General features: G+C 52.4%; 2 protein-coding genes across 2 annotated transcripts; both read right to left on the minus strand.

The window, feature by feature from the left end:
- Window positions 1–965: 965 nt before the first annotated feature.
- LOC144257486 (unconventional myosin-Vb-like) lies at window positions 966–67,538 on the minus strand. The gene is given in 39 exon segments (XM_077805459.1): window positions 966–1,124; window positions 1,487–1,567; window positions 2,148–2,319; window positions 3,440–3,710; window positions 4,444–4,594; window positions 6,132–6,221; window positions 8,566–8,717; window positions 12,795–12,940; window positions 14,077–14,174; window positions 14,568–14,739; window positions 15,216–15,349; window positions 15,434–15,685; window positions 16,555–16,671; window positions 17,360–17,508; window positions 18,854–18,947; window positions 19,796–20,011; window positions 22,910–23,149; window positions 24,761–24,917; window positions 27,496–27,707; window positions 29,516–29,627; window positions 29,737–29,823; window positions 30,216–30,313; window positions 31,106–31,258; window positions 31,839–31,841; window positions 32,857–32,940; window positions 34,472–34,597; window positions 35,346–35,486; window positions 37,310–37,391; window positions 38,184–38,449; window positions 38,736–38,848; window positions 39,874–39,981; window positions 41,112–41,193; window positions 43,192–43,335; window positions 46,023–46,179; window positions 50,503–50,647; window positions 51,172–51,343; window positions 53,556–53,712; window positions 58,257–58,396; window positions 67,512–67,538. Coding segments are annotated over 39 exon segments (5,460 nt in total).
- A 12,176-nt stretch (window positions 67,539–79,714) lies between these two features.
- On the minus strand, window positions 79,715–100,716 carry MEX3D (mex-3 RNA binding family member D). Its single transcript, XM_077805375.1, has 2 exons — window positions 99,950–100,716; window positions 79,715–81,049 (listed from the first exon to the last, which is right to left on the minus strand). Exons 1-2 carry the CDS (start codon window positions 100,539–100,541, stop codon window positions 79,779–79,781), a joined length of 1,863 nt encoding a protein of 620 aa, XP_077661501.1. The 5' UTR covers window positions 100,542–100,716; the 3' UTR covers window positions 79,715–79,778.
- Window positions 100,717–127,240: the final 26,524 nt, after the last annotated feature.

Raw genomic sequence — 127,240 nt, forward strand, 5'->3', positions numbered from 1 at the left:
AGGAAGCTGCCCAGCCTCACCCCTAACACCGGCCCCTCTCCCAACACCCTGGCATGGAGATCGGCGACTTGGGAGGGGCCAGGGGGAAGCAGAGGGAGACCAGCCTCCAGCTTATTATTAAAGAGATTTTTATTCACTTCACACAATTTTTTAAAAAGCATTTCACTGAACACCGGTTGTATGAAGAAAGCTCACCTACCACCCCCAGCTGCTGGGCAGGCAGCCCCCAGGCCTGGCTTCTCTCCCCCATGCCCTAGCAGCTGAGGGGGAAGGAAGAGCATTCCCCAGAGACACCCATGGATGCCTGGTGGGTATTGGGCCAAGAGCAGCCCCCTTCAGCAAGGCAGGGGACAAGCCCCCTAACCTGGCTGTTGCTTCCCCACTCAGCAGCAATGGGGATTCCCTGCCCAGCCAGCCCCACTCAAGACATGCTTTTAAACTTGCTCCCAAATGCTCAGATGCTGCCCGAAGTGCTGTAAACCATCCGCCCCCCCGTCTCACCCCCCAATCCCGACCTGGGAGAACTGCAGTTCCAGGGGAGTTGGGTCCAAGTCAGTGATCGCGCAGCCCACAGCACGGGCGCCCGCGTTGCCCCGCTCGGCTCTGGTGTGCAGACCTTGGCGTGTGAGGGAGGCCCCTTTAGGCCCTCGGGAAATGCTGTGCACGAGGGTGTTGCTAGAAGCCCTCTGGCTCGGAGGGGGGAGGGATGCGCCGGGCATGCCGACGTTTCAGAGGAAATTCCTGCAGGAGTTTTGAATTTTAAAAGGGGCTGTTTCTGGAGCCCTTTGGAGCAGCAGCAGCCTCATGCCCGCACCCCAAGATTTCAGCCTGAGCCGCTGGCTCCAGTCCAAGGAAAAGGGCATTTCTACCACCCTAGGACACGGCAGCCAGTACCCCACAGCCCGGGCTGCTGCATGCACGGTGGTGTGACCGCGTCTGCCCCAGGAGCATCGCCGTGGCATCACTCAGACCCGGGTCAGGAACGTCAGGTTAATGCTGTCAGGGATGCGGATCTCATCCAGCTGCACGGGAGAGTAGGAGAAGGGCAGGTGCACGGGGAATAGGTGAGCTGTGTCTACCAGCAGCTGGCAGGGGCCGGCTGGAGTTCGGTCCGCCAGTCGGCTCTGTGCAGGGAGACAATCAATCCAGTCTCCAGCAAGTCTTGCGCGTGTGTGTGCACACCCCCCCCACCTCAGTCCAGCCCCCCACCCCTCCTGACAGCCAGGGCTGGCTCAAGCACCCAGCCATGGTCCTGCTTGGAGCAGGGGGCTGGACTAGGTGACCTCCTAAGGTCCCTTCCAACCCTGCTATCCTCTGTTCTCAGCCCCAGGCTAAAGCAGCTCCGCCCGGCTGTCTGCCAGCAGCTTGGGGATGCCACAAAGGATAAAGCCTCCCCTGCCCTGCAGCCGAAAGGAGGACAGAGGCCCACCCAGGCAACCGAGTCGGAGGCGGGCGGGGGGGGGGGGGAGGAGAAGGGCTCACTCACCTCTACGCTGCTTAGGAAGCTGGGGCGGACACGCTCCTCGAGCCCAGCTGCGGGGGTGTAGGCCCGCAGGATCCTCATGATCTGCAAGGAGGGAGCGCAGAGGTGACAGGACTGGACGCTGCGCCTTGTGTGGAGCAAGAACTAGAGCCAGGCTGGGAATTCAGTCTGCCCAGGGGCCCTTCCAGCCATGCCCAGGGGCCTCAAGCCAACCCAGCTGGGACTGGGGCCCTTTGCTCTCTGCTCCAGGCCCCTTCCAAGCCCACCAAGGTAGCAAGTCCCAAGCAAAGACCACAGGGCCCATCTGGTCCCCATGCCAGGGCCTGCAGGACGCAGAGTCCTAGGGGAGCAGAGAAGGGACCCCCAAGCATGGTCCTGGCTGGCAGAACTCGGGGCAGTTACAGAGCGAGGGGCCCTAGGCGGGAGCCCTCAGGGCTGAATCAGGGGCCACATCCTGGTGCCAGCTCCCAGAGTCAGTTGCTTTGCAGCCCGAGCGCTTTGCCTTCGTGGAATGGGGGATCCCCTCAAGCCTGAGTTACCCAAATGCCCCCCCCCGATCACCACTCCCTCCTTTAGGGAGCTTTGATCCCTTCCAGGGTGGCAGAGCCCAGGCCCGTGTCCTATTAGCCCTCCCCTCCACCCAGCTCCTGGAGCAGCCGGTTACCTGTGGAGTGGACAGCGCCGTGCACAGGTCGCAGATGGCATCGGCATCTTCCTCTGTCTTCTTCACCTGCAGCAGCTGGGCGGCCTGGATGAGGGGCTGCAGGACCTCCACGGCGCCGCTCTGCTGGAGGCCCTTGGCCCGCAGCCACTCCTCCAGCTGGCTCACGTTGTACCTGGAACAGAGCCACACCGAGCTCCAGCCCCTTAGGAGCAGCTGCCTGGGGGAGGCCTCCCCAGCTGCAGAGAGGCTGGCATGGGGAAGCCTGGGCGTCAGTCCACGCATAGCGGGGTGGCTCTTTGCGGCCACAGAGCTCAGGAGCACTACGAATACAAACGTAGCCCACGCATCCAGAACAGCTCAGTCCCGCCTCTAGGGCCGGGACCAGGGGATCGACGCTGCGACAGCTCGTGTCTTCCTTCGCTCAGCCCAGGGGCTGATGCTTTCAGAGTCACATGTCCAAGGTTCAAGCCCCATCCTGCCCAGGACAAGGCTCCCTGTTACCCATGCAGCGGAGCGGGTGGCCCCAGTTTAAGCATGGTCTTCCCTTCCACTCGGCTGGTCAGCCGGGACGCAGCCCCCCCGACGCTCATGGGCCCACGGCCAGCCGGGATGCTCCTACGCCAGGCACAGCTTGGCTCGACCCAGCAGAACTGCCAATAGCAGCGTAGGGCCACGAAGAGCTGAGCAGCCCCACTCCCAGCCAGCTAGGCGGGAGGAAAGATGGCCCAGTAGGTAGGACACTAGCCAGGGACTCTGGTGACCTGGGTTCAAGTCCTGCCTGAGGTCTCTAGCAGAGCAAGCCTCCCTGGGACTCAATTCCCCTGCGGGTGGGAGGGGGGGGGATTACTGCTGCTGCTGTGGTGTCAGGAGGGTACATGCAGTCAGACGGAGGTGCCCCGCCAGCCATGGGGGCAGAGCTGGACGGTAGCTGGGCCTGATGGCACCATACGAGCCTAGCAAGTCTAGTTTTTCCTCCCCCTCTATAGACGCTACCTGGCTAAACCAACACCCTGGCCGGGTGGGATTAGCCCTATGCCCGTGAGGAACCCAGCCAGAGCTCGGGAGGGTCCGGCTCCCAGTCCCATGCTCTGGAGGACGTGCCAGGGCCGCGCCTGCCGAGCCCAGGTTAGGAGGCACGAAGCCCCCAACAGCGGCTGTAGCCCGGGTGGAGAGAGTCCAGGAGGCGGCAGGTGGGGTTCTTGGCCCAGCCTGGGGTCTCCCTTCCCCAGGCTAAGGCCGGCCGGGCTGGGGAGCATCCGAGCCCTGTTGGAGGTGGGAGGGGACGGACTGACCTGAGCTGGACGCCTTGACTCCAGGAACAGGCATCCCTCCGCAGGAGCAGGTAGTTGAGGGCCACGCCACTGACCATGAAGAAGAGCTGCCGGAAGGCCTGGCCCACGACCACGGGCTCCAGCTGGTGCCTCCCCAGTGCCTCGTGGAAGGAGCTGAGCTGCTGGAGGAGCGAGTCCAGCGTGTAGGCGGGAGCCGCCGGCTGCTTGCGGTAACCGGGGGGCCTGGCCGACGACAAGCCCTGGATGGTCTCGCTCTCCAGCATGGCGGCGACTAGCGGGATGGAGGGGAGAGAGGCTGAGCTCAGCCTGGCCAGCGGGGGCTGAAATCCCAGTCCCCTTCCCACAGGGAGCAAAGGGCCCTGTCCTGCTGCGGCTGGCTCGGCTCTCAGTGCCCCCCGGGGCTAGGTACGTCCTGGGCATCTCTGGGCAGCACCCTGCACATGCCCTGTGACCCACCCCACAGCCACCACTCAGAGACCACTGCTCACCCGCTGCTGCGGGCAGGCACTGTGCTTATGGGGCTGCACCTCCAGGCAGGCTCCTGCCACCTGGTGAGTCACCTGCTCCTCCTGCCAGGGCAGCCTGCTCCCTCCCTCGCTGCCATTCGGCACGGACCCAGACTAGCCCTGCGTGCCACACTCCCAGGCTGCAGTCGCTCGGCCAGGCAGCTCACGGGGGTGGCAGAACAGGGACCCCCCCCCGCCCTGTCCAGCCCATGCCATGGATCCCCCCCGCAGGGAGCTAAGTGGCCAGTCACTTCCCCAGCCACCCTCAATACCCAGAGGGTCACTTGGCAGGTAATGAGGTCCCTGTATTGAGGGGGACAGGGGCCACTTGCTCTCAAGACTCCAGGTCTTCCCAGGCCTAGCCATGGCATCCCTGCCTCAAGCGCCGAGCCAGGAGCCAGCTCTCCACTGCCCTCACCCCTCGAGTGCAGCTCACGCCCATCCCTAAAGCGCTCCCGGGAGGCCCAGCCACGCAGCATGGCCCCAGCCGGTACCTACCGATCATGGGCTTCAGTTTTTTCTGTGCCACGCGGATCAGCTGCTGGTGGAGCTGGATGGCCAGGTCACCCAGGCTCTGGCAGTGGCTGGCAAGGTCCAAATTCCTCAGGCAGTGCTGGTTCTGCTTGGGGGTGTTGCCCAGCCGGTAGCTCTGCAGAGAGCAAATGGCCAGGCTCTAGGACCGAGAGGTGCTGGAGCATGGCAGAGCCCCTCCCTGGGTTCGAGAGAGCTGTGGGATAGCCATGCCTAGGGACCCACCCCAGAATCCACAGTACCCTGACGAGCGATAACTGTTCGCGTCTCCCCTCCAGAGTCCTTCTCACCCACAGATCTTGGAGCGCCTGACAGGTCAGTGACTAAAGATCAACTCCGTCCCCACCGCCATGAGCTCCCCTGCCCCCCTCCCCGAGGCAGGCGGAGTAAAGAACCCAGCAGTACCTGGTATCCCCATGGTACAGGTGGGACTGGCCCCAAGGCTGCCCACGCATCCTATTCAGTCTAGTGCTCAGAGCATCCCCGGAGGATGCTGGGCTCAGGGGCTTCCATGGAAGGGATCTGGCTGGGTTCTCCTCAGCCTTCTGGGGCAAGATTTGCTGGTAAGAAGAGACACCCCTGACACACCATCAGCCGCTGCCCAGTTTGAGGCCAGAGGGTCTGGGTTGCGGTTCATCATATAATCGTAGGCATGTCAGGCTGGAGGGGACCTCGAGAGGTCAGACTCCAGCCCCCTGTGCTGAGGCAGGACCAAGCAAACCCAGGCCATTGCTGACAGGCGTTTGTCCAGCCTGTTAAAAACCTCCAGTGACAGGGATCCCACACCCGCCCTGGGGAGCCCGTTCCAGAGCGTCGCTACCCTGAGAGTTAGAAAGATTTTCCTAGTATCTAACCTAGATCTCCCTTGCTGCAAATTGAGCCCATTACTCCTTGTCCACTGAAGGGAGGACAGAGAATTGATCACTGTCCTCTTTGTAACAGCCCTTAACATATTTGAAGGCTAATCATCAGGTTCCCATCCCCCAAATCCTTCAAGACTAAATATGCCCAGTTTTTGGCTCTTTTCTCATACTTGTTGCTCTCCTCTGGACACTCTCTCTCTCATTTAGCCACATCTTCCCTGAAGCGTGGCACCCAGAACTAGACCCAGGTACCTCTGCCTCACCGGTTGTTCCCCTGTTTGACTTTTCCTGCCTACAGGCAGCTCTGTGGAGAGCTGGTGTGAAATCAGCAAGATGAAATTCAATAAGTACAAGTGCAATTTGCCACACAGCATGGCAGGCAAAGAGACAGTACACGCAGGATGGTGTAAGTCAGAGGCATCCCATCAGAACAGCAAGACCATGGCCCAGCCAGATCCGGTCTGAGGCAGCCAGAGGCTGAGGGCTGGAGCGACTGACCCCAAGGGAGAGAAACTGAAGCAAACAACCACTGAGCAAACAGTGGGCCAAGACAGGCCTTTTGGCCCAGGCCAGCGCCAAGGACTGACTCAGCACCACCTTGGTCTCCGAATAAGCTGGGGGGAGCCTACTAAAGGCAAACCGCCCTCCCCATGGGGTGCCATCCCTGTGCCCGCTGCTTCCCGGCCACGATCTGTTCTGCAGCCCCCCCCAGCCGGGGGTTCAGGGCCACTGGGGTTGCCGAGGCGAGCCCGGGCCAGAGATGCAGTGCTGGGGCAGGCCCTGTGCCCTCACCTGGTCCCTGCCGTACTGTCTCAGGCAGCTGACGAGGCAGCAGGTATTGGCGAGCCAGAGTGCCACCATGTCGAAGTCCTCGCTGTGCTTCTGCGAGCGGGAGACAAAGCGACGCATCAGGCCAGGGTGAACGGCCCAGGAGCTTGTGGAGACTCTGCAAACTCCAGGGAGCACGAGGAGACTTTGTGCCGGGCACGCCAGCAAAGCCAGCCGCTGGTTGGGGGTCTGCTCCCCACCCCCAGTCAGTGCTAGGGCCGGAGGCTACTCAGCAGATGCAAATGGCTGTGTTCAGCCCAGCCGAGCCCCTCCTTTTGTGCCCCTGGCTGCCGCGGGAGGCCTGGATTGACACTTGCTCCCAGACAGCCCAACCAGCATCTGGGCTCCTCCCAGTCACCACTGGGCCTGCTCCAGAGACACCCCGATTCGTTGTTCGCAGCCGGTGGCTACGGTCCCACGCCCAGAGCACACGGCTGGAGGCCTCCAGCAGCGCTGGTTCAGCTGTGCAGGGCTCTGGTAGTGCCAGGCCTACACCCGGGTATCTGAGCCCCACGAGCCCCCAAGCGCGTGCTCAGTGCGGCCACAAGAGGCAGGGGGAGCAGATGCCTTGATCCCTTCTAGCCAGACCACAGCAATGGAGCCAAGGGGCAGCTGAGCAGAGGGAGCCCACAGCCATTCTTGGGTCTGTACTTAATGGCTCCTCTGCTGTACAAGCAAAGGGTCCCTTCAACTCAGCCAGGCCCCGGCCTCTCCTCCTTGCTGGCCCCCAGCAGCCTGCTCAGCTGGGACCGAGGCAGAGCCCCCGGTCAGAGACCCCGCTCCCTCCTGGAAAGGGAGAGCAAGGGTGGGGCCTCCTTAACCCAGCACAGACAGAGATGCTGCGGAGAGAGGCAGCCGGGCCAAGCACTCTTGGGATTCACGCTCACGAGCTCAGAGAAACTGCATTGGTGCTGGAAAGCACTTCCTGACTCAGGCCATTTTACAGATGGGGAAACTAAGGCCCAGAGGGGCAGTGACCTGCCCGAGGTCACCAGGCGGCTTTTGCACAGCGGAGATAGAACCCAGGTGTCCTGGCCCAGTGCCCGGCTTTTGCTTCTCTGTTCTGCTCAGAGCTCAAGTTGATCAGGCTGCATGGTGCTACGCAGGGACTGCGGTGCGTGACTGAACACGGCGATGGGCAAACAGGAGAAGAGAAGATACAGGAGTCCAGACAGGCTAGGACAAACCGGAGATCTGGCACCGCTGGGCCTGGGCAGCGGCTGGGAAGTAGCTTCCCGAGTGACAGGAAGCTCTGACGAAGTCACGATTCTAGCCAGGCTCCAGCTGGGCTGAACCGGTTGGTTCAGCTTCGATTCAGAGCCCTCGCTGCTCAGTCAGGCACGAGGGAAGGCTCGGACTCCTGGGTTCCATTCACAGCGGTCACTGGCTCCTCTGGGCCCATTCTTCTCCCACCAAACCTGTGGCCTGTGGGTAGTTCTCCTGCCCCCAACTGAGTTAGCACAGCAGCCTGGGGCTTTGGGGCTAGAGCTGGGCCAGCAGCAGCGACCTCCATCTCACGGTGCTGTGGGGCCCCAGGGTAGCTGCCGACCAGGGAAGCAGACTGAGGAGGGGCAGGGGAGAGGAGAAGAGAGCAGTGTCTGCTGAGAGGCAGTAAGAGCCCTGTTGCAGCCAGTGCTGGGGAGGAGCAGTCACTGCCCCAGACCAGCTCTAAAGTTACTGCTGGAGACAAATACAGTCACAGGTGGAGGGGCGAGGCAGCAGGATGCATGGCCTGGCCAGCGAGAGCCTGTGCTTTCTGCAGGGCCCAGCGCTCCCGGCTGGGGGGCTGTCAGCCTGCAGATGAGCCCCCGAGAGACAGGGATTAATATCACGGCAGCATTAGTGTTTGCTCCCTTCTCCTTTCAGGCCCAGGCCCAGAGCCAGGCCGGCTCACAGGGGACCGACACTGCAGCGAGAGCCGGCTTCCGCTCTTCCCTCCCAGCCATCGGGGCCGGACCCTCCAACAGGGCTCTCACTGGGAGCTAGGGGTCTCTTCCCACCTCCTCATGCCCCGCTGGGGCAGCGAGACCTCCCTCCCTGCATCTCCTCCAACCCCTGCCCCCCAGAGACCTCCTGGCCTCTCCCTCCACATGGGGGCCAGAGGGGGAGCAGGCAGCAGCCCAGCCCTCCCTGCTGGCAGCCCCACACCCAGGGAGTGGAGTGGAGCAGCAGGGCACCCTCAGTGACTGAGGCCTCCTCTGGCCAGATGCAGAAAGCCAGCAGCCTCCGGCTCCCGCTGGCTGACCCCAGGGAGCCGACCTGCTCCTCCCCATCTCCACCGCCCAAACAACGCTCTCCCCAAGTCCACCCCATGCGCTTAAGTAGGTGCAGGACGAGGCTCCCTGCCCCTCAGAGCCAGGCAGTGGCCCAGAGCAGCCATGCTGACCCGCTGCCGTACCTTCACCACCCGCTTGATGCCGCTGACGGCGGCAGTGAAGAGCGAGCGGACCCTGTGCTCGTCGGGGATGGAGTCCGCGTGCCGGAAGCACATCAACAGGACGTAGGCCGGCAGCCCGGGGAGGGCGCCGGGGCTGTGCTGCGGCTTGAAATCTGCAGGGCGAGAAGGGGACGGGGGAGTCCGTACAGTTCTCTCGGCAGCCAGGAGACTGAGGTCCGAGCCACAAGCCACAGGCTGGGTCCTGCCCCACCAGAGCTGCTGTCCTCACCACCGGAGGCAACGCCTACAGGGAGAGGGGTCATAGCATGCTACTACGTGCCCAGTCCTGCTTGGAGCAGGGGACTGGACGAGATACCTCCTGAGGGCCCTCCAACCCTGACAGTCTAGGATTCTAAGAACAGGTGGGACAAGGCAGGCCCTGCATTCAGTGCCCCAATTTCAAGCCCCCTCCCCTCCCCCGAGGGAGCAACGCTCCTACTAACTTCAGCAATACGTCCTCTGACCCCAAACTGGGCCCATCACCTTCCGGACAGAGCCCGGACCCCAAGCCTCAATCACCCTTTTCATTACAGCCAAGCAGCTTGAGCTCGGGCCATGCTCCTCGGGGGGCTGGCCCAAGCTGCAGCAGGACCATCACCCCACCCTGTCGCTAGCACCTCTCCAGGCACAGCCTCCTCTGCTCTTCCTCAAGGAATCAATTCTGGAGCACTTAGAGGAAAGTGATCAGGAACAGTCAGCATGGATTCACCAAGGGAAAGTCATGCCTGACTAATCTAATTGCCTTCTATGACAAGATAACTGGCTCTGTGGATGAGGGAAAAAAGTGGTGGACATGTTGTTCCTTAACTTTAGCAAAGCTTTTGACACCGTCTCCCACAGTATTCTTGCCAGCAAGTTAAAGAAGTATGGGCTGGATGAATGGACGATAGAAAGCTGGCTAGATTGTTGGGCTCAATGGGTAGTGATCAATGGCTCCATGTCTAATTGGCAGCTGGTATCAAGTGGAGTGCCCCAGGAGTCGGTCCTGGGGCCGGTTTTGTTCAATATCTTCATAAATGATCTGGAGGATGGTATGGATTGCACCCTCAGCAAGTTTGCAGATGACACTAAACTGGGAGGAGTGGTAGATACGCTGGAGGGTAGGGACAGGATACAGAGGGACCTAGACAAATTGGAGGATTGGGCCAAAAGAAATCTGATGAGGTTCAACAAGGACAAGTGCAGAGTCCTGCACTTAGGATGGAAGAACCCCGTGCACTGCTACAGACTAGGGACCGAATGGCTGGGCAGCAGTTCTGCAGAAAAGGACCTAGGGGTTACAGTGGATGAGAAGCTGGATATGAGTCAACAGTGTGCCCTTGTTGCCAAGAAGGCCAATGGCATCTTGGGATGTATATGTAGGGGCATTGCCAGCAGATCGAGGGACGTGATCGTTCCCCTCTATTCGACATTGGTGAGGCCTCATCTGGAGTACTGTGTCCAGTTTTGGGCCCCACGCTACAAGAAGGATGTGGAAAAATTGGAAAGAGTCCAGCAGAGGGCAACAAAAATGATTAGGGGTCTGGAACACATGACTTATGAGGAGAGGCTGAGGGAACTGGGGATGTTTAGTCTTCAGAAGAGAAGAATGAGGGGGGGATTTGATAGCTGCTTTCAACTATCAGTTTCAGTGGTAGCAGATGACAGAACAAGGAGTAATGGTCTCAAGTTGCAGTGTGGGAGATTTAGGTTGGATATTAGGAAAAACGTTTTCACTAGGAGGGCGGTGAAACACTGGAATGCGTTACCTAGGGAGGTGGTGGAATCTCCTTCCCTAGAAGTTTTTAAGGTCAGGCTTGACAAAGCCCTGGCTGGGATGATTTAGTCAGGGATTGGTCCTGCTTTGAGCAGGGGGTTGAACTAGATGACCTCCTGAGGTCCCTTCCAACCCTGATATTCTATGATTCTATGATCACAGGCCATTGGGCATATCTACCACTAATAGTCAAAGATCAATTAATTACCAAAATTAGGTTATCCCATAATACCATCCCCTCCATAAATTTATCAAGCTTAGTCTTGAAGCCAGATAGTCTTTTGCCTCCACTGTGCCCCTTGGAAGGCTGTTCCAGGACTTCACTCCTCTGATGGTTAGAAACCTTTGTCTAATTTCAAGTCTAAACTTCCTGATGGCCAGGTTATATCCATTTGTTCTTGTGTCCACATTGGTACTGAGAATAAAGAATTCCTCTCCCTCCTGGTATTTATACCTCTAATATATTTAGAGAGCAATTGTCTCTCCCCTCAGCCTTCTTTTGGTTAGGCTAAACAAGCCAAGCTCTGAGTCTTTCATAAGACAGGTTTTCCATTCCTTGGATCATCCTAGTAGCCCTTCTCTGTACCTGTTCCGGTTTGGAATCATCCTTCTCAAATATGGGAGACCAGCACTGCACACAGTATTCCAGGTGAGGTCTCACCAGTGCCTTGTATAACGGTACTAAAACCTCCTTATCTCTACTGGAAATACCTCGCCTGATGCAGCCCAAGACCGCATTAGCTTTTTTCACGGCCATATCACATTGGTGGCTCATAGTCCTCCTGTGCCCTTGCACTATTAAATTTCATCCTATTACTATTAGTCCAGTTTACAAGGTCATCCAGATCTTCCTGTAGGATATCCCGGTCCCTCTCTGTATGGCAATACCTTCCAGCTGTGTCATCCGCAAACTTTATTAGCACATTCCCACTTTTTGTGCCAAGGTCAGTAATAAAAAGATTAAATAAGATTGGTCCCAAAACTGATCCCTGAGGAACTCCACTGGTAACCTCCCTCCAGCCTGACAGTTCACCTTTCAGCATGACCCGTTGTAGTCTCCCCTTTAACCAGTTCCTTATCCACCTTTCAATGTTCATATTGATCCCCATCTTTTCCAATTTAGCTAATTCCCCATGTGGCTCCATATCAAAAGCCTTACTGAAATCTAGGTAAATTAGATCCACTGCGTTTCCTTTCTCTAAAAAAAAAGAAAAAAAACAAACCTGTTACCTTCTCATAAGAGCTCAGTCATTGCTCATAAGCACAGAGCCACCCCTGGCCTGGCCCAGCACTAACCGGGGCAGGGCTGGAGACTTCCCCATCCACCCCAAATAAACTGAACCCAATTAGCAGGCAGAAAACCCCCATCCCTTTTCAAAGTCAGAGCTGTCCATTCGACTCAGTCACCCCTTCTCTGCCTGCTCCCATGTAGGGTCCCTGTCCTCATTAAAGGGGGAAACTCAGCCTCATCTGCCTTCCCGACAGGACAGCAAGCCAAGCGCTGCTCACACACTGCCATTCTACAGCCCACGGCTTGATCTGAACCGGCACATTCGCCCCCGCGGTCCCAGCCGGACCCCCCGGTGTTCTGCCAGTGTAACTGCGTTACCCTGCAGGTTTCAAAGGGATACCGTGTTCTTCACTCCCTGTGGAGCACTGATGTGCTCTGCCCCAGAACTGGCTGCTTTTCCGGGGGCAACAAGCATCCCGAGAGGCCGGGGCGAACAGGTAAAGGAGCGTTTGGTTGGAAAGGGGAGCTGCCATGGAGGGCGCAGTAGCAGAGAAACTTAGTGAAGTTTCTGGCCATCGGGAACATCCCATTCCCAGCTGCTCCTCGTGAGATGTCTGTGGTTAGACAGCCACGCGCAATGTGGAAGCTCAGGAGCAGCCTGGGAAGCCCAATGCCCTAAAGCACCTGCCCAGGGATCCTTCCCCCGGAGGGGCTCAGAAAGGGGACGTTTGCCCCCCATTTTGCACCTCACCGTTTTCCCAGCTCCAGAGCCATTTTCTAGCTCTCCTAGTGAGGATTCTCTTCGGGCACCTCCCTCCCCGGTTGTCATCCCCCCAAGCAATCCACACTTCCTCTTTCCTCACATCAGTCCCAGCCTGCTGCTCCGTGAGCGCCTTCCCATGAGCCATTCTGCACGCCGTGTTCCAGGGGAGAGACTGGCACCACACGGCTGCGTGTGACGTGATTGATGTCTCGGCATATGCTGCTCAGCATCCGACAGGCCCCGAGGGAGTGAGTCTGTTACAGGCAAGTCACTAGGGATAGGAGAATCCTGACCCCTCCAGATCTGCAGGGTCCTGGGCCCTGAGCTTCGAGCCCATGGTGAACCTAATCTGTGCGGACACAAGGGGGTTTGGCTTGAGCCAGGACTTGCACTGCTGTGTAGACAGACCCTTAGCCCAACCCATGGGGCTTGTCCCCCACCTGTGATGATGGTCCTGATGAGGCGCCCTTCATCCTCTGCTTTGCACCCCAGCATGCCCTCGAATGCCCCAGCTGGACGCGGGGCATCAAGGGGCCTGTCCATCTCTTCCACCTTCACCTTCTGCTCCAGCCACTTGGTCTCTCCGCTTGCTGCGCAGGGAAAGGAGCAAGAACATTAGAGTCAGAGCATCTGCTTGGATCTGGGGCCATGTAACCTGACTCCCAAGGGGGGCAGGGACTGGGGGTCCCACCTCTGCCTGTACCCTGCTTGGGGAACTCCTGCCAGGAAAGCTGGGCCCCAGGCAGAGGGATATTCAGAACTAGAGGTTGCTTGGGCCAGCCGGAGGGACGGAAATGGTCCCACTGGGTTGAGAGCAAACCAGATGGATGCTGCCAGGCAGCCCTGGACAGCTGCTGTTGGTGAATTAAGAGGTGAGCAAGTGAAGGGTTAATCTGCGAATGTCCAGTATCCCATGGCACCCACCAGCTTTAATCAGCTGCCAACAAACCCAGCTGGCACCTCCCTTCCCCTGCTCCCTCTCCATCAAACTGCTCCCTGCTCTGGGGGTAGACCTAAGAGGGGGTGCTTGCTGCTCTGAACCCCCCCAATAGCAAAGGGAACACTGCATCACAGCAGTCGGACTCTGCAATTCACTAGGTGTTGCTAGCCCTGCTCTCGGGTTGGCAGCTATGCTGGGGGTCTGCTGTGCTCAGCGGGGGGCTTTTGGGGAGCACAGCCCTTCCTAAAGCATGGAGATTTACAGAAGGGCCGTGTGGGAGCTTTACCATTAGGAGACAACACGAGACACAAGGCGAGCCCAGAACAGCGGCTAAGAAAAGCCACTTTGGTAGGTCATCTGTTAGCGAGAGGCTCATTTCCGCTTCCTGGCTGCGAAGCGGCTCTCATGCAGACAGGTAGTGACGCCCCCTTACCTGCCCTGGGGCGTCGAAGGAAAAGCAGAAACGCTGGCATGGGCGGAGCTCATGGTGTGCAGATAGTCACATCTGCTCTGCTGCCTTCGCTGGCAGAGTGGGCCTCATTGAGGCAGGTTAATTGAGAAGGGACTGGGGGACCAGGGCCCCAGGGCTTGGCAGGGCCATTACCAGGCCTGGGGCAGAGCTCAGGCCCATCCCACCAGCCCTCCCTGCTCCTGCGGTGCTGAAGCGTTTCTGCTTGAAGCTGCTGCATCCAGGCTGGGGGAGGCCGTCGGGACCAGAACCCCCCTTGTAGGCCGGCCACAGAGGACATTCACCCCCCAGCTGGTCCAGTCACAGGGGGCACCTGCCTGTGAGATCCTGGATTTGCTTCATGGAGATTTTCAGCTGCTTTCGAAGCTTGAGCATGCTCTTCTCTTGCCTCTCCAGCTGCCCAGCCAGATCCTGGAGGGCACAAGGGGAAAGGATAGACTGCACCGCCGGTATCACTGGGTGCTCGGGGTGGGGTGGCCTCACTTTCCAATACACCCTCCCAGCCAGCAGCAAGACCTCTTCGGGCAGGCCTTGCAGCAGATGGAAAGCAGCCGGCCAGAATGCTGCCCCAGCTACCGCCATCTAATGGGCTCCTCCCTCCATGGAGCCCGAGTCCGAGCATGCAATGTGCCCTCGAAGAGCCAGCATGGGGAGGCAGGGGGTGTGCTCCACCAGGGCGTTTACCCAGCACGCTGAGCAGCAATCAGCCTTCTCTGGCAGCACAAGCCCCAGCCTGGCCGCTCAGCGAGCATTTAAGTGCATGCTCAGCCATGCAATGCTCCCCCCAACCCCCTCCCCCTTTACCAGGTTCTCTCTCTTCAGCTGGACTATCTGGTGCTGGAGCCCATCTTCCTCCTGATGCAGGTGCAGGTCCTGGATCAGGCTCTGCTGCTTCAGGGAGCAGATGTCCAGGCGGAGACCTTCCAGCTCCTGCTCATGCTGCAGCTGCTGCTCCTGCAGCTGGCCCTCGAGTAGCCTGCAAGGAAGGGCAATAACTCGGAGGTGCCAGCGACTGGCTCACCAGGCAGGAGGTTGGTGAGGCCTCACAAATCTCTATGCCCCTCTGTGGGTGAGACAGGCAAGTTTTCCCCCATTTTACAGCTAGGGAAACCGAGGCGGGGTTGACGCGGCTTCCTCAAGTCAAGGGCAGAGATTGGAATAGAACCCAGAAGACTTGACTCTGGAATTTCTTGATGTCTCCACAGAGTGATCTGAATCTTGCACCTCCACCATCTGCGCTCTGACCTGGTTCTGGCCACCCAAACCCATCTCGTCTCTCCACCACAAGGGTTTCCCTGCAACCTCAGACAGCCTGCTGCTCCCCAAGGGCCATCCGCCACTGGAGGGCATGCCCCCAGGGTTGGTTTTTAAGCCTTCCACTGCAGTGTTATGGAAAACCCAGACGTGGCCAAGACCACTGAGTAGGGGAAGCAGGTCTGTAAACAGACTCACTTATTGGAAACCCGGACGGCATCATATGCATATTTCAAGTCTTCCTCAATCATTGAGTCTTCCTTGGACATCTTCTCCGGGCTCTTGCTCAACCCCAGGATCTCTGCAATGTTCTGCTGGGGAGAAGGAGGAGACTGAACCTGGCCATTCAGGCAGCAGACCCCACCCCCCACCCCCAAAATTGCTGCAGCAAGGGACATCATGGGTGGGAGTCTCACCTGGCGCTTGAAGATCTCAAATGGCTTCCTCTCATGAGCCAGCTGAGCCTTGACCCTGCGCAGCTCCTCACGGGTCCTGGCCAGGTCCTCGGTGACCACGTTGAGCTGACCCAGGAGGAGGAGATAAGCCTTCTCGTAGGGGTCCTGGCCATCGTCGTCGTTCAGCGAGGAGGGAGGGCTATCAGATCTGGTCCTCCTCCTCTCGTCTCTCTGCCTCCAGCGGCCCCTCTCCTGGTCCGGGGACTGCGGGGAAAGAAGGAGGTGAGGAGATGCGTTCAGTGTGCGACACGCCAGGGACTGTACGCAGACACCAAACCCCACTCAGACTGGGCCATCTGGCTGCACCTGATCCCAAGCTCTGCACTAACTCACCACGAATGCCCCAACCCACAGCCCATCTGGCACCCTCCAGGAGTGAGCGGAAAGGGCAAGCCTGGCATCTGACCACCCGGTGGCAACCGTGGGATGGCAGGACAGGTCAGCCTGGTTAGCCCAGTTGCACACAGAAATGCTGGTCACATCTACTGGGAGGCAGCACAAGGGGAGTGGATGCCAGGGTTTATTCCTGGCTCTGCCACCAAGCTATGAGCTCAGGCACCTTCCCCAGCTGACGAGATCTCACACAAGAGGGGAGTTTCCGACACAGGAAGCGCACAGAGCCCTGTGTGACAGGTGCCAGTCAACAGCCATGTCTTTGCACGCACTTACTGGGCTGAACCAACGAGATCACCAGCGCAGCCCACCCAGGTCAGTCAGAAGGGCCTTGCTACTATTCCCAGCTGCAGTTTGATGCCAACGGGACTGGCAGCTGGGTGCTGCCAGCGCCAAGGGGCAAAGGGCTGGAGGGCATGCTCGGGGACGCTCTTCTTACTGAAGGGCAAGTGAGGCACCGGTCTCTCGGGCTGCCCAGTTTGCAGCCAAGCTGGGCTGATCCAGAGCAGGGATTAGACAGGATGCAAGGGGGCAAGGACTAGAGAGGGAACATCTGGTCCCCAGCAGCTGGCCAGTTCTGAAGGAAGGACTTCCAGGGCACAGCACGGCTCGTTCCAGAGCCCAGACGCTGAGCTTCCCACCAGAGTCAGGGCAGGAGCAAAGCCAGTTTGTTGATGTGAAAGCGTCACCTCGCTCTGTGGGTCAGCATCGTCCCGGGACGGCGCAGTTGACAGAGACGATGGGTAGCTGCATTCAGAGTCCAGGATGCTGTCAGATGAAGGGGACCTTCGGAGGCTGGGGGTTCGCTGGAGCAGGAAGGTGATATAAGGGTGCATTAGACAGCGGCTCAAGCTCCAGTCCGTGTTACATGCGGCAGCAGGGTCAGCATGGGGAGACAGCTCAGACCACACATCAATAGCTTTGAGTGGGCACATGCTACCGCGCCCTAGCCCAGCGATGACGGATACGGGGTGGGTGCCTCTGTCCTCCACTGGGAGTCCCGCCATGGGACCTGGAGAGATGTCCCCCCCGATCTCCAGTGGAGCGGGGCAGAAGTGGTGCAGCTGTAACATTAGCTTAGGGCTGGGACTTCCCCAGAGAGCAGAAGGAGTCTGGCACCCAGACACCATGTGGAGTCACTGGGATTTGGGCTCCTCGCTGTTTCGAAAGCCCCAGCCAGCTTCGCGCAGAGGGTGGGGATCTGTTCTCAGCGGCAGGGCAAGGCTCTGAACCCAGAGTGACCCTGGGGCCACCACCAGGGTGCCTTGCGGAGCTGTGCCCCAGCCCTGGGACTGAGAAAGGACACAGCACTTAGACCAGCAAGGCACCCGCTGCCAGGCTCCTTGCCCACCTACACCCAGCGCTGCCCATCTGGCCTCAGTGCGAGAATCCTTCAGCAAGCGCTTTCCTCCATTTAGCTGCAGCCTGTGACCCCTCGCCTGGCTCCCTGGGGCGCCCTGGGGCCAGGGTATCAGCCCCACCCACGCTGCTCACCTTGTGGAAGGCCACCTCGTCCTGCAGGTTCTCGCAGCACTGCTCCAGGCGGGCACACTCTTTCACCAGGGTCTGGTAGCGAGCCCTCTCCCCCTCCAGCTGGCCCAACAGCTCCTGGCTCTCTGCCGCCACACGCCGGCGCAGCTGGTCTGCAGGGGGCGGGGAGGAGAGCAGAGACGGTAATGTTTGCCTGCAGGCCTGGACCTGGGCCAGGGAGCGTGACAGGCTCTGTTCCCTGCCCAGCGACCACCCCGGGTAGGAGCCTGGGGAGGAACGTCGACAGGGGCTGGTTCCCCTTCAGGCTTAGGCAGCCAAGCGCCAATGCTGCGCTGCCTCTGGAAAAAGGGCTTGCAGTCCTGGCAGGAGAGAGCCGTGCACTTAGCAGCATGGCCAGCGACCCCATGGATGCAGCCTCCAGGGCAGGCTCAGGCCACGCTACGGACCTCTCCGCTGGCTGGGCGCCAGGGCAGTATTTGATCCCCCGGGATAAGGCTGGGCACAGAGCTGGGGCAGTGACTGGCAGGAGCCGTTTCAATAACCAGCCCACCTTGTTTTGGGCGCCAGGCTCATCTTGGCCAGGAGCTGCCTTTGCAGCCCAGTTCATTGGTATTCGGAAAGCACCAACAAGGTGCTCCGCTTTGTACAGAACAGAGGCTGGGGCTTGGACCAGGAGGGAGGCTGTCCTGGCCATGGCACCCACTGGAGCACAGAAGAGCTCTGTGGGACATGCAGCAGCCTGTGATATACAGGAATCAGACCACAGGGTCTCACGGCCCCACACTATGAAACGGACACCTCCCACAATGGGTTTACGTGAACACAAGAGCTGATGGCGCAGGGAGGGACTAGCCGACGCAGGGTCTGGCCTCCGAGCTGCGCATTCCATAAAGCGGGGAAGTTTGGATTCACAGATTGGCGAGTTAAAGCCAGAAGGGACCATTCGATCTGCCGGTCTGACCTCCCGCACAGCCCAGGCTGGTACATTTCCGATTCCACTCAGCTACCTCTGCGCTGAGCCCAATAACCGAAAGAGGCTTCTGCCCCACCCCAGGGAGGTGGCGGATCTTGGGTCTGAAGGTATCAAGTGAAGGAGACTCCCCCACTTCTCTTGGTAGATTGTTCCAGGGGCTCGTCACCCTCCCGGCGAGACACTCGTGCCTAGCTGTGGGGCTCCACCTTCCTCAGGGGATTGGAGCAATGCGGCAGCTAGTGACTTGCAGGCACATGCTCCAGGCTGGGGAGCTCAGACCAGGAGCAGCAGGGCCCCCCCAACCCCAACATTTGAGGCGGTACAGATACAGAGCAGTCTGACCTGCTTGCCGGCACCCAGCTAGCAGTCACAAGTTGCCAGCATCACCCTGCCGACAGAGCAGGGCTGCCCGGGTGAGCACAGCTGAGTCACTCACTGGGCTTCCACAGAATTCAGCCCCCAGCTGATTGCACCCAGCACAGCAGGAAAGGGGCTGGGGACTGGAGGGGCAGTGCAGGGTTTACCTTCCAGCTCCTGCGACTGCTCCATGATCCGCTGGTTTAGAGCATCCTTCTCTTCCTTCAGATTGGATTTCATGGCTTCGAGCTCAGTCAGGCGCTGGCGGGTGAGAGAGAGAGAGATGAGCGGTGGGGGCAGACCTTGACAGCGGTCCAGAGCTATGGGGCGAGAGGACCTGCTCTGGGAGTCAGAGGCCAGGCAGGCTCTTTCACACGGGGCCATCACAGACTGCAGGGCTCATCCTTCCTCTACCCCGCCAGCCAGCCAGGGGGCCTGGAGAGTAGTCAGGCCCCTGCATGGGAGATTTATTGCCAGTTTTACTTTTGGTAGGCAGCATCAAGGATTTAAGTGTTTGCTTAAATTTTTTATTCAAATTTTCAGTTGTAGGAATTTAGGTGGCAGGGAGGGGATCAGACAAGGTGGAGACACCAAGAGTTAAAGCTTTACAACTTAAACCTGATAGTCAACTTCTTATGTCAAATATACAAAATAATCCAGGTTTGCTTTCAGACAATTAATGTCAAGCAGCATTTCTGTCTAAGTTTCCAATATCGATGGACGTATTTGACGGTTTGTGCGTACAGAGATTTATGGTGGTCGACATTTACCGATAAAAATCGACTCCTGCCAAGTCTATGTACAGACAAGCTCATTTAGTCACCAGATCATTTGCAACACACTACCAAGGAGCATGCTTGCATCACCTCCCCCTCTCATGGCTGATCCAGAGAGGCGAACCAGCCTACTACTGCTGCCAGCGATTGGAACTGCCCCATACGCTCAGTGCTGCATTTGAGTCACACCCATTAACCACTGGGGTGGGGATTGTTGCTCTTTGGCACCAGGTCTAAGGAAGGGATGTTTAACCCTCCCCTCCCGCCCCGGCCCCAGTGTTACTGCTGGCTGCCAGCTAGCCAGCAAGTCAAGGGTCCCCCGCCGCCCCACACCTGTTTCAGCTCCTCCATCTCCTGGCCCAGCCTGCCTTCCGAGTTGCTCTTCTCCGACGCCATGCGCTGCAGCTGCTCCTGCAGCTCCCGGATACGCGTCTCCTGTGCCTTGTCCTCCCGCAGCCCCCGCAGCTCGCTGTGCAGCCGCTCCACCTGCTCGCTGTGGGAGGCTCTCAGTGCCGACAGCTGCTCCGAGAGGCTCCGGTTCTCCCTGGCCTGTGGGGGGCGGCAGTGGAGAGCCGTTTCACGCCTGTGGGGTCCCAGGGGAGGAACTGGGTGATTCCTATCTGAGCATTAAACAGCAGGGAACTGGGAGGGGGAAATCCAGAGAAGCTGCCTCAGCCTCATCCCACCAGACTGCCTCATCATCCCCGGCAAAGCCGAACAGCTCCCTGGAAGTGAGGTGCTATCCACAGTGCCTCCCCCAAGCCCAGCAGGGTCAGCCCCAGGACACTGCTGTGGAAACTGAGGCACGGGAGGAGGAATGACTTTCCCAAGGCCCACCACTTCAGGGCTGAGAACAGAACCCAGGAGTCCAGACTCCCAGTTTCCTGCTTTACAGGAAAGCCTGGCCTATATGCCAGGGCTGGTACTTGGGCCTCCCCTTGCCTTGGGCCTGGCCTGCCTGCTCCTTGGCATTGGGCCACCAGGCTCTGCACAGATTGACAGCGGTCTGCTCCCTGTACCACTCCCTGCCTGCCCAGCTGACTCCCTGTACATGGTGTGACATAAGCTGGGACTGTCTAGATCATTGTTGCAACCAAAGTCCTGTAGTGGCACCAAATCTTGTATAAAGGGGGTCAAATAAGGTGTCTAAGACAAGGTGATAGTTTGCTGCTTATGATTATGCTGCCTATGTGTGTGTATCATTTTTATAGTTAAAGTTATGAATATTGGCTCTGTACTGTCTGTATTTCAAACGCTGCTTCTGGGGAACACTCCAGACACGTTGGTGTCAGCTCTGCCTAGCCTGCTAGATGGCCCACTAAGGACCATCAGCTGTACAATGACCCATTGAGAGAAGGCAGACACGCCTGGGGACTCAGCCAGGTGTGCAGGGACCTGCCCATGGACAGAACTCTGAGGTGTTTCCAGGCTAGGTGCTGGACAGCTTGTCTTTGGGGCAAAGAAAGAGACCACATGGCAAGAGACTGTAAAGAGCTGCTGAAGCTCCGCCATAGGTATGAAGCAGGATTGAACTTTGCTACACTGAAGCTTTGCCCCTTCCCAGCGGGGGATGTTCTCCAGAGACTGGATTTGAACCTGCCGTTTATTCCGTCACTGCTGCAAGCCTGAACCAAGAACTTTGCCATTCCTGTGTGTCATTGATTCCATTGAACCAATTCTAGCTCTCATGTCTATTTCTTTCCTTTTATGAATAAATATTTAGATTCTAAAGGATTGGCAATAGCGCAATTTGTGGGTAAGATCTGATTTGTCTATTGACCTGGGTCTGGGGCTTGATCCTTTGGGATCGAGAGAACCTTTTCATAACCATTCGTCCCCATAAGGGATAGCACTGGTGAAGATATTGGGAAACTGGAGTGTCTAAGAGAATTGCTTGTGTGACTTGTGGTCAGCCAGTGGGGTGAGACCAAAGTCTGCTTTGTCTGGCTGGTTTGGTTTGCCTTAGAGGTGGAAAAACCCCAGCCTTGGGCTGTAACTGCCCTGCTTTAAGCAATTTGCCCTGAATTGGCGCACTCAGTTGGGTCCTGCCAGAACCAGCCTCGTTACACATGGGCTGGGCACTGGCTCTGTCCCTGGAGAGGCCACTGCGTGTCAGAGTCCCCATCTGGCAGAGTCTTCGGGATGGTCGTGCAGTCGAGGTGCCGAGCCCCAAAGCTGGCTAAGCTACCCTGGATCAGCCAGTGCCATTAGGAGTAGCCGCCCTCCTGCACCTCCTCCTTCCCCGGGGGGCAAAATCCCATTCTAGGATGCACCACATCTCAGCAGAACTGTGAACTCCCCCGGGGCCAGCCTTCATCCGAGCTCCCAGGCCACTGCCCTGCCCCGGTCCGGATGTATTTGGCCCAAGAGCACGCTGGCTTTTCCTAAGTCCCCTTTGCCCCAACACCAGCTTTCCAGGCTGCCCCACCCACTCCAGGCCAGCGAGATGGGGTTTACCCGCGTAGGCCAGAGACCGTCAGGGACGCAGGCTCGCTTTAAAGAGAAGCTTTCACTGAAGCCCTCCCCAGCAGAGAGCAAATAGCAAGATGAGAGGCAGACAGATGGCAGCGCCAACTGCGCCCGCTGGTAAATATCCAGCGACAGAACACGGTGTGCCGGGCACGATCTGGCACCCTGCTGGGTGGGGGCAGACAATAGGCACTGCGAGGAAGTTACACAAGCGGCATCTGCTGGGTTGCATGGGAGAGGGGTTTGAAGACTGCCTCCCAATTCCACACAGGGGCTTGAGCACGTGGTGCCCCCTAAAGCCACTCAGTCTCTGAGGCACCCCATGAAATACCCAAGAGGAGACCAGAGCAGGGAAAGCTGCTGCCACTCGCAGCCTTCCTCCAGCCCCAGAAAGCCAGCTACTCCATCTGAACAGCCTCGCTCCCCACGCCTTCGCTTTGCATTCGCTGCCCGATGGCTGAGCCATAGGAAGTTCAGTGGGTTCAGAACTAGAAATCTGTCCTGAGCCAAGAGGTCCAGGATCCTGCTCTGCCAAGAGAGCCCAATGCAAGTCTCTGGGGGCGAGCCGGAAGGCAGATGCAGCCAGAATTTGCTTCTCGCGGTACTAATGGACCGTGCTTCTCAGGAGAAGGGTAGCGTGGCTTTTCCCTCCAAGCACCTTTTCCCGGCACAGAGGGCGTGCTCCAGCAACATTCAGAGATGGATCTGAGATTTTACAGTATCATTAAGGGAGTGAAATGCTGCCACCTCTGGAGTGGAGCATTGCTACTGCTTAACAACTCACAGGAACATTGAGTAGGACAAGACTATCCAATGTAGACTGCTTGGGGAACTTCGCAAGGCAGAACGCAGTTCTCCAGGACTCTCACAGACATGCCCGTGAGCAGTCAGCACCTTGGCTTCAAGGCTCATCCCAATAGTCGAGGCCCAGGAATCCCCCTGTAGCTCTGGGGCAGCAGGAGGAGCCGATCCACCCACCTGCTCATCCACTTTGCACTGCAGCTGCATCACTTTGATCTCCATGCCTTTGTTGAGCTGTTTGTAGTGCTCCACCGACCTGGCCTCGAGCCGGAGCCGTCTCAGCTCCCTGCGAGCCCGCATGCGTCGGAAGCAGCACTGCAGATACACCACAGTACCACGCACCCGAACGTACTTGGTGCGAGCCAGCCAGCCCCTCACCACGCTCTGGATCACAACAGCTTTCTGGCTTGCCACCATCTGGGGAGAGAGCAGACACGCGCAGCCAAGCTTTAGGGCAACACCCATTGCTTTAGGGCGGTAACTCGGCCAGAGCACCAGGCGCCAGCAGCTACGGCCTCGCACAAACTGCGGCCAACGTTTCACAAGGGATCCAAGAACACGCTAGTTAGGGACAACGCTGCACCCCCTCCCTTGGGCGCCAAGGATGCCTGTGAGAATAGGAGCCCTGCTTAGCGACCACAGGGTTTATGCACATGACACACGGTGGCCCCTGAAGGGGCTTCGGAGCAGACGAGAGGACATTGTTGCAACTATTCTAACCTGCACCTGAGCCTGGGGCAGACGGGTTGCTAGAGACTGGCTGTTTTGATCACCTTGGAGCATCGGAGTGAGACTCCGAGAAAGTTCACACCCTGCTGCCCTCTCCCCTCTGGGTGCTGGAATAATTTTTATAGTGGGGGTGCTCATGATGGAAACCAGATATTTGGTATTACTACTCCAAGGCAGTCCCAGAACCATGCCCCCCCCGACCCCACCCCACGGAGTGGCCCTGGGAGCAGTTGGCTGGGAGCAGATCCAAACCTGGACTCCAGGACAAGAACTGAGCCAGGCATCAAAATCCCGCCCATTTGCCCCCCAGCTCTAATTTGGTTCTGTGGGGTTTCTGCCCTTCACTTCACAGCCTAGATTGGCCTCCGAGGATGCTCAGGAGATAGTCAGTGCCTATGCCTGGCCTAACTGTGGGAGCTCTGGAGCTGGAGCACCCACCAATCAGCTGTTTGGCAGGGGGCACTTGCAGGGGTGGGAAGAAGCAGAGTGTTGGTGGGGCACACGGAGGGGGAGGAGGGTGGGACCTTGGAGAAGGGGGTGGGATGGGGGCAGGGCCACTGGGTGGAGCACCCAGCCGGAAGAGTGAAGGTCGGCACCTGTGAGGGCCTACACCAGGGACTGCTCCCCACAGAGAGGCTTTGGGCAGGTGGGGGGCGTGGGCTGCTCCAGTGCGAGCTGCACCGGGCACTGGACCCGTGAGCCAGCGCAGCGACACGGTGAAGATCCCTCTTGCCTAGGCGTGCCCACCACCTTCGAGATCTCCTAGGAACCTGGTCACTCCTGAGGGTAGGGATGGGGTGGCTCCCAACAGGCGAGCTGACCCCCGCGCACCCTGAATGGGCCACCAGGCGCCCCAAGCGGCCCCATTCCCCAGGCAGGAGAGTGATACACCTGCCTGGGGAATCACAGCACTACCCGCTCACACTGCCTGCGGTTGGGGGTGGGGGGGAAGCTGCCCATGGGTACCCCCTCCCCATGCTAGGCCCCACACTCCCTGCACATGCCGGACAAGGAGCTGAGCCAAACAGGTAACTGCTCTACCTTGTGGCAAGAGCCTGCAGCGAGAGAGGGATGAGTCTCTGCTCTATGGGGGTACTAAGCAAGGGGGCTCCCTCCAGATCCCAGGATGTACCTGCCAGCCCCCACCCCTACGTTACATGGGGCTCCTGTAACCCCTCAGGACCCCCTTCCCCAAGGGCTGCACCCCCCCTCAGCGCTGGGAGCACACCCAGGACGTCACCCTCTGAAGCCACGCCACGAGTGGACCCCCAACCCCACAGCTGCGGGCAGGGCTGGTACCTGGCGGTGCAGGCGCCTGGCGAACATGCCGCGGGCGAAGGCCTGGATGGTGACGGCTGCTGCCTGGCTGCGGAGGTACGAGCGCCTGGCCAGAGCCATCTTGAAGTTCTTCTGCAGGATGAGCACGGCACTGGTCCTCCTCAGGCCCCTGACGAGCCTGCACAAGGGCAACAGTCACTGGGCATGGGGAGCCAGAGCCCACTGGGGCAGGGCAGCAGAAGTTACACTCCCCCACCCCCCCAAGAAGGACAGAGCGACCCCCCCCACAGCACAGTCCCAGGGTCTACCCTAGCCCCTTACAGGCCCCCGCAGCAGAGACCCACCACCAGGTCCTGAGGCCAACCCCCCCTGCCTCCCTTGGCTCAGAGCTAGGGCACTGCTCCATTCACCCCCACCCCCAAATGAGACCCAATTGCAGCTGCTGGCCTGGCACCAGCTTCTCCTGGCTCTCGTGTCTCTACTCTCGGATTTTTACAGTCGCTTTTGAAATGCGGCCACCTCTAGGGTGGAGAGTGGCTAGCGCCAGGTCCCTGCCTAGCCCTACACCTGATGTAGCTTTGGAATGCTGTTTGCCAGCCAGACACTCTGCATCAGCACTCTTAGCTGCTCCGTTCCAGTGGCTGGGTACAGCAACAGGCGAGGGTGTGATGGTGCCCCCCATAAGTCTTTATGGAAACATGCTTATGAATGTATATGACATAACTGGAATATGTTCTATGCTACATATGCAATGTAACATATCTATGTAAAGGTTATGATCTACTGAATCTATTAATCCTATTTGTATGCAGGGATCATTTTTGTATTTGAAGTTATGAATATTGGCCGTGTACTGCCTTGATTTCTAAATAACCTTAGTAGAGCATTTGGTCAGTTCCTGGAGAAAGGAATTCGCAAAGTTAAGTGCCCAATCAAGAAGCACTTAAGGAACAATGCATTTGGAAGGCTCCAATCCACATAAGAAGTCTTCCTGGAGACAGTCAAGATGCCATGTGGGCAATGGCTTCTGTCTGTAAAAAAAGAAAAGGAGTACTTGTGGCACCTTAGAGACTAACCAATTTATTTGAGCATGAGCTTTCGTGAGCTACAGCTCACTTCATCGGATGCATACCATGGAAACTGCAGCAGACTTTATATATACACAGAGAATATGAAACAATACCTCCTCCCACCCCACTGTCCTGCTGGTAATAGCTTATCTAAAGTGATCATCAAGTTGGGCCATTTCCAGCACAAATCCAGGTTCTCACCCTCCACCCCCACACACAAATTCACTCTCCTGCTGGTGATAGCCCATCCAAAGTGATAACTCTCTACACAATGTGCATGATAATCAAGTTGGGCCACTTCCTGCACAAATCCAGGTTCTCTCACCCCCTTCCCAAAAACCACACACACAAACTCACTATCCTGCTGGCAATAGCTCATCCAAAGTGACCACTCTCCCTACAATGTGCATGATAAGATTATCATGCACATTGTAGGGAGAGTGGTCACTTTGGATGAGCTATTACCAGCAGGATAGTGAGTTTGTGTGTCATGCACATTGTAGGGAGAGTGGTCACTTTGGATGAGCTATTACCAGCAGGATAGTGAGTTTGTGTGTCATGCACATTGTAGGGAGAGTGGTCACTTTGGATGAGCTATTACCAGCAGGATAGTGAGTTTGTGTGTCATGCACATTGTAGGGAGAGTGGTCACTTTGGATGAGCTATTACCAGCAGGATAGTGAGTTTGTGTGTGTGGTTTTTGGGAGGGGGGGTGAGGGGGTGAGAGAACCTGGATTTGTGCAGGAAATGGCCCAACTTGATGATCACTTTAGATAAGCTATTACCAGCAGGACAGTGGGGTGGGAGGAGGTATTGTTTCATATTCTCTGTGTGTATATAAAGTCTGCTGCAGTTTCCACGGTATGCATCCGATGAAGTGAGCTCTAGCTCACGAAAGCTCATGCTCAAATAAATTGGTTAGTCTCTAAGGTGCCACAAGTACTCCTTTTCTTTTTGCGAATACAGACTAACACGGCTGTTACTCTGAAACCAGACTAGGAGACTAGTCTGTAAAAGAGCTTTCTGGAACTGGTGAGGTTTTTATCTGTATTCAGTTTGATTAGACATAAAAAACTTGCATGTTTTATTTTATTTTGCTTGGTAATTCACTGTGTTCTGTCAGTTACCACTTGGAACCCCTTAAATCCTACTTTCTGTATTTAATAAAATCACTTTTTATTTATTAATTAACCCAGAGTATGTATTAATACTTGGGGGGAGGGGCAAAACAGCTGTGCATCTCTTTCTATTGGTGTTAGAGAGTGAACAATTTAGGAGTTTACCCTGTATAAGCTTTATACAGGGTAAAACTGATTTATTTGGGGTTTGGGCCCCATTGGGAGTGGGGCATCTGAGTGTTGAAGACAGGCACACTTCTGTAAGCTGCTTTCAGTTAAGCCTACAGCTGTTAGTGGATGTGGTTCAGGCCTGGGTCTGGGTTTGCAGCAGGCTCCTGGGTCTGGCTCAAGCCAGGCAGGGCACTGAAGTCCTAAGCTGACCAGGCAAGAAAGCAGGAACAGAAGCAGTCTTGGCACACCAGGGGGCAGCTCCAAGGGGGTTTCTGTGATCCAACCCATCACAGAGAGTGCCCAGAAATGGGTCTCCAGTGATGCCAAGGCAGAGCCACATGGATGCCTGGCTCAACCTGCCAGATGTGGGCAGCATTTGCAGGGCATCACCTCTCACCTCCGGGCCAAGAAGCCCCGGGAAAAGCGCTGGAGGCAGATGGCTGCAGCTCGCATACGCAAGAAGTGTCTCCTCCCCAGCCAGCAACGAAAGCTCTTCTGAATGAAGACACAGGCTGCTCTCAGCCTCCTGCCACGCAGCTCCTCCAGGAAGGCCACCTGGCCAGCACGGAAGAAGATCTTGCCCTTCCCGCACTGGTATTTGCTGGGGTCCTGTAGGAAGAGAACAGCGAGATCCATGACCAGGCAAGTACAACTGGGCGGAGCGAACTCAGACATGGGTGCTCCATGCTGCAGGCTTGGATAGCAGCAGTGCTGTGCGGGCCCTTCTGGGCACCAGGGCCTGGCTGGACAGACCCTCCTCCCACAGCTGACGGTGGGGCAGGGGAGGGGCTGCAGCATCCAGATCATCCCAGGGAGAGGGAGTATTAACTCTTTAGACACCTAACGCTCCCTCCAACTGGAGCGCTCCCAGCACTGAGCTGCACAGCCAGGAGGTATCACTGGGACATGGGTCCCCAGAGGGTAAGCCGCCTGTCCCCAGGTCAGATGGGCAGAGCTAGGGACTGAATCCTAGTGCTCCCCAGATGGTCTCCGGCCTGGGCGGAAAGGAAGCTGCAGCAAGCAGAGACCGACACAGGCCTCTGCCTGCCCAGAGAACAGGGACCCTCAACTTGGCCATGGACCAGCCTAACGCCGGCTTAGCACAGTCCAGTCAGCACCAGCTGGCAGCAGCTCACCTGGCTTACATGGCCCACCCATTGACTCAGATGCCCAGGACTGTTTGGGAAAAAAACCCAGGAGGATTTCAGCCAAAATCCTCAATATTCCAGTTTGGAAAGGCTGCTGCAATGCCTCCTGGGAGTTTAGTTCAGGGGCTTCTCGTGCCCCTTCTCTATAGCAGAGGCTCCCAAATGTTGCTCACTGTGGACCCCATTTCCCGATCTGCCAGCTGCCCATGTCCCCACACACTTCTCACCACAAATACTGTGTGCTCTTCACACTTCCTGGCTTTGGCCATCGGCCCAGGTTTCATGGTTATGTACAGATCTAGTTACAGGCATAATGTGTACGACCAAAAAACCCAACTAAGTTTGAGCTCAGTTAGACTGGACAGTTGCTGGGCAACTGAACCCGCATTGTACAGTGATTGGAGGCGAGGGATCTGTACGTCAGCATCACCCTGTATCTGTTCTCATTGGTACATCTTGTGTAAAATACGGTAGCTAATTTAAGTCAAGAAAGTCCCAGTTTTAAAGCTTCGTCTGAGTAGCCTATTAGGAAAATGCAATGAATCAATAAATAAAATCCACTGTTATGCAATTACTCCCACGTGCCCCACAGAGAGGCCTCGTGTACCCCCAGGGGCGCATGTCCCACAGTTATAGAGCAGGGGTTCCCAGCGGCAGGCTCCATGGCCAGAGACTCCTAGGACGAGCTGCTCGCCAGGAAGGCAGACTGGTGCATGGAGGAAAGGCAGCCCTCCCGGGGAGCCAGGCACACGAGAGATCCGGACCACCCCTCCCACCGGGCGATGCAGCGCCGTCTCCACAGGGAAGTTGGTGGCTTTCAGCAGAGTCGACGTTTCCCACAGGAGCGAGTTGCATTTGGCAGAGGGCTCTGGGCCAGGTGCCCTTCTGCCAGTCTCTAGGATGCCGTGGTAGCAGAGGGACACTGGGCAGGCTAGTCCCGTTATTGAGAGGAGACAGATACTGCAGCACCTGCAGGCAGTGATGCCTGGCCCCAGACACCTATTGCCGGAGGCTATGGCACAATCCAGATGGACTTGGCCCACGTGTTTCCTGCAATAGTGACCTCATTGCTAGGAGGGAAGGAAGGGCCCATCAAGCCCACACGGCCGGGTGCACCAGCAGGCAGCTCCCCTCAGGGCACGGAGGAGCGGGTGGGGCGGCACAAAAGGCTGGGTGCAGTAGCAGCGAGGGCCTTGGAGCCTAGAATTTAATCCCCTGCTGCCCCATTCAGGGTCCTCTCCCCCGGACAGCAACCCACAGGGCTCTTACCTTGAGCAGCCTCTTGAGGACAAGCTGGCAGGTCTGCCGCTCATCACCGCCCATCAGCTCCTCCGGGCGCATCAGAGCCCGGTACCTGCTGGAGAACTCCACGTACGTCCACCTGCGGAGGGGACAGAGGCCAGAGCCAACGGGGAGAGTTGGAGCACGCCAGGGACTCCAATGCCCCAGCAGAGAGGAGGGCAGGCAGGAAACTCCTGGCTTGGCCGTACCTGGATGGATAGCCAGAGGCGCTGATCTGAATGGTTTCCAGGACCCCGCAGGCTCTTAGCTGCTCGACTGCTCGCTTGGCATCAAACCTAGAGCAGAGAGAGAGTCAGCGCCCTCCGAGCGAGGGTTCCCTAGGGCACGTGGCAGGTTTGGATCTGCCATTCCGCCCTCAGCCCAGGCCTGGGCCGGCCACCTCCTTGCTGACTGTTCATGGTGCAGCCACCTGCAGAGGCGCCAAGGGGAACGAGGCAGCTGGGTTGCAGCTCCCAATCCGGCTGCACAGCTGCTTGGGACAACAAGGGAAGTCGCCCGGCTCTGCACTGGACCAAGGAGGCAGCCAAGTTTGCTACTGCAGAGCCGGAACAGACTGCTGCTAGTCTCACAAGAGCTCCTTGGTGATGCGGGTTCCCCAGACAGCAGCTCTGGCTGGAGTCTCCCCCGCTCCAGCCCCGGCCCCATCGCAAAGCTGCCAGGCACTCACTCGAAGGGCCGCTTGCGGTCGTTGGGTGTGATGCAGCGTACGTAGTGGGGCACGGTGCTGCTCAGGGTCTCCATGAGCTTGTGCAGCGATGCTTTGAACTGCAGGGGACAGAGCGAGGTGGCTTAGGTCTGGGTGTGGATGCAGTGCCCCAGAGGGGAGCCAGGGCTCCCGAGCAGGCTCGGATCTTGTCCTCAGCAGAGCGAAGAGGCTTCTGGATTCCCTGGGGAGGGTTGGGGGCCCACCAGAGCTGCATTTCCCACTGCCCTTCATGGGCACAGGCAAGGGGCCTGGCAGTGGGTGGGCAGCAGAGAGCACCAGGACCCATTGTCCTAAGCTGAAGGCTGGTCCAAGGGAGGAGTGGAACCCCTGCATGCAGCCCCTGGATACCCAGCTGCCCCTTTCCAGGCCACCTTCTCACCTGGCAGCACTATTTGGGGCTTTGGGTGCTGATAAGCCCCTGAGCAGCCTGGAACCAGAGTCCCCAGCCCACCAAGCCTGTGGGTCTGCAGCTAAACTTGGCAGCTCAGACCAGCCCTAGCACGCGGCAGAGTCTGAGAACGTCCGAGTGCTTGGGCCCATCTCTCCCCACCACCCAGCAAGAGCGTTTGGAGCATCTCACTGCTGGGTCACAGATCCCTCCCCTGGGAGGGAAAGGCCCCAACTACCAACTGTGCTGAGCACCTGCTGGCCTCTAGGGACAGCAGGATTTGTAGGGACTCAGCACCTCTCAGGCAGAGCCAGCCCAGGAACATTTCCTGGCAGTGGAGGAGGAATCTGTTCAGCATGTTGAGAAGCCGGGAAGGGTTTGCACAGGGGTGGATGCTCGATGCTGCGTTAAAAGGGGGTAGTGACATGGGGAGGGCATAGGGCACGCCAGCCCCGCTGTGTACCTGGGTGGAGATGGGTTTCCTGTGCTCCTTGTCAGTAGCTGGCAGAGACCTCCTGCCAGGGCGGACAGTCACCCTGGACCCGTGCGACCTGCGGGAGGGTAGGGCGATGCTGCTGTCCCCCTCCTCCGGGAAGAGCTCGGCCAGCAGCGCAGACTGGGTGGGGAGACATCAGAAGGATCAGAGCCAGCCGCAGACCATGAGTGACACCTACTGGCCAGCAGGAACAGGCAGCCAGCAACCCCGAGCCCTATTGCAAGGGCCAGCCCCATGGCTCCCAGAGCTACTGTGGGGAGCCACCGAGCCAGCTGCACGAGAACTGCAGGCCCTGCAGCAGGACGCAGCCCTCCCCACAGCTGCCCCAGTGCCACTCATGAGCCAGCTGGGGCATCAGGCAAAGAGTCCGACCCGCATAGGGCCCCGCGGAGCCACGGGCAGCATGGATCCGAGCCTGGGGTCAGTATAGAGCACGACAGGCACCAGCCCAGCCTCTGTGTGTCCCCGGGTTAGGAGCAGCTCATCCCTGCTCCCAGTCAGGATAAGTAGCAGCCACAGCCCAGAGTCCCCCGCCCATTGCAACGCACCCTAGGGCTGCGGCCCCTCCATGTCGTGTGATGAAACCTGCAGGAAAATGTCCAGCCAGAACTGGCAACCTGCAGGCTCAGCCACCAGTCCCTGTGAGCACCCGCAGCAGACAGAGAGTGGCCTGTGACTCCTACCCTGTGGGACCACTTACCTTCTGCAGATCCACGGGATGGCAACGAGGGGGTGGTGGAGGAGAGAAATGACAAACCAATTAGTTTAACAGCAGCGTCACCGTTGCTTTGTCTGCCGGCCTTCCCCCCCTCCCCAGCCCAGGTTAACAGCTCCCAGAGTCTAGCATCCCAATTTGCAACAGTGGCCTGGAGCCCCAGCACAGCAGTGAGTGAGTCTCCCCGCCCCCCGCCGAACTTCTCATTCCCAGCCACCAGCTCTGCTGGTGAGGCCTGGCCTGTTGGGCTTGCACAGGCCATTCCCATCCCAGGGGGGGTCTAGCCAGGCAGCTGCTTTACAGGTCAGTTTACAAAAGCATGGGTTTATTTTTGGGAGCCCCCCCACACCGAGAAATAGAGGTCTGGCGCCCCCTGGTGGAGGTGAGTCTTCATTTTCTGACCCACCCACAGTTGAGTCTGCACCAAGCCTTTGCAGCAGCAGCTCACGGCAGCAGAGAAGGGGGCCTGACAACTCAGGGCACCATGGACGGGACACGACCGGACCCCAGTTAGTCGTTTCCTACATTGCTCCCCTGGCATCTGGTCTCTGCACCACAGCTCTCATCACCCCCCCCCCCCCGACACACACACACACCCCCCCACCCACCCCATGGAGTGAGGGCTCAGGGTGGGTGCAGCTTTTGTCCTTATGGCAGGACACGTGGGTCCCCACCTTGGCACCCAGTGAGGACACTGTGCCCCCCCCTTCCCCCCCAGGTCAATTGTGTTGACAAGATCTTTTTGTTTGCAAATTTGAATACTAGGGCTCCCCTGCCACTCCAGGTTTGCTTGTGTGTTGGGGGGGGGGTGCGCACGCAGGTTTGCCAGGGCACTTCTCCCCAAGATGCCAGCACTGCTCCTTCTGACCCACGTGACGATCCCCATCCCGGCACAGGATGGGGATGAACTTCAGATGACACCCGTCTACCACCTTCCTCTGTGCAGTCTGCTGCCAAGCGCCCCACCCCCACCCTCACCCCACTGGGAGGTCCATGGGCTCACCTTGCTGGCTCGGAGGAGCCCGATCAGCTCTGCATGGACAGTGTCTTGGTTCTTCTCCAGGAACCCACTGCACTGGTACTCCACCTGTGGGTGAACACGGCATGCAGGAGGCCTTATCAGCTCCAGGCTAGGACAGCCTCATGGTCTCCTGGGACAATTCAGAGCCCAGAGGTCTCCAGAGCAGAGGTACAGGGGGTGGGGGAAATCAAAGCCAAGGGGAGCTAGGTGCCTAAAGCCCTTGGGCCTTTGAGAAGCCCCAGCCCGTTTGTACCAGGTGGATGGGAGTTCAATGCTTGTTGCACAGGAGGGGTGGTGAAGAATTTCGCCTAAATAGGTATTTTTAAAAAAAATCAGACCGCCCTCACAGACCAGGTCCCGCCCTCAGCAAGGTGAGCCCTGGTGTCATTCCCAAATGCTGGCTGCAGCTGGAATTCTCTGTTTAACCCATGCAGACAAAACACCCCCACCCCACCCCTGCCCAGGCCAGACAGAAGTGTCAGGCTGGAAGGGGCCTCAGGAGTGGTCTAGTCCTGCCCACAGCACCCCCTCCAAAGGGACTAGAGCCCCATGCCCCAGCACAGACTGCTCAGGGTCCCAGTGGCCTCTGGGAGTCGGAGGCTCAAAGCTCACCAGCCTGCCTGGGATGCTCTAACTAACAAACCCAGAGGGGCTGGAAGCTCTCTCAGAGTGGCAGCTGGTGCCGTGGATGCTCCCAGTGGGTGCCAGCTGGGGGAGGGGAGTCTCATGGTATTCAGGCAGTGCCACTTGCAGCCACACCCCAACATCAGTGGGGAGACCGTCTCTAGACCTCTGGAGAATCCAGCGTCTAGTTTGATCTGCACCAGCTGGTCCAGGCCAGGCCAGTCATTCACCAGCAGTTCCCCTCTCTGCAGAAATGCTGTGCCTTTTATCTCGCTTCTCCCAGCAGGCCTTGCACCGAGCCTACAAGTCACCTGATCTCTAGGAACTACGAGTCCCAGGATCCCTTGCACTGTGCAGTGCAGAACAGTGAGCTTGTTTCACAGTGCTACAGATGTGTATTTAGGCACATGACCCCTCCAGCATATCCCAGCCAGAGCTCAGACTCCAGCCACTGGCTGCCTTCTAACTGAGCCTGCTTTGTTTTCAGTCCCATCACCATTCCAGGAGCCCACTCAGCCCTGGAGCGAGGGGCAGGAGGGGGCCAGCTGCAGACCCACTGGGCCCTGGTGCACAGGGAGGTGGCTTTCGCCTGCAGCCAGCCTCCTGGGCACCCAGCCCCAGTGGAGCGCGGACAGGAGCAGGCGGGCACCGCAGTGACATTGCGGAAGCATGAGCTTTACAGCTGAAGTCCTGGGCCAGCTGGGTTCCCACCTGCTTTGGGAGAGCCCCACTTCTCCCAACGGGCGCCACAAGGAGTCTGGTGGGGTTATATGACAGCATTCGTTTGGGAGAGAAAACTTCAGTGTTCAGAGTGTCTGGATTTCTCCAAGACAGACTTCCCAGCCAGCTCCATTCTCACCCCAGCTCAGACAGACCCTAACTTGGGCAAGTCTCATAGCCTCCCCTATAGGCCAGTGGCCCCCCCACCCACCTGTGCCCTGGGGACCTTGCCCCCACCCCTGGGCCCTCCTACCTTGCCTGCGAAGTGGTGGACAATGAAGGCATCTGTGGACATCTTGGGCTTCTGGAAGTGGGGGCTGTGGTGAAGGTGCCTGTCATAGAGCTTCTGAGCCCAGCTCACGTCGCTGCCGTTGGGCATCTGGAAGGCAGAGAAGACGAGTCAGACAGCAGGAGGCCTGAGGAACAGGACGCACTCTGTTGCCCCTAGGTAGGGCAGCCACCTGCAGCTAGGGATTTAGGCTACTTGATTCCAAGGCCAGATGGGACCATTGCAATCCGGGGTGACCTCCTGTACGAGACAGGCCAGAAAGCTATCCCCAAAATCATTCCTAGAGCCCATCTCAGAAACACCATCCCATCTTCATTTAATCAATCAGCAGCAGCGATGGAGAATCCACCACTAGCCTTGGTAAATTGTTCCAACCGCTACTCTGGCTGTCAAAAATGTATGCCCTTCCTCCACTGAAAGGGCACTTTGTCTAGCTTCAATTTCCAGCCATTGGATTATGTAAGACCTTTCCCTGCTAGAGTGCAGAGCCCATTATTAAATACTTGTTCCCCACACAGCTTCAGATAGTCAAGTCACCCCTTAACTTTCTCTTTGTTAAGGTAACTAGATTGAGCTCCTCGTGGCTCTCACCATCGGCCAGATTTTCCTTTGATCAGTTTCCTGGCTTTTCTCCGAAACCCCTCCAATTTAGAAGCTGTAAGCTATTCCCCCCCGCAGGGAATTTGTTTGAGAACAGGTTGTCTCAGGCCTAGGACAAGAGACTGTCCCATTACACAGGCTGGAAGGAGAGCGCTGGACCCTCATGCCCCCCTCCCCCAAGCTGGCATTGCCCACAGATGCGCTGCTGGCCTCCCGGTAAAGCAGGAAGGACGCTCACCTTGCACTCCTCATTCAGCAGGTCCAGAATGCCCAGCTTGGCCTCGATGAGGTCGATGCAAGGCTGGTTGTCGTAGAAGTCGATGAAGGTCCAGGGGATCTCCTCCTTCATGTATTCCTCCTGCTCCAGCTTAAAGACATGCTACGGGGGAGGGATGGGAACGGGATCAGAGCTCTTCATAGAATATCAGGGACCTCAGGAGGTCATCTAGTCCAACCCCCTGCTCAAAGCAGGGCCAATCCCCAATTTTTGCCCCAGATCCCTAAATGGCCCCCTCAAGGATTGAACTCACAACCCTGGGTTTAGCAGGCCAATGGTCAAACCACTGAGCTATCCGCACAGGGTTGGGAGAGCAGTAGCCAGAGTTTGGTCTAGGTTTCAGTGGACCCTGCACTGTTGCCCGACTGCCAAGCCAGTGGGCCAGCCCTTCTGCCTGGGAAGCTGCTTGGAGATGCAAACCACAAGGGCCCTTCTGGCCATGCCACACAGACTTTAAGTGACCACAAGCTGCAGGGAGGGGAGAATCGGGCCCTAGGCTGCCTGCTATGGTAGTTTGCCTCCAGCAGCTTTGCACAACCCTGCCAGGACAGGACTGGGATTCAGGGAACCGTTGTAAGGACCACTCAGGTGTTGAGTCACCAGAACAGCATTCTGCATGGGGGCGGGTCCCTACCTTCCCAGCAGGACCCTGCTCCATTTTCTCTGGTCATAGCCCTTACTCTGCATGGGGAGCACTCCGAGCTGAGAGCCCCCTGCAGGGGCCGTTCAGAGGCTTCCGTTCCACAATGGAATCAGGTGCCCAATTCCCCTGGGCTCTTTTGACATTTCCAGCCCTCCAGGCTAACCAGCACCCAACACGCTAGACAAGCACAGTGCCCAGAGACTGACCTCCAATGGAGACCAGACTAGCAAATACCCCAGCTGCCCAAGAGCCATTATAGCGACATCAGCTGAACCCCCAGCCCTTGGGCAAATGTGGCATTCACTCTCCAAACAAGCAGAAGCCTCGTGAGCCAAGGGAACGTCAGACGGGGACAAGATCAGTTTACACTTTTTTGCAGCACACTATTTAGTGGCTTCGTGTCTCTTCGCAGCTCCGTATCATTAGCAGAGTCAGCAGGGGACAGATACCATTTGGCAGGAAGTTCCCCTGATTTTCAAACTCTGTTCAAACGTGGAATGAAGATTTTAAAAAGTTTTCAACAAAATGAAACTTTAAGAAAGTTGTTTTGATTTGATCAATTTGTTCAAATTTTGATTGTTAGCTTTTTTATTATGATTAAAGTCTTTGTATAAACGGAGTTGTGTTTCAAGAAAAAACGAGCCTGTTCCTAAAATGTTCAATTGGGACACTGACCGAAATGGTGTCAAAACTGACCCTTTGGAAAAACAAAAACACAAAACATTTTTATTGGAAAATTGAAACCAAAAAAGTTCCCAGCCAGCTCCAGACATTAGGGGTTTGTGGGGAACACGGAGCTCCAGCCCTACCGGTGGCCGGTTCTCTGGTGAACGCTCCTACAGCTGCCCAGGGACTTCCGAGCACGGTTACAGGCGCAGCCTAACTGGTCTCCGCACTAAGGCGCCAGGCCCGGAATTCAATATGCAGGTGTCAAACTCAGTTGAACTAGCAGAAACTATCTGTTCTTAAGAGCCATCTCGGGCAGTCTTTCAAGGCTCCCCTAGGGCACGGAGGGGGAGGCAATTGTTACCACACCCACAGCATGCTGCCTGCTGCTCTTTGAGAGCGGCCGGAGGACACCAGGCTTGGGACAGAGCAGCGAGGGGAGAACAGACTTCAGGTACCCAGTGACCTTCCCCAGCTAATTCAGTTGTTAGTTTGTTTTACCGTAGCACCCAGGAGCCCCAGTCATGGACCCGGGGCCCACTGCGCTAGGCGCTGTACAGACGCCAGACCCCCTGCAAGGGTTCCGGAGCCTGGCAGGAGCGGGGGCAGCACTGACCAGGTTGAAGTGCTGCTGCAGCTTCTCATTGGCATAGTTGATGCAGAACTGCTCGAAGCTGTTTTCTGGGAACGTCTCAAACCTGGGGGAGAGATGGGGTGGGGGTGAGGACGACAACAGGGGAGCTGACAGGGTCTCTCCAAGGGTTTGTGCTTTTAAACAAGGAGAATTAGTGGGGGAAATAAATCCAGCTGAGTTTAGTGCTGGAGCAAAGAGGATCCCTGGGCCTTACACACTCCTCTCCATCCCATTAGCTTCTGCAATGCCCCCAGTTGCCCTGAACCCTCGTACCTTCCAGAGGGGGTGGCGTACGATAGCCTCTAGGCAGGAGCCCAGCAGGGATGGCCAGGGAGCACTCACCAGCGAGAGCAGAAGATGGGGATGGGAAAAGGGACACTGCTATGGTCCACAGCTGGCCAAGCCCAGTGAGTGCAGACAACCAGAGCCGCTCTCTAGCTTGGCCCAGCCATATACCCTTGTCTTGGCCACACGGGGCTGGAGTTGGATTTCCCAGACTGCCAGGTAGGCACCCGCTCCCCACCAGGGGGGAAAAAAAGGAAGAGAGGGGACCAGGAGAACTAGGACCTGCCAGCTCAGAAGACCCCGGAGGAGACTGTCCAGGGAACTGGCCAGGTGTGTGGAGAAAGGATCACCCAGGCAGTCCATGCTCTGAGGCCGTATCACCTGGTTAGTGTAGGGCACCTACCAGCTCACTGGTACGGAGAGGTTTTGCCAGGAAGGAGCCCATGCAGGTTGGCTCCCCTCTGAGCAGGCACAGACCCCTCCCTCACATGGGGGTGCGCAGAGGCTGGTCCAGCCTCCGTGCGGGGCCTGAAGCGAGGAAGGCTGGACTCAACGCAGGCCTGGTCCTTACCCGTAGATGTCCAGGATGCCGATGGAGGCGTGCTGCCTGCAGGATGCCCGCAGGGCTTTGTTGATCCTGCTCACAATCCACTTGAAGAGCTGCCCGTAGATGTGCTTGGCCAGGGCATCGCGGGAGTTCAGGGCCTGCCGCCTGGACATGGGCTTCACGTAGGTCTCGCCGGCTGTGACCAGCTTGCGGTTGCAGAGCCAGCGTGACACCTGGGACTTCTCCACACCCAGCAGAGAGCAGAAGAGGCCCAGGGCTTCGCCGTCTGGCTGCATAGAGACAGAACCCTCTGGTCGCTGTGGGGCAGGGAGCGACCCCATGACACCCAGCTAGTACTGGGATAGCCTCCGGGGGGCTCGGCAGAGCACCCCACTCCGAGCCAACAGCCCAAGGCCCATCCAGCCGCCCCTCACCAGCCTGGCCCCCTCACCTCTAGCTTGGCTGAGGCAAGGGCCACCCTCGTCAGCCGGGCCCCCCGCTACGCCCAGGGCTGCGGGCTACTGGAGAGGGGACACCCACCGAGCGCTGCAGGGTGGAGGCAGCTTACCAGCTTACCTCAGTGAAGCAGCTCTCCCCGTGCCGGTCCTTCGCGCGGAGCCGGATGTTGCCCAGATGCAGGATAGAGGCCAGGATGCTGAACAGTTCCAGCTGGTTTGACTCATGGACCCCTGCAGAGCACACAGCACATTGTGCCCCACCAGGCCAGGAGCCGGGCATTCCCATGGAGAGGGCCACTAGCCGCTCTTCCTCTCGCGTTGCCCCAGGACAGCTTCAGCTCAGACAAGGAGCAAGTTCCAGCCACGCCCCCTCAGCTGTGACGTGGGGGCAGGTTGGGTGGAAGGAGCACAGAGCTCCGCGCACCCCTGTGACCTCTAACTCTGGGCAGCTGCCCACGCCCGGCAGTTCCTATTGCCCAGTGGGACACGTGCCCTCCCATGCCATGGTCACACCCTGTCCTGGTGGCCGTGGTAAGAGGGCAGCGTCCCGCAGCCTGCGATCACTGCGGCTTGCCCATAGCATGCTCTGCGGCATGCTATAGGGGCTAGGAAATGGGGGTGGAGTTCGGAGGAAGACTAGGGACTGGACTACACTTCACAGTTAGGTGGTCATAAGGTCGAAATAAGCTACCTAATTAGGTCAGCGTCTACAACCTTCCTCCTGCAGAGGTAAGTGCCCTACTACCCCGACAGAGTAACTCTGCCTCCAGGCACGAGGCTTATGTCGGTGTAGTAAGGGTGATGCGGCGTGTGTAGACACCGTGTCCCTTACATCGACTTCTGATGGTCTTGTCAATTTCATGGCCCCCGCCCAGCTGTCCCCCTTCCCTGGAGGGCTGGGTAAGGAGCCCCAGCAGCCCTCACCCCTGCCGGGAGCCAGTTTTACAGTGACGTTGACAAGGCTCCCCCCGGCCCAGAGAAGCCCCAGGCAGCTTGCCCTCTGGGTCCCAGCGGGGAACTGGTGGGGGCAGCCTGCCAGGGCTCAGAACCATGGATGAGTCATTCCTTAACCACCCACTAGGGGGTTCCTCGTGCCTTCCTCAAACATCAGCCCGACTGAGCCTGGTCTGGCGTGGTCTGGAGACCCCCATGCTCTTAGCAGTGACCATACAAAGCCGGTGGGGACCGCAGCATTGCATTCAAGCCAGCTGCAACCCCCAGCCGGAGGTGGTACCAGGACAGGCAGGGACAGCTACCCAATAGCGAGAAGGCATTTCGCGTGCTCTCCAGGTCAGCAGCATCATCCGTCACCTCGAGGTGCGAGCACTGCCCCTGGTTGGTGTAACGGAAGGATTCAGCCCCACCTGCAAGGTTAGAGATGGATCAGCTCCCAGTTAGTTCCCTTCCGCTGTGACGGAGCAAGATCAGCAGAACAGCCGCACGCGAGCCCCACTACCTCTGTCTCTCCTCCCACAGCTTCCCTCAGCTACTGGGGTAGCTATGGCCCTGCTCCCAATCCAGACACGCATCCCCATCCCTTCCCTGGCGGGGCATGGCCAGACACCAACGCGGAGAGCAGCCACATCCTTGGTGCCAGGCAAGAGCCGAGAGCCCCTTGAAAACAGCTTCTTCAAGATGGCCAGAAGCTGAGCCCCACTGCCGGTCCGGGGAGGGTTTTAGGAATTAGAGATGTGGATCACACACACAAGTTCAAACTTCTTTGTGAGAAGATAAAAAAATGTGTCATCCCCCCTCCCGCAAAATAACCCACCACACTGACGATTTCCAGATAAAATCGTCTGGTGGGCTGAAGGGGAGCCAGGCTCCAGGGGTTCCCACAGCTCCAGAGCCAGCTACCCATGAGTCCCCAGACCTGTGGCAGTCTGTTTAATGGGCTGTCCCAGAACTGGAGACCCTGGAAATCCTGGGGCCCCCAGTCGCCTACCAGGCAGCCTGCCAAGGAGCCAAGCAGACGAGTTGTCAGGAAGCCAGACTGGAAACTAGGCAGCATTGAAACCTGAGGAGCTTTGTCCCAGTTGAACCCCCTCCGCAGAAAGATTTTGATTTAGAACAGGCACATTCCCCCATGGAATAATTGTTTGAGGAGCTTTGCTTATCCCTGTGAACCCAAGCCATGTGCTGTGTTTCTCCTCTATACACTGCCAAAAGCATTTACCTTTTCAGTTTGCCTGCCATGAATATTGTCCAACCAGCCCCTGGTTCTCATGCTGCGGAACAGGTCAACAATAAGGGGAAAGGTCCCTTTAGCCCCAGAGCCACCCTGGTATCCTCACCTACCCTCTAGGTTCTCCGATCCATCTCCACAGCCCTCGTTTGAGGGGTCCTGTATAGACCCCACCCCAGCCTTGCTGCTTCCCAACTCGGGATCACCCGGAGAGCTGCTGCAGGGACAGTGCATGGGGACAGCTGACTGGGCTCTTGCCCGCACGCTGGCTGCCCAGGGAGGCACTGGTTCTCTGCCTGGGGCACTTACCGAGGCCCAAGCCTTGGAACTCCGGCAGCGCGGCCGACGCACACAGCTGATAGAAGATATGGTAGTTCCTCTCAGCTTTTGCCTGCACAGAGACAAGCAGAACAGCTGGTTTGGGCCAGATTTTCCTGGATCCCTCCCCCTGCTGCTACCTCATCCCTCTGGCTAAAGGAATGCCCAGGCCATGTCAGATACCGCTATCCCCCTCCTCCACAGTAACAAACCCATGCTAGAATGGGTACCTGGCTACCCCATGCTTAGCTGCTGGTTCACATAAGAGAATAAGGGCCTACTATAGCTACCAGCTAAGAGTCTCGCCCTGAACTCAAGAAGAGCCTCCTGCTTTTGGAATTGAAGAGTCTGAGTTCAGACTCCCTCCCACTCAAGCAAGAGCTTGTGGAGGAGTACTGCAGCCTGGCTACAGATCCACATCTTTCAGGTCTGCCTGGATCTCAGGGCATCTCAGCCATCTGCCCGCAGCTCCAGCCAGGAGGGGGGAGATGTAGAAGGCAACAGGGAAGCATTTCTCCAGCTTCCCATTGGAATTTCTGGTCACTGTTTCTGGAACAGACATTTTAAATTAGTTTATTAGCAATATGGTGGATTTTCCCTTTAAAAAATGGAAAGCACATTTTAAAGAGGCTCATTTCCAAAAGTGAAAAGTTAAGTAGAAAAAGGGCGCTTCCCCCCCCCCAGACAAAAATGTTTCCTCCTTGAAAAAGTCAGCCAGCCCTCCTGATAAGAGGCAACTAGGTCTTGTTCTTACAGATTTGCTCCCTGGAAGGAGGGTTAAGGTAGCAATTTTGACCCAAAATGGGAGCCTCCTAGCTTAGACACCTGCCTCGGTCGGCCAACAGAGCTCCTCAGCGTAAGCAAAGGGTCTGTGGAACCTCCTTCCCCATGATTGTCTGACGGAGCCTGGATTTGAACTTTCAGTAAGCCAGCAAGGCTCAGCCACTTCCTCCAGCTTTGCCACCGGTGGGAAGTTTGCGGAGGAGGGCATTCATTGGTGTGTTTAACTCACTCACACAAGCTCTGGACGAATCGGTGGTGAAAACCACACACATCCAGGTCCTTTCGGTTGGCACGCTTTGGATGATGGGGTCTTAAATTTCAGTAAATTCTCATGGAAAAGTTATTTCAGGCCTTCCCTTTTTCCAGCTTTACCACAGAAAACAATCAATGATCCTGGGGGCCGTTTAGTTCTCCCCACCCCCATTTTCTTTTCACAAGCATTAAAGTGAAACAATTAAAAATTAAAAGACTCTCCATGTCCTTTGTTGTGCTGCGTGCAGGGGCAAGAGAGAGGGAGGAAATCGCAAGGTCTTCTGTTTCCTGTTGTCAAAAAGGCCCTTTTAACTCTCACGTTTTGGTTCAGGAAGTTTCCTGAAGCTCTAGTCAAGCTGTGGCTGCACAGATCGGGCACGTCGGGGGGCGGGAGGGTATGGAGACGACAGATTAAGACTCCCATGGAGCCTTGCATCTCAGTCAGCAACAGTGGTCCCTGCTCAACCTTATATGAGCAAGCAAGGGCCCTGGGGCCAGGGGAGAGAGTGTCCAATAGTCAGAACATGGCATGCGGCTTTACCACCACCTGCCATCCATGCACCCCCCCACCCCTGGGCAGGTCATTGTACCCCCAACCTCATGCCGAGCTCCGTTGCACTGTAGGAGCTCTGCCCCCGCCCCCCCCCCCCCCCGCACACAGAGCCTAAGGACTTCGGGTAGTATTTGGAGCTGGCATTGAAGTCCAAAGCAGTAGGCAGTGATCAGGAGCGCAGGGATAAGGGGGAAAATGTTGAGGTATATACACCCCCCCCACACTCTGCTGCCTCTCAGGCCCTTCCCAGAGTCCAGTTCCTCAGCATGCTCAGAGCCAGAGCCTGGCCAAGGCTGCAGTCCCAGCTCAGACAACAGGAGAATCCAGCGAGCAAGGGAAAGCACCAGCCACCTTTACGTGGGTCTATAAAGGGGCGTTGCTTACCCTGCTTCAAGAGCTGGACCGTCACCTGGCCAGTGATACCCTGGGCTGCAGTGCCCTAGCCAGCTGGTGTGTATACCCCCTCCCCTGCATGGTGCCCACCTGGAAGGTGAGGCGGGATTTCTCCAGCAGGTAGGTTTTCATGGCGGCCCCGACAATGCGATACTCATGGCTGAAGCAGATTTCCACATATTTCCCAAAGCGGCTGCTGTTGTCGTTCCTGGTGGTCTTGGCATTTCCAAAAGCCTGATTGGGAAGGGAAATGGTGCTTAGCCTTAGATCTCCGAGTGCCTAGCCAAGGAGCCGCCTTACTCCCATTTTACAGGTGAGGAAACTAAGGCAGGCTGGTATGGGACTTTCCCGGGGTTACCCAGCAGGTCAGTGGCAGAACTGGAAACACAGCCTAAGTCTCCTGAGTTTTAGTCCAGTGCCCTGCCCACTAGGCCACAGTGTAGAGTGGGTCTATGCACACACCCCTGCCTCCACCCATGCTGAGGGAACTGGAATTGTTTAGTCTGCAGAAGAGAAGAAAGAGGGGGGATTTGATAGCTGCTTTCAACTACCTGAAAGGGGGTTCCAAAGAGGATGGATCCAGACTGTTCTCAGTGGTAGCGGATGACAGCACAAGGAGTAATGGTTTCAAGTTGCAGTGGGGGAGGTTTAGGATTGGATATTAGGAAAAAAATTCACTAGGAGGGTGGTGAAGCACTGGAATGAGTTACCTAGGGAGGTGGAGGAGTCTCCTTCCTTAGAGGTTTTTAAGGTCAGGCTTGACAAAGCCCTGGCTGGGTTGATTTAGTTGGGGATCGGTCCTGCTTTGAGCAGGGGGTTGGACTAGATGACCTCCTGAGGTCCTTTCCAACCCTGATATTCTATGATCATACCTGGGACCACACATAGGTGGCAGGTACAGGGCTGATCAGCCTGCAAGCCCTGAGCTCTCTCCCTTCCTAGCTGTGTTTGCAGTGAGAAGGCTGGCATGGGGCATGCCTTAGGGAGTGTTCCCCAAACAGTGGGTCCTGACCCTCCAGTGGTCATGGGAAGGTTCTAGATGGGTCACAAACCTGGTGCAAAGGGGAGGGGGTAGGTCACAGTGGCAGCTCCTGTCCCACTGATCTGGGCCCAGCTCCCTGCTCCTGGCAGACTGGGTCACAGCATCACTCTTATGGCCCGGCCACCCAAGCCGTTAGGACAAGGGGCAGCTGGGCCAAACCCGCCGCGATACTGCAGCCCATATTGAGCCGGGCCCAGATCTGCAGGACAGACTTGCTCTCCAACGCGTGCAATTGCAAAGAGAAAACGCAGCTGGTGGGTCGCCTTCGTAACACGTTCGGGAACCGCGGCTCTAGGGCCTGGTGCCCTCGGGAGACCTCACTGCAGCAGCCTGGAGCCCAGGCAGCAAGGAATCCTGCCGAGAGGCGTGTAGAAATGGGGCATCAGTGCAAGACAGGCTGCGCACTGAATGAGGCCGGGGCTACCTGCTCCCTAAGATCCAGACAGAGACAGCCTCCCTTGGAGGAGAGGGGCTGGGAGCACAGAGGTGAACTGTGCCCCGATCAAGGTGTGCGCAGAGAGATGGGTCTGGTGGGATCAGAAGAGTCTTTGGGATGCCGAGTGGTGCCCAGAAACCCTCGCCCAGCCCCACGAAGCATTGTCAAGACACTGGATGCAGCCAGCAGGGCCCGTGGGGAAGAGCCCAACTGCCATCGAAGCAGCCGACAGAAACAGGGGAACAGGCACTTCCAGCTGCCTCCCTGGCAAGTGCCAACCTCATTCGGCCTTTGGGTGGGTCAGGGCAACTGGCAGGGCTCCCATCCTGTGGCTCAGCGGGCTTCCAGGCAGAGACCCCCCTGCCCTGCAGACTTCCTCTTGCTCTTACGCCACCCATTGCTGGGGGGCCTCATTCCCACCCCCGTTCAGCCTGCAGGGGAAGCCCCTCCATGCTGACGGACCTTGGGACGGAGAGGCCTCCTGAGGTCCCATGCGCAGCCAGCCACACCACAGCTCTGTGCTCTGCCTTCCCGACACAGGCGCACCCACGGCCCTGCCCGCTAGCTGCAGTGGGGGAGCCGAGGGGATAGACGTGGGGAGATTTGCTTCACCCTGCCCTCTCCCCCACCCTCAGAGGGCCTCAGGGTGGGGAGGTCTCCAAACCTTTCTATCCCCCCGGCTGTGGGAGCTGTCCACTTCCCTCACTTTGGGACCCAGAGCCCCAGCCCTACAGCTGCAGTCACTTCCCAAGGCAGGGGGTGGGGTTCCCCATCTCCCACGCAGAGCAGAGAGGGGAGGGGAAGAACCCAGGCAGGCTGGGAACTGCAGCTCCAGACACGGTGCACCATAGGAGGGGAGCAGAGAGCTGCCTCCTCAGAGCAGGATTTCCTCCCTCCCCGCCAGCCAGCCGACAGGCCCAAGTTCAGCAGCGCGGAGCACAGTGAGGGAAAAGGAAGCAGGAAAACGAGGAATGCCAGGCCCCCCGCCAGGCTGCTCTGCAGAGATCCCCTCCCTCAGCCCCTTGAGGGGCAATACTGTGCCAAGGACAGCTGCACAGCGGCCTGCTCAGCGGGGGCAGGAGGCGAATCTCGCTCCAGGTCAAGCCTGGATCTATGGGGCACCTCTGCCCACGAGGAGCCTCTGCGGCAGGGGAGCAGCCAGCCTTCCAGCTGGATCCACCTCCGCTGCCTCCCGAGGGCATTCCTGCAGCCCCAAGGGACCTGTGCAGCCAAGGAAGCCCATGAGCAGGAGAGGGAGCCCTCGATATCCTAGTCTCAACTAGGAACGGGAGTCCCCACACCCACCCTGGCAGCCCTCTAGGAAGCTCTCAGCCATTTGGAGAGCAGACAGATTCCTCCCCCTGTCAGACAGCGGATCTGGAGCGACCATCCCTGCTTCTTCCCTCCCCTCTGGCATGCCCAGGAGAGGCTAGCAGCACCTACCTCCATGATGGGGCTCGAGGCCAGCACCTTCTCCTCCATGCTGGAGTCACCCAGGGATCCCCCGACCATGGCAAAGTACCGCATGGCATATTTGGCCGATGCAGTCTTGCCAGCACCCGACTCGCCGCTGATGATCAGCGACTGGTTTTTGTTGTTCCTGTGGGAGGCAACGGGAGCCCATCATGATGGGAGCTCAGCAAGGGCAGAGACTCAGCAGGAAGTTGCCCTTTTTAGTGATGGCTGAACCGCCAGACAATAAGGGGCACAGCTGGGAAAGTCACCCACAAACATGGAGGTTTCTCCCAGCCCTGAGTTGGCTCTGGATGTCCCATCGGATCTCCCAGGTGTGGCTGGGCCAGGAGTGCCCTGAGGGCCCCATCTGGCCTTTCACAGTGAGTTAGGACAGGCAGCAAAGTAGAGTCAGGGTGGAGCAGGGGATGAAGGCTGACATGGGCTGTTTAAGTGCAGGCTCAGGCTGAGTCTGAACCGGCCTTAGCACTCTGGGGCCACGGAGGAGCCTGGTGCACCAGGGAAATTCAGCCAGTTTGACTCACCCATCTAATGGGGAGGGAGAGATGGATTCTGGTTCCCCTGCTGGGGAGGCTCAGCACCGCAATCCCATATGGGGGTTGAGAAGGGGCCAACCCCCAGCATTTCCCTACTCCCCTCTAAGGAGAAGCATTGAGCGGCTTTTCTTGGACAGGGGAGTTTTCAGACAGACCCTTCCATGCGGGGTTGGGTTTTAAGTGACGCTCAGCAGCGCTCCAGCAAACCAGCCCCACACATGGCAGGAGCCAGCCCCACACATCCTGCCACCACTCTTCTGCTTAGCAGAGACAAATGCAGATTCACCAGGGAGCTCATCCTCCCCACCTGTTTCCACCGCCCTGGCTGGGAGCCAGCCCCAGGGAGCACTGGGTTTTATTTTAAAAGACAGCTGCTCCTGGCTCAAGCAGCCCCTTCCTTCCCCCACCACGATGCCTCAAGAGGGGCTTTGTTCCCATCCCTCTCCCCAGTAGCTGGAGGAGAGCAGGCATCTGCCTCGCATACAGCCATTAGCAAGTGCCAGCCTCACCTGGCCATTCCCCACAGCCATGCCGAGCATGGAACTTGGCACAGTCTGGGGGAAGCAAGCAGCGGGGCATGCATGGAGAGCATTGCTTACACATGGACACTCCTCCAGGAGCTGCCGAGGAGCCAGGGGTCCTTCTGAGGCAGTTAAGAGGCTGGGCTGGCAGGGGCGGTTCTAGGGAGTTTATTCTGTCTCACCTCAACATGGTTAGCCAGCTGCTTGGTTGATTCACCCCCAGTTCTCTGGGGCCCCATGCAGAGGTGACCCCATGTGGGCCTGGGCATCAGGACGGTGGTGTGTACTGAACCAACACTGAGGTTGTGCCCTGGGCTTTCCCACATCAGGCCACCAGCTCCACTGATCAGAGATGAAACACTCTGGAGAGTCTGCAGCCGCAGATGCTTGTCTTAGGCGGTGTCTACACAGGAGCAGGAGGCGAGGTTCCCAGCTCAGGCAGACATCCCCACGCTAGCTCAGATTGACTTGGGCGCTAAGGATAACAATGCAATGGCACAAGTGGTGGGATGGGTTAGCCACCCCCTCCCCACAAACACAATCTCAGCTGAAGCCCTAGGTGTTGTGACAGAGTTCCTCCTCTGCCCTGGTGGGTCCTGCGCTTATTGGCGGATTTGCTCGCCTCAGAGGTTCACAGCAGCCCTCAGTTTGGCCACTTTCATGGCTCAAATCTACCGTTCACTCAGTTACCCTCATCGCTGGCCAGCATGGGGAAAGGAAGAACAATCCCCGCAATCTCTGCTGATCCACCTAGTGGATCGGGGAACAGGCCAGAGATCTTCCCCTCTGGTGGAACCCACAGTCCAGGTCAACTCCTCCGGTATCAAGTAGGGAGTTGGGGGATGGAGGGAACCTGGGCCCGCCCTTACTCCAGGTTCCAGCCCAGGGCCCTGTGGGTTGCAGCTGTCTACAGTGGCTCACGTGACAGCTGCAACTCCCTGGGCTACTTCCCCATGGCCTCCTCCTAACCTTCTTTATTCTCACCACAGGACCTTCCTTCCTCCTGATGTCCGATAATGCTTGTACTCCTCAGTCCTCCAGCAGTACGCCTTCTCGCTCCCAGCTCCTCGCGCACACACCACAAACTGAAGTGAACTCCATTTTAAACCCAGGTGCCCTGATTAGCCTGCCTTAATTGATTCTGGCAGCTTCTTTATTGGCTGCAGGTGTTCTAATCAGCCTGTCTGCCTTAATTGTTTCCAGAAAGTTCCTGATTGTTCTGGAACCTTCCCTGTTACCTTACCCAGGGGAAAGGGATCTACTTAACCTGGGGCTAATATATCTGCCTTCTAGCACCTTCCTGTAGCCATCTGGCCCAACCCCGTCACATAACATACATGGGGCAGCCACCCCAGCCATGGCTACCCACTATATTTAGTAGGCTGGCTTGGTCAGAGTTAGCATGGGTACATCTCCCCCACAGGAAGTGACACCTACACTGGAGATGTACCTTGAAAGCAGACACTCCTGCGCCTCCCTCTAGAACAGGGTAGCATGAACTAGCTTCAACCCCCCCCACAGCCTGAGCTTCACGTACATCAGCACACATGGAAGCCATCAGAGCTGAGTCATTTAAGGGTCCTCAAACCATGTGTCTTGTGCCCATCCCCAGACTGATCAGCTCCATATGCTTCAAGGGAAGAGACAGAAGGCCAAGGAACCAGTTTGTTTTGCAGCAATTTCTTTAGACTTTCGCATCCACACATATGATCCATTCTAGAGGACTTTAACAGAGCCACAGCCCCTGCTACAGACTGGCCCAAACAGAATGGGTCTCCCACTATTAAATTCTGGAGAGAGAAATTTTTAGGGATCCCCCACTGGTTCCATTCTAGTCAGGTCTATGGGATTTCTCCAGGGGGAATTGCTCTGCTGCTCATCAGTCTTACCCCAGCTGAGCCATGCGCTGGACCTTTTCAGAGGCATTAGGCTGGGATTTTCAGAAAGGCAGATGCTCGGCTTCAACTGCCCTTCAGCCTCTGAGAGCCCGGCCAGATCTCTTCACCATGCTTCCATGCTCTGTGCTGCTCAAACGGGCCACCACAAGCTCCTCCCATTGGCCAGGGTTGGGCAATGCCCCCACAGGATCGTTCTGGGGTGCCATCCTGCCACGTTCCAGGCCCTTGGACTCAGTTTTGCCTCCTCCCTGCCATCTTTCCAGCATCTCAACACTCCTCCCCAAGCCCAGTTTCACATCATATTCTGAGCTGCTCAGAGCAATTGAACAAGGAGACAGACAGTTCCTGGCACCCCCCGCGCCTCCGGCCAGGATTTCTGACCTTTGTTACTTGAGATCTGTAATGGGGTGGCACCCACCTCTCGCAAGTGCCCCCTGGTGGGGCATGTGTGCACCTGCAGTTTTTATCCACTCACCGTGCCCCCTGTTGGCCGCTGCATTTGTCAGGAGGGTCTTTGGCAACTCAGCCCTCTGGCCAAGCCAAACTCTGTCCATGGATTAAACAAACCCCTTCTGGGGTACACAGTCCCAAGCATCCCCAATGTCCTGCAGCCCTCCCTGGGCTCAGTCTTCAACTAGTCCAGCAGGGCCCACCACAGTACTGCTTGGTCCAGCTAGGTTGCAAGGCTCCTACTCTGGAACTGAGCAGCACCCCAAGGGCTTCTTCCCTGAGGACTCCTTGTCCCTACTCGAGTCCTCAGTGACTCCAGTCTTCCTGCTGAGTCACCCCTCTTGGGCTCAGTTCACCGACCACAGCTCCCCACTGAGTCAGCCCCACCCCTTCCCTGGGGTGCCGCAGTTCTAATTCCCTTCCTTGGGGCATAGCCACTTCCCCTGGTCCCACCCACTGCTCTGGGCCCCAAATCAGGGACCCTTTAAGCCCTGTGCTGCGTCCTTCACTAATCGCTGCTCAACATTTCACTTGGCCACTTCCCCGCAGCCCCTCTTAGCTGAGTCCCATCAGCCAGCCAGGAGCCACTCTCAGGCTCCCCTTGTCCCTGTCTAGCAGACTCATGTGCCCAGCCCCTGCAGCCAGCCAGGAGCACCTCAGCCTCCCCCAGTCCCTGCCAGCAGACAACTCACACTGGCCTGCAGCTCCTTTTATATGAGCCTACTGGGCCTGGATTGGCTACATCCCACATGGCCTCTCTAGGCAGCTTGGAGGACCCTCTCCACTGCCCTTTTCTGGGGCAGGGCATGGCAGGAACTTGAAGCCTACTGCACCCCATCACAAGATCCCAACACCCAACATAACTTAAGTCCCCTTTGTAGCTAATCAGCAACAATAGCCCATCCCTGGGGCGATACAGCTCGGAAGGACCCGGGGTCCAGAGAATCAGGGGGTTCTTCTGCACCAATCACTCCAGCAGGACAAGGAGCCAGTGCGGGATGCGTACGTCAGCATCCCGGGCGCAGCCTGCCGCAGCTCTGCTCACCTGGACATCTGCTTGTACGCGTCCTCGGCCACGGCGAAGATGTGGGGGTCCATGTCACCCATGTTCTGGCCGCTGTAGGCATAGATAACTGGCTCCTCGTAGATGGGCAGCTGCTTGTAAGGGTTGATGGCAACGAGGATGATACCTGGGGGCAGGAGGGAGGACATTCAAACCCAGCCAGGAGCGGAGGGGTGGGGCAGGAGACGCTGTGAGGGGGATCGCCCACCCCAGCACCTCAGATGAAGCTCGGCGGGGGGAGGGCGCACTGGGGAAGGGGCATTTGAGCTAGCACTGAAGTGAGCCATGGCAGTTATTTGATGTGCATGGCCATCTCGCTAACATGGCCATCACTGGGGTATTGGTATGAGCCTCAATACCATCCCCCTCCAGCTGCCATTTTACAGCAGGCAGGGCTAGGAGACAGAGGAGACCGCTCATCCCAGGAAGAGGGGGAGGCTCATTTGTAGAGGGCCAGAAAGCAGTGACCATGTCTGGTCTCAGGTCAGCTGGAAAGCCAGGCAGGGAACCCAGGTGTCCGACTCCCGTCTCCCCTCCTCCAGCCACTGGACCCTGCCCCCTAGGGAGCGCGGCGGGTTACCGAGCTCAAGGACTCCCCGGCACAGAAGAGTCCCGGGAGAACCTGCTCTAGCCCAGTGACCAGGCACTCACCGCAGTAGGTGTAGATGGTGTTGGTCTCCAGGAAGCGAGCCCTGAGCGTGTGCAGCACAGCCGGCTCGTGGAGGTAGCTCAGGGCCACCAGGTCGTTCTCTCCCGACAAGTAGTCGGGGTTGCGCAGGAAGGGCAGCTGGGGGCACTGGGGGTCGAGGGGGTAGGTAGATTCCTGTTGTGGGGAAGGAGGCCAAGGGAGAACAGCTGAGCTTGCTGGAGCCAGCGCCCTCAGCCTCGGAACAGGGTTAGTCACCGTTCTAGCGGCCCAGCCCGGAAGGCACTTGGAGGCTTCCTACGGAGCCAGGCTGGGTCACCCCCATGCAGCAGCAGCTGCTCTCCCCAGCCCAGACCGGCAGTGCCCCCCAATCCCCTGCCACGTGTCCTCTAAGCCACGGCCACCACACCAGGCAGCACTGCGCAGGGCGGGTGGGAAGCCAACCCTTCGTCCTGCAGAAGGGGCTGAGGCTCCTCATGATGGAGAGGAGCCAGCTCACCCTGCTGGAAGAACTTCTCCCTCCAGTGCACCAGGTGAGGGGTTAGTTCAGCAAAGCGGGTATTTGCCTGTTCCCAAGGCTGTCTGCTAGGACAGTCGGGGAGGCTGGACGGATGAGCAGGCTGGGCTGCTGCCCTGCATACCAGTGTGCGAGGAACAGGTGCGAGGAAGCCCAAGTTAGTCATGACTAGGGCCCTACCAAATTTACAGCCATGAAAAAAAATGCACAACTGACCATGAAATCTGGTCTTTTGTGTGCTTTTACCCAATACTATACATGTTGGGTAACGGAGAAGACCAGTGTTTCTCAGATTGGGGGTCCTGACCCAACAGGGAGTTGCAGGGGGATCGCAAGGTTATTTTGGGGGAGGTCACGGTATTGCCACCCTTACTTCTGTGCTGATTTCAGAGCTGGGTGGCTGGAGAGCAGCAGCTGCTTGCTGGGTGCCCAGCCCAGCGCCTGGCCAGCAGCCGCGCAGAAAGGTGGCGATATTGTACCAGGCCACCCTTGCATCTGCAGGGCTGCTGGCGGGGGCTCTGCCTTCAGAGCTGGGTGGCTGGAGAGCCGCGGCTGCTGGCCAGGTGCCCAGCTCTGAAGGCAGAGCCCCCGCCAGCAGCCCTGCAGATGCAAGGGTGGCAGGGGGCTGCAGTATTGCTAAAAAACCCTCCTTTTCGGGTCAGGACCCCGACAATTACAACATCCTGAAATTTCAGACTTAATTTGCTGCAATCATGAAATTTACTATTTTTAAAATCCTAGGACCCCGTGAAATTGACCATGAATTTGGTAGGGACCCAGCCACCAGTCATCAGCATCTGCTTCATCCAAGTTATGCTTTGAGGCACTTGCTACAGCTCAGATGCCAGAAGCCTCTGAGCAGCCTCCAAGCCATTGGCGGTGACCCTGTGGCGGTGAAGCCAGGCAGAGTCATGGCTTGTCCTGGGCACGGCCAGGCCGCCCGGCCAGGCTTACGATTCTGCCACGGAAGTGGTGACTTTGAATCAAGTCGGTGACAGCTTGGAAACGGCGGCAAACATGTTTGAGGCGGCCCCGCAAGCAGAGGGGGCTTTGCAACCTGGCGCACAGGGTCCCAATGCCACAGACATTTGGCCGGGCCACCCCTCCGCAGTTGGAGACGGACGGGCGGACAGGCCAAATCTGAGCGGCACCGTAGTGCGAGCCCGGGTGCTAGGTGCAATGCCCAGAGCCAGGCCCAGCCCCACAGGACAGGAGCTGCGGCAGTGGGGTGAACTCGCTCTCCAAACCCACCCTCATCGCCCGCTCTACACTCGTGTAACACTGATGTAGTGAGAACAACGCCAGGCGGGGACCTTCCTGCGACCGCCTGAAGTACACGGGCACGTTAGGCATCGCCAGCAAGGGGCGGGGGGCCAGAGCAGCGCCCGCGCTTGGCAGAGGGGAACGTGCTCGCTGGGGGTGGGTTGGAGGACAGACGCCGGTTCCGTGAGGAGACCAGGAGAAGCTGCCCGAGCACCAGCCCCCCAGTCGCAGCAGGACATGGAGCTCCAGGCAGCCCTAGGAGAGCCGGCTGCTGCCAAGCTCTGCAGAAGCCGTTCCCAACCCAAGGAAAGGGCCTTTGCCAGCCAGTGCCCAGACCAACTGGGCAGGCAACTGACCCTCCGTAGGACAGAGCTCCACCCCTGACCACAGCAGCCCCGATTGTTTCTATTTACCCAAACTAAGACCTGGTCAGTGCCCACTCATCTGCATTGCACTGGCCAACGGTATGGATCTTGGACTGCTCCCACCCCAGGGAGCTACAGTAACTTAGAACACAGTCTTCCCCCCCTGCCCCATGCACTGGAGTTAGGGGAAGGCTGGGGGTGCCACCTACTCGGCCCTGCAAGGCCAGAAGGCTCCCTGCCTTACCGAGCCATCTTCCAGTCGGAGATGGAGGAAGCCATCTCCTTCCTCGTAGCCCCTGGTCAGTTCTGCAGATTTCCAGACTTCTAGGCAGTCAGGGATCCACACCCGGGTGCCCTACAGGAAAAGCAGGGGGGCAGAAGCACAGAAACGAGACAAGCAGCTGCCATCAGACACAAGGGAAAAACAGGGCTTCTTCCGCTGAGCCCCTCCCCTGGCAGCTGTGCCAGGTGCAGACCTCCCTCACCCTTCCAGGCTGAATGAGGTGGCGTGGGAGAATGAGTGGAGGGGTGCCAAGGTATGGAGAGGCGACCTCTTCACCCAGCTACAAGTCACTTGGGATCCCAGCTGTGCTCTCCGCTGGCCATTTCTGGGGTTGGAAGGTGGCACAGGGAGACTTGGCAGGGCAGGGGATGGGATGGTAGCAGTCACCTGAGTTTCTGCAGCGGAGAGGGGACGAGAACTGGCCAGTGGGAGAAGCGCTCACCTGGCAGGCTTAGGCTAGGACATTCAGCCTCTTCCATTGGCTTTGTCCTTAGGGCTCTGGCAGCTGAAACTTTGGTGGTTCACAGCTTCGTTCCATGCTGTTAATGCCCCCTCAGAGCTCAGTTCAGCTACCAATGACGCACGGATAAGAGCCCAGCTTTGCACCCTTCCCACGCCCTGGCTGGCCAAGGCTGCAGGAGGGTCGGCCCTGCCGGCTGTGACCAGATGATCCATCTGGCATGAGCCAAGGGGCTGCACTTTCTGCATCCACTCAGGTGGGGGAAGCCACCTGCTCCATGACCGGCTCTCGGGGCAAATCTCTTACAACACTGGGGAACAGCAAGGACCAGCTCTCAGGCTGCAACCCATGAAGAAACCCTCTCCCCAGCTGCCAGTTTGCATACAAAAGCCCTTCCCAGCACCTGCAGGGAACCAAGCCAGTCACTGCAGACAGACCTCTCCCCCACACCCAGCCCTATTCGAAGGGGGGGGGTGGGCAATTGGCTGCACCAGGGCATGTCCAGACAGATGGAGGGGCCTAGCAAAGCACTCTGTTACTCCACATCTGCAGGGAGTCACTGGGACTAAGTCTGTGCAGGCAGGGGGCCTGCTGACCCCAGACCAACCCACAGAGCAGGAACACAAAATGCCTTTGAGACCCAGAAGAGGCAAAGCCATTTTGGAGCAGAGCACAAAGGAGGAACGGCCAAGCAGCCTGGGCCAACTGCAGCGGTGTCCCATGGTTCAGAGGCCTGAGCACATGCAATGGCCAATGTACAACTGCAATGCAGGCTCCTGGATTCTGTTCTGCCAAGGGGAGTCACCTGGGGAGATGGACATGTGGGACTGAAGGGCCATGGGAAGTGCTGTGGAGTGGCTAAAGTCAGAGATTGTGCCAAGAGCACAGAACAGACAGGCCTCTGGGTTCTCTTAAAATCAGAGCTCAGATCTGGGGCCTGACTTGGCGCATGAGAATTTCAGGGCCAACATCTGAGCAGCCGCCTTCCCAGCAGAGGGTCTGCCAAGGCAGCTGCGACTTCGCCTCTCCCCGCTAGACTGCAGCACCCCGCTGTCAAATGCTGCCTTGGACTGGTGCGCACCCAACTGGGTGGTTTGAGAGGAGAAAAGTTCTAGTGTGTTTGTTTTGCAGTTTCACTGACCTCCACTGTCCCAGCCCCAAAGAGTTCGGTGTATGCTCACAAGCTTGTTTCTCACACCAACAGAAGTGGGTCCAATAAAAGATATTCCCTCCCCCACCTTGTCTCTCGAATACCTGGGACCAACACGGCTACAACACTGCATTCAGAGGCATGCGTCAGGCCCCCCAGATTGTGAGTTCTTAAATAGATATGGGCTTTTTATTTGCCTTTTGGTCACATTTTCAATCTTCTCTGCAACCATAAGGGCTAGAAACTCACTTTGAAAAGAAAGGCGGAGATTCTCCTCTGTTCCCAGGATTCCAGGAACTGGGGCTTTAAGGAGGTCAAATATTGCAAGGCTTGCAATAAAGCAACAAGAACCAGCCACACTTGTTTCTGGGTTAGGCAGCTTAGTTCCCCTGCGTGGCAAGGGTCACCCCTGCATTTGCCTCCTTGGTTTCTGCAGCTTTTCTAGTTTTATTGGATTGCCTGCCAAGAAGACTTCTTTACAGCACACTCGCCTGATTCTCTTCCCCCAGGTTTCAGGCAAACCTCACTCGATATCTAGACAGCGTTCACTAAGGCGCGTTAAACGGCAACAATGCAAGTCCTAGATTTGGCAACAGGCTCTTTGTCAGAGCAACGCTCCAGGTTCAGTTAGCAAGAGATGCTAGGGTTGGAGGACCACAAGGAAAGGAGACACCTGCTAGAATACCAGCCCTGCCTTAGGTCCTGAGCACACTTGTGCCAGCATTTGCTGGGGGGGGGGGGGTCCCCTCAAACTTGGGTGACATGTTCTAAACAAAAATTCCCATCTGAACCTCAGAAAAGCACTGTTAAAATAGCCCATAAGTTTCGTTTCAGCTAGTATTGCCCCAGGGGAGCCCCTGATACATAGAAGAGACCAATTAGTATCAAGCAGGTCATTATAAGAGATTCATCTATATGTTATCAATTTATTACTCTAATTTCTCATAGCATCATCTTTCATTCACCTTTCAGCCATAAGCTCTTACTCCTTGTAAGGGAATTGCATGCAGGCTTTCAGTGAGGCCCAGGAAAGACTGTTTAGTTCTTGCCATTTTCTAATACAGAAAGATCAGCAGGTTGGATGGGGGACGGGGGGTTACCCAGGGTTGTTTCAACCCAAAGCTCTTTGTAACCTTTACTCTGCGTGAGGTAGTGTCAGGAAATAAGTCAGGGGCTGTCCGACCGACCGACGGCTGGCACAAACAGGACAACACGAGTGCTTTCACTTAAAGCTAAAACCTTACTTAGTCTCAAACACTTACACACGTCTGCAGCAGGTTAGTAAAACACCCCCAACCCTCGATAATTCCTGAAGCGGAGTGTGGCTCTCGAGTGGCACAGCGGCAGCCCATCTGCCAGTGGGGAACACAAGATGCATCCAGAGGGAGAGTCCAGTCCCCAAGCGTCCCACTACCTCAAACTTTCCCCCTTATTTATACATTAGTAATAGAATGACATGCCCCTTAAAGAAAAAACTTGTCAAGCGACCAGTGAAACTGCTTAAGCAAGAGGTTCCTAATTATTGATTAACCAGGTGTGGGTTTTTCCCCCCAGAGTCTGCAGCCTTGAGACCCCAATAGACATTCCTGGGGCACATCCTGCTCTTCTAAAATGCATGTATCAGCAACCTCAACACAATTCTTATCAGGAAGGACACGGGGTCAAGCTGCCCTTTCTGTGGCACTCAAAACCCCCTCCCCTCCTGCCTTGGTCAAGCTGAGTTTGCTACATGGCCACTTTATGGCCTGCTGACTTGGCTGCTTTTAGCAATAAGCCATAGCGGTTTCAGGCACTTTACTGGTTTGCTGACTTCTCCCCGTACAGGGGTGGTGGCGGGAAGATTCCTTCTGGAAAAGGATGGCATGATTCATAGAATATCAGGGTTGGAAGGGACCTCAGGAGGTCATCTAGTCCAACCCCCTGCTCAAAAGCAGGATCAATCCCCAATTAAATCATCCCAGCCAGGGCTTTCTCAAGCCCTGGGATCCCTGCAGTCAAGGGATTCCTGCAGTATGAAGCCCACAAGCTCAAAGAAAGCAGTTAGAAGTTTCCATGAAAGAAGAATCTGTCATGGACTTTTTTAGGCTAGAAACCTGGGAACAGTCAGACTGGACCAGATCATTTGTCTAGTATCCAGTCTCGGATTGTGGCCAGCACCAGAAGTTGCACCTTCCTCTGGAATAAGCCCCAGCGCTAAACAGGTGAGAGTCTGCACCCTCCACATGAGATCTCCTAATCCCTTCTATTTAGGGATTCTCTTAAAATCCTTTCCAAGAGTTGTTGGCACCAACTGTGGCCGTTTTCGAAAGCCACCTCACGTCCAGTCCTGCCAGGGCAGGTCAGCTGCTGAACACCAGGTCCCAGTGCAATACTGTGGCCAAAAGGGCCAGCAGGATCCTTGGATGCATAAACAGGGGAATCTCAAGTGGAGGGGTATTTGGCTCTGGTGCGACAGCTGCTAGAGTCCTGTGTCCAGTCCTGGTACCAAAATTCAAGAAGGATGTTGATAATTTGGAGAGGGTTCATGAGAATGATTAAAGGGTTAGAAAACCTGCCTTGGAGTGAGAGTGCCTTGAGTCTATCTACTTAGCTTAACAAAGAGAAGGTTCAGGGGTGACTCGATCAGTCTGCAAGTACCCACGTGGAGAGACTGGAGAGTGGGCTCTTCCATCTTGCAGAGAAACGACCACCACTATCCAGCAGCTGGATGCTGAAGCTGGACAGACGGGAAATAAGGCACAAGTTTTGAACAGTGAGAATAACTAACCCTTGAATCATTTATCAAGGGTTGGGAGGGTTCCCCCATCACTGGGGGTTCCAAAAATCCTGACTGCTCTCAAGAGATCTGCTTGTGCTTCAGAGAAATTAGCCCAGGAAGTTCTATGGCTTGTGTTATGCAGGAGGTCAGACAAGGGTGCCTCCTGGCTCCTCCCTACAGCAGCTACTTCACAGACACAAGGCAGGGCATGAAGCCCCACGCTGCCAGGGAAAATGGGCTCAGAGGCAGTCCCAGCACATCAGGTGGCAGTCCCCAGGGGTCTCTGTGACCCACCCCGTCACACCAAGACCTGATGCAGTGCCCCCTTTGAAGAGCGAATACATCTGCGTTTCTATAGCAGAGAGCTTTCCATGGAAGGCGTCCCAGCACGCCATTTTACAGAAGGGGAACTGCAGGCTGAGGGCCTGACGTATCTGGGCATACGGAGTACAGGGCAGTGATGAACGGGATACACAGAGTGCAGGCTAATGGCAAATCAGGGCCAGAGAAGTCAGCGGCAGAGCAGAAATTCCAATCATCCCCTCCTCTAGTCACCAGAGCCCACTTTATTCTGAACAAAAATTCCTACTAAGTAAGTTTCTCCTTGGATATTAGAAATGAGTGTGGCTATGTTACTTGTCACCCAGAAATTCTACAAAACTAACATCTACCCGCACAGATTAACACCTCATAAGAGAAGCCAGAGGACTTTTGCAGCCTAAGGAAAGCTTCTTTTCCAATACCTATGGCCCAGCTTTCAGGGACAGGCTCTGGGAGGAGTTTTAGCCCCATGCAGAAGCCCCACAATTCCGTAAGTTACATGGTCTATTTTAGATTTGCAAGGCCAGTAATATATCATGCTCCCAGCTGGCTCCTGCCTGCCTGTTGCTAGAAATAGGGGCTGCAAGTTTCACAGATTTGCAAAATCAGCAAAATATATAACTTGGCTCAGAGCAAGTGTTTCTGCAGCGTGTAAGACACCTGTGTTAACAAAATGTTAACAAAACAAGCAGTGAATAGTTAAATCAAGACGACTTTAAAAAAAAAACAGCTGTTCTAACCACACAGAAGTGTATGGCATTAGATCCAAAACCCCTATGCTGAAAATACTTAGGTTGCAAAGGTAACCGTTTCAAAATTGGGAAGTGCCAGAGTTTTGGCTACCTATGCAACCTAACTCAGCCCCAACTAGAGCTAATGGAGATCTCCTATATGGACCAGCCACTAGCTGGAGATGGCAACAGTTTACCACTGGCTTTCACAGCTGTTTGAAAAAGCTTCTGGATTAATTCCTGGTCATATTGGAGGGGAATGTGCTCTGGCAGTTCAACCCCTGCTACCCCTGCCCTCAGCTTGTCCCATGCCTGGCTCCTGTTCCCAACCCCACCCTGCCCTTCTGACCCCCTGCCACTGGGTCCTGCAGCCCACTTCCCTGCTCTGCATTTCAACCAGGCTGTTTGCAGGGGGCACGGCGCACAGAAGAGATTTTCCCCAGCTCTTGGTTCTAGTGACTGGAGCTCCAGGGTTTGTCTACACTGCAGTTAAAAACATCAGCTGGCCCATGCCAGCTGACTCAGGCTTGCAGGCCTTGGGCTGCGGGGCTGTTTCATGCCGTGTAGACTTCTGAGCGTGGGCTACAGCCAAAGCTCTGGGACCCTCCCACTGCACAGGGTCCGAGCTCAGGCACCAGCCTAGCCTGGAGGTCCAGGTGAGCTGGCACAGGGCAGCCGTGGGTTCAAGTGCAGTGTAGGTGTACCTCCAGTGCCAGGAGGAGCAACTGCAGGGAGAGTCCTGCTCGGCCCCAAACTGTGATCAGGGCAGACAATCGGAGCTGCCAATCTCGAACAAGAGCGAGCACGAACAGACTAAGTTCTCAGAGGTTTATGGTTCTGCCCATTTGAGCACTTCATGGAGGCAGCAAAAGGTCCCTCTGACACCATGGTGCCCCCCCCCAACTCACGCCAAATTTCAAGCCCATGCTGCAAAGCAGCCGGACCAGAACTTCGCGATGAGACTGTCAGTATATAAATAAATCGAAAAACAAAAACAGACAGGGGCAAGGAGCAGTTTTCCCTCAGCTTGTTCCTGGAAACAGCCGAACCATTTTGGCCGAAGCCTTTTAATCCCATTTCAAACAAGAGCAGGTCAAAGTGCACTAGGGGATTTTTAGCACACAGCAGCAAGGTCCATGGGGCCATTTAGTGCACAGCCCACTGGAGAGCTGTGGCTTCACACCCCAGCTTGCAGTCTAGATAAGCCCATAAGCGTTGGGGTCCTGGGGCAGCTCTGAGATGAGGAGCACCCACTGCTCCTCTAGCCTTCAAGTGGAGTTGCGCGTGCGTAACCCATGCCTGCTCGGTGTGGTACTCTGTCCCCCTCTCACGGCACCTCGATCTAGAGATAGAGTCCGCTACAGCCTTAGCCAAGAGCCTGCGGTTTTCAGCTCATGCAGTACAGGCTCCCACACGAAGCTTCAAGGTTCAATCCCGCCCCCTGACAACTGGGGTCTGGCAGAGTTATGCACGTTCAACAAAACTGAACATCACAAGAAGTCCCTTGATCTAACGTGCAGCATTTCCCTACTTCGGCTCAGCACTGCACCACCGATCCCCCTGCCCCAATACAGCAGAGAGCAGTTGGGGGGGTAGGGGGGGACTGTGCTTTAGACAGTGCTAAGATGAGGACATGCTCTGAGATGCAGGAGTGAATATGCCAATTTTAAACCATCATTGCTCAAGAGACTGACTCGTTGTAGATTATAGCAGCTCAAGCTGGGTACAATTGCTATACAAAGTCAGAGTTCCAGGTTTTGCTCGTTTCATGTAGCAGTTACCTGCCCTAGTCCAAACTTAAGAAACCCCATGATTATTTTTAAAAATCAAAACCTATTTAAAATTAAATGTGAAGTTATGACAACCTACGCTAAGGTCTAAGCTAACTATAATCAATTACAAAGGGAGTTATTTAAACAGTACATGTCAGCTGCCAAGTTGTCAAAGTGAACTTATGGAAGTCATTCGCTAAGCACCTGGTACCAGAGTTAGCTGAACCAGCTTTTGACAGCAATAGTCTCTTCTGCAGGTGCAGAGAAAGGGTTTTCTTCACTTCAGTTCGTTCAGTTAGTTCAGTTCAATGACTAGTTCACACCAAGGTAAGAAAGCAACTGGGAGTTGGGAGGGGGGAGAAAGAACAGGAATGCTTGTCTTCCACTCTAAGAGTAAAAACTAGATGAGAGGATGAAATCTATGACTTCTAAATCCTTGAAGGACAATGGTGACCAGAAATCAGTTCAATTCAGTAACTGAGGAATTAAATCAAAATAAAATTTTAAAATGCAAACTATATACTTTGATAAACTTTCCCCCTTTACGTATCCAGCCCTATTTTTATTTCACCAACAAAATTTGAAAATGCAGTGTGTGCATTTAATTAAATTTCCATCCAAATACAACTGGACACAAATCACAAGCAACAAACTAACAGTCCTCCAGTAAATAAGAAATGCATCATTCACCATTTTCTAACAAAAATATAAGTGTGAAGAATCTGAATAAATGTGTATAGTGATAGCATTTGCTCCTGGTTAGTATTTACCTCCAAATCAACATATTCTAATAGTTACCAACCAGTGAGGATTAATCTTTCTTTAGGAAAGGAACTGAAAAGAACAAATGCAAAACAAGATTAAAATCTATCATTTAAATCAATGTTTCCAGCCTGGAAAAATCAATCCACGCTGGCCTGGACACAGGGTCTAATTGCACTTGCACGGTAATTAAGTTTTCAAAAAGGAACTAACGTGTATGAATCCGCTGCTGGGCATATATTTATTTATTTGATCGAAGGAAGAAAAACCTCAAATAGGCATCAGTATTTTGTAATTGCTGGGATGGGACATAGTAAGCAGGAGTGTCATTCAATAGGGGGCACAGGGGACAGATGTCCACCCCGCAGACTTTTCTTGGGTTTATATGCTCCCCTGCCACCTCCCCCACCAATTTTGCAAGATATCATCACATATCACTTTCTATCAGCTGACGACTTCACTCCTCATCCCTTGAATTTTTCTGATAGTAAGTCACGTTCTATGAAACATTAGCCATGGCTGTGCATGGGCCAACATGCACCAATTGCCAGCTCTGGGATAGGCCTGTCTGTGGTGAGAGTTCTGGTTGAGTAAGAATAGGCTGCCTCAAAGAACACAGGTATCACTCAAACAATGGTACATCCATCATGTGAGCACTCATTCTCACTTCCCATGGGGGTGATAGAGGGTTTGCTGCTGCTTGGGACGTCCGAGGAAGCTCTGGGAAACACGGTGGAATTCCAAGATGAAAGGCTGTGAGCATTTAAGATGGGACAAAGACAATAGCATCAGGCATCTAGGTAGCATTTCCATCTCATTTAACACAAGATTTGAGGCCACCTACCCGTGCTTCGGTCCTATTACCCAGCCAGATGTACATAGCCATAGTTAATGTTCCCTTTTGCACAATTCTCTTCTAAATTGTGCCAACCGTTTTGCTTTTATTTAAGCCTCACAATTTGATGAGGTGGCTGAAACTGGGAAAGGAAGGCTCCCAAACTCTGACTCAAGAGGAAGCAGAATCAGTAACAGCTAGATCTACCAGAACACATGGTTGAAAGGGAGGGACTCCTGTGTGGCTCAACTCAAGCTTAGAGCATCAGAGGACCTGAAGGAATGCCAGGCTGGGTTACATAGATCTCCACACTGGAGTTTTTCCCCTCACTGCAGGCTACAGCTGAGCCCAGAAACACTGAAGCCCTCAGTCTAAGCCGCTCAGAGCAGCTAGACTTTAAGGACACTTTTTACAGAACTGCAGCAGGTCACATTGCAGCAGTGAGCGAATGCATGAGAATCAGGAGGGGAGATTGAAGGTTCGGTTTACTGTCAAATTTCTGTGACATGTGAACAGGCCACAGTAATGGGGGAAAATAAGTTGGACTCTTCAGATGTGCAGTTTTAGCAGTGTCCGGGATGGACACAGGATTTTCTTAGAGCAGGATTTTGCCTCAGACAACGCCCCCGGCTCTTTAACCACAGATGGCCTCAGACCAACAACTGGAAGCCCTAATTATAATGCAAAGGCTTGTCGAAAAGCCCAGGCTGTAACTTAACCAGACTGTACCGTGCCAGAGAGGACCTTAGAGGCCTTCCTAGAGACTCAGAGCATCCCGAGTCACCAGAATTACACTGCACCGAGTTATCAGAGGCAGCAGCTTATTTGTGGCACTGGTCATTCTGCTTTGGCCAGCAGACTGCAAGGAACAGCTGTATCTCAGCTGCAAACAGACCCACTGTCCCCAGACACTCACATGCTCCACCAAGGCCTGGAGTTTGCCACGTGTTCGGGGGGTGGGGGGTGTTAAATTTAGGGGGAGGAAGTCCTTGGGCTCCTGTCCAGACTCTGCTCTACACCCAGCTATTTTAGGTACTTAGCTACCTCCATCATATTACTGTAGTATCAGAACACCTCACTCTAGTGTATTTATCCTCAGCACCCCTGGGAGGCGGGGCAGCCCTGTTATCCCCACTGCATAGATAGGGTGCTGAGACACAAAGTGACTTGACTAAGGTCACACAGGGAGTCGGTGGCAGAGCTGGGAATGGAACATGCTTCTCTCAAGTCCTAGGGCAGTGCCCCAACCACCAGGACATCTTTGCTTTCTAGCCACCTCTGCCACCCCAGGCCACATCAGCTTGGTCGTTAACTCCCCCCACAAGTCTGGACAAGAGGAAGTCATGGGCTTAGTGGGAGGGTGAAGGATTGTTTGGCATCTGGCTCACAAGGCACCTCTCACCCCCGTGATCCCTTGCACCAGTAGGTTCCATAGCACGGTTCACATTTTGTGAGCGCGCCTTGTAGACTCCCACTCCTGACCCCATTAACCCATCTCCTTTCCCACTAACCATCCCTTAAAATCCCCATGGCAGAGTACTAGGAGGGGCGTGCCTGAGGGATTTTAGCCATTGCAATGCAATATAGCAGCTGGACGGGACATCTGGCCAGCCAGCTCCCGCAGAGAGCACAAACGGGGACCCACTCCGAGGCAGAGAATTCCTTCGTGCCTGTAAAGGTGATGGAGGTCAGAATAGTTTCAATAGCATCCGCTCCTTGGTGATGAGCAATAACTGTCTCTGGATACTTGAGTGTCTCCAGCAAGTTTAAAAGATGGGGGAGGGGGTGAAACGGACACTCCAGCCACGTGGTCGTTTGCGGTTTGCTAGTTTCCCCAGAGACGAGGGCTCAGTCGATTGCCAAGCGTTCAACAAATGTTAAACGAGGGGCTAGCTTTTTTGCAAGAGCAGATATCCCAGCGCTCAGCACAAGCCTGCAGCAAACCCGGGCGCTTGCCCAAGCTCAGGGGGAAGGATGCTGAAGTGGGAGAGAAATATTTTGAGTGCCGAATGCTTCTAGAAGAGGAACTTCCCGAGTTCGGGGTCTGAACGAGATAGACTCCAGCCTCCCATGGGGAAGAAGCTGGTCGAGAGCGCACTGCATTTAGGAGACTGTAATGCAATATCTTGCAACATTTACTGGAAAGCCAGCATAGAGCATGGCCAGTCTCCTTGCTTGCTGGTTGGGGAGGAACACAGGGCAGCCCACACCGAGGAGGGGCTGGCGGGAGGGCTCATGCGTGGAATGCTTTTAGCAACAGGGCCAGACTTCTAATTTGTGCCTGTGGGACTTCAGATCAGATGGGCCAGTGCTGAAGGTCATGCCTTTGATGCCAGCAGGCTCAGCGCCTTGCCCACAGCCCTCCCTCTGCAGGAGACTTGGATGTTAGGAGCTAGGACCAGGTCACTTGGCTCTTCAGTTCTAGGCTATTGGGATGAAATGGGTGGGAACGTTCATTGCCATCCCAGCTTTTCACCTGCCAGTTAGTGCAAGCCGGATGCTGCTGTTCGCCTCCCAGTGCGGACAACTTTGGACAGCAGAGAGACAGGGACAGGGCTCCAATTTAGGGCGTCGTTGGGATGTTTTAGTGGGTGGGCTGGGGCAGATCATTGTAACTGCCCGCTCCTTGCCACCTATGCCCACCCCTAGTAATGCTGTGGAGAGAGTACATGGGGGCTCGGGAGGCTCTGTCTACACTACAGAGCCCACACCGGGGTAATCCCAAGTGTAGATACAGCATACGCCAACAAGAGTTTTTCCACTGGGGTAGGATCACCAGCATCCCAAATACTGTTACCCCTCTTCTGGCAGCATAGTGGTATTTACACTAGGGGTTGCATCAGCGTAGCAATGTCCTGGGAGGGAGGGGGGCTGCCCCCACCCCACTGACCAACATAGTTAAGCCAGGAGACATCTGAAGCGTAAACCTTTTACAGTGGAGATCGGTAAGCAAGTGTCAAGTCTCACGGTCTCCTGTAACAGACCAACACGAGACGCCTAACAGCCACCCAGTGATGCAGGGATCAGCCCTTGGTCCTGACACACCATCCAGCAAGCTGAAGGGATAGCAGCAGGAAGGTGCCACGCCCCAGCTTCGGCCTCCCTGGTACTGTCCAGACCAGAGCAGCTTTCAGCTGCTTTGGAGCAGGAGGGAGTACAGAGAGTAGGAAAGAAAAGCGCCCAGGAAAGCCAGCAGCTTCTCAAGGAGAGAAAAGGCACAACTGCCCACCATGCTAATCCAAGGGAGAGGCAGGAAGAACAATGAGAGGCCAACATGGCTCCTGAGGAAAAACCCAAAGAACAATCCTACAAAAAGTGGAAATGCAGCCAAACTGATAAGGAGGAGCATGGGGTGGGCAGGGATAGCTCCGTGGTTTGAGCATTGGCCTGCTAAACCCAGGGTTGTGAGTTCAGTCCTTGAGAGGGCCATTTAGGGATCTGGGGCAAAAATTGGAGATTAGTTCTGCTTTGAGCAGGGGGTTGGACGAGATGACCTCCTGAGGTCCCTTCCAACCCTGATATTCTGCGATTCTACGAAAGAATAGTTCAAGTACGTACGGTGAAAAATCAGACTGAGGCACGATATGAGGTACACCTAGCAAGGGGCATAAGGGGGAATAAGAGGTTCCTTAAATACATTAATAGCCAGAGAAAGACAAAAGAAACTGTGCGCCCTCCATAGGTGAGGGAACTAGGGACACTGCTGTACCCCCTGGCTTGAAGTGGTTTCGATCATATACAGGGTTTACAGTTTGGGTCAATGGCTCTCAGCACCCCCACTTCGGGTTGACAGCCCTCCTGCTTTCGCCAGGAGTCTCCCAGAATCAGGCTCTATCTCCTGGAGGCTACTGAAGCCAATCCAGGAGATTTTAGCCTGCTTAAAGTCTGGCAGTTGTGGAAAGAGCCCAGAGGAGAGCAACAAAAATGATAAAAAGTTTAGAAAACCTGACCTCAGATCATAGGCATCGAAACAAGCAGTGCGCGTGTGTGTCCGGAGGTTACACAGGGCCACTGGCCCCAGGCCTCCACTCCCGAGCCGCCAGCCCTGCCCCGGTGTCCTGGCTGCCAGCCCCACTTCCCAGCCACTGGCCGTGCGCCCAGGGCCCACTCTCGGTCCCATGCCCGGGGCTCTGCTCTTGGAGACCTTGCCCTGCTCCCTAACCCCATGCCTGGGGCCCTGCTCCATGCTCAGGGCTCCACTCCTGGCCCAGGGCCCGCCCCCAGCCTTTGCCCCCTTATGCCATCCGGGTCCCCCCCCCAGAGACATGGCACTGCTCCCAGCCCCAGCTGTGGGGGGGCATGGACAGGGCTAAGGGGGCTGGCTCTCAGCACCCCACTATTAAATGGCTCCAAAGCCACTGCCTCAAAGGCACATTTAGTCTTGAGAAAAGACAACTGGACAGGGACCCTGGTAACAGTCTTCAAAAACTTAAGGGTGGTTATAAAAAGATGGTGAGCAATTGGGCTCCCTGGCCACTGAAACTGGGACAAGACGTAATTGGCTTAGTCAGCCACAATGTTTCGGTTAAACGTTCGGGAAAGTCCAAGGCTAGGCCAGCTCTGGACCCAGCTCCCCAGGGAGGTTGTGGGGTCCCCGTCAGTGGAGGTTTTTAAGACCAGGCTGGACAAACCCCTGTCAGGGCCGGCCTCGGTTCACATGGTCCTGCCTCGGCGCAGGGGGCTGGAGGAGGGGACCTCTTCCAGCCCTACATCTCCAGGAGCATGAAAACAGCAGCCGGGCTGCCAGCCCCAGAGAGGCCCATGAAGTTGGCGAGCGCTGCAGGGGGCCCATGTGAAGCCCCTGCGGGGAGCTGCAGCTGCATGACTCTCAGAGTCCTCCTGAAGCACCCAGCCCTCAGCCTGCCAGGAACATGGAGCCAAGGGGGCTCAGCCCAGAGGCGGGAACGGCCTGGAGGCCGGGACTGTTTAAGGACTCGCCCCGCCGGGGGGATCCCTGGCGCAGCCCCCAGCTGCTAGTTCCCCGCACACCCCGCTTGAAATTGCGGCACCACGGGCGCAAGTAACACCTTGCCCGGGGGCTCTGCAGCTGCCCCGGGGGCTCGCGGAGCCCTTCCCCCGCTCTGGAGAAGCCCGCCCCGGGGGCAGCCCCCCGCTGGCCGGCACCTACCTGCGCGTACAGCTCCCCTGCAGCCATGGCCGGGCCCCGGGAGACGCCGCAGGTACAAAGACCCCCCCAGCCGGGCTGCCCAGGGCGCTTATGGGGAGGGTGGAGCGCGCGCCGCGCCTTGCACAGGGCCGCGTGCACCTGGCATCAATCGCCAATTAACCCGCCCCCGGGGCCGGCTCCGTGCGCCCAGCAACCGCGGGGATGGGCCCTGCGGGGGGGGGGGGGCATCGCGGCCGGGGGGGCCCTGCAGGGCCAAGGCGCCCGAGCACATCCCCAAGTCTCTCCCCAGATCCGGCTGCCCGGTGCCAGATGCAGGTGGAGAGGCTCCGCTTGGCCTTTGGAGCTTATTCTAGCGATTTGCATCCCTGGGGCCAGCGGCCCCCCTGAGAGGCAGGGCCCCCCGTGCTGGGCGCTTTGCCCAGGAGCAAAGGGGAGAGCCCCTGCCCCAGAGAGCACAGTCCCGGGGTCAGGCCGGGTGCACTGGGTGGATGAAACAAACAGGGTGTGGGGCTCCCTGGCCACGGGGGCAGGTTGGGGATTTATTAGCCGCAGGGCAGCCTGCCCTGCCCCGGGTGAGAACAGCGGGACGCCTGCAGGGTTAGCCGAAAAGCTGCTCCGGAGAGGCAGCGAGGGGGACACAGTCCAGACCCACCTTCTGTGGGTCAGTGAAAGTGGCGCTCGCAGGGAGAGGGACGCACAAGGCCAGCCAAGCTGATCTGAGCCTTTCACAGCCCATACTGTAGTTAGCTTCACCATGCTCTGGGAGGCAGGGCAGGGCTGTTATCGCCAGGGCACAGAGGGGAAACTGAGGCACAAAGCAGCTAAGTGATTTCCCCAAAGGCACACGAGGACTCTGTGGCCGAGAACGGGCTTGCACCTAGGTCACCGAAGTCCTGCGATCTGCCCCAACCACCAGGCCAGTCTTCTGCTCCTGCCTTTCTGTATACAGCGCCGAGCACAATGGGGGACCTGCTCTGAGCTGGGGCCTCTGGGCCCTGCCATAATAACAACAACACGGCCCCAGGTCCACCTGACTTTTGAGGAGTTGTGTTGAGTGAGTTTCACCCACAGAGCATAAGGTGTCATTTTACAGGAAAGATCCTGCTGCCTCCAGCCCATGCCCCGTCCACCCCGGCTGCCCCACACTGGGCTGGCTGTTTCTCTGGACACCCGTTCCCTTCCCCTCTGGTCTCCGTGGCTCAGTATAATTTGGTCCTGACAATTATATAAGGCAAACGCTCCATTAATCCAGCATGCGCCGAAGGTTTAGTGCAACATAATAATCAGGGAGATTAAAACGTTGCCTTTTTTTATGTGAACAAATTCTGCAACAGGAAGCCCATAAAGACATTTTCTGATGCAAAAATAATGAAGCGCTAATTGCCCAGGGGCTGTCAGCAGCATGTGTCTCGTTAACAAATCACGTAGGCGGGTTTGCGGACCCTGGACCGAAATGCCATTAATAGCAACATGTTCAGCTAGGGAGAAAAGCGGGGGGGAAAAAATTCCAAAGGGGGTTGTCACACTTTCCAATAGCAAAAAAAGCTTGATAAAAATTAGCTACTGGTAAAAAGTGATTGTCCATGCAGAGCCGCTCAGAAAAATTAATCTGAATGAATTAAAGGTGAATTTGAAGTAGAGAGGTTAAACCGCGTGACATCCCTGTGCAGCCACTTACTCAGATTTAAAGTGGCTTTCATTCAGTTTATCTTAATTTGCTTCCAAAGTTAATTACGCTAAACCGAATCTAGGCCACTTTAATTCTAAATGAGTGTGTCCACATAGGGATTTAATGCATTTTAATGAATCCACTTTAAAAATTTATTCCGATTAATTTTCCTGAGTGTTCCCATGTAAAACTGAGTGCCAGCCCGGCTGGAGAAACCCTGTGTCAGAGCCTAGTGGCTAGGCTGTGGCAGAGTGAGATTCCACCCCCCAGACCCCGTCTGCATCCTAGGCGAGTAGGTCCCCACGCTCAATTCAATGCACTGGAGAAACGCAGACTATCCCTGCCCGAGAGCTCACAAGTGACCTGGAGGGACCCTGGAGGTTCTGCCTCCATGGCTCAGTCAGACCTTGGCCTCTCTGGTGAGACTGACAGCAAAGGGGAGCGACCTAGACTCAGGTCCTCATGGGTCTGTAGGCACCTAACGCCCAGTGAAATCAATCAGTCTTAGGTGGCTAAATACCGCTGAGGCGCTGGGCCTTGGTCCCTGCTGGGGTGGTTATTACGTGGTCCCTGGCCCCCGGGATGCCAGACTGACTCCGTGCACACCCTCTCCCTGAGGACAGGAACCCCCTGCTCTGCGTTTGCACCAGTGAGGAAAGGATCTAGAGCAGACAGCCAAGCCCCTGAGCCAGCCAGGACTCGGCCCTGACATATGAAGAACTGGGGGCTCTAGAGGTACTTTACAATATTAACACCACCCCCCCAAACATATTTCTTAGCAAGGGCCTGGCCTTGCTCTCATTAGAGTCGGTGGGACCTGGAAGGAGCAAGGGCTGTCTCTCCCTGTGTTTCAGGCCAGACCAGCTCCCTGGCCCACTGTCCATCTGCTCCCCATAGCTGCATTGTCCTGGATAGCACCCAGGCAGCTTTGCTGCCGTCTCTAGGCAGGACTCCTGAGACCAACTGGAGCTGGCAGGTCTCCCCAGTTGCCCTGCAACCCCACTTACCTCATGCCACAGGTTCTGTGTACCCCCCCAAACCAGGGGCGCCCTTTCTGCCATTCACCAGGGGTTCTTGGTCCTTCCCAGCCACACCAAGGAGTTTGAGCCCCCATATCTCCTCACCAATCTAATTCTTTCTTTCTCTTTCCGGATGTCAACATTTTAAGCTGATTTGGGCCTGGGCAGAGCTGAGACGAGGGGTACTGTTCTGCTGGACAGGGTGAAATTTTGCCACCAACTGGTTCTTTGGTCTAGAGAGCATTGTAGAGCCAGTAGCAGCTGCTGGGATTGCTAAGCGGCTGCCAGGGGCTCTGTGGGGCCATTTCCACCTCTCAGCTTCTCTGATTTTAATCAGAACCACTAGGTTACGCCCATTGAGGGCTAGACCCTTCCCTGGACATTTGGAATCGATGGGACGCAGCGTTGGAGAGTTGCTGGGTGCCAGACAAACGGACAAACGCTGGCCGGTTGAAGGTAAGGGCCTGGCCCATTCGGCTACCAGGCTCTGCGCTCATAGCATCTCCGTTATTTATAACCAGTTCAGAGCATTTCAAAAGGCAGAGGGGGAGTTTTGCTAATTGCCTACTCAGTCTGCGACGTGAAAGCCAAGCTGGGCCCTTTCCTGATTCAGGCCTCAGCACCACGAGAGATGCCACCGGTTGCAGTCATTGCTCTGGCACAACCTCCAGGCCTGCTCACGGCCAGGTCTGACCTTGCATTTGGAGCTGAGGTCACACTTCTGTTGCCACTTCAGAATCCAGACTAGACAACATCTAGGATTTGCAAAGGGGTTCAGGCACCCAGTTTCCATGGGCCTTAGCTGTCTAATTCCTTTGGACACCGTTCACCGGGAGTGGCTCTGCAGGGCTAACGAGTCAGCTGTAGCAAGAAGTTATTGTCAGCCGTGAAATCTGCAGCACTGAGCCAAGGCCAGAGAGGAAAGCTGCTGAGTAGGATAGGAGCCATATTTACAGCCACGTTCAGCACCGTTCACCACATGTCAGGCAGGGGGCGGGAGGCAGCAAGGGGAGGGATTCCACAGTGGGCGCGTGTGCTCGCCACGTGCACCAGTGCCCCCCGTTTTTCCCGCAGCAGTATCCGTAGGGGAGCGGATGTGGTGCCCGTATGGCATGGTATATGGGGCGCCACCGGCTCCCCCCACCCTCAGGTCCTTCTTCCGACAGTGGGGAAGGCGGGCAGGTCGTGGAATGGACGTGAGCAGCACATCTCGAAGAACTCCAGTTTTGGAAAAGGTAACTGTCTTTTCTTCTTCGAGTGATTGCTCATGTCCAGTCCACATTTGGTGACCCCCAGCTGTTCCCGTGGAGGCGGGTAGCAGTTCACGGCTGTGCAGATTGTAATACAGCTCTGCCAAACCCAGCGACGTCTCTGGCCTGCTGAGTGATGGCATAATGAGCCAGGACCGTGTGGACCGAGGACCGCGTTGCGGCTCGACGGATGTCCTGGATTGGGATGTGTGCCAGGAAGGCCACCGAAGACGCCTGTGCTCTAGTCGAATTGTCCCTGACGATCGGCGGTGGTGGGACCTTTGCTAGCTCATAACAGGTCTTTATGCAAGAGGTGATCCAGTTGGAAATCCTCTATGAAGAAACCAGAAGGCCCTTCATCCTATCTGCTGTAGCGATGAAGAGCTGGGTCGATGTGCAGAACAGCTTGGTACGCTCCAAGTGAAAAGCCAAGGCCCTCCGGACGTCCAGCACATGCAGTCTCTCCTCAGCAGTCTTGTGCGGCTTGGGACAGAACACACGTAGGAACACGTTCTGGCTCACGTGGAAGGAAGATACCACCTTCAGCAGGAAGGCCAGGTGGGGCCGCAGATGGACCTTGTCCTTATAAAACACTGTGTAAGGTGGTTCTGAGATCAAGGCCTTAATCTCTGAGACTCATCTTGCCGACGTCACCACCACCAGGAAAGCGACCTTCCAGGACAAGCAGGAAAGGGAGCAGGAGCCCAGCAGCTCGAAAGGTGGGCCGGTGAGCCTGGAGAGGACCAGGTTAAGGTCCCACTACAGGACAGGGGCCTGTACCTGCGGGTAAAGCCTCTCGAGACCCCTCAGGAACCTGACGGTCATGTCGTGAGAAAAGACCGTCTGACCTTGGATCGACTAGTGGAACGCGGAGATGGCCGCAAGGTGCACTCTGATGGAAGAATGCGCCGGACCCTGGGTCCTGAGCTGCAGTAAGTAGTCCAAGATGGACTGTACTGAAGAACGTGAGGGAGAAATGCCCAGTGGGAAAACCTTGTCCACTTGGCCAGGTAAGTTAGTCTCGTGGATGGCTTCCTACTTCCCAGGAGGACCTGCTGGACCTCCACCAAGAAGGTACGCTCCTCCGGGTTCAACCCTGGAGCATCCATGCCAAGAGGTGTAGAGACTCGAGATTGGGGTGTAGGAGCCAACCATGATCCTGTGACAGCAGGTCCAGATGGTAGGGAAGGGGCCAGGGAGGAGTCACCGCCATGTTCATGAACGTGTGGAACCAGTGCTGGCGAGGGCATGCAGGGGTGATCACGACAACCTGTGCCTTGTCCCTCTTGATCTTCACTAGGACCCAGCTGATGAGAGGGATGGGAGGGAACACGTACATCAGACCCTCGGCTCATGACAGGACAAAGGCATCGGAGAGGGAGCCCTTGCTCAGGCCCTTCCAGGAGCAAAACCAATGTTCACCTGGTGGCAAACAGATCTACGTGGGGAGTTCCCCACCTCTGGAAGATCATGCAGGCCACCTCCGGATGGAATGACCACCCGTGGTGAGAGGAGAAGTCCCTGCTGAGATCTGCTAGGGCATTCCTAATGCCGGGGAGGTGACCAGCTTCCAGATGGATTCTGTGATCGATGCAGAGGTCCCAGAGAGCCGACGAGCATACTCCTTCTTGCCTGTTCACGTGCACTAACTTTACAAGAACTCTAGTTCATACCAACGAAGCCTAAGCATTGCTAGCAAGAGCAATGAACCTTCCAGCACCGTCACTGGCGGCAAGAAGGAAACTGGGATTGTTTAGTCTACAGAAGACAAGAATGAGGGGGGATTTGATAGCTGCCTTCAACTACCTGAAAAGGGGTTTCAAAGAGGATGGATCTAGACTGTTCTCAGTGGTAGCAGATGACAGAGCAAGGAGTAAAGGTCTCAAGTTGCAGTGGGGGAGGTTTAGGTTGGATATTAGGAAAAACTTTTTCACTAGGAGGGTGGTGAAGCACTGGAATGCGTTACCTAGGGAGGTGGTGGAATCTCCTTCCTTTGAGGTTTTTAAGGTCAGGCTTGACAAAGCCCTGGCTGGGATGATTTAATTGGGGATCGGTCCTGCTTTGAGCAGGGGGTTGGACTAGATGACCTCCTGAGGTCCCTTCAACCCTGAGATTCTAGGATTCTATGAGGGTGGGGGGAGCCAGCAGTGCCCCTTATACCATGCCATATGGGCGCCACTCCAGAGGACACCAGAGCTGCTCCCCTGCGGATACTGCTGATAGATAAACTACCAGCACTGGTGCATGTGGCAAGCACACACATCTAATGTGGAATGGACATGAGCAAGCACTGGAAGAAGAACCATTGTTTTGCCGCATTAAAGACAGAAACGATTGCAACAGCCCCATTGGTCTGGTGCTAGGATATAGAGTAGGGATGTACCCACAGCTATGGTCCTTTCTATTCTGCCTGATGCAGGGGGCATGCATAAGAACATAAGAATGGCCCTACTGGGTCAAACTAAGGGTCCATCTAGCCCGGTATCCTGTCGTCCGACAGTGGCCAGTGCCAGGTGCCCCAGAGGGAATGAACAGAACAGGGAATCATCAAGTGATCCATCCCCTGTCGCACATTCCCAGCTTCTGGCAAACAGAGGCTAGGGACGCCGTTCTTGTCCATCCTGGCTAATAGCCATTGATAGATCCGTCCTGTATGAATTTATATAGTTCTTTTTTGAACCCGGTTATAGTCTTGGCCTTCACAACATCCTCTGGCAAGAAGTTCCACAGGTTGACTATGCTTTGTATGAAGAAATACTTCCTGTTATTTGTTTTAAACCTGCTACCTATTGATTTCATTTGGTGACCCCTAGTTCTTGCGTTATGAGAAGTAGTAAACAACACTTCCTTATTTACTTTCTCCACACCAGTCATGATTTTATAGATCTCAATCATATCTCCCCTTAGCCGTCTCTTTTCCAAGCTGAAAAGTCCCAGGCTTTTTAATCTTTCCTCACATGGCAGCCGTTCCATACCCCTTATCATTTTTGCAGGTTTCAGAGTAACAGCCGTGTTAGTCTGTATTCGCAAAAAGAAAAGGAGTACTGGTGGCACCTTAGAGACTAACCAATTTATTTGAGCATGAGCTTTCGTGAGCTACAGCTCACTTCGATGAAGTGAGCTGTAGCTCACGAAAGCTCATGCTCAAATAAATTGGTTAGTCTCTAAGGTGCCACCAGTACTCCTTTTCTTATCATTTTTGTTGCCCTTTTCTGAACCTTTTCCAATTCCAATGTATCTTTTTTTGAGATGGGGCGACCACATCTGCACACAGTATTCAAGATGTGGGCGTACCATGGATTTATATAGAGGCAACATGATATTTTCTGTCTTATCTGTCCTTTTCTTAATGATTCCCAGCATTCTGTGAGCTTTTTTGACTCCCGCTGCACAGTGAGTGGATGTTTTCAGAGAACTCTCCACAATGACTCCCAAGATCTCTTTCTTGAGTGGGAACAGCTAATTTAGACCTCATCATTGTATGTGCATCTCTTGGAGGGGGCGCTGGCAGAAGGCGGAAGCAGTGGAGGAAGGGAATGAGCAGTTGCGGGGTGGGGTGAGGGGGAGGGTTGTAAAAGGCGCAGGGGACATGCCAGAATTAAATGCTGTGTAGTAGGAAGGAGGAATGCTGCTGGGGCTGGTGCAGTGATTTGTGACTGATGTTCTTGAGTTTTCAAATGTGTCTAGGCAGCCAGCATTTTGGATTGTTAGGGAGCAGGGGGCATACCCCTTAGCGGGCAGTTCAAAATAAGTAAATACATGTTGGGGTGCCATCTGCATCAGGACACTGTCTATTCTACAATCACTTCTGCTTGCCAGACACGTGGGCTGCAGGCGGGAGCTCAGATTTCTGGGTTCTATTCCCAGCACCGCCACTAACTCCCACGGTCAATTTAAGTAAGGCGCAGGGCGGCTCGGTGCTGTTTTATCCATCTGCAAAATGGGGCAAACACTTACCTCATCACGGCGTTTGTGGATGGATTTTGTGCAAATAAATCATCGAGCCCTTTCACAGAAAGTTACTAGAAGCGTTTCACATCTGCATGGGAGGGAACGACACATACACTCTCAACCGCTCCCCCCCCCCCACACTTGCAGTTAGAAGCAGGGTCGGGGGTGTTTAAAGAAATAGATTTGAGAAAATACATGTGGCTGAACTAGCGTTATAGGCCTGGAGGCAGGACTCAGGCTGATGGTCTCTGGCCTGTGTTTTGCAGGAGGTCAAACGAGATGATCAGAAAAGTCCCTTCTGGCTTTGAACTCTAAAAATCACAGCTCTCTGTAGTATTTCTTCTCCAGCCCCCCGTGTAGGATATGGCATCAGGACAAGAAAAAGTTCCTCATAGCCGGGAGAGCCCAGGGCATGCTCTTCAGCATGGCTTAGGGGGCCGGAGGCTAGAAGCTGTGCACGTACTTCCAGGGTGAAGATGGGCATCTGGTGGGAGCTGAACCAATTGCCCCAGGATAATCTAGACTGAAATTCTGAACTATTCCCTTCCAACCAGCAGGAAGAGCCCAAAGCACGTGCTCCCCATCCTGGCCTGGGGCAGGCTGTTTTGCCACAGGACAGTAGCTCTCCTGTACATGCTAACGGCTCCTACACTGAAGCACCTTTTAGATCCCTCACAGAAGGTTGCAGAAATAGCTCAACCCGCAGAGCTGGTTGCGGCCACAGGTGCGATTGCTGATGGGAAATGCCCTTTGCACACAGAACAATTCGGTGGGGAAATTTTCCGTGTTGCCAAACAGTTTGGATTGTCCAGCAGGAAAATCGACATGACCCCTGCCAGCCTCCAAGCCGCTTGTCAGCTTCACTTTCAGCCTGCCCAAAGAATGAAATTGACAAGAGCCTTCCAGGCGGGCAGCCAGCCTGCTGAAAAATTCCAGGTTTGGTTCTTTTTGAAATAGAATTTTTCAGAATTTCTGGCTTCTGAAAAAGTTGGAAATTTTTGCTTTTCCTCTTGAATTGCATAAATATTTTACCAGAACCTCAAAATTTCCCACAGGCTGGAAATGCCGTTTTCCAGGCAGCTCTACTCACAGGCTGCATACAAGTGCGACAGGCCGGCCACTGCCAACCATGGCGGACGGATGGCTGGCAGAAGCCTGGTCTTTGTTCATGCAGATTCTGAAGGTGACCAACATCCTTCTGCCCCAGCACCCTTCTCTGCTGGGCAGGCTCTCACATGGGTGCCTTACCTGTGCCAGAGGTACCAGCTGCAAGGTAACTGCTACTCAGCAGACGCTCTCTGCCCCCAGAGGCAGCTGTCCCACAGCTGGGCCATCTCCAGCAGCCTTTGCTGAGAGCAGCAGGCCAGCCATGGCTAGCGTCATAGGTGCACCAGGGCAGGAATAGGAAGAGAGATGGACAAGGCCCTTGGGAACTGCAGGGGGGGGACCACTCCCCTGCTCAGCACCCGTAGAGCTTTTTGGGCCCAATGGGCAAGACTGGAGGACTTGTCGCGATAAGCCAATTGACTCCAGGAAGATCCAGTAAAACCTCCCTCCAGGCCCAGTATGTGCTGGTGGGTACTGCACAGCCACAAGGTGCTCTGCGTGAAAGGACAAACTACGGGCCCATGAGCCATTCCAGCTAGTGGCCAGTAGGGAAGTCAAGAGTTTATTGCCCCTTTTAGGGACCATATGAGACAGAGTTAATGGTGAGTCGTGGTCAATACTATTCCCCTCTCAAGAGGGCAAGTTTCAGGCTGTGGCTGAAGACACAGCAGCAGCTGGCTTTGCCGTCTTTCCACAAAGCGCTCTGAGACCCGTGCAGTGAGAAGGGGCTACAGCAAGAGGATTTGGGGTTTACACCACTGCAAAAAGCACCATTCTCCTTCTATTGAGAAATGCAGCGATAACGCGGCCTTATTCCTTTATACAGCGGGATGCACCCCAGGCCACTCCACCCCCAACACCTTGTGACCCAGACACAGATGCCAATGGGCAGGGGGCATAATGAGTGCGTAGGGGTTTACAGGGATCCCCTAGGTCCGATGACTACATACCAGTGCAACAAAGGGTGGCATGTGAAGTCTCTGTCAACAGACAGTAACGTACTGGTGCTCCCAATCATGGTGAGATCTACAGATGTTGTTTTAGGAGTTTTGTATCTATGCTGAAAACGAAGGTCTGATGTAAATGAAGACAGGTCACCAGAAGATGAGAAGCGGGTTCTGCTCAGGTCCGGGGTATGAGACACTTCTCTCCCTGGCTGACCATTGTGTATCATGCGTATTACAATGTGAGTCTATTTGGACATGGAGCCATCAGCTAATCAAGACTGCAAAGGCAAGGAGATCACAAACTCTACCTGAAGGAATACCCAGCAAGGGGGAATCCAGTTTATGACTAAGATCAAAGAATTCATCCGGTATATCAGGAGACTGCGAGGAGACACACTGTTTCCTTCACCGAGGGGACAAGCTGCCCACATGCTTGTCATATGAATGGAGGGTCACAGCTAGCCTGGCTGTTAAACGCTGGGAGAAAGACATCTAGTTAGCTATCATCCAAAGCCTTGCTGTCCTGTCTCAGGGAGGTTACCTCTAGGCTCTAGAATGCATATTATGATTTTGTTTTAGATGTAACCAGTAGTTCCCAATTTTTCCACCTACTCGCTATTACCGGAATCTCTTCTTCCTTAATTACGCAGACCCTTGTTTTCACTAGTCACAAACCCAAGTGCTGAGAGGGAAGCAGAGATCCTGAGGTGAAACAGGAAAGCTGAGGTGCACTGTCGCTTTGGGGACAGAGTATCTGTAAATGCTGCGAGTGTCCAGAGGATTAGGGGCTGGGCACCCAGGGGGTTTGGACTGTGCCTATCGCTAACCTGCAGGACAGCAGAGCCTGCGTAGGCTGGAAGGGCCCGTGGCTGGGGGAGTCGGAGAGCTGACCCCTGGCAGGCACAGACAAGGTTCCCACATGTTAAGGGCAGGTGGTAGCGACCATCGGTCCCCCTGGGAAGCAGGTCATGCATATCCATGCAAATTATACCCCACTGCTGAAATGCTGCCACCTCTGGGGTGAGGCACAGCAGCTGTTGAACATGACCTAGCATTTTAAGGCAGGGAGTAGAGAATAACCGAAGAAGCAATGTTCGGTAACTGGCGTGTAGCTTTGTCAAAATTGGGATCGGGTAAAGAAAATGGAGTCAACACGCACATACTGTCTGAATGGTTTTGGAAAGCCAGAGCTTGAAACAGAGCCTTGAACAAACTCCACGTGCAAGCAGTAAGAGCGGTCGCTGTTCGGTTGCACCATGCTGGTGTTTCTCGGTAGAGTCGATGTGATGTAACAGTTGATACTGTGACCTCGCGGAGAGCAGCACACCGGAGAGACAGTGTACATTCATATATAGTAAAAAGTCTTTATTAAGAAGTCAAAAAATAAAACTCTTGATACAATTTTCATAACCGTCAAGTCAGCGCAGCAAATATATAATCAGTACTTTAGCCATGTAAGGTTAAAGGTCCGTTATTTTCTTTTAAAATAAAATATATTTTAGTTCTTAAAATTTATTCAATAAAGTACATATTTTCCTATAAATTCCCTACATATACATAAGAGGTAAAAAATAAAAAAATAAAACTAAACAAAACAAAACGGCGATCGAAATAATTTTTTTGGCGACATGACGTGCTTAACTGTGCCCCCAACTGTTCCACACCCCCCCGCCCGTCCCAGCCAGGACACCTATCCTTTTCAACGCACTGTGGGCAGCTTTCACGTTGGCAAAATAGAAGATAAAACGGTGTTACCAAAAAAAATAGAGATATATTTAGAGAACCGGCCAGAACCGTCCAAAAAAATAACTACATATAAAAACCCAAAACATTAATAATAATAATAATAATAATAATAAAATGCTTTTAAAAAAATAAAGACAACCCTTGTGTGTCCTAAATAAAAAGTGCAACCGGACCTTTTCTTTCTGTTTATTTCACTTTGCAAACTGAATACTGTTATTTGGAAAGAACTGTTGAAGAACAGCTGCTCGTTCTCCTCCCCAGCTTCCACACCTGGGTTCAGAGTTAAAGCTATTCTGTAAACATTTGATTTTTTTTCTCCCTTCTGCTATTTCACACCCCTCTTTCCTGTCATTTTCCTTGTCCCTTCTTCCCCCCTCCCCCCCCCCATGATCTTCCTCTCCAGCTTTCTACCCAGCAAGAAACATCGTCTTTCACCCTCCCCACCCGCAGTCCCAATCCAATCCCTTAAATAAAAAGGTTGATTTAAACAGTTAAAAGTTCTTAAAAAGCTGAGTTGTAGGGAGAGGGGTAGGGGTGGGGGGGGGGGTGGCCCATCCGATCGGACTCCGGATGGACAGCTAGGAGAAGATGTGGATGGCTTGAGTGGCTGGGGTGTGGCAGGCAGGGCACTCCGGCTCGGCTTTGCCGCAGATGCGGATGGCGCACTCCATGCAGAAGAGGTTGTGGCCGCAGGGCACCAGGGCAGCAATGACCTCGCTTTCGAAACACACCATGCACTCCCGGGAGCTCTTCCGGTGCCCGTCAGAGCTGCTGGAATCTGTGGGGGAGCCTGAGGTCCCGGAGATGCTGCCCGGCAGGGAAGAGGAGGAGGAGTAACCTGTGCTGTTGGAGAAGGAGGAGAGCGAGCCCTGGGTGGGCAGCCAGGACAAGGTGCTGACCGGGTCGCTCTGGATGCGGCGGGCTAGGGGGTGGTCCAGGGCAACGCTGCTCTCTGGGAGGGTCGGGGAGTGCCGGGGCGTGGCTGTCCCGCTGATGCTGCTGTTACGTCTCTGCGAGCCGTTGATGGAGGAGCAGCTGCTGAAGGCCTGCAGGGGGTTGGAGCGCTCAAAGGGAGACCAGATGGTGGTGGGTGTGGTGAGGTCCAGGGCCAGGAAATCAAAGCCGAAGTCAGCGTCTTCGGAGCTGAGCGGTGGCGCCTGGGGCTCGCTGAAGTTGAAGCCGCTGCTGGTGCTGTACGGGCTGGTGGGGCTGGCGTCGGCCACCCGGCCACCATAGTAGGACTCGGTGGAGGTGCTGCCCAGGGAGCTCAGGCTGTCGTTGCGAAGGCCGGCCGAGGGCCTGCGGGCAGGGTTGGGGGCTTTGGCCCACAGGCTGGCCGTGCTGCCCAGCAGGTCGAGGCAGACGTCGGTGCCATTGGAGTGGAAGTCGTTGTCTGCGTTGACGTCTATGAAGGAGCCTGTCCTCATGGTGATGTGGGCTTCAATCTCCTCCCGGGCCCGGTCCACGTTCTCGGGCATCCCCGTCACCTCAAAGACGGGCTCTTTGTCTCGGCTCGGCGTGACAATGTACGTGTGCGTCTGCTGCTGGATTCTCTTGATGGTGGCCCCCTTGGGCCCCACCACCAGGCCCACCACACGGTAGGGGACTCTCACCTGGATGGTGGTCTGCCCTGGCAGGTTGGGGGGACCCTGCACGGTTCCCGTCAGGCCGTTGACCTTGTTGCGAGTTGCTCGGATCATGGAGAAGTGTTCAGCAGCCGAGAGGATCTCCCTCTTGGCCATTTCCACATCCTCTTTCCTCCCAGTCACGATGAAGATGGGCTCCTCTCCTCTGACTGGCGTCTTGATGTAGGTGTTGGTTTTAGCACGCAGGGCTTTGATCTTACAGCCTGGAATGAAAAGGAGACAGAAAAGCGACACGTTCAGGCCCAGGTTGAAGCTGGGAACCAAGCGCACCCTGCTGCTCGTGTTATAAGGAGGGCCGGGAAGCCAGCAGACCTGAGGCAATGCAATTGTTTCCACTGAATTCACACCTACAACAGGGAAACCTTCTGAGAGGAGAAGCCTCACGCTTCACAACCAGGAAGTTACTCCTGAGTTCTGGTGAATGGTATGCGCTAGCATGAAACACACAGGCTTGCTGACCCCTCATCGTCATGTCCACTGGGGCAGGACCTCAGGATCCCAACCAGGGATCAGGGCCCCATCATGCAAACACGACACAGATGGTCCCTGCCCCAGAGAGCTCCTTATCAAGGAGTGAGGCAACAGGTGAACCCAGAAGAAAAAGGGGAGTATGTGTGCACCCTGGGCAGAGAGGTGGGGACAAGGTCAAGGGGACTGAGACAGACACACGTGCCCAAGTGAATAGTTACAGCAGCCCTAGGTGGTGGCCTTCCCCCTTGGAGATGGATTGGAAGGAAGTGAGGAAGCAGGCACAGAAGTTACTTTTATCTCAGGGGCAGGTTCGAGAAGGTGCAGAGAAATGACCCTTCTGGTTTTTTTTACATCCCAGTGCTTCCTTTATTTGGAGCCGGAGGTCTCCCCCCAGGATGGGGATGGGGGTGTGTGTGTGTCTAAACAGAGACCAGGCAGGCTGAACAGAAGCAGAACCCCCTCTCACGCCCCCCCCATCTGCCATGTCCACCTTTTATTTCTTCAGTTTGCCTTATTAGCATGTGTATTACTGTTAGCCTCTCGTCGTGGCCCCATTGAGACCCCCTGTCCGCGCGCACGCACACAGAGAATTTCTTCCCTTCTTCCTTTGCTTTTGGTCTAAAAAATTCACTCGTTTCTGCCTGGAGGAAGAATTCAAAATGGAAGACAGGGAATGTGTCCACTAGGAGTCCCAGAGGAGGGGGTCTGTTAGTTAGGGGCTGAGCTAAGGGCCTATATATGCAGCTCTGGCTCGAAAGTCTCTGGACCAGGCAGAGTGGTCTAGACCAGTGGTCCTCAATCAGGGGTACATGTACCCCTGGGGGTTCACAGAGCTCTTCCAGGGGGTACATCAACTCATCTAGAGATTTGCCTAGTTTTACAACAGGCAACATAAAAAGCACTCGTGAGGTCAGTACAAAATAAAACTATACAGACAATGGCTTATTTCTACTGCTCTCTATCTACACACTGAATTGTAAGTACAACATTTATATTCCAGTTGATTTATTTTATAACTATATGGTAAAAAGGGGAAAGGAAACAATTCTTCAGTAACAGTGCGCTGTGGCACTTTTGTATGTTTAGATCCAATTTTGTAAGCAAGTTGTGTTTAAGTGCGGTGAAACTTGGGGGTACACAAGACAAATCAGACTCCTGAAAGGGGTAAAGTCATCTGGAAAGGCCGAGAGCCACTGGTCTAGTGGATGGGGCATCGGCCTAGGACTCAGAAGACCTGGGTGTTACTCCCAACTCTGCCACCAACCTGCTAAGCGACCTTGGATAAGTCACTTCCCCGCTCCGTGCCTCTGTTTTCCCTCTCACCTGTTGTCCATCTTGTCTATGTATACCATGAGCTTTTCATAGCAAGGAGCGTCTCTCACTGCGTGTGTGTAGAGTGCCTAGCACAACTGGGCCTTGATCTCAGCTGGGGCCTCCAGAGGCTACTGGAATACAACCAGTAACTCCTTAACGCCGATCAGAACCCGCTCTGGAGATACCTTTCCGGTAGCTACAGTCCCGCTATGCCCTATTTGTGTTCGCTCCACCTGCACTCTAATAACTTTTTGTAACAAAATTCACACAAGTGACACATTCTAAATCTAGAGACCAGGCTGGTTTCCTGCCCTTCGTTCCCAATCACCAAGGCAGAGTAGCCCACATCCTCTGTGCCTTCCCAAGCTTTGGTTTAACCCAAAACATTATTAATCAACTGTACTGCAGCAGCATCTAGCAGCCCCAGTCATGGACCAGAAGCCCATCATGCCAGGCACTGTACAAACACAGAACAAAAAGACAGTCCAAGAGAGTCACCAGTAAATACTGATAACACCATGAGATAAGTTAGAAGGACCTTGTCAGGCAGGTATCAACCTATGTAAGGCATATGTCCCCCACATCACTGTAGTGACAGGCCTTCTCACATTCTTCAAGGTATCTGTCCTCACAGAACCCAGGTGCGGCACGGCAGTGCTATTGTACAGGTGGGAAACTGAGGCACAGAGAGACATTGATGTGCCCAAGATCATACAGACAGTCTGTGGAGGAGCAGGGGCATGAACGTAGCTCTCCCACAGCCCAGGCTAGACCCCTAACCACTGGGCCAGGTCCAAGGTTTAGGTTTTGTAGAACCGTAGTAATCTGCATATGAAATTGGCCTCCTTTCACCACATCCCCACAAAGAGGCTGTAGTCAGGTCGTGGCTGCATTTAGGAAGTATACCATTGCACACTGACAAGGGCATTAAGTGTCACAGAAAATTAAAATTGAAAATTGTCAAAATGAGCAAGCAGAATGCATTTTTAGATGCTAAATCCTTGCTTTTTGATCACATTCATTCATCACTTGCAAAATTCAGCCAGTCATTCACAAAGGGGTCTCCTAGTCATTTGTGTGAATAACCGGGGTTCAACCTATCGAACGGGAGCTCTCTCACAGTGGTTAAATACATTCAACTCTGAAGAAGCCAACAAGGGAAATGAGTTACATTTGAAACAAGAGCATCAAGGTGTCACTAAAGCCCGGGACCCAACCAGTTGTTCTGAGCTTGGAAAGGAGCTTGGGGACCAGATGTCGTCAATGGAGGATGAGAAAGGAGTGGGGGAGTAGTTTTGAAAAGCCCCGAGAAGACTCCACAGCTGTGGAGATCATGCACAGAACCTAGACTGAGAAGCCCATCAATGGCCAATCAAGAAGGCCATATTGGGTGGCTGCTATGCTTTCCCAAAGCCTACATCATGACAAACTCCAGGATGACACCTGTGGTCAACAGCTTTGCTCGTTGTAGCTGACAACTGCATTTCTCTGGTCCTATGGGAGACTCTGACATCAGCTCATCTGTGTGGGGGAACAGAACTTTCTCGGGGGCTGGTCCGAGATTGTGGAATGAACTTCCCCAGGAACGAAGGACCATCACAAACCTTCCGCTCCCAGTGCCGGGTGCATTTCTTTGACCTGGCTTCTCTAACGTCAATAGAGAACAACATGTATATTTAAAAAAAAAAAAATTCTACCAGAACAAGACACAATCCTGCACATGCTTCTCCTCCTGGGGAGAGGAGGCGAGAAAGACCACGTGACGTGTATGGTCATGTTGCTCAATGCACAACTGGAAGGTGCTCCGATACTACGGTGATGACATACGGTATCACTATGCTCCTCTGGCACAACTTTGTATAAAGCTTCATTCTAGGCCTGTCCGCATGAAGGATATTCAAACTGGTGTGACCACACTGATGCAGTTACATTGATGCAACCTTTCTGACATACGCAGGGCTGAGCTGGCACAAAGGGGCTTATGCTGGTGTTACCCCAATGGTGCTTCAGCAGAGAAAGCAACCCCTACTTGGTGTTGGTGCAACGTGGCTACGTTTGGGGTTTGCATCAGGAGGACTAAATCGAGAGAGTTTCCATTGGGGCTAATTTTTCAGTGTAGACAAGGCCTCAGTCAAGACTCTGTGGTACTAGCCGCGGTGCGGATATTTCCTAAGCTTGCCAGGGTGAGTAAGGAAAGAGATGTATGCCACTCTCCTGGGCCTCCTCCATTAGGAGAAGAGCTCAACTACAGTTACTCCCACGTGGAGACCCAGAGATGGCCATGGGATTCCACGTGGCGGTAATTCTACAGGCAGATGGAGCCTTTGAAAGGATTGTGGCCTAAGATCTTGACTGTATTAAAGCACCCAGCAACTTGTAGTGTTCAGAGAACAACTGAATTTTGCTGCACAGAATGTAAAGGGGATTCTGTATTGAGTCTGCTGGACTCAGACAGACCCTGTGGTCTCTCAGTCTCTAAGTCTGGCACTGCCCAGAGTCACTACCCTGGGATCTCCCTAAGTCTTGGAGTGGAGCAGACAAAAAGGGGCTCCACTGCAGATCTGTCATTGGAGGTGCTACAAAAGACGGCAAATAAAGCAGAGAAGCAAACCTGCTCACTGCATAGAATGTAGCTCTTGGGCTGGCAACATGCAGATTTGGAGCCCAAAAGTCACTTGTATGCCTAAGGCACGTTCCAGCCCTGGCCTGTGGCTAAGTCTGCTTAGCGTGACCTATAGCAGATCCCCACATTACAGCAGAGTTAACACTGGTTTCAGCACAAGTTCAGGATTAGATGCAGCTGACTGCCTGCGAGTTATGGCTATGCCAGGCTCTTTCCTCCTCACATCCCCCTCCAGCGCCATTCGGAGGGCTTGGTATGTCAGCTGCTGCACACAGCAGGGGGCTGATGCTTGGCATGTTGGGGTATTCCCCACCCACCCAGATGTGAATTTTTTTTGGTTGGGGGGAGGGGGAGCAGAAGGGAGTGAGGAGAAAGAAAACCTAACCAACAGATGAGGCTGGATTTTACTTACGGAAGCTGCTCAGTCAGGGGAGCCAACTGGCCGATGATATTCCCTGATAAAAGGAGTGAAGATTAATTGCCCGGGGGCCCTGTTAGCGTCGTTTCAAGGGGATCTCTCTCTCACCCACGGCACGCCAGGTGTGATCGGCCAGAATGGCCACAGGGCTGCGTTTCTGGGCTCAGACAGGAGGACACACCTGAGTTCATCCCCTCTCGCAGCCCACTGGACTCTGTCTGCCAGCCTTCGGGAGGCACCATAAGAATCATGAAGCGCCGCGCCGTGGTCAGAGCACACAGAAAGATGAATGTCAATTGAAAAATATTTGTCTTTTGTTGGTGGGGTTTTTTTTGGGACTAATTTAGGGATGGGTGGGTATATCTGTGGCTAGGGGCTGCAAGGACACGACTCATTTAGTAGCCTGCTGGGTGAGTATATTTATGGGTTGGTCAGTGCGGCCTGGTTTAGTCTGCTTAAGTGGGTCTGGGACTCCTGAATTACCTGCCTGGCTGTGTCACTCACGAGCTGTCTCCCCTGCGGCCAGCCATTTCCTGCTGTGGGTCCCAGTTCCCACCTCTGTGAGATGAGGGTAACACTCTGGCCATGGAGGTGAACCATCAGGCCTACAAGCAGCTGCTTTAACCGGAAGATCTCAAAGCAGTTGCCACCAACAAACTCTCCTCCGTTTATTACGGGGAAAGAAAGGAGCAGATAGGTTAAGAGACTTTGCCCAAAGTCACACAGCAAATAAGTGACAGAGTTAGGAACAGAACCCAGGTTGCCTGACTCCCTGTCCCATTTTGGGACCACTCGATCATGCTGCCTTCAAGAGGCACAGCTGGCAGAGTGCTAACTCAGGGCTGAGTATCCTCGGGCTTTTGTTACTCCTGGGTTTGGAGGAAGACTCACGTCTCTGGCATTCTCGAGTAACGTGCTCATTGGAATCTCACAGTGTATAGTAACCTGCTCAAGGAGAGAGGTGGGGGAGCCTGGCACAAAGCCTGCAATGAAACGAGGAGCCTTCTGCCTTTCTCACCGGCCACAGGGAAGGACTACATACACACGCTGTTTGCTTTGCTCCTAGGAGTCAGTTCTCAGCACTGTTGTGAGACAGCTATGTATTAACATGGAAATGAGCCTACCACGTCAAGATGGCTGGTGCATCTGTACAGTAGCTCTGCCTCAATGCATCCATCTCATTGATAAAAATGCATCTACACTTCTAGGCTGACGTGTTGCTGGCCACACTGTTACATTGAAGGAAGTTTCCTACCCACCTTCAAGTCTCATTACGCTAATGATCCTGCCAGGGTTCTCTCTCCACGCATTTCCCTTTCTCTGCCTCCATCAGGGAAAGGATGCAACTCAAACAGATTGCCAGGAAATGAAATGCAGTAGCAAAAAAGAGGAAAGTTCTGGGACTCAATCCCCTAGAAAGAGGAGAGCGGAGAGTTCAAAGGGCACACAGAGCTTTGGGCCAGGAATTTCAGTAAGAACTTTTCAAATCCAAAACCATTAACGGTCTCACTGCACCCTTTAGTACGAAGCTGATCCAAAATGTTAAAAGGGAGATGCATCCCGGCTGTTACGCCACTGAAGCTACACCAGGGTGAATCTGGATCAAAACAATTGAATCACTTCATTCAGCAGAGATCAGGGTTCTGGGGTCTCCTGGCAGGAGCTATCAGCTGAACGGCACAAGGGAAGGCAGGCGGTAGTCACCCGCTGCTCTGTTCTCATCTGTGAGGCACCGAACAACCTGGTTTGCAGAGGCGGTGAACACCCCCAGCTCCTGCCAAAGCCAACTGAAGCCATGAGGGTTTCAAATCAGGCCCAAGGTCTTTGATCAGCAACATTTGATTTAGCTGGTGTTGATCCTGCTTTGAGCAGGAGATTGGACTAGATGACCTGCTGAGGTCTCCTCCAACCCTAATCTTCTATGATTCTATGATTCACTTTTCATCCTTTATGCTGCCTGCTTTCCATACACAAAGCCTGTTGTGAACAGGATAGTGCACCTGTCAGTAAGGCCGGCAATGTTATTTTAACAGTGTGTATTTTATATATAACACACTGACTGGGCATTCCTCTGCTATGAGATATAGGACTGGTTCTTCACCACCGGACATCTCGTGCAGTCACTTACGCCTGTGCAAAGTGTGTGTAAAATACTGCCATTGGGATCTGGCAGTGCTTTACTTACACCTGTGCAAAGCGAATGTGACAGCAGGGAAGAATCAGGCTCACAATCAATGCAGGGTTAAAGCTGGTACTGTAAAGGAAGGGAGCCTGGTGGATCTGCAGTGGGGCTCGGAGTCCAGTGCACGATTCTCACATCTGGGATTTGAAGTGTTTCCCTTAAAAACATCTCTCATGTTTCTTGGGAGCATTAAAATAACCAGGGGCTTCTGAAAGGTTCAGTGAGGTCCAAAGTCCAAAATGGCAGCCACTGGTGCAAGAGGGCTGCTGTATTTGCACATGTGCTGGCCATGCTCCCAGTAATGCTTTGTGGCCTGGCATCAAAGGGCTGCCTATTATTCTGGCCCAGAAAGAGGGCCATTCTTCACTTCTTATTACGCTAGCCTCCAGCACACACATTGCACCAATGAGGTGCTTGTATTGTGAGGCTATTGAAACAGATGCTGTTACCGGGCTTCCTTTGGGTGCAAAACGGAGGGGAGAGTTCATACAACTGCTCCAAAATAAAACCAAACTCTGCTCCTCTGGCTAAGGCAGAAGGTCTCACCATGGGAGATTTCATGCTGAGATCGGTAGGAAAACTCACCCTCTTTGAACAGGTACAATGTACCTGAGCTTCCATCACCACCAGGGTAAATCCCAAAGGGACACAGCTGCTTCACAAGTCAAGCACCACCCAGATCGATCTCTAGTTAATGCCTTAAGAAATACCAGGAAATACCCTTCTTTGAATAATTCTAGTGGCCACTGGATGACACTGTTGCTGCACGTGGGAGGCATCTAATCCCCAGGGCAAATCAATACGAGCTGGGGAAAGGCTACTCATTAGTGCCGTAGAGGTTACGGGGTTGGGGCCTGGTCTGCTGACGCGCGAGCACTCACAGATTCATTTTAAGGCCAGAAGGGACCATGATGATCATCTGTGTAGCACAGTCCAAGGTTACCACCATCACCCCCTTTTAGAGATCCCATGCTGAGGTGGGGAGGGACGAAATGACTTGCCCAAATCACACAGTCTCTGTGGAAAAGCAGGGAATTGAACCCAGATCTCCTGGGTCCCAGACCAGTGCCTTGACTACAGGACCATCCTTCCTCCCTATTAAAGGAGTCCGACAACCAGGCATACCCAGGATTGAACCCAGGACCTCTGCCATGGGAGATGAGGGCGATACCCCTAGAACATACAGGGTCGATGCTGCTACGTTCTCGTCATGCACCGTGTGCACACCCTGGAAACCAAGGTCACAAACAGCAGACCGAATCAGGATAATCCGGATCCTGGTTACAGTGGTAATGGAGCAGTATTTGTTGGTCCTTCACGTTCCCTTCTTCAACTCATTGGCTCATCCTGTTGCTGAGGCATGACAAGATGTAAAGCTGACAACAATTTCCAACTGTTTCAGGAAAGGCAGATTTGTTGTGCTAGAGGAAGGTGGGCGAGACGAGGATGATGAAGAGTTTGTCGACCCTCTGAACGATGTCCCACTTCCAGTCAACATGGAAAAAGAGGACTTAGTAGCTGCTGTGGCTGAGGATCTGCTCACGATCGGAGAGCTGCCCGAGGAAGAATTACTGAGCTGCAGCAAGGCCAGAGAAACAAGCTTGTGTTCATGAAACGTATCATAATCAAGAGAGTGAGGATGATTTTGATGAAGTTCCACCCCCACCAACTCTAAAGCTGTTGAAGGTTTTGAACAAACTTTGGCACTTTTCGCAGCTAGGGGGACTACGTGACAGGGTCTACAGGTCTCTTCGGGACATTGAATTCCATCTTCAAATCCAAATTGTGACGGAGAAGAAGCAAACAAATTAATAGAGTTCTTTCACCTGAAATGAGTTTATCCATTCATAATTAATTTACAAGCGGATACTGTATAAACAGAATGCATTTTGACATGGAATAATACTTTAATTTAGGTTATTACAGTATTATTTATTTGCTTAGCAGATGCCCATATCCAGAGTGACTTACAGTGCATACAAAGTGTTACAGTTAAGTGCGAGAATAAAAAATGTTTACAAGTGAAAGCAAAGAGGCTGTGTTTGTTATCATGGTTGATGTTTGATTGTTTTCAAAACATAAAAATAAAACTTGATACTTTTATAACGTTAATGCAACGAGTACCGCTTTACTGCTACAAGATGTGAGTCGGCTACAAATGCAGAACAGAGCACAGGTTAAAAATGTACAGTATGTACACTAATGCAACACTGTAGCAATAGTAAAAGACACATTGCACTGTTGCAATTACAGATTGTTAGCAAGTCCTGGAGCTATTTTACGTATCAGAAAAAGCAGGCTGCCTTTGGTCAGACGAAACTGCCTGTAACAGCAACAGCTGCTTAGGAGCAACACAGCAAAAGGGAGTGTGTTGCTACTAGCGAGTATCTTGTGTAGTGCTTAAACTAGACCGGTACAGTTAAAGTGGTACAGCCCCTTACCCTGGCTGCAGGCCTACTAGTATCAAAGCTATACCAGTACAGCTTATTCCTGTACGGGAAACTGCAGCCACACAGGGCATTACCAGTTTAGTTACACCGGCAAAATAAACCACACTCCGAACTGACACCGTTACATCAGTATAAAATCTGTGTACAGCCCAGGCCTTAGATTCCAATGGAGCTTAAGAATGTGCTTCAGTGCTGTGCTGAATCAGGCCCCTAGTAAACAGCCAGAGAAGAGTTTCAGAGGGAGCTCCCACAGTGCAGGGGATCAGTTGCTAAGGTGCCTGCCACAGCAGGAGGTGAACGGCTGGCCTGGACAGACAGACTGAGTGGCTTGTAATTTACAAGTTACAAGGCCAGATCCAACCTAAAAAAAAAAAAATAGACAACAAAAACCTGTACACACGTATATTTAAGTAACAGCCAGAAACCAAGCCACCCTGGGGATTGCACCGACACTGTAGCATACACACAGAGCACTGGGGAATGGGAAACGGTGCAGGCCACAGTTGTGTAGAGGGCAGCCACAGATCTGTTAGCACACTCAGGAATCCCGACCCGGTACAGAAAGGATGCCGTCTCCTATGCAGGGACACTTACTAGGTAGCAGCTTGCACTGCCCTAGGCAGCTGGGATGTCAGGGAGAGCACCAGTATCTGGAAGGGGTCTTTGTTCACGAAGGATGGAACAGGACAGCAGAGGTGTGAAGAGGGCAAGGGCTGGAAAGCAGCGCACTCAGGCACGGCAGGAAGGGATGCAGATGGGCAGGACAGCCCCAGAGAGCTACGACAGAGGGGAGCGGTACTGTCTGGAAAAACCACTGGGGCGGGAGTGGTATCTACAGCCCTGATCCAAAGGGTGACCACACGTCTGAATGGCCAAACAGGGAGAAGGAGAACTGCCAATCAGAGCTGTAGAGGGGCCAGTAACGTTCCCAAAGGTGGCGTGTTTACTATTTGTATTTGCATGTCACCTAAGAGCCCTAGTCCTGGCCCAGGATCCCGTTGTGCGAGGCGCTGTACAAACAGAACAAAAGCCACTCCCTGCCTCGGAGAGCTCGGTCAGATGAGCTGCGTTGCGGTACAGAATTAACACAGAACAAGGCTGTGCTGCTTGTTGGGGTCAATCATTCCGTGGGGGGAGAGAAGGAGAAGGGCACAAACTTTGCTACAAGTCTAACAACAAAGTTATATCCTCGTTTCTATTCCAGACAAAAGCTAATCTCGCTCAGCCCCCAGGGGAACCATTCGCAGAGACATTCCAGTTTGTAACTCATCCATTCACTCCCACTTGGTTGACAAACACACCGAGAGGTTCTCTCATCTCCGACTGCAATAGGTTACGTTTCACTTCAGGGTCCTAATAGAAAATATTCAGTCCTGACTTAAGCCTTGATCCAGACAGCATGTAAATAGGTGCTTAACTTTAAGCATGTGCTCTAGTCCCACTGAGTATCAAGCACGTGCTGTCCTGGATCCGGAAGCGTTTCTCAGTGCAGGGGGGTGGGAGGAGGATGGGGGAAGGTGGCTCTAGCTGTATTCAAACCTCAAGCATCCAAGCTTGGCCCCCCACCCACATCTCCACCCAGCAAAGGGGACTCAATAGACTGGTTGAAATGGGATGGTCCTCTTGAAATCCTTCCTTCTAAGCCCCAGCCACCTGCTGACATTTATACTCAGCTGTTTGGCCAAATTCCTCCGTGTCATTTTAAATGGGCATGCTGCTCTCTCCACGTCCCCTCCGGTCGTGCTGCGGGGGCAGAATGGCTACATTTCAATAGCAGGCACATATATCGTGATAATCATTTTACGCTGACACACTGCCTTTCATCCCCTTTAGAGGGAGACGCTAATGTACAGAATCACACAAAAGAATCACAGAAGCCACTTATGAACTGCACCCACCTCTGGGGTGGAAATGGCGCAGCGTTGCAGTGCGCTGTTAAGAAGTTACCATCCATTTAGTACAGGAAATGAGGAACAGTGGAAACACGGCAGAGGCAGAATGCAGTTACCCAAGCTGGAATCTGGCCAGGTCACCAGGGCTATACAAAGCACCACGAGATGCAGGACACATGATATGCTTGGGGCTCCTTCTCAGTGGGGAGTACTTCACCAATGCCGGGGTGGGGCAGCAGCTGGAGCCCATCGCCTCTCTAAACTGACCAGCGGTGATGTTGGTGAGAAACCAGAGGGGGATTAAGAGTCTCTCACTTCAAAGTGCCACCGGGGTAGAAAATATTACCTCCCCAACATTCCTCGCTAGCACAGCAGGGCCACAGCTGCAGGACTGCTCCAAATCAGAGTCCTCTTTGCACTGTAAGCATAGAGTCCGCATTCACACACTGGGTTTACTGCTCTTGGCTCAGGCTTGGACTTGAGGAAAGTAACTGACTTATTCATACTGCAGGGCTTATCACCCCCCACTATCCAGGATATGTGCTGTCACACAGGCAAGAACTGTTTGGATTCAGGCGGCCTGAGCTCTGTCTTCACCAGCAGCACACACCACCCCATCCCAAATGCAAGCCAGAGCTGGGCTGTGGGACAAAAAAAAGCACATCACCCCCACGCTACTGGCTGCTCCCGACCCAGCCTCCCCGAGGACAGAGCACAGGACCAGAAAGTTAGCTGGACTGCAAGGAGGGAAAATAGGTCCGGTCTGGTCCTTTCTGCCTTGGTCTGTGATACTGCTGCTGAATTCATCTAAAGCTGGGTCTCTCTGTTCCTGCCTTTGGTCTGGCCAAGCCCGTCTCCGCTACCTTACCCCTCCTTTCACTTCAGCACACATCAGTAGCTCCTGTCCCACAAGACTCTGTATGAAGCCAGCTGACTCCACTTTAGCATCCATCGGGCAGGGGCTGGCACGCAGCAGTTACCCTCCAGCACACCCCGAGAGCCAACCACAGACCAGCCTGCAGTGCTGCCATCCCAAGCAGCACAAAGGCAAGTCTGAGAATGGGCAGGGCTTACCAACGAGAGACGTTTCCAGCACTAGCGGCTGGGACAGCCCCTTGGGAACTTCTAGCAACACCCTGGCCAGCACATCTCAACTAGCCCCCTGGGACAGGGGTTCTCTCTGGTGAAAGAGGCTGCTCAAGCTTAGTTGCTACGCACGTCCCCACCTCCTTTCCCTGATCCAAGGTCTCACGCCACCGTCAGCATTACAGAGCTTGCAATCCCTTGTGGAACAGAACAACGCTGGCCCAAGAGGCGCCAGGGCTGGGGCTAGAGGAAGAGGAGGAGAACGACCACGCTTAGCACTTCTATTGCCCTCTTCAGCTCCATAGCACCCTGCGAATGGTAATGGGTTCATCCTGACACCACCCCTGGGAAAGGCAGGCATGCACTGTACCTCTGTGCTTTCTCCAGACGGTGGGCAAGCTGAGGTGGGGAGACCGAGCCACTTGCTTAAGGCTGCAGCGGAGAAAGTCAGGATACATCTACACTGCAGAAAAAGCCTGTGGTATGTCCCCACAGCTACTAGACACCCAGGGCTGGCCTGGGCCAGCCGACTTGGGCTCGGGCTGCAGGGCTGTTTCACTCCTGTGCAGACATTTGGGCTTGGGCTGGAGCCCGGGCTCTAGGTCCCTGTGAAGTGGCAGGGTCCCAGGGCCTGGGTTCCAGCTCAAGCCAGGAAGTCCACACAGCAATGAAACGGCCCTACAGCCCGAGCCCTGCAAGTGGGAGTCGGCTGGCATGGGCCAGCCATGGGTTTTTCTTTGCTGTGTAGACAGACCCTCAGAGCCTGGGTCAGCTGACTCAGGGTCACTCTAGGGGAGCTAAAAACAGCAGCGTAAACATTTCTGCTGGGGCGCCAAGACCCACCATCCTTGCCAGGTTTCGGAACCCACGCAGGAACATCTGGACTGCTATTTCTAGCCCTGTAGCACAAGCCCAAGTCAGTTGACCTGGCTTCTGAGACTTGCTACTGGGGAGGGGGGGTTTGCAGTGCAGTGTCAGCCAAGATTAGCACCCAGAAAATGCAGTGAGTGGAGATCTCTGTAATAGCACAGGGTATTTCTGGCCCTGAGCTCAGACCAAGGGAAGACACATTTGGGAAGGGCATTTCAGACTGACATAAAAGAATATGATAAAATGCTCCTTTTATCTGACATGCTGGGCGTGAAGGCAGAGAGAAGAGCTAGATTAGGGCTCAGAAAGGAGAGAGGGGAGTAAAACAAAAGAAAGATCATTAGCAGGCCTGGGTGAGAGCAATACATCATTACCCATGTGAAGTTGGGACTCATGGCTTTACAGCATGTTCTCAGTGTTCGAACTACTGGGACTCCTGGAGTGAGGTCAAACAGCAGCCGTATTTCACCCTTTTCTACCAGTAACCTCCATCAATTCCTCTGCTCCAGTAACCCCACCCCGATGCAGCAGTGATTTCATTAGTAGTGCTATGGTTTTTGGTGGTTCGAAAGAAGACCATATTACTGCAATTAATCCCTACAGTGCTCCTCAGAGCCGGCCCCACCCATGGCCAGAATCATGAACGGGTTTGCATGCAAAGGCATGACAACATAATCCCACTGGGCTGAGCTGCCGTTTGGTATTGACGTGTGACATCCGAAGCAGTAAGGATGCGGAGGAGAGGGGAAGGGGCCTACGCTCCCCACTCTCAGGCACAGCCGCTGGGCACCTTCACCAAAAACGCTTCAGCAGCCTCTTGCCCTGGGGGGGTGTGTGCGTGTTGTTGCTTGGTCTCATTTTGCTGAACACCTCAGTGTTTTTTTTAAGCTCAGCTGATGAGAGCCAGTTGTGGTGACAGAGCAGATGTGATGCTTTACACAGCCCAGGCCAGCCTCGGTGGGTTTCCGAAAGTCCCAGGGAATAATAAGGTTAACAGACTTGGAAGAAGGGTGGGGAGTCACAGTGAACAATGTATTTAATGGGTCAGAACTGACACAAGTAGCTAGTTACTCACTCTGATGGGAAAATACCTGCCCAATAGAATGGGGCTCTTGAAGTCTTTCACATTCAGTCTATTCGCAAAAAGAAAAGGAGTACTTGTGGCACCTTAGAGACTAACCAATTTATTTTAGCATGAGCTTTCGTGAGCTACAGCTCACTTCATCAGATACATACCGCCACGGTATGTATCTGATGAAGTGAGCTGTAGCTCACGAAAGCTCATGCTAAAATAAATTGGTTAGTCTCTAAGGTGCCACAAGTACTCCTTTTCTTTTTGCGAATACAGACTAACACGGCTGTTACTCTGAATTCAGTCTATTGTAATACTTCAGTCTGGTGCTTACGGAAGCCAGGCAACTAAACACAGTACAGCCAAAGGCTGGTATCTGCGTTCCAGTTACTCCCACAAAGGGCTAGGTGGTCTTCATACATACAGGAAGGCATGGTCCTTGCTCCAAAAAGCTTGTGTGAAAAGCTCTGCCGATGCACCACAATCCAGATGTGCAGCCCCTTCCCCCACCCCCCACTGCTATTCAGTCCCTGGGATCTCCCACCAACCCCTGCTCTGCTGATGCATCTCAATCCTGATCTGCAACACTCCAAGTCCAGGACTTTTCCCTGAATCTTTCTGGACTGCACAGTGAGCGTGTGATGTGGATAAAAATGTCCAATGGTTGCTTAGGTCAAACTGATTTCACCCATGACCCTTCCATTGCACTCTACGCCTGCAAGGGCCAATGGTGAATTCATCCTTGTAAACATCCCTGGGAACAAAGTGTTTCCCACATTAAACCTCATGCTCATTTTCCTTATTACAACTGATTTAGGAGCCAAGATGGTAGTACCTTTACAACATGAAATTCTAACACAGGAGGAATATATTATAGCCATAGAGGTGTGGTTTAGTGGTCCAAGCAGAGATCTAGGAGACAGTAACACTTAAATTCTCATCCTGGCTCAGAAACAATCTTTCAGGCCCTGGAAAAGTTAGTTAACTTCTTGGTCTTAGTTTCCTCACCTGTTAGATGGGAATGCATAAACAGCACTAAGACCATGTTTTCTGGTGGTCAGCTCGCCAGACTGGGAAGTTAGGAGACAGCAATTCTATTTCCATTTCTGCCACTGGCTCACTGTGTGACTATGGGCAAAATAATTCCCCATTTTACAGACAGGGAAACTGAGGCAAAGAGCAGGTTTTCCACCCTCAGGTAAGATATCAGTTACCTATAATAATTTAGCCCAGACTAGGAACTAAAGCAGTGGTTCTCAACCAGGAGTCTCAGGCCCTCTGGGGGGGCCGCCAAGCAGGGCCAGCCTTAGACTTGCTGGGGCCCAGGGCAGAAAGCTGAAGCCGCAATGCATAGGGCTGAAGCCCAGGGCCCCAAGCCCCCAACCCAGGGATGAAGCCAAAGCCTGAGCAACCTAGCTTCGCGGGGCCCCCTGGGGCATGGGACCCGGTGAATTGCCCTGCTTGCTACCCCCTAACACTGGCCCTGGCTTTTATATGCAGACAGTTGTTGTGGCACAGGTGGGCCGTGGAGTTTTTATAGCTTGTTGGGGGGGCCTCAGAAAGAAAAAGTTTGAGAACACCTGTACTAAAGAACACTGGCAATCGATCTCTGCTACTTTCTCTTAATTGGTAATACTACTTCACTGGGGTGAAAAGTCATCTGCTGGGACATCTTACTTAAGTAGACTTGAACTTTAACACAGAAGTATACTGTAAGGACTAACATTCACGTGTCCATAGTGATCAAGGGATCTTGGTACCCAATTCATTCTGGAGCTTTGTATTTCACACCAGTTTCATGGCAGACATAAAAGATTCTTAGGACACTGCAGTTATGCACAGAAGCCCCAGTCATTTAAAACCATAGCTCTCATCCTTCTGGTGGGGTAAAAAACACTCAGAGATACTTGCACAGGGGGCCTCAAAAACCACAAGAGCACTACTTTTACTTCCCAAAAAGTGTTGAGAGCACAGCAGAAAGTTAGATCCCATGTCTGGGGAAAGGTACAAGACAGACCTGCACAGAGCCAAGAATTTCAAGCAGACAACCTGTGAATGGGAAGGGCTTGATTTCATTTCCGCACTCAAGCTGAGCTTGATGCAGGACCAAGAGGAAGTGAAGTCACCTTTGTGCCTTCCCTATTCTGGGGCTGGGTCAGATCCAGTTTGACCTCTGATGCAGGTTGCAGCAGCCTCAAAACAGTCCTAATTTGCACGAGTTGTCTCAAGGGCTTTTCTGGTGGTTGAGAATAGCTACATCCCCTCTCCCCAGGAAATGTCCCGACACCACTCCATGGGGGGACACACAGCCAGGGCAGCACCAACCTGATGGCACCCTAGGAATTCCTTTGTGCAGGGGGAATCCTTCAAGAGCTGAATCTGCCAGCTCTACTACCTCTTTATGCCAAGATAGGTGACACCAAGGGACCACAGAGCAGAAATGAATCGGGCTCAAATTACCTGGAAGAACCGGGAGACAGGGGAGACAGGGAACATGGAAAGAGGAAAAAACAGGAAAATATAAAATTAAAAGGCATTTAACTATTTACCCCGATGGGTGGGGATAGTGGAAGCAACTACAGTCTGTTAGTGTTATGAACCAAGTTTCCAGCCCATTTCAGCCTTTGTACGTGCTATTCCTGGGCGCTCTCTCCGTCACAGCATGCCACTCCTAAATCACATTGATTATTAATGCCCTTGCAGCGTATTTGCATAAACCACACCAGTTCCCAGAGTTCAACAAGCATCCAGGCTTCCCTCTGCACCAAGTATTTCCTGGAGGACTAGAAGCATGCAACATAAGGAGAGATACATGTTTAACTTAATAAGGGTTGATGAGACTGGGGCTTTTCTATAGTTCAGTCACCCAAGGACACAGTAAATCTGAGTTACTGATAGGCACTGGACTCTGGTTTTGGATCCTAACAGTTAAGAGATAGAAAAGACCTACTAGATAATTGAATCTATCCCCCAAGAGAGGCTGGATCAGAGATTAAGTTGATACTTCCTGTGGCCTTGGCCAAGAAGCAGTGAGATCCTGCTGTACTCTTACCCAGGAGTCAGTCAACTAGGTACTATCCTTACAGCGATCACGCCCACCTTTTGCTGCTTCCAAGCTCTCAGCACAGCCTACAATACTAGAAAGGGAACCACAGAAAGTTGAGGCTGAGCATGAGCAGTTGGTATAAACTGGGACTGTGTATGCCTGGAAGTGGGTTGGAGCTCTGGGAGCAGGCCAATGGGAAGCAGAGAGTATGATGTCATCATGCTAATCACAGCATGGCTCTAGCTAACAAAGAGAACAATGGGGCTGCCACACTACCCCACTTCCACCCATGAAAAATGCACAAGGGCCCCACAAATCCCATCCATTAAAATGAAATGATCATCAGGAGCCACACACCTACAAAGAGAAGCAATAGTCAGGGGTCAAGGCAGAAAGACGAGGGAGGAAAGACTGCACCTCAGACCAAATACACTGGAGGTCAGTTTGCAAACAGGCAAGACTCAGATCTCAACAATGATTTTTGACACTAAAAATGCCCATTTTATTTATTTTGGGTTTTTCTTTAAGAAGTAACTTTAAAGACTAAAATATATTTTTATTTTAAAGAAACAAAACCCACCCGGCACACACCCAGCTAAGTATCACAAGCATTGAGGCGTGCCCTTGTGTCCTTTTGTGACAGATTTTTTTTGCAGTCAGGGATCCCTACGCCCCTCCACAGCTACTTCATATCTCAAGTGTTTAACATATTTTAAATTAGTAGATGAAATTAAGAATCCAACTGAGATCAATTAAGGCTGATAGTAAATATTACCTTAAGAGGGTGTGTGGGAGAGGGGAGAAATCAATTAAATAAATGGAAGTATTTTCATATACTTCATAGCCATTTAGACTTTATAGTCTATTTCCACAGACTTGAGAAGTCCAGTAAACATGAGAACTTTCTGGGTGTGTATCTATGTAATATACAAAGTGTGTAGCAGGCCTATATAGTTTAGACAACAGCAAACTCTAGCAAAATATTTACAAATGTGGAGTCATTTTAAAATGGCACACAGAGAGATGGCTTGTTCATAAAATAGAATTAAAAGGGTCTCTATAGAAAGAGTTTGAAGGGTTTTATTTCTAAAAAGTTTCCACTCCACACTCCAGCACAAAGAAACAAAGACTAAAACTGACCCAAATAAAAACTGGGATGGGCCAGTGCATCTCATACTTTCTGATTGCTGGATTTTTGGTTACTACCCAGGCATAGGTGTCTAAGGGGAAAAAAAAAAACCCAAAACATAGAACACACATTTCTGTGCATGCCATGTCTCCCCCAAAAGACAGGCAAACACCATTCTAACTAGATAGTGGTACAGAGCAGTGGCCCAGGAGTATTTAAGCTACAGGAGTCTCCATTTCTCTCCAAATCTACCAATGTCTTCAGGTTCCCAAGACAAGTTATTCAGACACTAATTATATATATAGGATCTATTAAAGTCTCTCAGTACATATAGAGGGAATATTTTCAGTGACATATATAGAGATACTTTGGCTTATTTTACAGTCCCATGGACTTGCATCTCCTCCTTTCTCCATCTTAGATAGAGTGTTACCTGAAGGTATCAAAGCTGAAAAGCTGCCTATAATAGAGTGGAGGAATTGAGGGGGTGCGAGGGAGGAGACTACAGACAATGGGCAAAACAAAAGGAAAAAAGGCCGCTGGAGTTTACCTTGTCTCCCCACAATCTCCGCTACATGTTCAGAGCTGGGGACAGGGACACACTCAGTCATGTTCACGCTCTTCTTTCTGCTTCCAATGATGCTCATCTGCTCAGCCAAGATGGAGTGGTGGTGGCCCAGGTGGGGGTGAAAGTTGCTGAACACATCTGGAGGGGAAGTGGTGCTGGAGGTGGGGGGGCTCACATCTGGATCCAGCATTGGCAGCCCCCCCAGCATCCCCACTCCCCTGTCCAGCCCTGAGCCGTGGTCCATGTCGTCCAGCCCTCCATCCCCAATCTCCAGCACCTCCTCCTCCTCCTCCTCCACTCCTCCTTCTTCAGTCACCCTTTCTTCTGCTGCCGCCGCCTCCTCCAAGCCCAAGATGGAGAGCTGGTCCAGGGCAAACCGCAGCGCGGCCGCCGCGTCTTCCTGGTCGGGCAGGGGCTGCTGCCCGCCTCTCTCCGGCTCGGGCTCCAGCCGCGGCGGCTCCTCGTGCGCCGGCTGCCCGGGCGGCGGCGGCGGCGGGGCGCTCAGCAGCCCCAGGCAGGGCGCGGGGCAGCCGGCTGCCTCCCCGCCGTCGGGCTGGTAGACGGAGCCGGGCATGCTGGCGAGCCGAGCCGAGCCGAGGCACGGGCAGCCGGCAGCGGCGGGCGGCTCCCCTTCTCCCGGGGCGGACAGCGCCGCCTGCGCTCGGAGTCCGCCGCCCGCTTCTCCCTGGCCGCCGCCGCCGCCTCCTTTGTCCGCTCGCCGGCCGGCCGGCCGCCCGCATCCAGCAGCGGCAGCGGGGCTCCCAGGGGCGGCCGCGAGCCGCGCCCCCCGCCTCCCCCCGCTCCGCCCCGCGCGTCAGCCCCAGCCCAACAATGGGCCCGCGGCGAGACCGGCGCATGCGCGGCGGCCCGGCCCGGCCTCCCGGCCCATGTGGCCGGGGGAGGGAGCGCCCCGCCCGCCGGCCAACCAGCGCCGCCCGCCGCCGGCGGGGCCGCCCCCGGGGCCGGGGCCGCGCAGGAAGCCGAGCGCGGGCCGGGCGGGGCTCGTCGCCCCGGAGCCAGGGGCGCTCTGACGAGGACGCCGCGCGGCTTCCCTAGGAGCGGCCCCGGCTAGACCGGCCCCGCGCCGCGGACATACCCCCCGTTCCTCCCGGCAGCCCCCCACCCCCAGCCCGGGGTTTCACGCGGCCGAGGCTGCCGTTAGGCCAGGTGGTCACGGAATGAGTCACCCCAGCAAGGGCAGAAAAGGCCGCCAGCCGGGGCTTCCTACCTACGCGGGCAGCAACAGAGAGACAAAGGAAACTCCCGGGGCTTCTCTCCTTGAGGGCCAGGGAGAGCTCCCTGGACACCACGTAGGGGGAAGGAAACTGGGACCGCACACTCAATAGAATAGGAACAAAGGGGAAGGAACACAAACCACCCTAGCGAACGAACAGGTGAGCGATTGCGTAGATAAGTTAGCTGCATCCAAGTTGGCAGTGCCCGATGAAGTTGACTGTAGAGTACTAGGAACTAGCTGCAGCGATTTTGGAACCCTTAGCCGTTATCGGTAGGTTTCAGAGTGGCCGCCCTGTTAGGTTGTATCTGCAAAAAGAACAGGAGGACTTAGGGCACCTTAGAGACTCACAAATTTATTTGAGCATAAGCTTTCCTGAGCTACAGCTCACTTCATCGGATCCATCATCGGTAAGAATTCATGGAGGATAGGCAAGATCCCAGAAAACCAGTGAGGGGCACACATAATACCTATCTTTAAAAATGGGGACAGAGGCCCAGAGGCCCAGAGGAATTATAGACCAATCAGCCTAACTTTGATATCAGGAAAGATACTGGAACAAATTATAAACAAGCAGTCTGAAAGCCCTTATACGATAATAGGGTTATAAGGAATAGTGAACATGGATTTGTCAAGGGCAAATCATGACAAACAACCTTATTTCCTTCTTCGGCAGGGTGACCGTCCTAGTGGATAGGTGGAAGCTGGCGTCATGATATATCTTTATTTTAGTAAAGCTTTTGATACAGTTCCAGATGATACTCTCATAAGCAAAATAAGGCAATGTAGTCTAGATGACAATACTATAAGGTGGGTGCCTAAAAAGTTGAAAGACCATCCTTAAAGAGTAGTGGATCAATGGCTCAGTCAAACTGGGAGGAAGGATCTAGAGTGGGGTTCCACAGGGGTCTATCACTATTCAATATTTTCATTAACAGCTTGTCTACTGGAATGGAGAGCATGCTTACAACATTTATGAATGACACCAAGCTGGGAGAGGTTGCTAGCCCGTTAAAGGGCAGGATTAGAGTTCAAAAAAACCTTGACAAATTACAGAAATGGTTTGAAATTAACAAGATGAAATTCAGTTAAGACAAGTGCAAAGTACTACACTTAGGAAGGAAAAAAAATCAGACAACTACAAAATGGGGAAAAACTGGATCTGAGGGTTACAATGGATCATAAATCGAATGAGAGTCAACAGTATAATGCAGTTGCAAAAAAGGTTAACATTCTGAGGTGTATTAACAGATGTAAGACGCAGGAGGTAACTGTCCTTGACGCTGCTGAGGCCTCACACGAGTGCTCCGCAAGAATCTAGAGGACAGCAACAAACATGATAAAAGGTTTAGAAAACCCAACCTCAGAGGAAAAGGTTAAAATAAACTTGGCGTGTTTAGTCTCAAGAAAAGAAGACTGGGGGGGAACCTGACAACAGTCTTCAAATAGCTTAAGGGCTGTTATAAAGAAGACAGCAATCAATTGTCCTCCATGTCCCCTGAAGGTAGGACAAGAAGTAATAGGCTTAATCGGCAGCAAGGGAGATTAAGGTTAGATATTAGGAAAAAATTCCAAATTATAAGGATAGTTAAGTACTGGAATATGCTTCCAAGGGAGGTTGTGGAATGTCTGTTGGAAATTTTTGAGAACAGGTCAGACAAACACCTGTCAGGGATGGTCTAGGTTTACTTGGTTCTACCTCACTCAGTGCAGGGGGCTGGACTAGATGACTAGGTTCCTTCCAGCCCTATATTTCTATGATTTTCATGTGATGTAGCTCTCCAAACCACCAGCCCAGCAGTAGTTTTTATAATGTAAGGAAAATGTCAGGCAATCTTAATATGAAGGTTGTTTCCAAATCCCCTATAATTTAAGTTTACGTATTCCTTCTGCTCTCTTCTTTCCTAAAGAGTAGCTCCCAAGCTAATACAGCAGAGTATAAATATAGACCTCTATAATCTACAATTGCCAAGTAATATACCTGGTGGGATCCTAGAAACAATGCATTAGAAACCTCCAGCATTAAGTAGGAAAGACTATATATTACCCCGCACCTTTTTATTTATTTTTCAAAAAACAACCTTCCATAACCTCAGAATAATCAAATATCATACTGTGTAATAGTCTGAGCATTTCTTGTGAACACAAGCAATAAAGACAAAAAAAAAGTATATTAATAAAATACATGATTTAGCGTGCACTTGAAGATTATTATATCAAGGATGGAACAGATCCACTAGATCCATTTACCAATTTAATAAAATGAAAATTTTAAAAACCCAACAAAATATGGAAAACACAAAAACAAGAAACCTCATAACATTAGACTTTGTGAGCTTCTTCTGTTTCCTGCTTTTTCCCCTCCCTGTGTTGTGTCAGGTTGTTTAACCTAGATTGTAAACTCCTCTAGGGAAGGACAGCATCTTTTATTTGTGTGCAAAGTGCCACAGACGCCTACGATGCTGTTAGATAATAGATGAAAATGTAGTCCGCTCCTCCTGTAGTGACAGGATAGATTTCCCACACAGGTGGTATTAAGCAAATATTAAGCTGATCCTGCTATACTTGAGCGTATATAGCCAGTCACAGTATTGTGTGTTAATTAATGCTTTTCTCTCTGGTCTTGATTTTTAAATGAATGAAATTTTACATACTAAAATAGCAAAATCATGCTTCAGTGAACTTAAGTGCACTGAACTTTAATTGCATAACTGATACCTTTGTTGATACATGCAGTTGCATTCAGAATTTCTAATCCCCACCCCAATCCCATTACTTACTTATCAGATTTTGGAGGATTTTAATACATTTTCCATTATCATGATTATTGATGGCGTGATATTTTTCGTAGCAGTCAACGAAGCAAGTCTCTCTCTCGTACAGATTGCTTGTTAAGAACTATATTTTCCTGTTCTTGTTTAGATCTCTTAATTTTATAAATACTAATCATCGTCCTTCAAAAAGGGAGATGGTAGAGAAAAAGATGTTTGATCCTCTCAGTGGTATTTATCTCTGTAAAGTTTGTTTGGGTTACAATTCTTATGAAGGATACTTAAATAATCCCTGATCCTGCAAACATTTGCATATACATGTAACTTTATGCATGTGAGTACTGGTGTCATTGACTTCAATGGGACTACTTCTAGTGTGTAAAGCTAAGCATGCAAGCAAATCTGCAGGATCTGGGTGTAAAACTATTATTGAGTGTATGTTGTACAAGTATTAACTGACCTGAAGGGGAATGGCAATGAAATATTACACCAAAGGGTAACATGTTTTGCTGCTATTGCCCTGAGTCAAGATTTCTTATCCCTTAGACGTTTCACACAGAACAGAGTGGACTGTGTTTAATCATACTCACAGAAATGTAGGGCTGGAAGGGACCTCAAGACTGTGGCAGGACCAAGTAAACCTAGACCATCAGTGCCAGGTGTTTGTTCAGCCTCCAATGATGGGGATTCCACAACCTCCCTTGAAAGCCTATTCCAGTGATTAACTATCCCCATAGTTAGAAAGTTTTCCCCTCATATCTAACCTAAATCTCCCTTGCTGAAGACTACCACTTGCCCTACCTTCAGTGGACAAAGAGAACAATTCATTACCCTTCTCTTTATAACTTCCCTTAAGATATTTGAAGACTTATCAAGTTCCCTCCCTCCCCAAGTCTTCTAACACTAACATATATTGTGACATCAACAATACTCCTGTTAATACACCCCAGAATTTTAGCGTTTTTCGCAACTGCATCACATTGTTAACTCACATTCAATTTGTGATCCATTATAACCCACAGATCCTTCTGAGCAGTATTACTGCCTAGCCAGTTATTCCCCATTTTGTAGTTGTGCATTTGATTTTTTTTCTTCCTAAGTGAAAAGTTTCGTACTTGTTTTTACTAAATTTCATTTTGTTGATTTCAGATCTATTCTCTAATTTGTCAATGTTGTTTGGAATTCTAATCGTGGTGTCATTTGCAAATGTTATAAGCATACGCTCCACTCCAGTATCCAAGTTGTTAATGAAAATACTGAACAGTGCCAGACCCAGGACAGACCCCTGTGGAACACCACTAGATACATCCTTCTAAGTTTGACAGTGAACCATTGATCACTACTCTAAGTATGTTTTTTCAACCTTTTGTGCACCCACCTTATAAATAATTTCGTCTAGGCCACCTTTCCCTAGTTTGCTTATGATAATGTCATGTGGGAGTGTGACAAAAGCCTTCTTGGCCCCTATTCACTACGCCAGTCACCCTCTTGGAGAAGGAAATAAGGTTATTTGGAACAATTTGTTCTTCACAAATCCATGCTGACTATTCTTTATAATTCTATTAAAGAATCAGTTTGTAAGCACACAGAGGATAATAATTTATTCCAGTATCTTTCCTGGTATCGAAGTTAGGCTGACTGATCTATAATTCCCCAGGTTGTCTTTGTTACCATTTTACAAGAGAGGACTAGAGAAAGGCAAACTTATTACCTCTGGGACCTCAACTATCTTCTATGAGTTCCTCAAAGATAATGGCTAATGGTTCTGAAATTGCTTCAGCTACTGCCTTAAGCACACTAGGGTTAATTTCATCAGGTGATGCCAACCTGAATATATCTAACTTATCTAAATATTCTTTAACCTGGTCTTTCCCTGTTTTGGCTTGTGTTTCTTCCCCCTTGCTAATAGTGTGTTTAAACATCTCAATTTACCTTTTTAGTGAAGACTGAAGCAAAATAGCAAATTAACCTAATGCAGAAATACGGAAACAAAGTTAGAATGTTAGAACCTGGCAGGCAGAGGTAACAAACAACACTCAGAAGCTGTTTAGTGGTTTGTTTGTATTGTTGTCCCTTTCGGACCAAGTGGTTCGCTCATATCTGGGGCACTGTAGCATTGTTTCTGTTAGTATAAACTGATGATACAATTCAGGTATTTCTTTGGTGTAATCCTATTTAAAAGGAACGCACATGAAGTCTTTTTTCCCTGACCACAGCAGAAGCAAACAGCAGCAAGTCTCCCTACTCACTATTTCCAAGTCTGCCTCTCCAGTCAGTTCTTTACTCAAGGAGGTGTGTGTCTGCTTCCACAGGGCCATGTTCACAATTGCTTCTCTCACTATCTGCTGGTTTTCTGACTCTCTCTCACACATACAGTTTGCCAAACAAAGCCCTAGCTCCTGCCTTTGTCATCAGTCCCAGGGATACCCCTCAGACTGCACAGCCTAGAGCAGTAGCTTCCTGTCGTTTCCAGATTTTACTACATAAATGGGCATTTTTCTGGTTCTTCCATTTAGCCTGAAAGCACACCATTGGCTTTAACCAGATCTATGATGGTCTACAGATCAAAGACCTATTTGATGGCAATCATTACCACCTTCGAGCATAACAATATCTCCATCTCAGCACTACTCATCATCCCAATGGAATTTAAAATGACCCCACCATGGCTGACTTGTCCCAGACAAAGGAAAATAATTTAACAAATTAAAAAGTAATGCAAGCTTAAGTAATTACATATTTACATGGTGTCTTTCTGTCAGGACACTTCACAACCCAAATCAATTGTTCTCCAATCCAAATTTCCATGGACCTTTCCACTCACTTCCCAGTCTTCTTTCAGCCAACCAGGAGAGGCCATATTCAATGGACTCCCCAAAGTATCCATCGTTTCTGTGGCATCTGCTAGTTGGGGGAGACTTCTCTCATTCTGTTCTAAAGGGGAATTCATTACTGTCAAAGCTCTTCCAGCCTCAGCTTCCACGGCTACACCCTCAGTTTCTGGGAAGAGTCAAGCTAAGATTCTGCCCCTCTGATACTACTGAGATGGTCCTTATATTAACACCGCTCCCAGTCTGTAGGCACTAGCACCTGTGTCCAATATGAAAGATTTGAAACAATCTGAAACACAGATAGGCTAAAACAGGAGCAGACACAAGAGCCCTCTTTCAGCTCTAAAAATGCAAAGTCACTCTGCTGTTGACCACAGATGGTTTCCCTTCCTCACCCAACCTATGCAATGGTTTTACAATATTGACAAACCCACAAATAAACCTTCTATAATAGCAGAGCCCTACAAAACCATGCTTATTTGTGGGTGTCTCAGGAACTGGCCTGTTTTACACAACCTCAATTTCATTTTTGTTAGTGGAAATTCCTTCTTCGTTGATTGTGTGCCAAAGTGGGTTACCCAGAACTCCAATAGAAACTCTGGGGCTTCACCGCTTTCTCCCTTATAGTTTTTTTCTATACCAGGAATTTACTAGTTCTACTGGTTCACATTTTGGAGCCTTGGTTCCCTTTTTGTGTATTTACTGTTTATGAGAAACATTCAGCAAATTAACAGGAACCTGTTCCTCCCTCAGATCTACAAAAACCTTTGCAGTTAAAATTTCTCTTAAGACCATGGGTCTCAAAGCAGGTCTCAACAACTCCCATCTTTTCCTTGCTGGAAAACTACCACAGCATGTAGCTGTTACTATGGCTATTGCCCCTCTTGTTCACCGCAAATCAATTATCTACAAATCATTGTTTCACCTAGGCCACATCTTAAAATCCAATGTGTGGAAATTTCTTAAGACACCTTTCCTGACATTTATTATGCAGTTATTCGTCATAATGAAACCCACACCAATGATTAGCATCTGCTATCTCTGCAATCCAGACCTGCTCAAATTTCGGAGGTCCAATTTTCATGCCCAATTTTCCCCATATTTGGATAGGTGCACTTTCTCCAGTAACTGCCTCTATTTGACATCAGTTAGGTGGTTCCATTTTGGATCCCCTATTACCCTAGCATTAGCAGCATGTCTGGTCTAATAACTTGTGTTTGTGCCAGATTCATCTGTTCCTGTGCACATCACAGATCCTATAATGCATTCAACAGCCAAACTGCCATTGTTTTTTTAATTGTCCTGATCCTAACAAAATCTGTGGGGATCCTTGTACTTCCAAGTTTACCCTCCCGCACCAAGTTGGTGTCCCTCCTGTTTCCCAAAGTGGGTGAGAGACTTTCAATAGATACTTGTTATGCTCTGTTCTGGCTTGCCTTAAATTTATAACAATCCTTGTATGGCCAGTTTTTTCACAGTACCAGCAATTAACTGAACCACTTCTCAAATTTTTGCATTATTGCCAATCTACCTTGCTTTACAAACCAAAATTTAATTTTTTTCCCAACCATTCAAAACTGTCACAAACCAGATTAGAATCCCCTTTTCTGTCAGGCATATTAGACCCAGACCTGTATTTACAGGGCTCATGGGGATCAGTTTCCATCTTCCTCATTAGCAGTTGCTTCCTTTTCTGGTGGGCTCCTGCAAGGAAAGATTGAAGTTCTCTTCTATACCAGGCAAATTCCTCAGCCACACAAAGCATTCTTGGCCTCCTTTCAGTGATCTTGAGCTGAAAGTCTAAGACCAGCTGCAAATCTGTAATTTGGTCCATTGTTAATTTAGCTTGGAAATCTTAGACCTCATTGGTATCTGGATATACCAGGCACAACTCTTCATGTCCTATTCCAGTTGAGGTGGGGTCTGTTCCTGCCCTCTTTTTCTAGCCCTTAGCTGTGCCTGGGTCAGCTCAGATTGATAGCTAGATCTTAGCTGGATATCAAGAGCTTATACCATATCCTTGTCATCCCCGCCCCCAATGGCTTTTGTATTACCTGAGCTTGAACAATCTAACCTCTCTGGGTTAGAAAAAGGGTATAAAACTGTTGTAAATATCCTGTTTTATCCAAATTCTCAGTCTGGCCCAATTCCTAATCCAGACTGCTAATTTCCAATATAGTATGCAACCCTTTGAGCTCCTTCTCCAGGTGATTTTTTAGCTCCCTAAAGTCCTTGTTACAGCTGTCTCTATTAACAAGCACCAAGTTGAGCAGATATTTCTTGGTCTCCCCTATTATGTGGAACATCTTTTGGTCCATGATAGTCAGTTTGTTGGTCACCTCATCAGTCCACCTTGCCTGTCTGCACTGGAAATTTTGTAGTATGACTTCCAGATCTGTCTGAACACTTTCTGGCTGCTGCCCAAACAAAGATTTCATCTCTGACCACTGGTGGTTTAAGCCCTTTCTGGGAAGCCTTCAGACATTGCTTACATTCCTTCTGTGAAGTCCTTATTTGAAGTTCTTTTGGTCATCTTTGATTTCTGCAAGCATCTCCACCATTTGGGGGGAGGGATAGCTTAGTGGTTTGAGCATTGGCCTGCTAAACCCAGGCATGTGAGTTCAATCCTTGAGGGGGCCATTTAGGGATCTGGAGCAAAAAAAATTGGGGATTGGTCCTGCTTTGAGCAGCGGGTTGGACTAGATGATCTCCTGAGGTCCCTTCCAACTCTGATATTCTATGATTTGTTCCATGTTGGTTCAACAGGAGTACCAGCTCATAATTTCTCTCCTTTGTCACTCTTATCCCACTCCTGAAACCAGTTATGCCCCCTTTGGCCTGAGAGATTAGCCAATATTCAGGACCTTGCAGAGCAGTTTCCAATAGGAGAAATTGGTGATATGGGTCAGGTATTTTCTTTGGTACAATCCTGTTTATTTGCAAAGAACAAACACACAATCCTGTCTTTCTGAACACAACAGAAACACAATTGGCAATTCCTTTACTCCCTATTTCCTAGTCTCCCCTCCAATCAATTCTGGAGCTCTGTCTTCATTCCAACAGGGCCATATTTACGACTGCTCCTCTCACTGACTACTGGCTTTCTGCCTCTCACAGGCACATTGTTTGGCAAACAACCACTAGCCCCTGCATTTGCTTACAGTCCAGGAAAAACACTCAGCTCACACAACTTAGCCCTGCTCAGGCTGTGTCATGTGACCCAGTGCCTTCAGCAGCAATTTCCAATTGTTTCTAGCTATCATTACATAAAGAGGAATTTCATTGCTCCTTCCATTTACCCTGAAAGAACGGTGTTTAGCATACCCATTGGCTATAAAGAAGTCTGTGATTTTATAGCTCAAAGACCCGCTTCAGGCAACCATTAAAGCCTCCCAGCATAACAATATACTACAGTGTAATAAAGAATTAGCACTGAAGCAAAAATGAGGTGTACAGGTGTGTTAAGAGCTTGTCTACACAGGGAAACTGACTGACAGCTATAGCAGAATAGTTTCCCAGCCTAAACAAACACAAAGGAAGGAAGGACTCTAAGCAGCTGATGAAAGTTCTTCTTGTACAGTGATCCAGATCAATCCTGTGGTTCTGGGTGTTAATCAAAAGCAAATGAACACAAATGTTTAATTTGCACATGCAAATTGGAGCTTAAGAAAAGAGACTGTATGGTAACTATTCTTTATGTGGATGCAGATGCATATTCCACTCAGGAGTGCATGTGGCAAAAGACTGATCACTTTACCTATCAGTACCCACAGAGATGACATGTGCATCTTCTGGTTCCTAGGGCAATGCTGCTCCGACCCATCTCAGTTCCTTTGCACCAAATATCAAGAGTTGAGACTCTAATGCAGAGAGAATGGAGGTTTAAAAAGCCTGCTCCTAAGCGACCAGAGGAGCTAGCAAACAGGAGCAGCTAACAAGAGTTTCATGAGGGAGTTCTCCAGGTAAAGGAGGACCCTTGGGGTAAGTTTGTTGTCTGTAGTGTGTGCGTTTGTGGTGGCAAAATTTGCAGATGATACAAAATTGCTCAAGATAGTTAAGTCTCAGGCAGACTGCGAAGAGCTACAGAAGGATCTCACAAAACTGGGTGACATAAATGCAAAGTAATGCACATTGGAAAACATAATCCCAACTATACATATAAAATGATGGAGTCTAAATTGGCTGTTACCACTCAAGAAAGAGGTCACTTTTTTGGGAGTCACTGTGGATAGTTCTCTAAAAACATCCACTCAGTGTGCAGCGGGAGTCAAAAAAGCTCACAGAATGCTGGGAATCATTAAGAAAAGGATAGATAAGACAGAAAATATCATATTGCCTCTATATAAATCCATGGTACGCCCACATCTTGAATACTGTGTGCAGATGTGGTCACCCCATCTCAAAAAGAGAAATATTGGAATTGGAAAAGGTTCAGAAAAGGGCAACAAAAATGATTAGGGGTATGGAACGGCTGCCTTATGAGGAAAGATTAAAAAGCCTGGGACTTTTCAGCTTGGAAGAGACGACTAAGGGGAACGGGGGGAGATACGATAGGAAGTCTAAAATCATGACTGGTGTGGAGAAAGTAAATAAGGAAGTGTTATTTACTCCTTCTCATAACACAAGAACTAGGGGTCACCAAATGAAATTAATAGGCAGCAGGTTTAAAACAAACAAAAGGAAGTATTTCTTCACACAACACACAGCCAACCTGTGGAACTCTTTGCCAGAGGATGTTGTGAAGGTCAAGACTATAACTAGATAAATTCATGGAGGATAGGTCCACCAATGGCTATTAGCCAGGATGGACAGAAGCTGGGAATGGGCGATAGGGGATGGATCACTTGGTGATTCCCTGTTCTGTTCATTCCCTCTGGGGCACCTGGCATTGGCTACTGTCGGAAGCAGGATACTGGGCTAGATGCACCTTTGCTCTGACCCAGTATGGCCATTCTTATGAATGGTATGCTTAAAATGAAAGGCAGATATCTTAGGTAAGAATCTAGGGTGCAGTTTAAAGAAACCTTGTCTTTGAAAAACATTGTAAAGGGGGAGGGGTTCCATCTATTTCTTAGGAGGCCCCAATTTCTCCCACTCTACAGGTCGATGGGATAGCCATTAAAAAGGCTGTCTTCATTGATAAGTGAAGCAAAGAACATGTTGCCATTGGTTCAAATGGAGGTCTTGTAAGACATCTAAGCATGAAATGTAGAGCCCATGGTGGGGTGGGGTCCCTGACTTGGGAGTTTCCTCAAACCTTTAATAAACCTCAAAGACATAAGGTGAGCAAATATAGAAAACGCTTCTACTAAAGGATGAAAATATATATATTGTGGCCAAGTGAACCTTGATCAAGCTAACTGATAACCCTGACTTCTTTAGGTCTAACAGGAAATCTAGGATAGCTGAGATAAGGAGATGGATACAAGCTGCTAGAGCTGACATGAAAAACTGAATCTCTTCCACTTCTGCAAGCAAGTGATTTGGGTTGACTTCTTTCTACTGTTCAGTAACACTTGTACTTCCACAGAACAGGTAGGCTCTAACCCCACAAACCATCAAGAAACCATGCCCTGAGGCAGAGGACCCCTAGCTTGGATTGGTGTAAATGACCTACATCTTGGGAGTAGAGACAGTAAATGATTGGAAGTTTGATTGCCAGGTAGATGGACAGATGAAGCAGGCAAGGATACTAAGCCTGTCTCAGTCAAGTCAGGACTATAAAGGATTACCCTGGCCTTGTCTTATCTTGTTCATCAGTCTCGGTATTAGGGGGAACGCATAGAATGGAACCCTCATCTGAGATAGTAGAAAAGCATCTCCCAGAGACTGATGGCGTAGATCTCCTCTTGAGCAGAGCAGATGACAGTTCTTGTTCCTGAAGATAGCAAAGAGATCCACCTCTGGAAATCCCCAAATTTGGAATATACCTTCGATTTGAGAGGCCAATTCCCATTCCTAGGCTTACTGAGAGCATTGTCTGAGGTGTCCTGGGTGATATGGAGGTAGGCAGCTCAAATATGGATGTGATGGGTTATACACCAGCTCTACAGCTTTATTGCTTTGGCACAGGGAGGGGGATTTTGCTCCTCCTTGCTTGTTGATATAGAACATGCAGGCTACATTGTCTGTCATGATCCTGATTGATTTGCCCCGATGAGGAGCAGAAAATGAAGGCAGGCATTCCTGACTGCCCTGAGTTCCAAGAGATTGATGTGGAGATTGGTTTCCTGAGGCAACCATTTGCCGTGAGCAAGTACTGAGGTGAGCGCCCCATCCCAACAGGAATGCATCCGTTGTCACAGTGATTGTTGGATTTGGATGAAGAAATGCCTGCACCAACAGTGAGTTGATCTTTTCACCAGTCTATGGAGTCCTTTATGTGAAGAGGCATCAAGACTTGTTTGTCTATGCTGTTTCCGATCAGTGAATAGATCTTTCTGAGCCAAATTGTCGTCTGTACACAGCCCAGGGATCTCAGTATAGCCATTACAGGGGCCAATATGGGAGAGTGTGGCATCTAGGATTGGTCCCACCCATAGTGACGACCACAAGAGTCTTCTCTGTGGCTGTGAAAGAGTGGGTTCTTCTATGGATGGATAGGGGAACCCTGTACAAGAGGGATAAGACTGAAAGAAGGTCTCCCTCCTCCTCAGTATCCTCTAATGGGGGGCACCAGCAGAAAATGACATTGAATCAGGAGGTACTGAAGGGTGATGGTACCTCAGGGACCCGTGTCACAATACCAAGAGGCATTCCATACCCCCAAGCAGTGGAGATTCCGGTTCATCTGCCACTGATAAGTCTTTTGAGTACCTAAATTACTGTGGAATCGTATGGAGGACTGGTACTTATATAGTGGCATGCTTGGTTATCAAAGCAGACAGCACTGTAGATTTGGTTTGCACAGTACTGAGGCCCCAACTGGAGAGGTACCAATGACAGAGCTGAGTTCAATGGTACCAATCTGGAAGAGTTCTTATCCCTACTTTCCTTGTCGCATGTAGACAGCACTGACACCTTGGTCAGAGCCATCTTTGTTCTTAGAGCTCTGGGACTTTCCAGCGCCATTGGTTCTGGAGGAGTCTTTCATGTCTATAATACCAAGCTGAGGAGCTGAGGCTTCGGAGACCATTGATTTAGCAGGGAACCAAGGTCTTTTGGAAGTAGGCTCCTTATGATGGGAGCCACCATTGTTGAGGTCTCTAAAGTCTTCCCCTTCCTAGGGGAGACCTTAGCCAAGATCAAAGGGGCTCTAGATTTGCCTGGAGAAAGATGTCCGGGCATGGGAGGGTGTCTCCTGACCTGACTCTGAAGCAGGACAAAGGGAATGCTCTATCTGCAGCAGCCTCAACTTGATCTCCTGGTTCTTTCTTCCTCTGGAGTTGAGGGCCAGGCAGAAGTTATGCTACTGGGAAATGTGAGACTCTCCCAGGCAGCAGACACAGTGTCCGGTGCATACTAGGATAGCCTCCCAGCAAGAGAAGCAGCATTTGAAACTTGGCAGAGCCAGGCATGCCCTGCGGGAGGTAAGGCTCCCCAAATAGAGAGAGAAGAACAAAGTAAATCCTCTCGCTTATCCGCTAATTACAAGCTAATACTAAACTAACCAAAAAAGAATAGCCAAGATATGCTCAAGTCACACATGCTAAGGCTCCACCTCAGGCTGAGACAGTTGAGAAGGAACTGAGGGCAGTTCGCCCGTGCAGCCCTGTATAGTCTTGGTGCACGGGCCAAATGGACACTGCTAATGAAAAGTCTCTGCTCAAGAGCTCAAGAGGTGCATGTGCACCTGAAGCAGAGCACCCACAGTGATGCTACTCAAAGAACAACAGTTAACATGCAGGTAGGTAACTGTCTTTTCTTCGAGTAGTTGTAGACATCATATTCCACTAAGGTGATTTACAAGTCATATCAATAGGAAGTGGGCTAGGAATCTACTTAAAGAATGACTACATAATGGCCTTCCCAATGTTTGCATCTGATGTAGACGCAGCCATAATAGCATAGTTTGGACAGCAGCCCTTCAAATGTCCAATATCAAAATATCGTTGATAAATGCCATTAGTGTCACTTGGGCCCCAGTTGAATGCGCACATAACCTTTGTAGAGGTGTGGCCTAAGCTAGTGCATATGCCATCATAATAGAGGAAGGGCCACTGTCTGTGAAAAGCTAAGTATATGGGGCTCTGCCATTAAACTTTACAGCTCACTTACTTGTCTTGCATATGTGATAGCAACAAGAAAAGCTGTCTTTTGGCACAGGAAAGACAAAACAAGCTGCCAGGGGTTCATATGGAGGACCCATAAGGACAGCCAGCACAGTATTAAGGTCCCACAAAGAAACTGCTTCTTTCACTGGTGGAAAAAGAATGATTCCTCACTACTATGGAGTTCGAAAAAATTAACTTCTCTTGGATCAGAGGATGGAATGCTCAGATGGCCAATAAGTAGACCCTCAAGGAGCTGAGAGACAGGCCAGAGGATTGAAGATGTAACAGATACTCCAAAGTGTCCTGAATGCGGGCTAACATTGGATGGATCCCTTGGGTCAGTGACCAAATAGAAAACGCTTCCACTTGGCAAAATAGGTAGCTCTTGTGCAAGGTTTTCTACTATTAAATAGCACTTCTCTAACAGCTTCTAAACAGCATTCCACCTCCTCATCTAGCCATGCAGCATTCGTATCGAGAGGTGCAGACTTGCTCAATGCTGGATGCCAAATTTGGCCGTGGTGCTGCGGCAATAGGTCAGGATAAAGAGGACGAGAAACTGGGGGTGGTGTGGGGGGAAAGCTAGTGACATACTCAGAGTAAGGAGGTTGGAGAACGAAAATTGTCTCTGCTGGGCTGGAGCAATGAGAATTAGTTTGGCATGGTCTTGCTTCAGTTTGAGAATAACCTGAGGAATGAGCAGGATCAGGAAAAAGGCATACATCAGCACACATCCCCAGTTTAGCTGTAAGGCATCAGTTAAGGAGCCTAGTCTGAGATTCACACAAGAGCAAAACTGATGGAACCCTTTTGTTGTCTCTTGCTGCAAACAGGCCTATAATTGAGATGCCCCATTCTGTGAAGACGGACCTCAGCACATTGGTCTTCAGAGACCACTCATGATTATGGGATAAATTGCTGCTGAAGTGATTGATCAAGTGATTCTGGACCCACTCTCCCTGAAGTGGAGGACCGGAGAATATGCAGCAATTTAATTGATTCATAGATTCTAAGGCCAGAAGGGATATCTTCCTCTTCTCCCTCACCTTCTCAGTATAGCTCTTAAAAAGCTGTCGTGACCTCCTGGGGATCACCATCAGCACTGAGATCAGCACCACTCCCATAGCAGTGATGGGGGTCCTTCACTTACTTCCACCAATACCGTGCCCCTCCCTATAGCGGCCTCCTGAGAACCCCTGTGATGTTCTGCAGAAAGCAAGATCCTAATCCTTAGCTCAGTCCAGAGTGAGGTCACCTATTCTGCTGGCAGCCTCCTTTCCTGAACCTCGATGCTGCAATCAGACATGGGTTGCTCTTACTAAACTGCCTGCACTTGAACAGGTGTTACAGTTGCTGTAGGAGATTCCATTTGCTTACTTCTTTCCCCTTCGTCACCAAATGACTAGTGCCAGATTCTTCCTTTCCTGTACCTGAGAATTTTAAATTGCATCAGGACCTCCTGAGGCACATGGCTTCAGCCTTGAGTATTCAGGCTGTTTGTTAAGGAGAACACCTGGGAAACGAACATGAATCTGGCCGAACAGCCCATGCTGGATCAGATGCTCTTTGACATGCTGAAGCAGGCCTCGTGACCTGCTCCTGAAGATGTTGCTGCTTCACGTGCAAGTCTCTGGCCACTTGCGTTCTCTTCTTGAACAACTTGCAGATGGAGCACCTCTTTTTAATGTGCCCTTTCTCAAGGCACAAACACTGAGTGCAGGGGTTTGCTACTGTGGATAGCTACCCCACATGATGGGCAGTGTTTAAATCCCAGTGACGGTACCACATGGGGCAAATCCGATTATTAATAAACTAAACATAGAGGTACTTCTAAGCTAACTATAACAACTATACAGAGGAAAAAACCCACAGACTGCACGGTGAAACAAAGCAGGAGGTAAAAACCACACCGAGTTCTCCAATTCAAGAAGCAGGTGGTGAGAAGGAACTGAGGGGGTTTGGGGCAGTGCTGCTCTTAAACAGCCAGGGGAGGGGCTAAGTGCTTGGAGGGTACAAGCACCACATTTACAGATACTGCTAGGCAAAGTTCTCTGGTTTCCGTGCACTGGGCATGCACACCTGAGTGGAATATACATCTGCAACCACTCACAGAGTAGATAGAGATTCTCTCTCTTTGTCACAGGGGGAGACAGGGAAAGAACGACTTGTTAAACCATTTCATGGCTCTCTTTTCCCATCCCCCAACCTGCTGCCTGCAGTTCAAAATGTTTCATTGTGTGGCTCTGCCATCTGCTATATAAGTGCTAAGTATCAACAACTTCAGGCCATACTTTACAAACATAATTTTACCAACCATCAGTAGTTAGTACTATATCAGTACCTACTAATACTAGACTAAAATGGCAACTGCTGCGACTATTTTGTTTGTGATCTTCTAAACTGCTCCCACAACCTCAGTTCCCTTTTATTCCTCTTCCTCACAGGTTCCTTATTGTACTAACCAGCCTTTTGGAACTCGTGTCCTCCGTCAACCTGCACAACCCTTTGAAACACTTCAAGTGGCCAGAGAGGTGACAACTCAGTGGCTAAAGGCATCCTCTCGTCAGTTCTAGGGATGCTTTATGCTTCCATACCTTGCACAGTACACAACACACCATTTTAAGATCATCAGAATGGTTTCTCATCAGGGGCATTCATGAAAGAGTACACCATTTCCCCAGCTCTCTTTGTGCTCCATTCTTTTCAGAGAGCAGGGAACTGAAGTATGTAATCCTAGCAACCTTAGTCATAATGGAACAGTCCATTGTTGGGCAATTCCACTGCATACAGAAACTTCTGCTCAAAATTATGGGGCTAGGAATATTCAGCCAACTGATGGCATTTGATTTGGGGTAATTGACTGGTCTGTATTTTTCATTGGTTTTAATTTTTACAAGAATGCCAAGAGCACCTGGAGCTTTGATGGGAGCATTTACTAAAATACTTAAAAACCCAACTAAATAAATTACTGGATGAAGAAATCTGTAGGGGTGATTCTTCTTCCCTCATTGTACACCAACATTCCTTGCACCTGCCATTTTTGTTTTTTTTAAACAGAGTCCTCCACACATATCACACATTGCTTTAGGAAAAAATCACAGACTAAACTGAACAAGATAAGCAAGGCAAGACAGAGAGGAAGCGACTCAGAAGCTCTAAAGGGTTACAGTTACTCTTTCATGAGCTACTCCATCTACCTCCTGCAGAGTAGCAGGGAATGGGAGTGGAGCAGGCAGGCAAAGGAGTACTATATACAGGTCAGAGAGAAGAGCTGAATGAGGATATAGGGGGGCTGTAAAAGCAGGGGAGCACATTTGAATGGAGGGAGATAGGAAGCTAGATGGGGCCAATATGGCCTGGCTTCCCTAAAAGTGTCTGTCACTGCAGCATTCTGGAGCTCCCGGTTCCTAACGAGTAGTCCATGGATTACCGGTAGCCCAGAGAGCTGTCTGGTTGCATTGTGCTGGCTCTCATCTGTTTCCAGCTTCTCTTGTATAATGTCATAAGAACAGCCATACTGGGTCAGACCAATGGTCCATCTAACCCAGTATCCTGTCTGACAAATACAGGAGGACTTGTGGCACCTTAGAGACTAACACATTTATTAGAGCATAAGCTTTCGTGGGCTACAGCTCACTTAATCAGATGCATAGAATGGAACATATAGTAAGATTTTATATATATATATATATATATATATATATATATATACATACACACACACACACACACACACACACAAAAGGTGGAAGTTGCCATACAAACTGGAAGAGGCTAATTAATTAAGATGAGCCAATATGAGCAGGAGAAAAAAAAACTTTAGTGCTAATCAAGATGGCCCATTTAGACAGTTGACAAGAAGGCGTGAGGATACTTAACATGGGGAAATAGATTCAATATGTGTAATGACCCAGCCACTCCCAGTCGCTATTCAAACACAAGTTAATGGTATTTAGTTTGCATATTAATTCAAGCTCAGCAGTTTCTCCTTGGAGACTGTTTTTGAAGCTTTTCTGTTGCAGAATTGCCACCCTTAAGTCTTTTACTGAGTAGCCAGAGAGGTTGAAGTGTTCTCCTACCAGTTTTTGAATGTTATGATTGCTGATGTCAGATTTGTGTCCATTTATTCTTTTGCGTAGAGACTGTCTGGTTTGGCCAATGTACATGGCAGAGGGGCATTGCTGGCACATGATAGCATAGATCACATTGGTAGATGTGCAGGTGAATGAGCCCCTGATGGCGTGGCTAATGTAATTAGGTCCTATGATGGTGTCACTTGAATAAATATGTGGACAGAGTTGGCATCGGGCTTTGTGGCAAGGATAGGTTCTTGGGTTAGTGTTTTTGTGGTGTGGTGTGGTGTGGTGTGTGGTTGCTGGAGAGTATTTGCTTCAGGTTGGGGAGCTGTCTTTAAGTGAGGACTGGTCTGTCTCCCAAGATCTGTGAGAGTGAGGGATCATTTTCAAGGATAGGTTGTAGATCTTTGGTGTGCTGGAGAGGTTTTAGTTGGGGGCCGAAGGTGACAGCTAGTGGTGTTCTGTTATTTTCTTTGTTGGGCCTGTCCTGAAGTAGCTGACTTCAGGGTACTCTTCTGGCTCTGTCAATCTGTTTTTTCACTTCAGCAGGTGGGTATAGTAGTTTTAAGAATGCTTGATAGAGATCTTGTAGGTGTTTGTCTCTGTCTGAGGGATTGGAGCAAATGCGGTTGTATCTTAGAGTTTGGCTATAGACAATGGATTGTGTGGTGTGTCCTGGATGGAAGCTGGAGGCATGTAGGTAAGTATAGCGGTCAGTAGGTTTCCGGTATAGGGTGGTGTTTATGTGACCATCGCTTATTAGCACAGTAGTGCCCAGGAAATGGACCGCTTGTGTGGACTGGTCTAGGCTGAGGTTGATGGTGGGATGGAAATTGTTGCAATCATGGTGGAATTCCTCAAGGGCTTCTTTTCCATGATGATGAAGATGTCATCAACGTAGTGCAAGTAGAGCAGAGGTATTAGGGGACGAGAGCTAAGGAAGCCATAAAAATGTTGGCATACTGTGGGGCCATGCGGGTACCCATAGCAGTGCCACTGACTTGAAGGTATATATTGTCCCCAAATGTGAAATAGTTGTGTGTGAGGACAAAGTCACAAAGGTCAGCCACCAGGTTTGCCATGACATTATTGGGGATACTGTTCCTGATAGCTTGTAGTCCATCTGTGTGTGGAATGTTGGTGTGGAGGGCTTCTACATCCATAGTGGCCAGGATGGTGTTTTCAAGAAGATCACCGATGGATTGTAGTTTCCTCAGGAAGTCAGTGGTGTATCGAAGATAGCTGGGAGTGCTGGTAGCGTAGGGCCTGAAGAGAAAGTCCACATAGACAGACAATCCTACCGTTAGAGTGCCAATGCCTGAGATGATGGGGCTTCCAGGATTTCCAGGTTTATTAATCTTGGGTAGCAAATAGAATACCCCTGGTTGGGGTTCTAGGCATGTGTTTGCACAGATCTGTTCCTGTGCTTTTTCAGGGAGTTTCTTGAGGAGATGGTGTAGTTTCTTTTGGTAATCCTCAGTGGGATCAGAGGGTAATGGCTTGTAGAAAGTGGTGTTGGAGAGCTGCCTGGCAGCCTCTTGTTCATATTCCAACTTATTCATGATGACGACAGCACCTCCTTTGTCAGCCTTTTTGATTATGATGTCAGAGTTGTTCCTGAGGCTGTTGATGGCGTTGTGTTCAGCACGGCTGAGGTTATGGGGCAAGTGATGCTGCTTTTCCACAATTTCAGCCTGTGCACATCGATGGAAGCAATCTATGTAGAAGTCCAGTCTGTTGTTTTGACCTTCAGGAGGAGTCCACGCAGAATCCTTCTTTTTGTAGTGTTGATAGGAAGGATTCTGTGGGTTAGTATGTTGTTCAGCTGTGTGTTGGAAATATTCTTTGAGTCAGAGACTTCAAAAGTAGGATTCTAGGTCACCACAGAACTGTATCATGTTCGTGGGCCTGAAGGGAAAAAAGGAGAGGCCCCGAGATAGGACAGACTCTTCTGCCGGGCTAAGATTATAAAAAAGTATAGCTGCTGAGCTTGAATTAATATGCAAACTAGATACCATTAACTGGGGTTTGAATAGAGACTGGGAGTGGCTGGGTCATTACACATATTGAATCTAGTTCCCCGTGTTAAGTATCCTCCCACCTTCTTGTCAACTGTCTAAATGGGCCATCTTGATGATCACTACAAAAGTTTATTTCTCCTGCTGATATTAGCTCATCTTAATTAGCCTCTTATAGTTTGTATGGCAACTTCCACCTTCTCTGTGTGTGTGTATATCTAGATATATCTTCTTACTATATGTTCCATTCTATGCATCCGATGAAGTGGGCTGTAGTCCATGAAAGCTTATCATCAAATAAATTTGTTAGTCTCTAAGGTGCCACAAGTCCTCCTGTTCTTTTTGCGGATACAGACTAACACGGCAGCTACTCTGAAACCTGTCTTCTGACAGTGGCCAATGCCAGGGTGTTTCAGAAGGAATGAACAGAACATCAATTGATCCATCCCCTGATGTCCACTCCCAGCTTCTGGCAAACAGAGGCTAGGCACACTCAGAGCATGGTGTTGCATATTAGCCCATTCTGGCTAATAGCCACTGATGTTCAGATAGCTAAACACACAATAAATCCTTTCCAGCTATTGCTTTTCCACAGAAACAATTGCTGTAGTTGCCAGAGTGGTTTTATTCACTGGTGAATTGCAGGGAAGGTGTCTATGACGTAGTGTGGACCATATTTTAATTAGACACTATGAAAACGTTTGAAGACCTTTTGATTTAGAAAGCATGAATTTAAACAGTCAAGACAGGAAATGATACTGGGATGACTAAAGTTTACTGAAGTAATATTAAGGAAAGGACGAGTTCTGGGGATGATACAGACAGGGGGTACAGGACTGGAAAGAGACAGTAAAAGCCTAGCAGTTGGCAGTTCTATATTAATCATCATTAAACCGGAATAGCTCTGCTGGTACTACCACTGGCAACAAGGGAGACAGAGCAGCACTTCAGGGGACACAAACCAACCAAGATAGTTGCTCTGTTTAGTTTTTGACAACATTCAGAGGTAGCTTTGGGTGGTGCATGTGCGCTCCTTTAACAGTGCTATGTGATTAGCATTTAACCCAGGGAAATTTTTAACTTAATGATTGGACATAGTTTGCTGCCCCTGTCCTGCACTCCCCATCAAATTGCAAAAGTCAGCTTGTACAAGATCGGTTATCTCAGAGGCACTTTCAGACAATGAGAAGAATTTATTTATCCTCACTCATATCCCCACTCACAGTTTCTTTGGCTTCAGAAGGGGCAGTAGGTCATTCTCTAAGGGCTGTACAGAAGCTAAATTATCTCAACTAGCAGCTGATAAACCAGCACTGCTGCACAGGCTTTATGTTGGAGAGGGGTAACTTACACAAGATTTTGCCCTGGCTCAAATGGAAATCCTTGCATTTCCAAAATACAACTTTACTTTGGGAAGCAAAAATAACTCAAGCTGTTAAATTCAAAAACAGTTTCAAATCTACCTCCCTGTATTTGGACTGCAGAATGTGAGTGTACAGAGAAACAACTGTATAGCAAAAGGCTCCAAATACAGTTCTGAATGTGCTTCTAAAGAGCTTACGAGTCGAACCATGCGATTAATGTCCATTTGTCATATCAAAGTATGCTGTTTACAAGGGGTGTGTGTGTGGAGAGAGACTCCTCCACTGCCCCCAATTGCTTTCAGACCTGCAAGTTAAAACTGGGATCTGAGTCAAGCTAACTTCTTCTCAAGCATCATGGCCTACAAGAGTTCTGCAGGCCAAATCCAGCCTCCAGTGATACCTGTGCAACCCCATTAACTTCACTGATTGGAACTTAGTAAAAACAATTCTGCTGAAAATGCACAAACAGAAAGAGAAGCTGAATCACAGAAGATTAAATTTGGAAGAGACCTCAGAAGGTCATCTAGTCCAACCCCCTGCTCAAAGCAGGACCAACCCCAAATAAATCATCCCAGCCTGGGCTTTGTCAAGCTGGGGTCTTAAAAACCTCTAAGGATGGAGATTCCACCACCTCCCTAGGTGACCCATTTAGAACTCCCCCACTGCAAATTGAGATCATTACTCCTTGTTCTGTCATCTGCCACCTCTGAGAACAGCCGAGCTCCATCCTCTTTGGAACCCCCCTTTCGGGAGCTGAAGGCTGCTATCAAATCCTCCCTCACTCTTCTTTTCTGCAGACTAAATAACCCCAGTTCCTTCAGCCTCTCCTCATCAGTCATGTGCCCCAGCCTCCTAATAATTTTTGTTGCCCTCCGCTGGACTCTCTCCAATTTGTCCACATCTTTTCTGTAGTGGGGGGCCCAAAATGGACACAATACTCCAGATGTGGCCTTACCAGTGCCGAATAAAGGGGAATAAATACTTCCCTCGATCTGCTGGCAATGCTCCTACTAATGCAGCCCAATATGGCGTTAGCCTTCTTGGCAACAAGGGCACACTGTTGACTCATATCCAGGTTCTCATCCAGTGTAATCCCCAGGTCCTTTTCTGCCAAACTGCCACTTAGCTAGTCGGTCCCTAGTCTGTAGCGGTGCATGGGATTCTTCCTTCCTTAGTGCAGGACTCTGCACTTGTCCTTGTTGAATCTCATCAGATTTCTTTTGGTCCAATCCTCCAATTTGTCTTGGTCACGCTGGACCCTATCCCTACCCTTTAGTATACCTATTTCTACTCCCAGCTTAGTGTCATTCGCGAACTTGCTGATGGTGCAATCCATCCCATCATCTAGATCATTAATGAAGATGTTGAACAAAGTCGGCCCCAGGACCAACCCCGGGGGCACTCTGCTTGATACTGGCGGCCAACTAGACATCGAGCTGTTGATCACTACCCGTTGAGCCCAATGATCTAGCCAGCTTTCTATCCACCTTATAGTCCATTCATCCAATCCCTACTTCTTTAACTTGGTGGCAAGAATACTGTGGGAGACCGTATCAAAAGCTTTGCTAAAGTCAAGGTGTATCACGTCCACCGCTTTCCCCATATCCACAGAGAAGTTATCATAGAAGGCAATTAGGTTGGTCAGACATGACTTGCCCTTGGTGAATCCGTGCTGACTGTTCCTGATCACTTTCCTCTCCTCCAAGTGCTTCAGAATGGATTCCTTGAGGACCTGGTCCATGATTTTTCCAGGGACTGAGAGGAGGCTGAACAGTCTGTAGTTCCCCAGATTCTCATCCCCCCCGTCCCCCCCCTATTTTTTAAATATAAAGATGGGCACTGTATTTGCCTTTTTCCAATCGTCCGGGACCTCCCCCGATCTCTACGAGTTTTCAAAGAGATTGGCCAATGGCTCTCCAATCACATCAGCCAACTCCCTCAGCACCCTCAGATGCATTGCATCCAGCCCCATGAACTTATGCATGTCCAGTTTTTCTAAATCGTCTTTAACCTGTTCTTTCACCCCTGAGGGCTGCTCACCTCCTCTCCATACTGTGCTGCCCAGTGCAGCAGTCTGGGAGCTGACCTGGTCTGTGAAGACCGAGGCAAAAAAGCATTGAGTACTTCAGCTTTTTCCACATCATCTGTCACTAGGTTGCCTCCCCCATTCAAGCAAGGGTCCCACACTTTCCCTGACCACCACCTTGTTGCTAACATACCTGTAGAAACCCTTCTTGTTACCCTTCACATCCCTTGCTAGCTGCAACTCTAATTGTGCTTTGGCCTTCCCGATTACACCCCTACATGCTGAAGCAATATTTTTATACTCTTCTAGTCAGCTGTCCAAGTTTCCACTTCTTATAAGCTCCCTTTTTGTGTTTAAGCTCACCGAAGATTTCTCTGTTAAGCCAAGTGGGTCTCCTGCCATATTTGCTATTCTTTCTGCACATCAGGATAGTTTGTTCCTGCGCCCTGAATAAGGCTTCTTTAAAATACAGCCAGCTCTCTTGGACTCCTTTCCCCCTCATTTTAGGCTCCCAGAGGATCCTGCCCATCAGTTTCTTGAGTGCGTCAGAGTCTGCTTTTCTGAAGTCCAGGGTCTGTATTCTGCTGCTCTCCTTTCTTCCTTTTGTCAGGATCCTGAACTGGACCATCTCATCATCACTGCTGCCCAGGTTATCACCCAGTTCTACTTCCCCTATCAATTCTTCCCATAACTTTGCTGGCTTTGCAGGGCCAAAAGGAGCAGAAAGCAGTAGTGAGAAAAAATAAGATCATAAAGTCAGCAGATCTGACACCGAATGCACAGGATAAAGTTAGAACTGTTAACTAACAGATCATTTTTACAGTCATTTTGGAAAGCAGAACTGCTTTTTAAGATCTTTTAACATATCGTAAAATTACATACAAGTCTAAGACATTCCAGCACTAACACTTCTCATCCTCTTTCCCTTTCCTCCAGTCAGAGCCTTACATGATTAGCAGGCTGTCATTTTTTGTGTTTTGTTTTTTCTAAGTAAACTGATAGGAGCATGATGCAATACAGCAGTCCCTTTCAGCATCAGCCAACCACTGGCCTCATATTGCATAAGTGGACCATGTATGTCTAGGAGGTCAGTAGTCTTATCAAACATAACTTTAAAGAGATGGCTGCTATGTAAAAATACACAGCTGTAAATGTTTTTAATACAATTATCTGGATTTTTCTTTTTTTTTTTTTTTTACCACATTCACAGAAGTTAATTCATCCCCACCCCTCTGGGCTCTCCTGCACTTTGAGAACTCTTGTTCTGAAAGCAGTATAGCGCCCAAGCATTACTAGTTTCCCCAGCACAGTATGGACTACTCTGAAGCTATAGCTTTAAGGGTATTAAGACTATTTTCATGAAGTCATGTGATCTATAGCTATCATTTGAAAGCCACATAGTAACAATAGGAGTTTTAGCCCTTGTCTACACACACAAGTTTACCACTTTAACTACTATATGGTTAAAATGGCACAACTCCCCTACAGAGGATGCAGTAATACCAGTATAGGAGTGCTTCTATTGGTATAGCTTACTGCTGTACAGGAGATGGAATAAGCTATACTGGTATGAGGGTTGTACTGGTATAATTAGTCCAGTGGAAGAACAAACTACACACCTAAACAAAATTGTTCCACCCGTACAAAAATCTGAGTGTAGAGTATACTTAAGGCTACTTGGCCCTGGAATTTGTGGGGGTTTGTTTTTTAAAAAGAATGCTTGGGGCCCATGGAAGCTGCACTAAGTTTTCTAGTTTAAAAAGACATACACCTTCATCTGTGATTCTTCCCCAAAGAGGCCGCACTTGCTCCCGGATCAGAGCATGCTCTTGCCAATGGTGGTGTACCACTGGTGTGCACAGGTATTGCCAGGCACTAGGAAAAGTTAATGAGTTTTGCCATGATTTCATGCATCTACTATTTACTCTACCAATTACCAAGACACTAATGAAGCACCAGAAGCTTTCCCCACCCTGCCAATGGGGACCCAGTGTGTACACACCAATCATTCCCACAGTGGAGCCCTGTGACCAGACGAACTAATTCAGATGTCGCTGCATGGATACAGCAGAAAAAGTAGTCTTGTATTTACCTACCTGTCCTGGTAAAAAGGTAAAATTATTTACGGTTGTTGGAGCACGAGGAGGATCTTTGGCCACTGTTGGTGCTTTTAAAAACAGAAGATTCATCAACCCCAAATTAAATACATTTATAAAAAATGGAAGGGAAAGAACAGAGCACCAACAGGAGATGGGTCATTGGGGGGGGGCCGGGCGGGGAGAGAAGAAATGGTCCTCCCAGTGGTTTCACTTGATTTGGGATAGTTATATTGCTTTCTTGAATCTCCTCCCAACCCTCACACCATATACACGTAAGGAAAAGCTTTATATTCATGCTTCAGAGAAGAATATGGTAATCATTAGATGGTACCAGAATTTCAAGAAAATTAAATATTTTCACTGCAACTTCCTACCCGCCCGCCTTTCATCCAATGCAGAACAAGAGTAATGAGGTCTAAAGGAACAAGAATCTAGTATGGGTTACAGCAGTGGCTCTCAACCTGAGGCCCAGTCAGCACAGAGCTGTGGCCCATGTGACATCCTCAGGGCCATATAGGTAGTCTATATATTGTGTGGATCAGGCCACATAACACATAAGAGAGCTGCATACGCGGCCCACAATAGTTGAAAAATAGGCTGAGAACCACTGGGTTAGAGAGTGTCAGAGGCGAGGGAGTAGG

The sequence above is a fragment of the Eretmochelys imbricata genome, chromosome 25 (genome assembly GCF_965152235.1).
Source record: "Eretmochelys imbricata isolate rEreImb1 chromosome 25, rEreImb1.hap1, whole genome shotgun sequence".
In the NCBI taxonomy this organism is placed as follows: Eukaryota; Metazoa; Chordata; order Testudines; family Cheloniidae; genus Eretmochelys; species Eretmochelys imbricata.

Excerpts from the sequence above, each read along its gene's own strand:
- MEX3D (XM_077805375.1), bottom strand. The coding sequence starts at position 100,541 with ATGCCCGGCTCCGTCTACCAGCCCGACGGCGGGGAGGCAGCCGGCTGC. Across the intron at positions 81,050-99,949 it reads GGAGATTGTGGGGAGACAAG|GCTGTAAGATCAAAGCCCTG; the intron begins GTAAACTCCAGC and ends TTTTCATTCCAG.